The sequence below is a fragment of the Thalassophryne amazonica genome, chromosome 1 (assembly GCF_902500255.1).
Source record: "Thalassophryne amazonica chromosome 1, fThaAma1.1, whole genome shotgun sequence".
Taxonomy (NCBI): Eukaryota; Metazoa; Chordata; class Actinopteri; order Batrachoidiformes; family Batrachoididae; genus Thalassophryne; species Thalassophryne amazonica.
Window position 1 is genome coordinate 24,557,492 of NC_047103.1, and position 110,627 is coordinate 24,668,118.

The 110,627-nt window shown below is 40.7% G+C and overlaps 2 protein-coding genes across 3 annotated transcripts in view; one reads left to right on the forward strand and one right to left on the reverse strand.

Annotated features, from left to right (window-relative positions):
- The window catches only part of pou6f2 (POU class 6 homeobox 2), a 235,235-nt gene extending 215,193 nt beyond the window's left edge, over positions 1 to 20,042 (reverse strand). For both annotated transcript variants that reach the window (XM_034167397.1, XM_034167390.1), the window contains exon 1: positions 19,643 to 20,042. In XM_034167397.1, the coding sequence (XP_034023288.1) occupies positions 19,643 to 19,814 (172 nt within the window). In that variant the 5' untranslated portion in view covers positions 19,815 to 20,042. The remainder of the gene's footprint in view (positions 1 to 19,642) is intronic.
- Positions 20,043 to 48,828: 28,786 nt separating this feature from the next.
- Positions 48,829 to 105,279, forward strand: vps41 (VPS41 subunit of HOPS complex). The gene is made up of 28 exons (XM_034167410.1): positions 48,829 to 49,010; positions 49,268 to 49,306; positions 77,138 to 77,245; positions 78,611 to 78,688; positions 81,402 to 81,476; positions 82,396 to 82,458; positions 84,179 to 84,244; positions 90,384 to 90,503; positions 90,593 to 90,739; positions 90,843 to 90,909; positions 94,481 to 94,578; positions 94,804 to 94,933; positions 95,047 to 95,162; positions 95,257 to 95,375; positions 95,594 to 95,675; positions 95,806 to 95,898; positions 96,000 to 96,127; positions 97,125 to 97,269; positions 97,436 to 97,477; positions 97,566 to 97,616; positions 97,717 to 97,854; positions 98,685 to 98,739; positions 98,816 to 98,956; positions 99,060 to 99,196; positions 100,381 to 100,480; positions 100,604 to 100,648; positions 101,411 to 101,490; positions 105,053 to 105,279. Exons 1-28 carry the CDS (start codon positions 48,990 to 48,992, stop codon positions 105,131 to 105,133), a joined length of 2,565 nt encoding a protein of 854 aa, XP_034023301.1. The 5' UTR covers positions 48,829 to 48,989; the 3' UTR covers positions 105,134 to 105,279.
- The last annotated feature ends 5,348 nt before the right edge of the window (positions 105,280 to 110,627 follow it).

Consider the following 110,627-nt stretch of genomic DNA (forward strand, 5'->3'; position numbering starts at 1 on the left):
TTCAGTTATTCTTGTTTTAATGCGGTAATGTGTAAAATGTACAAGTGTTTATTGGCAGAAGTGGAATATAGCATTCATAACCATCATTTCAACTTGCAAAAATGAACTGATTTATTTTTTCAGCTGGGAATGGGCCCTTCATATCTACATGGGAGTGGGCCCCCTCATGGAGGCTGCCATGTTGAACCCTGATGTTGGTACAGTAGCCCAAAAGGGACATATTTACTCTGCCTTTCACATTTTGCAGTGTAGCCAGAATACTTGACAAAAAAACAAACAAACAAACAAAAAAAAACCAAGAGGAATCAGAGTTTCCTACTTCTATATATGCTGTCTACGGGTTGCTAGTGCAGGCTAACAACTTTGAGAATCTGTATTTTCACTGAAAAAAAAAATGGTACTTTGGATCAACTTTAAAAAATTGATGTAATTTGTTACAGCTAATTTTTTTTTTAGCTTTTCACAATGTATATTTATGATTTGTTAAATTGAAACCACACCTTTCCATTTGACCAATGTAAATAGGTACTTTGAATGAAGTGTACTGGTGTTTCACTTTTTTCAGTGTTTGTGAAACAGAGGATCATATTGTCTATCACAACAGAAGGCAAGCAAGCGTGCATCCTCATCACCAAGGAGGCAAAAATGTGAAGGGAAATAAAAATTGTGACCTGCTACAGCATAACGATAAATCCTACACACTGTAGCTTTAAATGTAAAGGACCTGCTGCTTCTGCCTCTTGTTCTCTGGCTGCTTGAGTGAGTTCTGCACAGAGCACAATAACTCAGTGGGCGTGTAACCACTATGGGCCTACATTTTGTTAATAACAAGAGATATTCTGCACATAAATCATACAAGTCTGGGACTTGGGGAGGATGTATAGCTTCCTGTGAAATCTCAGCCATAAGTAACTGTCAAAGGTAGACAAAAACCGATTTTGTACAATATGACCCCTTTTAACTGTGAAAGGAAATGTTAAAGATTAGCCTTAATAGAAAATTAGAACTGAGAATCTCCACTGTGAGCCATAAAGCCATTCACTTGGCTCCTTACAGAATGCAAGTGTGCCAAACTCACTCGTGATTTAGCTCAGCTTTTCATTAGTTCCACCAAAGCCCTCAACAATAACACAAGGCATAATCTGCTGCCAATATCTCCAGGTGCTCTTAGTAAGATGACTCCCACTGGACCTGCAGAGAACTAATACGAGTACTCTGTTTCCAAGCTGGGGTGGAGAATCTGCTACGGATAGGTCAATAGTGTTCCTGGGGACAGAAAATTCACCAGAGACTGTCTTTTGAGTGTCTGCCTTTAACACCATTAGCCACATTAGAGCTGCTGTGGATGCTGCTGCTGGAAGAGCTGTCATTTCCTTAATTAAGAGCCCCAGCGCGGGGCAAAGAGGGAGAAGAGGCCACGGAAACCTTTCCGGGCCTGTGAAATTAATGTCTGATTCTTGGCGGCGTAAGGGCGGAGACCTTACAGGGTGAAGAAACTTGATCGTATTCATTATTCTGGCACAAAGTGGAATTATGGAGTTAAAGAATTACATCGGAGGTGCTGCAGAAGACTGTGCCAAACAGAAAGGATTTCACACTTCAGCAGCTCTGTCGCTACTTTTGAGCCGATTGCTAAACCACGAGCAGAGGAGGGGAGATTCAACATTTCGGTGGTTAGAGGAAGGAAATGAGTCTGATGAAAATTGTATACTTTAAAGAACATATGCAAACAGTTCTCATCAACCCATGTACTCTTGCCATGGCCTCTAAACCTTCACCTAAAGGCTCTCTGATCCGAGAGTCATCCACTCAGACTTTCACCTGCTTCTCCTGTGATAGTGCAGTGGGGATGGAAGCAGCTCGAGCAGAAGAGGAACAGAAGGGAGGCAAATTGGTAAAAAAGAGGCGATGCCCATTTCAAAGGTCAAGAAGGAGATGTGGTGTGATGGAGAAGGAATGAAGATTGAAGGAGAAGGAGGAGGAAGGTGGTGGAGTGTACCTGTGATGGAGTGTCCTCATCATTGCCAAGGCAATGCCAACCTGATTAGCTCAGGGTTAAACGAAGCAAATAACAATACAAATCGCTCTTCATCCTTTTACAGATGGCAGCAGAAGTGAGACGGTGAGATGGAGACTAGTTTAAGAGAGCCGTAAGCCTTTTAGGAGAGGCCCGCCTCACTACTGCTCCTCCTCCTAAATGATATTTGAGATAAATAGGATTCTGCTCCACATCCTCCACAAGCTTGTCCTAAAAAAAGAGTCTCTTTGACTTATTTTTTCTACATCCACTTTTTCTCTAAAAAGCCAAAATCTTTCAAGACATGATTTAATCAAATCCTTGGCAGAAATAATTTTTGTAATTCTTTTAAATTACATCAACCTTTAACCTTTTTTAGTCCACTGCTGGTTGATGAGGTGTCTGAAAACAACAATTGTCCAACTGACCAGTGCTGTTACTTCCATGCAAATCAAGTTTGTTTCTGCAGTCGAAGAGATGTAAGTCCTATATACACTCTGAAGCCATTTAGGCCAATGAGTATCCCTGGATACCAAGAGTCTATGACAACCCTTTGACGGCACACCAGTCTACCATAGGTTACTTTGCCAGCCAAGGCCAGTACCCATTTACAGCTGGGAGTTGTAGTCTTATACACCTCTCTGCAGCTTCTCTCCCCCTGCCACCCCCTCATTACCCCATCCCCGTAGAGACGGTGCCTGCTCCCAGACTACCAATAACCAGCAAAAATCTATTTAAGCATAAAAATTCAAAAAGAAAAAATAATATAGCACCTTCAACTGCACCACAGACTAAAACAGTTAAATGTGGTCTATTAAACATTAGGTCTCTCTCTTCTAAGTCCCTGTTGGTAAATGATATAATAATTGATCAACATATTGATTTATTCTGCCTAACAGAAACCTGGTTACAGCAGGATGAATATGTTAGTTTAAATGAGTCAACACCCCCGAGTCACACTAACTGTCAGAATGCTCGTAGCACGGGCCGGGGTGGAGGATTAGCAGCAATCTTCCATTCCAGCTTATTAATTAATCCAAAACCCAGACAGAGCTTTAATTCATTTGAAAGCTTGTCTCTTAGTCTTGTCCATCCAAATTGGAAGTCCCAAAAACCAGTTTTATTTGTTATTATCTATTGTCCACCTGGTCGTTACTGTGAGTTTCTCTGTGAATTTTCAGACCTTTTGTCTGACTTAGTGCTTAGCTCAGATAAGATAATTATAGTGGGCGATTTTAACATCCACACAGATGCTGAGAATGACAGCCTCAACACTGCATTTAATCTATTATTAGACTCTATTGGCTTTGCTCAAAAAGTAAATGAGTCCACCCACCACTTTAATCATATCTTAGATCTTGTTCTGACTTATGGTATGGAAATAGAAGACTTAACAGTATTCCCTGAAAACTCCCTTCTGTCTGATCATTTCTTAATAACATTTACATTTACTCTGATGGACTACCCAGCAGTGGGGAATAAGTTTCATTACACTAGAAGTCTTTCAGAAAGCGCTGTAACTAGGTTTAAGGATATGATTCCTTCTTTATGTTCTCTAATGCCATATACCAACACAGTGCAGAGTAGCTACCTAAACTCTGTAAGGGAGATAGAGTATCTCGTCAATAGTTTTACATCCTCATTGAAGACAACTTTGGATGCTGTAGCTCCTCTGAAAAAGAGAGCTTTAAATCAGAAGTGTCTGACTCCGTGGTATAACTCACAAACTCGTAGCTTAAAGCAGATAACCCGTAAGTTGGAGAGGAAATGGCGTCTCACTAATTTAGAAGATCTTCACTTAGCCTGGAAAAAGAGTCTGTTGCTCTATAAAAAAGCCCTCCGTAAAGCTAGGACATCTTTCTACTCATCACTAATTGAAGAAAATAAGAACAACCCCAGGTTTCTTTTCAGCACTGTAGCCAGGCTGACAAAGAGTCAGAGCTCTATTGAGCTGAGTATTCCATTAACTTTAACTAGTAATGACTTCATGACTTTCTTTGCTAACAAAATTTTAACTATTAGAGAAAAAATTACTCATAACCATCCCAAAGATGTATCGTTATCTTTGGCTGCTTTCAGTGATGCCGGTATTTGGTTAGACTCTTTCTCTCCGATTGTTCTGTCTGAGTTATTCTCATTAGTTACTTCATCCAAACCATCAACATGTTTATTAGACCCCATTCCTACCAGGCTGCTCAAGGAAGCCCTACCATTATTTAATGCTTCGATCTTAAATATGATCAATCTATCTTTGTTAGTTGGCTATGTACCACAGGCTTTTAAGGTGGCAGTAATTAAACCATTACTTAAAAAGCCATCACTTGACCCAGCTATCTTAGCTAATTATAGGCCAATCTCCAACCTTCCTTTTCTCTCAAAAATTCTTGAAAGGGTAGTTGTAAAACAGCTAACTGATCATCTGCAGAGGAATGGTCTATTTGAAGAGTTTCAGTCAGGTTTTAGAATTCATCATAGTACAGAAACAGCATTAGTGAAGGTTACAAATGATCTTCTTATGGCCTCGGACAGTGGACTCATCTCTGTGCTTGTTCTGTTAGACCTCAGTGCTGCTTTTGATACTGTTGACCATAAAATTTTATTACAGAGATTAGAGCATGCCATAGGTATTAAAGGCACTGCGCTGCGGTGGTTTGAATCATATTTGTCTAATAGATTACAATTTGTTCATGTAAATGGGGAATCTTCTTCACAGACTAAAGTTAATTATGGAGTTCCACAAGGTTCTGTGCTAGGACCAATTTTATTCACTTTATACATGCTTCCCTTAGGCAGTATTATTAGACGGTATTGCTTAAATTTTCATTGTTACGCAGATGATACCCAGCTTTATCTATCCATGAAGCCAGAGCACACACACCAATTAGCTAAACTGCAGGATTGTCTTACAGACATAAAGACATGGATGACCTCTAATTTCCTGCTTTTAAACTCAGATAAAACTGAAGTTATTGTACTTGGCCCCACAAATCTTAGAAACATGGTGTCTAACCAGATCCTTACTCTGGATGGCATTACCCTGACCTCTAGTAATACTGTGAGAAATCTTGGAGTCATTTTGATCAGGATATGTCATTCAAAGCGCATATTAAACAAATATGTAGGACTGCTTTTTTGCATTTACGCAATATCTCTAAAATCAGAAAGGTCTTGTCTCAGAGTGATGCTGAAAAACTAATTCATTGCATTTATTTCCTCTAGGCTGGACTATTGTAATTCATTATTATCAGGTTGTCCTAAAAGTTCCCTAAAAAGCCTTCAGTTAATTCAAATGCTGCAGCTAGAGTACTGACGGGGACTAGAAGGAGAGAGCATATCTCACCCATATTGGCCTCTCTTCATTGGCTTCCTGTTAATTCTAGAATAGAATTTAAAATTCTTCTTCTTACTTATAAGGTTTTGAATAATCAGGTCCCATCTTATCTTAGGGACCTCGTAGTACCATATCACCCCAATAGAGCGCTTCGCTCTCAGACTGCAGGCTTACTTGTAGTTCCTAGGGTTTGTAAGAGTAGAATGGGAGGCAGAGCCTTCAGCTTTCAGGCTCCTCTCCTGTGGAACCAGTTCCCAATTCAGATCAGGGAGACAGACACCCTCTCTACTTTTAAGATTAGGCTTAAAACTTTCCTTTTGCTAAAGCTTATAGTTAGGGCTGGATCAGGTGACCCTGAACCATCCCTTAGTTATGCTGCTATAGACGTAGACTGCTGGGGGGTTCCCATGATGCACTGTTTCTTTCTCTTTTTGCTCTGTATGCACCACTCTGCATTTAATCATTAGTGATCGATCTCTGCTCCCCTCCACAGCATGTCTTTTTCCTGATTCTCTCCCTCAGCCCCAACCAGTCCCAGCAGAAGACTGCCCCTCCCTGAGCCTGGTTCTGCTGGAGGTTTATTCCTGTTAAAAGGGAGTTTTTCCTTCCCACTGTAGCCAAGTGCTTGCTCACAGGGGGTCGTTTTGACCGTTGGGGTTTTACATAATTATTGTATGGCCTTGCCTTACAATATAAAGCGCCTTGGGGCAACTGTTTGTTGTGATTTGGCGCTATATAAAAAAATTGATTGATTGATTGATTGATTGACTCAGACAGTACAGATGAAGTGTCTGTGTTCAAGGAAACACACACCTGGTATCAAACCCCAGCCTATAAACCGATAGTCCAACTCCTGTACCACAGAACTACCTGCTCTACTATCCATTGAACAACAAGTAAGGTCTCAAGTGATTTGGAAAATGGAAGTTCTTTACAGATCCTGGAGGCCCATTGGGACTGAGGCTTATCCCTGGATACCATACCATGAAGCCGATGAGAGTCTACAACCCTCTCTGGATGGGACACCAATCCATTATAGGTTACTTCCCCAGCCCAAGCCAGCACCCCTTTATGGCTGGGTGGACTGGAGCAATGCCGATGACGTGTCTTGTCCAAGGAAAGACAAGCAACCTGAACCACATGCCTGGAATCAAACCCAGGTCCATAGGGTGGTGGTACACTACCTGCCTGCTACACTTGTCCCTTTTTGGGTAATTCCATATCAAATCAATGAAGAATCTGACATCTTTCAGAATTTTGTAAATCTTGACTGGGGTTCATGAGTAATGGCAAGATGCACAATTTTGGCTGTGGAGAAAACAAGACATTTGAAGCCATCATCTTGTATAAAATGATGGCTTCAAATGTCCTGGAAGGCTTGTCCTGGAAGACCCAGGACACGCTGGATGAATTACATCTCCTAGTTGGCTTGGAAATGACTAGGAATTCCCCAGGAGGAGTAAGAGGGCCTGGGTGAGGATAGGGAAGTGTGTGCTGAGGTCCTTATTCTGGACCAGGATGAGCAGCAAAAATGGAAATGAATGAATTTATGGACCTAACAACTGACTGGTTATGAAAATAATCATTAGTTGCAGCCTTAGAGCTTATAGAAAACACCAAAACTAGCACATACCACTAGGGATGGGTATTGATAAGATTTTACCAATATCGATCCCATTATCGATTCTGCTTATCGATCCGATTCCTTATCGATTCCCTTATCGATACCTCGTGAATTTTGTACTTTTGTGTACTTTTGAATTTTGTGTAAAAGTAGGCTTTACAGGTTTTCTATGTATTTCATTGAGTCTTAAAGTAAATAAATATGAAATTGGTCACTGTATCCTTGATCTCTGGACATAAATAAAAATAAACAAAACGGTGTTTCGCTTTGAAATTATTAATTCAGACTGGATTCTATCATTCTAATTTGACTCGTCAGACAGCCGCGCAGTGTTTGGAGCTGTGTAAACAGAACGGAGGATAATTCTCGTTTCTTTCTCGCAACAAGACAGGAGTCCCAGTTAGTAACTTTAATCCGCACAAAAGTGACTCAAGATTGACATATTCAGGGATCAAAGTGGTGAAAAACAAAAAAAGCTGAAACCTAAAATTAGCCCCCAACACCACCTGCATGAAAATGTTTCAATTCTAGAAGCTCTGAAATGCAATCTGGGACTATTCCAGATGATAAACTGGAGTGAGTGCAGCATCCATTTAGGTGAGAAAAAAAAAAACTTTCCTTATGCAAATTCATTCCAGTAGTATTCTGCTCTTACTAGGATGCAGCAGTTTTCTAGTTTGGCAGATAGTTCTGGAGGAAATCACTGAAGAAATTAACACATTGAAAATATGGTTTGACCAAAACAAATTAAACTTAAATAAGACAGGGATGAAATGGAGGTGTAAGAGTCACTAGGTGTTCACAGGAAACACTTATTTATTTCTGTGTGTATGTATGTATGTATGTATGTATGTATGTATTTATTTATTTATTTATGTGTGTGTGTTCATTGTTAGTTGCTTTTATATTTTCTGTTGTTTCTATTCAGGTTCTTTTTGTCTCTTTCTCTAAAATTGTATATAATAATCATTAGATTATTAATATATAAACAAAAATAAATTTAAGAAATATTACAATTTGAAAACAAATGCACCGTGAACGTGATGACGGCTGCAACTGCTTAATGCTAAATTTTAACACTGAAAATGCCATAGACATGCTAATGCGTTAGCATCGCTCCCGTTTTTATGTTACAAAATACATCTATCAACTGTTTCAGAAGACCATAACAGGTCGGTTTAACATAGAAAAGGTAAATAATACTGACAGGTGCATGCTCTTTAGGGTTTTAGCGGGGGAAAATTAAACAAAAGAAAGAAAGAATAAATGAAGCAATAGATCGAAGCAATGCTTCGATCTATTGCTTCATTTATCTGCTTTATTTATCTGCGAACCACTGCTTCGATTGGTTCAAGGTTCAAAGCAAAGCCGGGCACCAGAAAAATTGATTACGAACCCGCTGTAGTGTCTGTAATCAATGTAGAGAAATGATCATTTTCCTGACAAACACCCCCCAAAACAACGGCCACTCTGAAGGACCGATAACAGAATCTTTAAGCACAAAGCTTATTGATATCGGTGGATGGAATCAATTCTTAACGATACCCAAAAGGAACCGGTTCTCAATACCCATCCCTACATACCACCAGTGGTTCCTGCTGGTATGGTACACACAGAATATAGTGCACAATACACAGCTTTTAAAAATTTAAAAAGTTGTGCTGGTATGAAGTTCAGGCAACCAGCACTCTGTTCTGGCGTTTTAAAAGAGATATTGCTAAACAATAATGTTGTCTGTGCAATAAGCAGCATAGCAGAAATTTGACTTTTCTCTTAGCTACAAGGGTTAAAAAAAGTTGAACTGCTATCAATATAAATCGAGTCCTTTCAGATTTCCATCAATCAACTTGTGTTGCATCTGGCCAAGTGGAGAACATTTAGAAGTAGCCAATGGGGTGTGATCGCTGAGACAGAGTCCAGTAAAGTGTGTGTGTGTGTGTGTGTGTGTGTGTGTGTGTGTGTGTGTGTGTGTGTGTGTGTGTGTGTGTGTGTGTGTGTGTGTGTGTGTGTGTGTGTGTGTGTGTGTATGAGTGGGTGGCTAGACACCCACATGTCATGCCTGACACATCAGCCTGGACCCCTCCGGGCTATCTGGCACTAATGCTGCCCGTGTCCCACTTTCTACCCCTTGTCCCTCAAAGCCTCCTCTCTCGCCTCCTCAGCCATTCCTTCTGTCATAGAAGTATAATAACAATGGCTCACACAAGCACCGCGGCAAGGGCTCAGTTGCTGTAGGATAACATCAAGCGATACAGACTGCACGAGGCTGTATCTTTACCGCTGCTGCAACTGAGCTAAGCAGAGTTTATCTTGAAATTAGTTTATCAAGAAGAAGTCCTGTGCTAGTTATAGTCGCCTCTCGCAGTGATATTTACAGACGTCAGTGGGTACAGCTGAAAACAACCAAATAATCATGTAGCTAAAAGACACACTGCCCCACCTCACTCGTCCCTGTACATTATTCTGTGGAGGAGACAAACAGGGGAAGGAGGACCGTCAGGAAATAGTATTGCACTGAAGCTCATAACTCTATTCTGGGGAACAGAAGCATCACAGTGTTATTCCACATCCTCAGATATAAAGGGAAAAACATAATAACTTCTCGGCAGCCTGGATCATCATTGCCCTATACCAACCCCCTCCTGCTCGCACCCCGTACCTCATCCAGCATACACCCACTTCTCCTGCCTCAATCTCTGGTTTCAAAGGAAGCGAATCAGCCAGAAGGACAGAAGGTTATGCATTAGTACTGGTCATTGCTCAAAGAGTGAGCGTTATAAATAATAAAGGCTTGTGAAGGACACAAGGGCTTTGGGAAGCGTCTCTGGTTCACACTACACAAGTCAAACACAAGACTGTAATTTCGATTCTGAAAATGTGACCCTTGCAGCTTCAATTACATCTCAACAACAACCAACCATGTCCGTATCAGGAGATGCAATGAATCTTTGTTAGCACTACTTGAAAGGTCTCTTGATGTTGGCTATGGCGTGCATACTGCATGACATGTACGTTTTGGTAGAAAATAATTCTCCAAACTTAAACACAGCAAATAAGTAAAACAAATGCATATTGAAATTTAATTTATTTCCTGCACAGAGGCCCACCTACAGGACTTAAAATACTCTTTGAATACATCCGAGTCTAAACAAGTGTTTTGAACTTGAGTTTTACTGCTGCATGTTCTGACTGCTGCACTCCTTATGCGATGCTCAAAGTCATTTCTGCAGAACGTAGCGCGAGCGATACTTTTGACCTTTACTGCGGTTTGCATCAAAACGAGATTCCTCTCTTGCACTCATCTGCCCTCCTTGTCCTCCACACCACGCGACAATTGCATCGCTGTAACCATGGGCACTGTGAGCACATTAGCAAATGTATCACACCTGCTTTGGAGGCTTACATTAAGCTTGTTTTCTAGTCTCTGCACATGGCTGAAATCTACATAATAAGATCCACCTCCCTAGGAGACACTTGTTCCCCCCTTTGGTCTCCTTGGTGCACTCTTATTTACACAGTGTCGCTCATTCGCCATTAGGTTTGAACCACTTTATTACTTAACCTCACCATGCAACATTATGAGGCTCATTGCATCGACAAACAGCCTGTCCCTCCATGCATCCTGCTTGCTAAGCTGATTACACAAAAATAATAAGAACTTGTGCCTCCAGCAGTGTGCGATTGTATCTTTATGTGCCTATGAATTTGTAAGGGTATATATGAGAGATTTCTGGAGAAAAAAAGCTTCATACTTATCCTATAAACTGTACATGATGATATTAATCTTTAAAGTAGTATTTTGGCAGGTATTAATTTACGTTTGCATTTTCTAACAGCAGGAAGAACAAAAACAAAATGTGCCCCCCCACCACCACCACCACCACCACCACCAATCCCCGAAAACCTAATGAAATTGTTTTTTTTTTTTCCTTTTCAGGTTTCTATTGCTGTCTTGCCACCATATATTCATATGGGTACAACAAATTTTGCAATTATGAAGGAAAATAGTGTCCAACTCAAAAATTATGCAAAAGGACAACATGAAATCAAGTCAGGTCAGGTCTGCACTGGTGCCGAGCTTCACTGCCTCCACCAGAACCGCCTTTGGTCCAGGATGACACATAGTCCATCTCCAAATCCTGAAAGTAACTATCTATCTGCCTGAGTCAGGTGAAATGTGGGTGTACCCTTTGCTTTCTGCCAATGTAGTTGCTGGGGTCCTCAACACTGAGGCACCTACATGGTGGACCATGCCCAGAGAAATGTGCCACATGGCCAAAATGTTCGTCACTCCACATCTGTGTTTACATAAGCAAGCATTCGTTTGACACAGTCATTTCACCGGTATCCAAGGATCCTGCAATGAGACCTATTACCAAAGACATCTAGTTATAGACTTAGATCACTGGTTAGGGTCCAAGTCTCACAACCATACAGTAAGACAGGAAGCACCAGGATCCTAAAAACTTTGACCTACATTCTCCTGCAAAGATATAAGCAACACCAAACATCTCTGTCCAGTGACCTTATGACTCTGTAAAGTCTTCTCCGGCATCTCTTAATCTCAAAGACAGAGAACCCAGAGGCGTGAATGTCTCCACAAGTTCAACACTGGATAGTCTTGATCTAGAACATCACAAACTCAGACACTCTGATTCTTCACTCATGTTCTCGAGTTCTGCACTCACATGTATCCATTGATTCAACAAAGATCACAGTATCAACTCAAGGTCAGTACCAACAAAGGCACCAAAGTCCATGGTTTCCACAGCCCTACCCAACACCTAGGCTGTGCAAGCACTGAATTGTGTAGAAACAGAACACATCCCTGATGAACACCAGAATTCACTGAGAAAACATTTTATTTGATAATTTGTTATTGGTAGTTTTAGCGTGTTCCAGTTTCCACACAGCACCCACCAAAAGTCGAAAAATAAACTCAAGGCCCCCAAGAATTTGGAGTAAAAATTGCTCCCAAAAATGTTCTGCAATGATAGAGACCTTATAGAGGAGAACAGATAGTGCAGACGTTACATTCGTTACATTTACTCCTTGGTTTGTAGTGTCGTGTAGACCATCGTTGTACAACCCCTGGCAAAAATTATGGAATCACCGGCCTCGGAGGATGTTCATTCAGTTGTTTAATTTTGTCGAAAAAAAGCAGATCACAGACATGACACAAAACTAAAGTCATTTCAAATGGCAACTTTCTGGCTTTAAGAAACACTATAAGAAATCAAGAAAAAAAGATTGTGGCAGTCAGTAACGGTTACTTTTTTAGACCAAGCAGAGGAAAAAAATATGAAATCAGTCAATTCTGAGGAAAAAATTATGGAATCACCCTGTAAATTTTCATCCCCAAAACTAACACCTGCATCATATCAGATCTGCTCGTTAGTCTGCATCTAAAAAGGAGTGAACACACCTTGGAGAGCTGTTGCACCAAGTGGACTGACATGAATCATGGCTCCAACATGAGAGATGTCAATTGAAACAAAGGAGAGGATTATCAAACTCTTAAAAGAGAGTAAATCATCATGCAATGTTGCAAAAGATGTTGGTTGTTCACAGTCAGCTGTGTCTAAACTCTGGACCAAATACAAACAACATGGGAAGGTTGTTAAAGGCAAACATACTGGTAGACCAAGGAAGACATCAAAGCGTCAAGACAGAAAACTTAAAGCAATATGTCTCAAAAATTGAAAAATGTACAACAAAACAAATGAGGAACGAATGGGAGGAAACTGGAGTCAACGTCTGTGACCGAACTGTAAGAAACCGCCTAAAGGAAATGGGATTTACATACAGAAAAGCTAAACGAAAGGCATCATTAACACCTAAACAGAAAACAACAAGGTTACAATGGGCTAAGGAAAAGCAGTTGTGGACTGTGGATGACTGGATGAAAGTCATATTCAGTGATGAATCTCGAATCTGCAGTGGGCAAGGTGATGATGCTGGAACTTTTGTTTGGTGCCTTTCCAATGAGATTTATAAAGATGACTGCCTGAAGAGAACATGTAAATTTCCACAGTTATTGATGATATGGGGCTGCATGTCAGGTAAAGGCACTGGGGAGATGGCTGTCATTACATCATCAATAAATGCACAAGTTTATGTTGATATTTTGGACAATTGAAAGGATGTTTGGGGATGATGAAATCATTTTTCAAGATGATAATGCATCTTGCCATAGAGCAAAAACTGCAAAAACATTCCTTGCAAAAAGACACATAGGGTCAATGTCATGGCATAGGGTCAATGTCAACGAGCAGATCTGATTTGATGCAGGTGTTAATTTGGGGGATGAAAATTTACAGGGTGATTCCATAATTTTTTCCTCAGAATTGAGTGATTCCATATTTTTTTTCCTCTGCTTGGTCTAAATAAGTAACCGTTACTGACTGCCACAATTATTTTTCTTGAGTTCTTATAGTGTTTCTTAAAGCCAGAAAGTTTCCATTTGAAATGACTTTAGTTTTGTTTCATGTCTGTGATCTGCTTTTTTTCTACAAAATTAAACAACTGAATGAACATCCTCTGAGGCCGGTGATTCCATAATTTTTGCCAGGGGTTGTAGTATTTCATTCATAAAAAAGCTGCATCAACATGTCCACAACCAGCAGTAGGGCAGCACTGTGTGCATGATTTATTAAACTGGACAAAAAGAAGAATTAACTGTTAATTTGCTGCTAGGAAAAATTGCTCCCAAAAATATTCTGCAATGATAGAGACCTTATAGAGGAGAACAGATAGTGCAGACGTTACATTCGTTACATTTACTCCTTGATTTGTTGTGTCGTGTAGACCATCGTTGTACAACCCCTGGCAAAAATTATGTAATCACCAGCCTCGGAGGATGTTCATTCAGTTGTTTAATTTTGTAGAAAAAAAGCAGATCACAGACATGACACAAAACTAAAGTCATTTCAAATGGCAACTTTCTGGCTTTAAGAAACACTATAAGAAATCAAGAAAAAAAGATTGTGGCAGTCAGTAACGGTTACTAGCAGCCATGCTTGGATTGTTAACTTAGAGATCATGAGGTTTTAAAGAGTTGACAAGTTGGAATTTTGACTTCAGGGGGCTGTTCCAGGGGGTGCAACTGGGAAATTTTGTCCTCAGAGTAAAAATGAAACATTTATTATGACTGTTACATATGGTTTGACCTTTCATTAGTGAAGCACCTTGGGACAATTCATGTTGCAATTTGGTGCTGTATAAATAAACTGAACACATCTAATGACATAACTTCAGAGACTACAGAAGTCTGCTTAAAAATGGCATCCAATGAAGACTAGCAATCTTATTGGCAAGGTTAAAGAAGACTCACCAAACAAATACTGCCTGGAAAATGGATTTCCTTGATCCTGATTATAATCCAACAGCAAGAGAGGCCTCAGAAACTTGGAGTAATGTAAAAGCAAAGCAGAACCAATTTAGCATTTGGTGTGGACTTTTTGCTCCAAATGACCTCCAACAACATGAATCAATGGAAGATTTATTTTGTTGTTTTTTGGGGGGGAGTGGGGGGCATCTGGAGTTGACCTTTGTGAAAAAGTTCCACCATTTTGGCAGAATGCGTATAAGTGCAGACCATTTCATGTAGACAGTAAGTGTATAAAATGAGTACTCCTGTCGTTCCAGCCTGGCTCACTTTGACAGCATGATGATAGAAGCGTCACATCCTTGGGAGAGTAAATGCAAACTGACAAGAGATGAGCCTTTGGTTGCTGAATATAATACGGAATTGTGCTCTGAGTGTCTTATTATCTTGTCTGTTGATGTCTGAAAGGGGAGATTTGCTTCAGCGGAGAAGACAGAAACTGTAAGCATCCAACACCATCTCAGCCTTTGAAAAAAAATTGCTTGCCCTACTAACCACAGCTTTCGCACCTAATGTCCACTTCTACTTGGAATAAATATAAGGCAGATGGGATGTTTGTGGTGTCTCTTAGCCTCTGTTAGGTGAAGTGGAAGACTATTTGTACAGGCAAGCTTTTAGGAGCAGAACGAGCCTTTCAACACAGCAGTGAGCATGTGGTAGGTGTAGAAGTTGGCCAGTTCACTGTAGGCAAACATGACCGCTACTGTCATTGTCTGCCAGTAACCTCTGCTCCTCACGCTGACACAAACTTTTATGCAGAGTATTAAGACATGAAAACTGATGTCGCGGATAGGTCTGAGAGGGAAGCCAGAGCAGGCATGATAAATCTGATAACGCATACATGCACGTGTCGTTTCATCTCACTCAAAGTCAGGCGTACAACAATATTTCAAGAAATGAAAGCTAAAATGTGCAGCGCTGATTTCATTTCATCTGTGCAACATCATTCTAATGCATACTGTCAGAAAACAGGACCACGTACATCTTTAACTCTACAGCAAATCACATGATGCAAACTTTCAATTCTCCATTGGATTTGAAGCAGTATATGCATTTTTTTAAACAATTTTATGGCATTATATAGTTAACAATTGAAGAGTTCAGATGCAAAACCCAGTAAGTACTTTTTTTTTAAATGGAGAAAAATGCAGTTGAAAATGGAGATTTAAAGGAAACCATATGCAGAAATGCACAAACTTTTATCAATAAAATGAAAACAGTTTGTTCAAATTCTTTCATATTTTGCACACTGATGGTCCCCTTGACAGCCACGTATATGTTGGCCTCAACTAAAAATGTATGGTTTTGGCGAAACTGGGTTTTGCATCTGAACTCTTCAGTTAGAGCATTAATTACAATAACAATTTAATCAAACATGAAAATAGTTATTAGTTATAGTTTCACTACATCAGTGTAGTTTATTTGCTTTCATCATCAGCTTTTACACAAAAGAAATAATCCTGCTCTGATTCTCCAACAGCAAATGAAGGCTTGGCATGATTAATATTTTTACAGAAATATTAGAACACAGGGGTGGTGGCCAAGTGGTTAATGCACTTGGTTTTCAGTTCAGAAGGCTCCGGGTTCAAATCCCACCCCTGCCACATTTCTCCATGTAACGTGGAGTTGCGCCAGGAAGGGCATCCGGCGTAAAACTTGTGCCAATTCAACATGCAGATCCACCTTGGATTTGCTGTGGCGACCCCGACTGCAAACAAGGGAGCAGCCAAAGGGACTTACTTACAGAAATATTACAACATATACTTTTCTGCATGCAAACTTTATTCTATGAAACCGGAATGTGTCATCGCAGAGATGATGCAAAATTATATCCGGTTTTAAATTTCAATCAGCAGTAAAGTGTAAGAGTAAACACAACTATTCTGCTTATTTTCAATCACATAATACATTTTATGATACACTATTAAGTCTGTAAACTGTTGGACAGCAGTGTAAAGATCCACCATAATTTGCAAAAGCACAACATGATTTCTTCAGGGTCCTTGTTTTGTCTGATTAACAGTCTAAAACACAAATGTGTCTAATTTACAGTCATTAAAAATATTCTTACATTTTATTAAATGCAAAGTATTTGACATCTTTGTTAAACAAGCAACTTCACAACTGACTATTAAATAACAATTATTTATACATATACACATATATATGATTATTTCAGGGACCCCCCCCAAGAATGCGCGCATGCACTTACACATGCACAGAAACATGCATACACACAAGCATGCAGGCACATGCATGTATGCACACGTGCATGTACACACGCATGCACATATGCCCTAAGAGAATAAAGTGTTTTATTTTGTGTTTTGTTGTTGGGCTTTTTTGGGGGGGTTAACTTTAACACATATACAGCTGTAATTATTGCCCCCCCGCCATTTTCCTTTGGTTCATCCAAAGAGGAAAAGTATTCAGTTTTTACTGTCCATTAAGTGTTTAAGTGTGTTATCGTCACTTTATTTAACATGTGCTCATCTAATTTTGACAGACCAACAAAACCTTGTGCCCCCCAGGTTGGGACAATCCTTAATATTAGCACATCCTATTTCAAAATCTTGATGTTGTTCAACAACAGTGACATTAGCACACAAACATGCGCTACTCCAGGAATAACCCCAGTGTGACATCTGGCCACCAATGTCAAATATCAAACACAAAATCTTTAAACTTATTTAAACTGCTTGGCTGTTCAATTTCAAAAAAGTGGAAGCTACAATGATATCAGGCTCTCAGTATCACTTTACTCCAACTTAAATAGGGAAGCTTTTACCTTTACGATTGCACATTTTACGCTACAATACTTTTTTTCTGAGGCTTCAGAGACCTAGTGAGTAAAAAAAACAAACAAAAAAAAAACTTTTCACTCAGCAATGCACTTTAACTAAAAATATAGCAAACAAAACCTGTTTTTGCAGGAAGGAGATGACCAAGTGTAGAAAAACATCAAACTGTTCACTTTATTCTGGGACCGTGTGGGCTAACGTGGAGGGAGGTGGCGAGTCTCGCTTCATCATCCCCTCACTGCCACCCTTCTCCACAGCACCACATCGCTGTGCCACGACTGCTCATCTCTGCCTCTCTATCCGAAATGTGCCGCTGGCACAGCCCAGGGCTCCGCTACCGGCCAGAGAGAAACCTCCCACAAATTTCACAAGTTACACGACATCGGCTGCGACCAACCACATGCAGTATAACAAAAAGCCCTGTGACAGCCGACTGTAGCAAAAACTAAAGTGGAAAATGACTGGAATTGTGATCTCATTTTCTCCAATATAGCCAAATATTTTAAAAACTAGACATTGCTTTATTATTAACAAAAATACATTACTTAAGTAAAATTAAAATGAGTGCATGAGGGTGAGGTGAAGGACAAAAAAACTGAAGCAAATGCAAGAAAGGAGTCAGATCCAGAGTGATCAGACATGAAGAAAGAGGGAGAGACTTTTGAAGCTTATTAAAGTAAATTGCAACATTTTCAGGCAAATCCTGCACAACGGCAAGCCTCGTTTAAAGCATTCAGCCTCGGGTTCTTCTTGAAATAATGATTTAAAAGACAGCTGAACTCTCACTGATTACGTCTGAGGGTAACATTTGGCCATCCCAACCCTAAAGTCTAATTTCATCAAGCGATTCCCAAATGTTTGAAAAGTTCAGCCAGTCTGCACTCTGTCACATATATATAATAATTAGATTTCATTAACAATTCTCATTAACATAACCTTAAACATGACACACAGCATGTGATTATTGCACCATAAATCCGTGATCAGGAATCAACCAGCTGTGCATGTGCCCGCGCGCGCACACACACACACACACACACACACACACACACACACACACACACACACACACGCATGCACACACACACACACACACACAGAGTGCAACTTGCACAAATAATATTTTAAAAAGACGGACCCATATAAACAGAAAAGAAGAAACGTGAACAAATATGCAAATACAACAAACACAAACACCATTAGAGAATGACTGTCACTTTTACACGTTGCAGTCACATAAAATAATATTAATGATGCAATAATATAGTTGAAAATGGAGTAAATATTACAGATTTGTCAAACTAATCAGACTGCCTTCAAACTTGCATATTTAGGCTGCTCTCCTGGAACAGGCATCCAATTAAAATTAATGACAATAAAAATGGTTTTGAAAAGGCATTTTTAAGTCAAGCTGATTTTCTTTAGTTCTCTTAAATCTACTGTGTGTATTTCTAAAATGATCATCACTCACATGAAATATTTAATATAAAGTATTTTAAAAATACATTCTCTTTTCCACCATTCCAATGGTTAGTTATTTGTATCATTACTGGTTCATAACGAGCACCAGGCACTCAATTAGCTTATATTGCTTAAAAAAAAAAACCCCCACAATAATCCATTTGGACAGAAGCAAAATAGTGAACCAGTTAACAACAAATCTATAAACATTTACATTTATAGACTCAATATATTTATACATTTGTTTTACACACACACAGATATGTGTGTGTGTGTGTGTGTGTGTATATATATATATATATATATATATATATATATATATATATATATATATATATATATATATATATATATATATATATATATATATATATATATATATATATATATATAAACCCAAATTGTTATGAGATTATTAATATTTAAATATGTTCACAATAACATCATAGTTAAGGGATTCTACTTTCTAACTTTCAAAGACATTAATTACTTCTCCAATTTGCAACAGATTTCAAAATGTATTAAGAAAAACTTGACCAAGTTGCAAACTGATCAATTTAGTGAAAATGAGATTGAAATAAAATAAAAAAAAAATTTAAAAATCCTGATGATTGAAATAATTTATCACAAGTCACTTAAACTGTTGGCGATAAAAGACACTCAGCCACAACTAATGCTTAAACGTAAAGACACAAATGACCCTGTAGTATTTTATAAAGAGCTGTATATTTCTGCTATTAAATCATGTGAAAGTGATGCAAACTGGCTTTAATCCACAGCACAAAAAAAAAAAAGAAATAAAAAGAAGAAAGAAAAGAAAATACCCAACACACAATAAAGATTAAATGAATTTTCTATATGAGTGAAGCACAGACGGAGCCAAACACTCACTGGGTCCTTGCTCTTAAACTTTTAGCAGCTGCCTCTTTTGTTACCTGTCCCACGACTGGAATCCCTCTGATTCCACAGGACGTGAGCTCAGCACTGCCTGAGGAGAAAGGATGGAGAGGAGGAGACTCACCATACAGCTTGTTGGGAGTGCTTTCTCTGTCCGTGGCCTCAGACGGCAGGAGCATGTGCTCGTCGTTCAGATCGCTGTCTGGGCTGGCTGCTTTGTCGTCCGCTCGGAGTTCCGCCGCGCTCATGTCGCTGCGCAGGGAGAGCAGCGGCTTACTCAGCTGCCCCGTAATCATCGGATCCTGGAGGGATCTGAGAACCCAGGTGGGAGTCGGCAAGGTGACAAAAACAAACAAACAAAAAAATTAAAAAATAAGGAAAGAAAGAAAACACAAATTAGACGTGCTTCAGCGTCTCACTGGCTCCTTCTTTCTTTCTTTCTTTCTTTCTACACCCTGCTTCGTCTTTCTATGGCTCACTCATCACTCTCCTGCTCTCTCTCTCCCTCCCTCTCCCTCCCTCTCCGGCTCGCTCCTATTATCTGAGGCTGGTGCTACCCCGCTGATGCTGCCAGCTGCTGCCGGGTGAGGAACTGTTACAGATCGCATGGCTTTACCGTTACACCCTGCAGTCTTAAAACGCTGATACATCCATCTGACACCCGCCTCATCTTCAGCAAAACAGCAGACTGACAGCGGTACACCGACAAAGAAATGAGATCGAACTCATTCTACATCTTAAAACGAGTGATTACAGTGAGCTTTTGCGCATTTAAGGACAGACAGAGATATCAAAGGTGACATCCTGCAGCAGGCGAGATGAACTTGAGGCCTGATTTAAATGAGAAAGGAAGTCACTGGTGTTCCAAAAAAAAAAAAAAAAATTCTCTCTTATTTTTTGTCGGCACTTACAAAATGGAATAAATATCAACAAGAGTAGCTTTCAACATAAAGAAAATAAAATCAACCAAAACATCCAGTTCAAGATTGTGAAAGCCACATTTGAGGAGAACTTTGAAGTTGGTTTGTTTCTAACTTTCGACGGAAAACATTCTCCTTACCTACAACGAAGCTCCGGAAAAAAGCGGTGAAAAACGATTTTCAGATTGTCCCCAAATGAGTGAACTCAGTCAGTCATGTCCACCGCCGAGCGCGCAGACCAGCTAGAACATGCTTGCCACTCAAGCAGAAGCAGCTTCCTCAATCTTTGGGAATGTGATTGGCCACCACAGCGTCAGCGCCTGAGGTTGCTTCCTAAGACAATGCACTGGAGATGTCACCCTTTCTCTCTCTCCCTCTCTCTCGAACACACTCTTCCTTCCCCGTCTTCACTCTTTTGGTTACTTCCCCCTTACAGAGATCCTCACCCCACCTCAGGATCAAAGACATGACCAGCAGGACTACAGCCCTTATTATGAATAAAAATGTGAATACATCTGAGAAAAGGTGACCAGCTCATATAAGAAGAGACACCAGATGTGTGTGTGTGTGTGTGTGTGGGGGGGGGGGGTTCCTATCTTGCAGCTGCATCCATCAACACCCACCGCTCATGTGTGCATGCCTCCGTGTGGGGTGGTCGATGAGTTCCTGCCCAGAGGGGCCTTTTTAATGTGCCACTCACTGGAATGGACCTGCTTTGATATGACACATGATAATCTATGAAAATGTTAATCAATAGAAATAGTTTAAGCTGTCCTTAAAAGCGCCAGCCTCCTTGTCGATACTCATATCCCCGGTAACGGCGTCGCTCGGCATCAGGGCTTCATTTGTGGAGTGCTTAAATGTGGGACACTGCGCATCAATGCACCTCCGCGCCCGGCGAGGTAAACCACCCACCCTCCCCTGTCTGAGCCTGGCCTCACTCTGCATGCATTTGGGGCCCACCCACCCCTCCTCACTTCCCACCACCTCTCCTTTGAGCTGCTTGATAGGTCCACTGGAGGGCAAAATTAATACCTAATTGAATCTTGCAGTCATCAAAATAATCAATACTTTTTTATTATTTATTCTTCACAGTCTGTTGGCTGTTTGAAAGCTCGGAGGGACAGCGCAGAGCAGCGGCGGCCCTGAAAATTTTCTCCCCGTTTCACAATGTAATTTTCACTGGGGCATGAGAGTTTGCAAGAGCTATAAAAAATGAGAGCGGTGGCTTTTTGTTACTAGGTGGTGGCAGCGGTGGTGAGGGAGAGGGAAGAAAAATAAAGGGAAAAAATGGGAATCTTTGCCCCAGCAGCTTTGATGAAAAATTGAATAAACAAGCAACTGACACCTCGGAGAAGGGCAGGGTCCTTTCTGTCCATCCCTCCATCTTTCTCCCTTTCCCCTTTTCTCCTTATTTCATCATATCAGGAGTGTGGCGCTACCTCTCTAATGCTGGCATTTCTCTTCCTGACAGGCTCCAAACAAGTGCCGGGAATGAGATCAGAGCTCTAATCTTCCTTCGGCCTCTGAGGCTCCGGGATAAGGGGGCAACACATCTCTCACAATCTTACGCAGCCGTTAATTACAAGGTTTTATAGCGCCCAGTGTCGCCTTTCTGCAGCTGTCACAGTGCGTATGTTTATTAATTTTAAGTTCTGGCTGTAATGCAATTACACATAATGGAATAAACGTAACCTCATTATATAAATTTGAAATAAAAAGGGATTAAAAAAACTGCCATAATAAATCCCATCTGTATTTGAATGTAATAAATTCAGTGCACAAGTTTGTGCATGTCCATAAATGGGCAAAGTGCATAAGGCTTTCTTGTTTCTTCTCTGCCGACTGTCTGCCCACAGCTCAGGAACAAGAAAAAGCACTTCTGCATCCTGCTCGCCAAACTCTCCCGTTGGCCGACGAATCGGTGGCCATCGGAGAGTCCCAGGTGTCATCAGATATCCACGGTAATAACTGGTGGTCTTACCAGAGCCGTACCAGGGTGAGTGGCCTCAGCCTGCAACTGGGACGCTCCACTCCAACACTTAAGAAAAAAGCAATCAATAATAATCACCATTGACATAGTATTGTTTTATCCTGTAATGAGTACTTTTTAATGTGAACATGACAGAGCTATGCTGCAGAAAAAGATTACTCACTGTTATAATGGCAACATTCATCCATCCGTTCATCCGCTTAACTACGTGAGGGTCATATCGGAGCTGCAGTGAGGAACAGAATGAAGCATTAAGCCAGTGTAATGTTCTGAGTTTCAGATTGTCTTTAATGAGGAAGAGGAACAAAAAGGACTTATCAATTAACAGATAATCATCAACTAGTTTCACAATTACAGTAATCAATGTTAAAGAATTTTCCCATTGATGATTTTGTGTCCAATTTTCATCCCAAATTCAAAATTGAGGAAAATGGCGCAGAATCTCCTTATGCAAAGTGCGCTGTATAGTTGAACAATGCACAGACACACTATCTGCAGCAAGATCATGTTGTAGGTCTTTGGAGCAGGTCTGTGGCTTGACTATGACAGTTCTCACCATCCTTCGCTTCAGCTTATCTGAGATTTTTCTTGGCCCGCCACTTCAGGCCTTAACTAGTACTGTGCCTGTGGTCTTCCATTTCCTCACTATGTTCCTCACAATGGAAACTGACAGCTGAAATCTCTGAGATAGCTTTTTGTATCCTTCCCCTAACCCATGATGTTGAACAATCTTTGTTTTCAGGTCATTTGAGCGTTGTTTAGAGGCTCTCATGTTGCCACTCATTAGGAGAGATGCAATGAGGGGAAACATTTGCAAATGGCCCCCTTAAATACCCTTTCTCATGATTGGATTCACCTGTGTAAGAGGTCAATGGTCAGTGAGCTTACCAAACCAATTTTGTGTTCCAATAATTAGTGCTAAATGTATTCAATTTAATAAAATGACAAGGGTGCCCAAATTTACTAAATACTACAAACTTCATTTCACTTCTCAAATGTCAGTGTGTTCGTCTGCTATATGATATATTTAACTGAAATTTCTGATCCAGACAACCAAATGATTTATAAAGAAAAATGAAAATTATCAGGGGTGCCCAAACCTTTGCATACAACTGTATTCTTACCATTGCACTCATAAACATTCATTATTTGTTCATTATGTGACACCAAAATAGATCTGTTTCATCTGACTGATGGATTGCATTGTCCCATTTCTGTTCCATACCACTCCATTGAAAGACTCTGTGTCCATGATAGGAGGAAGGTAAATCCAGTACACCATAAGTCAGTTAGAAGCTTATGCAGTGTTTTCATGGTCATCTTTAGCGTCTGTAATAGTGCTGTCAGATGAAGAACTGAAAAACCTCCTATTACAATTTTTCACTAAATAGAAGAAATTAGATGTGTGCTTCCACACAATCTGCATGAGCACAATCAGTATAATTTTTGTTACTACTAACTTTAAAAAAAAAATTCAACTGGAGTTGCCTCAGGAAGGGCATCCGGCGTAAAACTTCTGCCAATTACCAATGTGGATCTGGCTGTATTCGCTATGGCAACCCCGTCCCAAGACGGGAGCAGCTGAAATGTCAACACACACTTATTCCTTGAAATTTTTTAGAAGCAAAATATTGAATGACAAGGTTCTATTTAGGTGTCATATAAAGCAAATAATTAATGTTTTCTATTTGTGTAAAGGAAAGAATATTTGCATGAGTTGAAAGATGGAGGGTTAGATTTAGCAAATATACTATTTTATATCTGCTTACATATGTTTGTTGTAACTGATTATTGATGAATACACCAAAGTGCATACAATTTCTATTAAACAACTGCTTTTGTGCATGTGCAAAATGCTACGTCCACAATTTACCCATACTTTATCGAAAAGGTAAAATGTCTGTTAACATCTCAAACTGGTCTTCTGTTGAGGAGTGTGACATGCTTTTCATGGGTTTCATATTGCAGAAGAGGATCAGGAGGCTTCTGCTCAGAGGACGGTAGGACCCAATTACAGCATATTGTACCCACTTGTTGACTTTCACCTGTTTTACACAAGATTACATCTGAACCAGTTAAATCCAATTGCTCACTTTTTTTGGGGGGTTTACGATTTATTCCAACACTGCACATTTTTAAGCATGTTTAAAACTGCTCACAGTGATTAACAGCACTACTTTTATCATTGATTCCACCCATTTTCAGACCCCATTTGGGTATATTTCTATATTTCTTTATTTGCACCAAAAATGTGGATAACTGAGTATCAAAAATCAGGAATTAACCCCAGAATTTTCTTGCTGTGAGGCAACAGTTGCTTACCACTAAGCCACTGTGCTGCCTGCAGAAATCCAATGTTGTGGAAATGTTTGAGGCACACTGGAGTTTTCAGAACAATGTAGTATTTGATAGTCTAAATTTCTGAACATTTCAATTCCAACAAAAATTCTGTGAGATGTTTTTGTACTTCAGTACTTTTGTACTTCAATTTACAGACCTCATTTATAAACAGAAATAATAAAAATACAAAGAAAACAAACTGAATAAAAAATTATTTCCAGATGTTACAAAACTTATTTACAAATAATAACAATAAAAGCAAACAAATAAACAAAACAAAATCTTTGTAGGCATGCTGCCCAATGCATGACAACACAAAAATGGTTACAAATGATCACCCAGCCCAAAAGTATTGTAAAAACCTAATTAAATACAACATATGCATGTAAATTATGAGACCACATGTATTTTTATAAATGAAAAGATATTAGTCTTATTATTTATTATAACTTACTTATAGATAGATAGATAGATAGATAGATAGATAGATAGATAGATAGATAGATAGATAGATAGATAGATAGATAGATAGATAGATAGATAGATAGATAGATAGATAGATAGATAGATAGATAGATAGACTTTTAAATTCAGAGAAGACTGAAATGATGGTCCTTGGTCCTGCAAGACATAGACGCCAGTTTGACCAGCTAACACTTAATCTAGACTTGTGTGTCATACATCACACTGACAAAGTGAGGAACCCTGGGGTTATTTCTGATCCCATGTTGTCCTTTGACCTACACTTCAGAGAAATCACGAGGACTGCTTACTTCTACCTTTGTAACATAGCAAGGACTTGTCCCATCCTGTGTACGGTTGATGCAGAGACTCTGATCCATGCATTTGTGTCTTCTAGACTGGATTCCTGCAATGTCCTATTCTCTGGCCTTGTCACACCTTCACGATTTAGCCAGTGTATGCCGACTTATGAAAAGTTTGGTGAATACGCTGGATACGTCAAATACATTATGCAGCTATAACACCATGATGATTCAGCCAGTGTATGCTGCAGCCCCATTTCCATCGAGCTGTCGGGGTCGGTACTTCACGGTATGGTAAAGGTCACAACGGTTAAGTCTGGCTTCGTTTGCATTTCCACCACTGGAAGACCCCTTTTGTCTGGCAGGTGGAGCATGTAGATGTTGACAAGCATGTCATGAAGCATGCGTACGCTTTCACACGGCCTCTCCCCTCCACACCGAGGTCAAACAGAGTAATTTAACATTTTTTTATTTTATTTTTGTCTTGTATCATGGGATTTATTTTCATTGCTTGCAGAACGCTGAAGAACTGACTGTCTGTGGTAAACGCTGATGTGAATGAGTGAGGCGCTGTGACTCTTTCAACTTTTAAAATAAGTTAATTTTCTTGTTGTGGCACAAAGTGCTGCTGTTCAGTGGTTCAGGCTGAGAAACACACCGAGAGCAGGCAAAACACAGAGGGCCTTCTTACACTATGTTTGTTCAGACATGACAAGGAATTTAAGTATTTTCAGACGTTTTCCAAAAACAGGACACTTTATGTGGATACGTTTTGTCAGGCTGTGATGATAACTCAAACTGAAACGAGCAAGTAAGACAAATTATACAGTATTTTTTTTGTCTTTCTGATGCCTGATTCTGTTTTTTCTCTCTGTTTAAGGTGCGGCTTCATGCAGAGATGGGTGTGGTATTTGTGCTGGAGACCCTCCTGTCCTGAGCACCAACAGCATTTCCTCCTGTATATTCGTTTTGTGAATTGTTCTGTAATTTATGTCTGTTGCATGGCCCAAGCAGAGGGTCACCCCTTTAAATCTGGTCTGCTTGAGGCTTCTTCCTCAGAGGGAGTTTTTCCCTTACCACTGTTGCTCTGGGGGTTAGTAAGGTTAGACCTTACTTGTGTGACACGCCTTGAGGCAACTCTGTTGTGATTTGGTGCTATATGAATGAAAATAAATTGAAATTGAAATTATATTTACTCAGAACGGTTTTAATATTTGAAACAGTCTGAAGTGTTCACACGAGTACTGCAGCTTTCAGTTGTTGAGCCAGTCAATGGACAGCATCGATGGATGTATTTCGACTTACGAGTAACATATCAACAATTGCATAACTTACCTAAAACTTGCATCGAAAATGTTGTGCATACCCCAAATTTTTTGACAAACTCGCAGTACTACCAGCATGCTTCAATGTGCTCTTAACTTACACAAAACTTACTCATAACATATTAGATGTATGCCAGCATATTCAATGTTTTTTCATACATCAACATATGCTGACTAAATAGTCAAGGTGTAACGGGCCTATTACTGCAGTCCAGCATCAAGGGGTCTCCAACTGGTTCAAAACGCTGCTGCAAGAATTTTGACAACAACCAGAAAGTTTGACCACACTACACTAACTTCGGCCTCCCTTCATCGGTTTCCTGTGTCTGTGAGGTCTGATTTTAAGGTTCTGTTACTAACTTTTAAAATTATTCATGGAGTAGCACCTCCCTAACAAGCTGACCTAATAACACTCTATGTACCGGCCCATGCTCTGTATTCTCAGAATGCAGGACTACGTTGTGTCCTGCATTCTGAGGCAGGACACAGAAAAAAAGTCGGCAGGCCGCAGAGCCTTCTCTTCTTCTCTCTTGCTACTATCTTGTGGAATGATATCCCTGCAGAGACACAGTCATTCTTCTTACAGATAAAGAACAGTCAGATTCCGTAGAGACATTCAAGTTCAGACAAAAGATGCATCTATTCTCTCTCTTGAATGACTAGCATACTGGTGAAGTATGGGCTTATGCTTCCTCTCCTTTTAATTCATATTATTAACAACAGAACAGGTCTGAGCCTCACTACATCTAAATTCTGGGTCTGTTAATGAAGCACAGGGCTAGCGGCCAGCGATCACTTCCAGGGCTGGATCCAGAGTGAAAATCTGACAGATGCATTTTTGCCCAATGATAAAATAAAAATTGTACGTGTATTGTTATTCAATAATCATTCTTTTATTCTGCTTTTTCTTATCGTGCACCAGCTCTGTGGAACGGTCTTCCTGCGACTGTGAGACAGTCAGAGTCTGTGGACATTTTTAAGTCAAGACTTAAAGCCTATTTTTATTCTCTTTCTTATGAAGTTTTTGTTTTTTATCTGTTTTATTCTTTTACTTCTGTTTTTAATTATGTATTTGATTTTTTTATTTTTATTTATTTACTTTAATTTTTTATGTTGAACTGTTCTATGTGAGGTGCCTTGAGACGGATTTTGTTGTGATTTAGTGCTTTATAAGCCAATTAAATTGAAATTGAACAACATTTTATTGAGTCTTAAAGTAAATAAATATGAAATTGGTCACTGGATCCTTAAACTATGGATATAATAAACTCTACATGGTGGATCCTTGATCTCTGGACATAAAAAGGAATAAATCTGTAGTTTTTGTCAAAAGCATTTCCTTTCAGGCATATATCTGAGCTGACCTCTTGCAGCTGTGCTGTGCTGCACATCAGGAATTTGTAAATACATACAGCACGTCTCATTTTTGGTGGAAAAAAACGTTTTAGTCGATTGTAGTTTGTTGTCTGTATTACAACGTTTGTAAGAGGTGTCATTTTATTTAAAGCGGCAATTCATTTTGAAGTTATTCATTCCGACCGGACTCTGTCTCAGCAGAGAGCCACGCAGTGTTTGGAGCTGTGCCAACAGAACGGAGGACGATTTTCGTTTCTTGTCGGCAACAAGACAAGAGTCCCAGTTAGTGACTTTAATACACACAAAAGTGACTCACTGTATTTTAATGGCTTTGAGAGGAGTTAAGAAGCGGACTTGCCATTTGTGAAAAGCAGCAAATCAAAGAACCAATGAGCTAGTGGATCAAAGCATTGCTTCAATGGTTCATGCTTCAAAGTGGAGTCGCACTGCAGAAACGGTTGATTACAGACGAAACCCTGAATATCCGACTTTATTTGTATGTCCGTATGACTCTGATACTCGGAAAAATCCGTATAATTTACGGACAATCCATATAGGTTGACATGTATGGTTGGAAAACCACCGAAAATGTAATTTCAGTCATCATAGAATGCCTTTCAAACACACTATTGTCTGAAAACTATTTATAAACCACTCACTGTTTCTTGTTGAAATAAGCGCCCAATTTTCCTTGCGAACTTTTTTCCTGGATGCCATGATCATCGACTCGACTGGACTGATGCTATGTTTGATCCACTTTGAATTTTCCTGTGTACACCTGCATGGTGCCTTGTGGGATCAAATCAAAAGATGTGTTCACCACGGGGACACGTTCGGCACTATTCGGGATTTTTCGAGATTTTTTTTTCCCGATGACGAACGATGCGTAAACTGCATCAGTCCAAACCGGTCTGGATCCGGGCCGGTCTTCAGTAATCTCTTTGCCTCCCTGCTGGTGAATTAATGCCTTAGATGCAGTTATTTCTGGCTGACTGATACTGCTCTTTTTCTCTCTGTCTGAGGCACTGACGACACCTCTAATGGATGCTGGCCTCGCACCCCAGGGTGTCAGACTGACACCAGTGTCATAATTGTGGTCTGTGTGGAGTGTGTTTTTGTTTTTACTTTATTTTGTCTTTGCTGGTTTTCTGTCACTGTCATGTTTGTTTGGGATTTTGGTGGATGGACTTATCTTGTCTGCTGTCTCATGCTTGGTGATGGCCTTTCCCTTCCTGTCCTCTCTCCTGCTTGCCACAAATGCCTGTCTTACATTTCCTTCTAATCACTCTCCCTATTTAAGTCACACCTTTCACCCTGTCTGGTTGCAAGATTGTTGAGCCTTAAGTCATTTGTGAGCACTTTTCCTCTGAGCATTTTTTTCCTTGTTGAGCCGACCCCTGTTTTTGACCTGTCTGCCTGTTTTTTACCCTTTCTCTGCCTCATGCTTCAAATCCTGTTGTTTATCTCGGCTTGCCTACCTGTGTATCAAACCCTGTCTGAACATTTATTAAACCCTGTTTTATCGTCATCTGAATCCTCCATTTGTGTATAGCCATGCTGTACCAGTAAGCCTGACATCCAGCAAGCCCTTCTTCTTCAAGACCTACCTATCAACCACCTAAAGACTAAAGATGGACTGCTTTTTTCAATTAAGGACTCTTTTGGTTGCTCTTCTGTTTTTTCTGTTTTCTGTTTCTGCTGTTTGTAATGAAATTCTTGGAAAATTTGTATAAACACAGTAACTTGTCATGTATCATGTTAGTGTTGGGGTTTTTGTTTGTTCCCTTTTGTGGCTGGGTGGTTTGTGTTTGTGTTTTTGGGTCTGTATGTCTCTTGGCTGCCTTCACTGTGCTTGGTGGGGGCGGTACTCGGTGAGTGGGTCACGCCCTGTTCTGGGCCTTTCTACACTTGTTTCCGGGTGTATTTAGACGCTACTAGTTGCACTTGGTGTTGCCTGATCGTTGTGCCCTGTGCCAGTGCTTCAAGCTCAGTACTACGTTTTGTTAAGCTGTCTCTTGGTGTTTTGACTGCCTGCCTGTGTTTTTGTCTACGCCTCTGCCTGATGTTTCGGATTTGGTTGCTCTTCTTGGACTGTCTGTTTGTGTACCGAACCTTGCTAAGCACCTCAGTAAAAGCCTCTCTGAACCAGAACTGTTCCAGTGAGTCCTGCATTTGTCTCCTGCCTTCCTCATCTGACAATTGTGATATAACTATGAGAATGGCCTATTAGAATGGCAGTGGGTCACCCCGCTGAGTCTGGTCTGTTTGAGGTTTCTTCCTCATTATCACCATGAAAGAGATTTTCCTTACCACTGCCGCCTGTGTACTTGCTCAGAATGGTTGGTAAGGTTAGACCTTACTCATGTGAAGCACCTTGAGGCAGCTTTGTTGTGATGTGGTGCTATATACTTAATTAAATAAACTGAAATGGAATGAACTGAACAGACAGACAGACAGATAGATAGAGCAAGCATTAAAAGGTTGAGAACAGTTTGATAAATTAACTGTAAAAATCTCTAACAGAATAGTCAATAATGAAAAATGTTTTTTGGCGATAGCTCTATAAAGAATTTCTTACAAACATTACAGTAATGTATCACTATAGAAGCATGCTTCATTTTCTAGATAACATGACTGGTCTTAGTTTATGAGATAACAGATGTAGAAGCGTCACACAAATCATTTCTCTTCTGCAATCAGTCTGTGACAGCTTTATGTAAAAACTATTATCACTGTTCTCAGTGGCCTGCTGACTAAAAAGCAAATAAATTCACACTGTCACTGGCTGATTTGTTTTTCTTCTGAAACATAATGATACTGCATTTTTTTCCAGGACCTAACAGAAGAATACGACTATGACACTGTGGACAGAAACAATATTATATCTGCCTCTCAAAAATAGGTTTTACTGCCACAATGTAAGGAATAAAACACTTTAAGCAAAACCTGCAGAGAAGCTTGAATTGTTTTTTTTTTTGTTTTTTTTGATGACGTAGTAAGTACAGTGCTTCACTTTTTTGACATTTATTATGTCAGAGCTGTGTTCCAAAATGTTATTAATTTTTCCTCCTCAAAATTCTACTCACAACACCCCATAATGACAACATGCACAACATTTTTTTGAACTTTTTGCACAATAATTAAAATTTTAAAACTAAGAAATCACATGCACATACGTGCTCACACCCTTTGCTCAGTACTTTGTTGATGGACCTTTGGCAGCAATTACAGCATCAGGTCTTCTTGAAAATTATGCCACAAGCTTGGCACACCAATCTTTGAGCAGTTTTTTTGCACATTCCCCTTTGCAGCGCCTTTCAAGCTCCATCAGGTTGAATGGGGAGTGTCAGTGCACAGCCATTTTCAGATTTTCAGATGTTCAATCGGATTCAGTTTACTAATAAAATTAATTTTATTAGTAAACTGAGCGGGTCACAGTCTAAACTTTATCTAAATTCTGGGTCTTTTAGTGAAGTTTAGGGCTAGTGGCCGGTGATCACCTTAGTATTTCTTCTGTTTTTCTTGTTGCTTAATGCTGACAAATTATACCGTATTTGTTGTCTTTCTACCGCCTGATTCTGTTTTTTCTATCTGTTTGAGGTGCAACTCCAACCACAAGTGGGAGTGGGTGTCTTCTTCTGCAGGCCTCCCGTCCTATGCACCCGCATGGACTCCCAAAATTTCCTGTATATTTGTTTTGTCAAGTGTGTCGGTAGCATGGCCCAAGCAGAGGGTCACCCCTTTGAGTCTGGTCTGCTTGAGGTTTCTTCTTCAAATCATCACAGGGAGTTTTCCCTTACCACCGTCACCTGTGTGCTTGCTCTAGGGCCTTGAGGCAGCTTTGTTGTTATTTGGCGCTATATAAATGAAATAAATTGAATTCAGGTCTGGTCTCTGGCTGGGCCACTCAACGACATTCACAAAGTTGTCCTGAAGCCACTCCATTGATATCTTGGATGTGTGTTTAGAGTCACTGTCTTGCTGAAAGATGAACCGTTGCCCCAGTCTGAGGTCAAGAGCACTCTGGAGCAGGTTTTCATCCAGGATGTCTCTGTACATTGCTGCATTCATCTTTCCCTCAATCATGACTACTCTCCCAGTTCTTATCACTGAAAAACATCCCCACAGCATGTCCAATCAACTAAATTTACCGCAGGTGGACTCCAATTAAGCTGTAGAAACATCTCAAGGATGATCAGTGGAAACAGGATGCACCTGAGCTCAATTTTGAGCTTCATGGCAAAGGCTGTGAATACTGATGTGGATGTGATTTCTGTTTTTTTTTTTTAAATACATTTATAAAAATCTTTAAAAAAAAACTTTTTCACATGTTCATTATGGGATATTGTGTGTAGAATGTTGAAGAAAAAAAAAAAAGAATTTCATCCATTTTGGAATAAGGCTGCAACATTTTGTCCCACATTCCATATTCCACATTTTGTTAAATGTGGAAAAAGTGAAGCGCTGTGAATACTATCTGGACGCACCGTATAAAAAGTCTTGTTTAACGGCATTTACTTTAATATATGGTGTAGATCATGTGATCACTAATAAAAGCATGCAGACAAAAATATTATTTATTTCAATAAATAAACATTAACTCAATATTTTGGAGCACCAGTACCATCAGGCCTACAGGGAAAATATCCAACAAGGTCGAAAGTGGTAGGGTAGATGATGATTTGTCTCCCTCTTAGGGTTATTAATTGTACTGGTTTTCTTTCTCATACCAAATGAGAAATTTCTGAGCAAAATATGTTGATCCATCCACCTGATATTGCTGTGACTTTGTGTGATTCACTAAAGGAAAAAAAGGCAGGAGGTTTGGAAAGACTTAAAAGAACCAGTCCACCCTTTCTGCAGGCTGGTGTTTATGGTCAGGAATTTCATATTTTTTAAAACTATACTTATTAGTATGATCAGCAGTTATCACTCTAAAGCTAAAACGCTCCCCGGTGGATAGTTGGTAGGTCAGTGGAGGCTGAGGGCTATCAAAGCAGTGTATTAAAAGGAGCTCTTTGAAGCTTGTAAACCACAGTGCCCAGCAGGTCCAGAGCAGAGAGAAGCCTCTGATTGGTCAGGTGTCTGTGTGTTTTTTGCTAGATCGATCCACGGAGCTGACATTCTGAAGCATCAAAGCTTTCAGCACACTAATCTAACTCGTCCTATGAGGGTAAGGGTTTTGCTTTTGCGTTTTTCTGTGTGTGTGTGTGTGTGTGTGTGTTTGTGTGTGTGTGTGTGAAATGCCTATACCTTAGAAGGGCTCAAGTACACTTATGATACAAGACTGGATTGACTGCATAGTGTTGGTTTGAAAGGGAACGAAGCATATTGAAATAAGGTATGAACACAGCATTTATCAACCAATAAATAATGCAAACCTTATAAAGATAGAAGGAGAGCAGAGAATCACAAGCCCATGCGTTGGGTATACCTCAGGGCCACGGAGAAGTGACACTGCAGAAATTCACATTGCTGCTCCTCAAGTCAGTTTCACCCTCACACCGTCTCTGGAGACCTGTGCCAACATACACACTTGTGAAACGTGTGAAAATCTGATTTCCAAAAAAGGATCGGCAATTCTCTGTGAGGGTGGAAGTATCAATCAATAAATAAATCATTACTAAATAGATTGTAAAGAGAAAAAAAAGTATTCCCTCTTGGTATCAGTGCATTAGAATTCTCCTGGGGATGGATGAGGCAACACGTGTGTGTGCGCGTGTGTGTGTGTTGGGGGGGGTGGGGGGGTGTCACAGGTCTATGGAGTTTGATTCTGGGCTCTCTCTCTCTCTTTTTTTTTTTTTAAGATTTTGTGAGTTTCCTACGCAATAGTTTCTCTTCACGGATTCTTGCCATTTTCTCTCGAGCTTTATGCTTGCTATTTTGTGTTATTTCCTTGTGTTTGCCTTTGTGTTTTTGATCCATGCTGCCTTTCTGTGTTTTCTGATTTTTGCCTGCCATTCTTTATTTTGGTCTCCTCTTATGTTTGCTAACTGTGCTCTTGTCTTTTTGAACTGTTCTTCTGCTGTTCCCACTCAGAACTCACTGATATCTCCTGACTACTACCTCTGTAAGTGACCAAGAGAACTGTGTATTGCGCCAAAGTCTACTGAACTGCTTCTTGGTGCTGTAATGCTATTAACTGCTACTGGTACAATAAAGCTAGATTTTACCCACCGACGTTGTGGTTCTCTGCATTGGGGTCCTCCAACAGAATGACTAGTGTGGGGAAGGTAGTAGGTCAAAGAATACTAATTACTCTATTTAAAATGCAATAAGTCACGTAACAATTTTAATTTTTTTCAGAGTAAGGGAACTTTTTACTTCACCTGCCAAATCAATATTTCTGTATCAAAATCAACAGGCCAGAAACTACAGACAAACATCTTTTTAATAAAGTAATATTATAATATGTAATATTTATGAAGGTATCATGACAAAATAATAATACAGTGCATCTGGAAAGTATTCACAGTGCACATTTTTTTCTCTCAAAATTCCACACACAATACCTCATAATGACAATGTGAAAAACAGTTTTTTAAGAGTTTTGGAATTTCTATCTATCTATCTATCTATCTATCTATCTATCTATCTATCTATCTATCTATCTATCTATCTATCTATCTATCTATCTATCTATCTATCTATCTATCTATCTATCTATCTGTCTATCTGTCTGTCTGTCTGTCTGTCTGTCTGTCTGTCTGTCTGTCTAGCTATATACGAGGTCTGTTAGAAAAGTATCCGACCTTTTATGATTTTTTTTCACGCCTGTCGGTTGCGTCATTTCCTTGTAAGCAGCCGATTTAAAGACAGCCGCACAATGGTGGAGAGTGTGCCGCACTCCGGGCGGCATCCACACGCTGAAATGACTGCCAGAAGCTGATGGCGCAGCAACAGCGCCTCCGTGATGAAGCCTCACAGGACATGCCCTGACATGTCCAGCTTGTCCACAATTTCTCGGATAGTCACACGACTGAAAAGCCACTGAAAGCCATCTGAATCTTCCGAATGGTTGATGAGCTGGACATGTTACAACATGTCCTGTGAGACTTCATCACGGAGGCGCTGTTGCTGCGCCATCAGCTTCGTGCCGATGAATTTCGCCGCCACTCTTTTCATGGCAAAATCTTCTTTCACAGTGGAATGTGTCGAAAAAGTGCTGATGTCCACCTCTTCCACAATTTCTCGGATAATGACACGACGGTCCGCATCACCACAGAGTTCACTTTGGAAATGATCCGGTTGTACCGCTCCTTAATCTGTGTGATGCCCAGAGGATCGTCACCGAAAGCCATCTGAATAATCTGAATGGTTTCCACCTGGCTGTCGCCCAGTTTGTGGCAAAATTTGATGCAGTCGCGCTGCTCCAGTCGTTCAGCCATTTCCTTGCAAAGAAAAAACGACGAGAGACTCCACCCATCCTCACACAAAGGCTGCTTACAAGCAAATAACGCAACCGACAGGCGTGAAAAAAATCACGCATGCGCACAAAGGTTCAAGGTTGGCTCATGCAAGCACACGTGATTCAAATACATCAGGTTTTTGAAAAAATAAAAAGGTCGGATACTTTTCTAACAGACCTCGTATATACCAAACCAAACTTGGAAACCAAACTTGGTATGATGACTGGGGGCACCAAGGTGGACGTCTTTGGGGCCCTTGTGTTGAAAGCGCACATGCATGAACACATGTATACACACACACACACACACACACACACACACACACACACACACACACACACACACACACACACACACACACACACACACACTAGATTAAAGCATCACACACACATTAAAGTAATAATGATTAAAGCTGAATTCTGCTTTCTGAATTTCTAAAAATATGTATGTAGGACTGCAACTATCAATTATTTTAGTAATTGAGTATTTTTATAGATTATTCTGGCGATTAATCGAGTAATAGGATAAAAAGTACTTTGCATTTTTAAACAACATCAATAGTCCAGAGCTCTCCCTAAGCAATGGCACAATATCGCTGAGCCAAAGTGTTGACTTTTTGCTGAAATGGTGATGGGATGTGGCTTTCTGTTTTGCTTTGCTTTCTCCAACTTGTAAAATTGAACCATTTTTTATTTTTTATTATTATTATTAAGGCTGGTGGACTGGGTCCCTGCGCGATTTCTTTTTATTCCTCTTTCTCTTTGATTCAGCAGATGCATTTCAGCTGGAGGGTGAACATCCAAGCCTCACAGTCAGTTTTTTTTATTATTATTTTATTTAAGTTACCATGTTTGTGAAGTGTTGTGTGTTGCCCCCAAAAAAGCGAAAATTAAAAAGTGAAACACAGAAGAAATACTGGACTTCCGCCGTTTGTCAGTGTAGCCGGGGACGGAGTTGTGACTCGCACCTAGCAGAGAGAGACAGCAGCCGGCCCCCAACCGGGTCAGTAGTCACTCCCCATGTCCAGCGCCGCCGTTCGGCATAAGCAGACTACGCAGCCTGCGTGGGGCACCATCCATGTTGCACTAGTTTGCAGGGCCTCCAATTGACTGAAAAATGTATTGAAATTATTACATTATTACCAGTGATGCCTCTAATCTAACCACTTTTTTTTGTAACGAGTAATCTAACGCGTTAATCTTTCCAAATCAGTAATCAGATTAAAGTTACTTCTCCAAGTCACTGTGCGTTATTATTATTTTTGCATTGTGGGTCGACAGCAGCATTAAACTTGGTCCGTGGGCAGGAGGTCGGGGCTCGACTGAACTGCCCACTTTAAGCGAGCTGTGAGCTTTTCATCAGCTATGACTCGTCCTCACCTCTTAAAGCGCGGTGAAAACAGCACACCTGTTGTGAAAGTGTAGTGACACGGACCCACAACAGGGGGCGAAAATGAACGGTCAATAGATGAGCCAAAAAAGTAACAATTTAATGTTGTGAAGGTGCACAACGAATATACAGACAATCTCAGAATCTGATAACAGTCAATCCACAAAGGTGACGTGTGCGCAGGCTCGAGGATAGAAGACGTCTGTCCTGAGAAGAGCCGGAACCACACGATTTCCGCCGCCACCGAACCTGGTGAATACTGGAGCCGCCAAGTCCCGAATTCCCAGGTGATCACCGTCCCCGACTGTCGGATCTGGTACTGCTGGCGAAGAGCAAAGACAGTCAAGTGTGGGTGTGTGTACACCCCGTAACAACAACGGTGGGAATGCCACCTCCACCTCTAACACACACTCGTGCAGCGTCTGTGTAACCACTTATCTGAATCTGCAGGCTGAGAAGGTTACCTCCATAGAAGTACGATATCTCGGCGATGAGGTGGAGATGACGTCTGGGTTTTATGGAGTGAGATGATGAAGTATGAATGAGTGACAGCTGTCAGGAAATAATGAGTGACAGCTGTCACTCCCGGCTGTGTCCGTGGCGGCAGCGCCCTCTCGTGCCTGAAGCCCGCACTTCAGGCAGGGCGCCCTCTGGTGGTGGGCCAGCAGTACCTCCTCTTCTGGCGGCCCACACAACAACACCTGCACTGAGCTTTACAAAGTCATTTTTATGCTTTATTTTTCTCCTTTATTTAGAATTCTGAGCTGAGCCACTCCGTATCTGCTGCTAAAAACAGCTGATCCTCCGCGACGCGTCAACAACTAACACTATTTTCTACTCAAATGCACATAAACTCTCTTTCTGAGGACCATATAATGTGAAAACGCAATAAAACCTTCTTACCTGTAAATCTGGTCATGTTTTCTGCATAAATAAATGTTATCCATTCTTTGTGCTCAAACGCCAAAGCAGGGGCGAATCCAGATGGAATGGGGGCGTGGGGCAAGGATGTGCCCCCCTCCCCCACAACATCCCTAGATTAAAGGTCCAGTTTTGAAGCCGTTTTTTTTTTTTTTTTTTTTTTTTTTTTTTACTACAACTACTAATACTACTTAAAATAACAATTTTGACAAGTAAAAGGTTTATAATGAATTTAAATGTTAGAAAAATGTTAGAATTTAACAGTTACATTTATAAACAATGTAGGTTAGAAATTGCAAGTTTTAGTGTTACAGTGCTGTCAACAGTTAAATATGAGGTCAAGAAAGATTATTTTATGTTGTGAAAAGTGTAGGAACACGGACCCACAACAGGGGGCGCAAATGAATGGACAATGGAATAAGCCAAATATAACAATTTAATGTTGTGAATGTGCACAACAGAGCAACAGACAACACAATTGAGATCAACAGTCAAATAAGTTACGGTGATGTGTGAGCAGGCTCGAGGATAGGAGACGCCCGTCCAGAAAAGAGCCGGATCCCACACGCCTTCCACTCTACTGGACCTGAAGCAATCCTGGAGCCACCAAGCACTGGGTCCGCAGGTGGCCACTGCCTCCAGCTGTCAGATCGGGTATTACTGGCAGGAAGAACAGACAGGTGATGGTGGGTGCGTGAACACCCAGCAAACAGTTCAACATAAAGGTGGAAAGCACCTCCACCTCTCATTCACAATGCACATGGAGCTTGTACAGATCCTGAAGTCACACTTAAACAGAGTCTGCAAAGTCAGAATTATGTCAGTCAGCACAAAAGTAAAAACGTTACCACTGTATGACACCAAAAGGCTGAGACGTTCACTTGTCGGTAGACGATTTCTCGGCAGTGAGGTGAAGATGCTGCCTGGCTCTTATGGAGGTGTGGATGATGGTGATGAGTGACAGCTGGCTTGTTGATGAGTGACAGCTGCCACTCCCGGTGCTCTGGCGCCCTCACGTGCCTGAAGCCCGCACTTCAGGCAGGACGCCCTCTGGTGGTGGGCCAGCAGTACCTCCCCTTCAGCGACCCACACAACAGGACCCCCCCACAACGGGCGCTTCCTGGCGCCCGACCAGGCTTGTCCGGGTGACGGGTGTAGTCCAGGATGAAGTTCCTCTTCACCCAGGAGCGCTCTTCGGGTCCATAACCCTCCCAGTCCAGTAGATACTGGAACCCCCCGCCCTTACGACGGCTGTCCAGGAGCCGGCGAACTGTCCACGCAGGCTCCCCGTCGATGATCTGGGCAGGAGGCGGCGCAGGTCCGGAGGCACAGAGGGATGAGGTGTGGTGAGGCTTGATCCGGGAGACATGAAAGACTGGATGTATCCGCAGTGAAGCTGGCAGCCTCAGCTTCACCGCGGCAGGACTGAAGACCTTAATGATGGGGAAGGGGCCGATGTACCGATCCTTCAGTTTTTGTGAGTCCACCTGTAACGGAATGTCTTTAGTCGACAGCCAAACCTCCTGCCCGGGCTGGTATGCAGGGGCCAGGGACCGCCGGCGGTCTGCATGGGCCTTGGCCCTCGTCCGGGTTTTGAGCAGGGCAGAGCGGGCAGAGCGCCACACCCGATGGCACCACCTCAGATGGGCCTGGACCGAGGGCACCCCGACCTCTCCCTCCACAAGTGGAAACAATGGGGGCTGGTACCCCAAACACACCTCAAACGGGGAGAGGCCGGTGGCAGACAAGACTTGACTGTTGTGTGTGTACTCGATCCAGGCCAGATGGTTGCTCCAGGCCGTCGGGTGCGCCGAGGTCACACAGCGAAGGGCCTGTTCCAATTCCTGGTTGGCCCGCTCTACCTGTCCGTTGGTCTGGGGATGGTACCCGGATGAGAGGCTCACGGTGGCCCCCAGTTCTCAACAGAAACTCCTCCAGACTTGCGAGGAGAACTGGGGACCACGGTCAGAGACGACATCGGATGGAATCCCATGCAGACGCACGACGTGGTGGACCAGGAGGTCTGCAGTCTCCTGGGCCGTCGGGAGCTTCGGGAGGGCCACAAAGTGGGCCGCCTTGGAGAATCGGTCCACTATCGTGAGGATGGTGGTCATGCCCTGGGATGGCGGGAGGCCCGTGACGAAGTCCAGGCCGATGTGGGACCAGGGGCGGTGGGGCACAGGTAACGGCTGGAGGAGACCCTGTGCCCGTTGGTGGTCTGCCTTTCCCCTGGCGCAGGTGGTGCAGGCCTGGACATACTCCCGGACGTCGGCTTCCATAGACGCCCACCAGAAGCCCTGCCTGACCACTGCCACGGTTCTTCTCACCCCTGGGTGACAGGAGAGCTTGGACCCGTGACAGAAGTCCAGGACAGCAGCTCTGGCTTCCGGTGGGACGGGTTCCATGCCAGGGCCTCCCGGACGGTCTTCTCCACGTCCCAGGTGAGGGCTGCCACGATAGTGGACTCAGGGATGATAGGTTCCGGTGGAGCTGACAGCTTGACCTTGACCTCCTCTTCATGGACCCGGGACAGGGTGTCAGATCGCTGGTTCTTAGTCCCGGGATGGTAGGTAATCCGGAAGTCAAATCGCCCGAAGAACAGTGACCAGCGGGCTTGCCTGGGGTTCAGACGCTTGGCGGTCCAAATGTACTCCAGGTTCCGATGGTCCGTGAAAACCGTAAATGGTACCGCAGCTCCCTCCAACAGGTGTCTCCACTCCTCAAGAGCCTCTTTCACCGCAAGAAGTTCCCGATTGCCGAATGTCATAGTTCCGCTCCGCCGGGGTCAACCTGCGGGAAAAATAGGCACATGGATGGAGAACCTTGTCGGACTCTCTGCTCTGGGACAGCACAGCTCCTATCCCTGAGTCAGAGGCATCCACCTCAACAACAAACTGGCGATTGGGATCGGGCTACACCAGAACGGGTGCAGACGAGAACCGACGTTTCAACTCCCTAAACGCGGCTTCGCACCGATCCGACCAGGTGAAGGGGACTTTAGTGGAGGTCAGGGCCGTCAGGGGGCTAACTACCTGGCTGTAACCCTTAATAAACCTCAGGTAGAAATTTGCAAAGCCGAGGAACTGTTGCAGCTTCCTACGGCTTGTCAGTTGGGGCCAATCCCTCACCGCCGCAACCTTGGCCGGATCGGGTGCGACGGAGTTGGAGGAGATGATGAACCCCAGGAAAGACAAAGAAGTGCGGTGGAACTCGCACTTCTCGCCCTTCACAAACAGCTGGTTCTCCAACAACTGCTGCAGGACCTGACGTACATGCTGGACATGGGTCTCAGGATCCGGGGAGAAGATGAGGATGTCGTCCAGGTATACGAAGATGAACCGGTGCAGGAAGTCCCGCAAGACATCATTAACCAATGCCTGGAACGTCGCGGGCACATTGGTGAGGCCGAACGGCATGACCAGGTACTCAAAGTGACCTAACGGGGTGTTAAATGCCGTCTTCCATTCTTCTCCCTTCCGGATCCGAACCAGGTGGTACGCATTTCTAAGATCCAATTTGGTGAAAATTTGGGCTCCATGCAGGGGCGTGAACACAGAATCTAACAGAGGCAGCGGGTATCGATTACGAACCGTGACTTCGTTCAGCCCTCTGTAGTCTATGCATGGACGGAGTCCGCCATCTTTCTTGCCCACAAAAAAGAAACCTGCACCCATTGGGGAGGTGGAGTTCCAGATCAACCCAGCAGCTAAGGAGTCCCGGATGTAGGTCTCCATTGATTCGCGCTCAGGACGAGAGAGGTTGTACAGCCTGCTGGATGGGTACTCAGCGCCTGGGATCAAATCAATGGCACAATCGTACGGACGGTGCGGGGGAAGAGTGAGTGCCAGATCTTTGCTGAAGACGTCAGCAAGATCATGGTACTCCTCAGGCACCGCGGACAGATTGGGGGGGACTTTAACCTCCTCATTAGCTGTCACACCGGGTGGAACTGAGGATCCTTAACATTCCCGGTGGTAGGTGTCGCTCCATTGCGTCACTACCCCAGACGGCCAATCAATCCGGGGATTGTGCTTTAATATCCATGGAAACCCAAAATCATTCGGGAGGTAGAAGGTGTTATATAAAACACAATCTCCTCCCTGTGATTTCCAAACACCACCAATGTCACTGGTTGTGTCTGATGTGTGATTAATGGGAGAAGGGTGCCGTACCTTCAATGGGGAAAGTAATGCCACTAGAGGGAGCCCTACCTCCCTGGCCCATCTGCTGTCCAGCAGATTCCCTTCAGACCCCGTGTCCACCAGTGCTGGGGCGTGAAGGGTAAGATCCTCACAAACGATCGTCACTGGGATGCGTGCTGATCTACGGGCTTTTCCCGCGTGGATGTTATGGGCCACCCTTAACCCAGTCTTTAAGGGCGGGTGTTGTAGTTTAACCATTTGGGGCAGTTTCTTTGTATGTGCTCGTCAGAGCCACAGAAAAAACACTCCCCTCAAGCCAGCCTCCGTTGTCTGTCATGTGATTTTACTTTGGCCCTGCTCGTGTCCATAGCTTCGTCAGCAGGGGGAGCTGTGGCTCCACGGAGCTCTCTGACTGTGGAGCGTGGAGACGGCGGCACCCTTTTGGACCCGGAAGGAAGGTTTTAAGGTTTAAATTGTTTTGATTACTTAATGTTCAGTGGTGCTGCTTAAGCTAGGTTGTGCTGGCTTTGCTGATTTGATGTAGCTGTAAACGCTAAAGTTAAACGCTTTAATAAATAGTAACGGTTTGAGTAGAACTTTTGTGTGTGTGGGGGGGGTTCTCTTGTATGGGGGTGGGGGGGCCTCCCTGACCAGTTATGCTTAGGGCCTCCAAAACCTTAGCAGCGGCCCTGCTCACGTCGAGTGGACCGTGTGATTTCCAAGAATAGACAAACACACTGCTTCACTTTAAATGCGCAGTAAATTTATTTCATATGATCAGCGTGGACCGTCTTTCTCTTAAAAGGCTTTATTTTACTCTGTGTGTCACGTTGGAAAGCTGTAGCTCCAGTCTTCTGTTTTGTTTTTCTGGGGACATTGCAGCGCCACACACAGGCCTAGCACATGTACTACAATGTTAAACGAAGGTTCGAGGCACAGAATTTGCCTCGAACATTTTTTGTAATTGAATTATTCAAGTTACTCGACTAATCGTTTCGGCCCTATATTTATCTATGTATGTATGTATGTGCAGCCCAGTCTCACATTTTTCTTTCGCCCTCCATCACGAAATGAGTCAATTTTCGTGACTTTTTTTTTAAACTCACTATTACTAACCCTGCTCCTAACCTTAACGATAACCTAATCCTACTCCTTCCCCCCACCCTAACCATAACCACCCCGACCCCCCCCCTTCACTTTCAATTTCATGCAGCCATCACGGAATGAATTAGAATGAATTTGTGCTGCCGTGACGAAAATGAGGCGCTTTTCGTCACAATATCACGAACCAAAATTAATGTATATTTTGTGCTGCTGAATCATGACTTGCCGTGAGACCAGGTTGGTATGTGGCACGATTTGTGTTTGGAGTGAACTACCGCAGCAATCAAGCGATCGACACCAAACTTGGTATGGTGACTGGGGGCACCGAGGCGGACGTCTTTGGGGCACTGGTGTTGAAAGCGCACGTGCGTGAACACACACACACACACACACACACACACACACACACACACACACACACACACACACACACACACACACACACTAGATTAAACCATCACACACATTAAAGTAATACTGATTAAAGTTGAATTCTGTAATAAATAAATAGATAAAGAGAATCCATTAAAGCATTAAATTATTGGTTGCCCAGTAACCATAAAGAATTAAAGTGACAGTTATTTTTGTCTAACATTTCTAGCGATAATGATTAAAGTTGAATTCTGTAGTAGAACTATAGGTCTGCCCAGTAACCATAAAGAATTAAAGTGAAAGTTCTTAAGTACAGAAGTGACAGAAAATCATAAAGGCACAGAAGTGACTTCAAATTATTAAAGCACAGAAGTGACATCAAATCATTAAAGTACAGAAGTGACACACACAGTCAGCCTTATATAAATACGAGGTCTGTTAGAAAAGTATCTTACCTTTTTTTGCAAAAACCTGATGGATTTGAATCAAGCGTGCTTGCATGAGCCAACCTTGAACCTTCGTGCGCATGCGTGAATTTTTTACGCCTGTCGATTGCGTCAATTGCTGGCAAGCAGCGTTTGTGTGAGGATGGGTGTTGTGCTCTTGGTGGTTTTTCATTCCAAGGAAAATGACAGAACGACTGGAGCAGTGCTACTGCATCAAATTTTGCCAGAAACTGTGCGACAGCCAGGTGGAAACCATTCGGAAGATTCAGACGACTTTCAGTGATGATGCTATGGGCATCACACAGATTAAGGAGTGGTACAAGTGGTTTAAAGACGTCCGCACAACAGTGGAGAGCGAGCCACGCTCCGGTCAGCCATCAACATGCTGAAATGACCAGGTCATTTCCAAAGTGAACGCTGTGGTGATGTGGGACCGTCGTGTGACTATCCGAGAAACTGCGGAAGAGGTGGACATCAGCACTTTTTCGGCACATTCCACTGTGACAGAAGATTTGGCCATGAAAAGAGCGGCGGCGAAATTCGTGCCAAAGCTGCTGATGGCGGAGCAAAAGCACCTTCGTGTTGAAGTCTCACAGGGCATGCTGGACTCCAAAAAATGATGCCCACCTCTTCCACAATTTCTCGGATAGTCACACGACTGAAAAGCCACTGAAAGCCGTCTGAATCTTCCGAATGGTTTCCACCTGGCTATCGCCCAGTTTCTGGCAAAATTTGATTCAGTAGCACTGCTCCAGTTGTTCCATCATTTTCCTTGCAATGAAAATCCACCGAGAGCACTACACATGTTTTCACACAAATGCTGCTTGCCAGCAACTGACGCAATCGACAGGCGTGAAAAATTCACGCATGCGCACGAACGTTCAACGTTGGCTCATGCAAGCACGCTTGATTCAAATCCATCAGGTTTTTGCAAAAAAAAAAAAAAAAGGTCGGATACTTTTCTAACAGACCTCGTATACTTATTTTGCAGCGGGTAGCCCTGCTAGTATACATATAAATTAAGAAATCACATGGACATAAGTATTCACAGCCTTTGCCATGGAGTTTGGAATTGAGTGTATCCTGTTTCCACTGATCATCCTTGAGATGTTCCTACAGCTTAATTGGAGTCCACCTGGGGTAAATTCAGTTGATTAGACATGATTTGGAAAGACACACACCTGTCGACATATAAGATCCCACAGTTGACAGTGCATGACAGTGCACAAACCAAGCATGAAGTTAAGAGAGCCATGCTCCACATGGCCCTGACACACCTAGAGAGGCTCAATAGTTATGTGCGGATGCGTTCGTGGACTTCAGCTCTGCATTTAACACAGTCATTCCTCAGAAACTGGTGGAAAAACTTGACATTGTGGGCCTGGGCCCCTCACTGTGTACATGGATTTTGGACTTTCTCACAGATAGACTGCAACACGTGAGAATAGGACCCCACACTTCCTCCATCCTTCCTTTGAACACAGGAACCCCACAAGGTTGCATGTTGAGCCCCACCCTCTTTACACTGTTCACTCAGGACTGCACTCCCATCCACTCCACTAATTCCATTATTAAATTTGCTCGATGATACTACAGTAGTGGGACTCATCTCAAACAATGATGAGACAGCATACAGGTGCGAGGTGGCACATCTGGTCGAGTGGTGTGAGGACAACAATCTGGTCCTCAACACCTCAAAGACGGACGAGGTAATCACTCACTTTAGGAAACCAAGGGGAGGAATACATCTCCGCCTTTACATTCATGGAGGTGTGGAGATCATGAAGTTCCTTGGTGTCAGTGTTTCCAACTGGCTGTCATGGACCGGCAATACCCCAAACCTGGTTAAAAAGTCTCAACAGAGACTTCTTCCTTAGAAAGATGAGGAAGGCCCAATTACCCCAGGGACTGATGCACAACTTTTATCGAAGTACCATTGGGAGCATCCTCACGAACTGCATTACCGTGTGATTTGTGAGCTGTAAAGCTGCTGAGAGGAGGGCACTGCACAGAACGGTGAAGGCAGCCCAACGCATCTTTGGGATAGAGCTTCCTCACTCTTGGCATGCTGTATGCTAGCAGACTGAGGAAGAAGGCCAGAGACATTGTTATGGATACAACACACCCTAGTAACTTCCTGTTTGAAATGCTACTGTCTGGGAAGCAGTTCAGAACAATAAAGGCTAGTACAAACCATCTGAGACACAGCTTTTACCCCAGAGCTGTGGCCTCCATCCCACCCCATCTCCCTGCTTGGTTATGAAACACACACAGCCTACAAACTGTGGGTGGAACTATACAGACTAAAGACTAAACTATATGCTACACCTACCTAGCTCACCTGTAATTTTGCACAGCGAACTGTTGCACAATTGCACTAGGTATTCGTATTTACCATTGTGCATACCTTTTTTTATTTGCATATTATATTATATCTTTGTTTATTGTCGACTAGCTGGGGTACCTGACGCTGCCTGGGTTAACCTGTTATAGACATAAGCCAAATCTGTGATAGTGAACACTTCTCCTTTGCTGAGATAATCCATCCCACCTCACAGGTGTGCCATATCAAGATGCTGATTAGACACATGATTAGTGCACAGGTGTGCCTTAGACTGTCCACAATAAAAGGCCACTCTGAAAGGTGAAGTTTTGTTTTATTGGGGGGGATACCAGTCAGTATCTGGTGTGACCACCATTTGCCTCATGCAGTGCAACACATCTCCTTCGCATAGAGTTGATCAGGTTGTCAATTGTGGCCTGTGGAATGTTGGTCCACTCCTCTTCAATGGCTGTGTGAAGTTGCTGGATATTGGCAGGAACTGGTACACGCTGTCGTATACGCCGGTCCAGAGCATCCCAAACATGCTCAATGGGTGACATGTCCGGTGAGTATGCCGGCCATGCAAGAACTGGGATATTTTCAACTTCCAAGAATTGTGTACAGATCCTTGCAACATGGGGCTGTGCATTCTCCTGCTGCAACATGAGGTGATGTTCTTGGATGTATGGCACAACAATGGGCCTCAGGATCTCGTCACGGTATCTCTGTGCATTCAAAATGACATCAATAAAATGCACCTGTGTTCTTCGTCCATAACAGACGCCTGCCCATACCATAACCCCACCGCCACCATGGGCCACTCGATCCACAACATTGACATCAGAAAACCGCTCACCCACACAACGCCACACACGCTGTCTGCCATCTGCCCTGAACAGTGTGAACCGGGATTCATCCGTGAAGAGAACACCTCTCCAATGTGCCAAACCTCAGTGAATGTGAGCATTTGCCAACTCAAGTCGGTTACGACGACGAACTGGAGTCAGGTCGAGACCCCGATGAGGACGACGAGCATGCAGATGAGCTTCCCTGAGACGGTTTCTGACAGTTTGTGCAGAAATTCTTTGGTTATGCAAACCGATTGTTTCAGCAGCTGTCCGAGTGGCTGGTCTCAGATGATCTTGGAGGGGAACATGCTGGATGTGGAGGTCCTGGGCTGGTGTGGTTACACGTGGTCTGCGGTTGCGAGGCTGGTTGGATGTACTGCCAAATTTCTGAAACGCCTTTGGAGACGGCTTATGGTAGAGAAATGAACATTCAATACATGAGCAACAGCTCTGGTTGACATTCCTGCTGTCAGTATGCCAATTGCACGCTCCCTCAAATCTTGCGACATCTGTGGCATTGTGCTGTGTGATAAAACTGCACCTTTCAGAGTGGCCTTTTATTGTGGGTAGTCTAAGGCACACCTGTGCACTAATCATGGTGTCTAATCAGCATCTTGATATGGCACACCTGTGAGGTGGGATGGATTATCTCAGCAAAGGAGAAGTGCTCACTATCACAGATTTAGACTGGTTTGTGAACAATATTTGAGGGAAATGGTGATATTGTGTATGTGGAAAAGGTTTTAGATCTTTGAGTTCATCTCATACGAAATGGGAGCAAAACCAAAAGTGTTGCGTTTATATTTTTGTTGTGTACTTTGGGAGTTTATCCCGGACAGACAGACAGACAGACAGAATTAGCTCTTTATGTATATAGATTTTTATAAGGAGGAGTCAAGGGCAATTTCATTATACATTGTATAATGATAATAAAGTGATTCTGATTCTGATTTGAAGGTCCCAATGAGGACAGTGGGCTCCATGATCTGAAAATGGAAGAAAATGTGGAAAAAGTGAAGAGCTGTGAATATTTTCCAGATGGACTGCAGGCTGATGTTCGATTTATTGTTTAATATCACCCCCCCCCCCCCCCCCCAATAAATAAACAATAAGTAAATCAGGGTGACAGTTACTGCAGAAAAATAAATGCTAAGTATATTGTAATTTTATTATTTATATTTTATTAATTGTAGTCGAGGTCAAATATGTTTTTCATGCAAATGCTTTCGGAGTGATTTGTAGAATTTCACATTTAAATATTCAACGATGCATTTCTATACTGTTTAATGGAAGAAAGAACAAACAAACAAACAGGATGATTACAAAAGCCTCACCAACAAAAAGACTGATTCAAAAGGCAATAAATTGATGGAAATAATCACAGTTGCAGTTACTTTATTGTCAAGTTAAGTCAATCTTTCCCACATTAAATCAGCGTTCTAGGTAATGTAACTGAAATAATCTAAAAACGTAAAACTAACTTTATTTTAAAAAGATATTTGAGAAACAAAATCATAAATGATCGAAAAACTAAACATGTAAATCCACACCTGTCCGTTACAGCCTCTTCCTCAGTGCTTCCACGATGAAGAAGAAGAAGAAAAAAAAAATCTACGAAGACTTCAATACCCATAATGCATTTTCGTATTGCTGTGGTCATGTGATTTAACTCGACGCAGAACGTCTGCATAACAACAATCGTGACTATTTTAATGTTTGTGAAGAGGAATAAGGTTGTTTGTCACTTTTGAGAAGGGGTAACATATATTTTCTAAATTAAAGTGTCGTGTTTTTTTTATTTTTCAGAGAAATTGCAATGGCAGATACGGAAGAGCCGGTAAGTACACTGAGCTAACGTTAGCTTGCTAATGTTGACATAATGTATTCCTTTTTATTTCTGTAGTGTTTTAATTTGCTCTTTATTTCCATGGTGTTTAAAATGTTTGTGATATGGATGAAGTCGAACAAATTAATGTCACTCGTTGCTATAGAAATACTGTGGTTTATTTCAATTACAACCATTGGCTATTCACTTTTTCGTCTGAAAATGTTTCTTATAAAAGCCATCATTCATCATATTGTTTGTTCATTTAGAACAGGAAGACGAGTGAGGAATTCACAGATGAGTCTGAGGTAAGAACTTATTTTATAATAAATTCGGCTCCTAACTCCAAATTTGTGAAATGAATATTGCTGTACTTTTGTTACATCCTTTAAGTAATTTATAATAAGTATATAAACATACGAGGGCTGTCAATAAAGTTACGGTCCTTTTTATTTTTTTCAAAAACTATATGGATTTCATTCATATGTTTTTACGTCAGACATGCTTGAACCCTCGTGCGCGTGCGTGAGTTTTTCCACGCCTGTCGGTGACGTCATTCGCCTGTGAGCACTCCTTGTGGGAGGAGTCGTCCAGCCCCTCGTCGGAATTCCTTTGTCTGAGAAGTTGCTGAGAGACTGGCGCGTTGTTTGATCAAAATTTTTTCTAAACCTGTGAGACACATCGAAGTGGACACGGTTCGAAAAATTAAGCTGGTTTTCAGTGAAAATTTTAACGGCTGATGAGAGATTTTGAGGTGATTCTGTCGCTTTAAGGACTTTTCACGGTGCGAGACGTCGCGCTGCGCTCTCAGGCGGCGTCGTCAGCCTGTTCAAGCTGAAAACATCCACATTTCAGGCTCTATTGATCCAGGACGTCGTGAGAGAACAGAGAAGTTTCAGAAGAAGTCGGTTTCAGCATTTTATCCGGATATTCCACTATTAAAGGAGATTTTTTTAATGAAAGACGTGCGGACGGGTCCGCGCGTCGGGACGCAGCCGCCGCGACGCTCCGCCACAGGAAAAACACCTCTGTTGAAAGCCTTAAGGACAAGTTGGAACATGTCCTGCCTGTTAAACAATTTCTCATATACTCACTCCACTGAAAGCCATCAAAAGCCGCCTGGATTTTACAAATGGTTATCAACACGGAGGTGTTTTTCCTGTGCCGCCGCACCGCGTCGGCTGCGTCCCGACGCGCGGACCCGTCCGCACGTCTTTCATTAAAAAAATCTCCTTTAACAGTGGAATATCCGGATAAAATGCTGAAACCGACTTCTTCTGAAACTTCTCTGTTCTCTCACGACGTCCTGGATCAATAGAGCCTGAAATGTGGAGGTTTTAAGCTTGAAACAGGCTGATGACGCCGCCTGAGAGCGCTGCACGACGTCTCACACCGTGAAAAGTCCTTAAAGCGACAGAATCACCTCAAAATCTCTCATCAGCTGTTAAAAGTTTCACTGAAAACCAGCTTAATTTTTCGAACCGTGTCCACTTCGATGTGTCTCACAGGTTTAGAAAAAATTCTGATCAAACAACGCGCCAGTCTCTCAGCAACTTCTCAGACAAAGGAATTCCGACGAGGGGCTGGACGACTCCTCCCACAAGGAGTGCTCACAGGCGAATGACGTCACCGACAGGCGTGGAAAAACTCACGCATGCGCACGAGGGTTCAAGCATGTCTGACGTAAAAACATATGAATGAAATCCATATAGTTTTTGAAAAAAATAAAAAGGACCGTAACTTTATTGACAGCCCTCGTATGTACAGGAATGACAGAATATGAACAACCAGATAACAAAGGTTAAGATATAACAACATGGTTTGAGTTTTGTTTGGATTTAACAAGTTCCTTGAAAACTTTCACCTTGCACACTTGGTTGTTGTGATGTGCACACTTTAAAAAACCGACAGACTAAATGGTTAATTTAAACAAGTCGTATACAAGAGGGGTTCTGGTGCTTCCCATTACTGCATGGGTGAGAGTTGTACACTAAGGTATGAGGTGTCTTTGCAAGACCCTTGGGTACCACTGGAATGAGTTAGTGTTAAGTGAGGTGGGCTTCATAGATAATTGGCAAAGCTTCTGGGGAAAACCTGGTCTTGTTAGGAGAGACGGCATCCATCCCACTTTGGATGGAGCAGCTCTCATTTCTAGAAATCTGGCCAATTTTCTTAAATCCTCCAAACCGTGAATATCCAGGGTTGGGACCAGGAAGCAGAGTTGTAGTCTTACACACCTCTCTGCAGCTTCTCTCCCCCTGCCATCCCCTCATTACCCCATCCCCGTAGAGACGGTGCCTGCTCCCAGACCACCAATAACCAGCAAAAATCTATTTAAGCATAAAAATTCAAAAAGAAAAAATAATATAGCACCTTCAACTGCACCACAGACTAAAACAGTTAAATGTGGTCTATTAAACATTAGGTCTCTCTCTTCTAAGTCCCTGTTAGTAAATGATATAATAATTGATCAACATATTGATTTATTCTGCCTTACAGAAACCTGGTTACAGCAGGATGAATATGTTAGTTTAAATGAGTCAACACCCCCGAGTCACACTAACTGCCAGAACGCTCGTAGCACAGGCCGAGGCAGAGGATTAGCAGCAATCTTCCATTCCAGCTTATTAATTAATCAAAAACCCAGACAGAGCTTTAATTCATTTGAAAGCTTGACTCTTAGTCTTGTCCATCCAATTTGGAAGTCCCAAAAACCAGTTTTATTTGTTGTTATCTATCGTCCTCCTGGTCATTACTGTGAGTTTCTCTGTGAATTTTCAGAACTTTTGTCTGACTTAGTGCTTAGCTCAGATAAGATAATTATAGTGGGCGATTTTAACATCCACACAGATGCTGAGAATGACAGCCTCAACACTGCATTTAATCTATTATTAGACTCAATTGGCTTTGCTCAAAATGTAAATGAGTCCACCCACCACTTTAATCATATCTTAGATCTTGTTCTGACTTATGGTATGGAAATTGAAGACTTAACAGTATTCCCTGAAAACTCCCTTCTGTCTGATCATTTCTTAATAACATTTACATTTACTCTGATGGACTACCCAGCAGTGGGGAATAAGTTTCATTACACTAGAAGTCTTTCAGAAAGCGCTGTAACTAGGTTTAAGGATATGTTTCCTTTTTTATGTTCTCTAATGCCATATACCAACACAGTGCAGAGTAGCTACCTAAACTCTGTAAGTGAGATAGAGTATCTCGTCAATAGTTTTACATCCTCATTGAAGACAACTTTGGATGCTGTAGCTCCTCTGAAAAAGAGAGCTTTAAATCAGAAGTGCCTGACTCCGTGGTATAACTAACAAACTCGCAGCTTAAAGCAGATAACCCGTAAGTTGGAGAGGAAATGGCGTCTCAGTAATTTAGAAGATCTTCACTTAGCCTGGAAAAAGAGTCTGTTGCTCTATAAAAAAGCCCTCCGTAAAGCTAGGACATCTTACTACTCATCACTAATTGAAGAAAATAAGAACAACCCCAGGTTTCTTTTCAGCACTGTAGCCAGGCTGACAAAGAGTCATAGCTCTATTGAGCCGAGTATTCCTTTAACTTTAACTAGTAATGACTTCATGACTTTCTTTGCTAATAAAATTTTAACTATTAGAGAAAAAATTACTCATAACCATCCCAAAGACGTATCGTTATCTTTGGCTGCTTTCAGTGATGCCGGTATTTGGTTAGACTCTTTCTCTCAGATTGTTCTGTCTGAGTTATTTTCATTAGTTACTTCATCCAAACCATCAACATGTCTATTAGACCCCATTCCTACCAGGCTGCTCAAGGAAGCCCTACCATTATTTAATGCTTCGATCTTAAATATGATCAATCTATCTTTATTAGTTGGCTATGTACCACAGGCTTTTAAGGTGGCAGTAATTAAACCATTACTTAAAAAGCCATCACTTGACCCAGCTATCTTAGCTAATTATAGGCCAATCTCCAACCTTCCTTTTCTCTGAAAAATTCTTGAAAGGGTAGTTGTAAAACAGCTAACTGATCATCTGCAGAGGAATGGTCTATTTGAAGAGTTTCAGTCAGGTTTTAGAATTCATCATAGTACAGAAACAGCATTAGTGAAGGTTACAAATGATCTTCTTATGGCCTCAGACAGTGGACTCATCTCTGTGCTTGTTCTGTTAGACCTCAGTGCTGCTTTTGATACTGTTGACCATAAAATTTTATTACAGAGATTAGAGCATGCCATAGGTATTAAAGGCACTGTGCTGCGGTGGTTTGAATCATATTTATCTAATAGATTACAATTTGTTCATGTAAATGGGGAATCTTCTTCACAGACTAAGGTTAATTATGGAGTTCCACAAGGTTCTGTGCTAGGACCAATTTTATTCACTTTATACATGCTTCCCTTAGGCAGTATTATTAGACGGCATTGCTTAAATTTTCATTGTTACTCAGATGATACCCAGCTTTATCTATCCATGAAGCCAGAGGACACACACCAATTAGCTAAACTGCAGGATTGTCTTACAGACATAAGGACATGGATGACCTCTAATTTCCTGCTTTTAAACTCAGATAAAACTGAAGTTATTGTACTTGGCCCCACAAATTTTAGAAACATGGTGTCTAACCAGATCCTTACTCTGGATGGCATTACCCTGACCTCTAGTAAAACTGTGAGAAATCTTGGAGTCATTTTTGATCAGGATATGTCATTCAAAGCGCATATTAAACAAATATGTAAGACTGCTTTTTTGCATTTACGCAATATCTCTAAAATTAGAAAGGTCTTGTCTCAGAGTGATGCTGAAAAACTAATTCATGCATTTATTTCCTCTAGGCTGGACTATTGTAATTCATTATTATCAGGTTGTCCTAAAAGTTCCCTGAAAAGCCTTCAGTTAATTCAAAATGCTGCAGCTAGAGTACTGACGGGGACTAGAAGGAGAGAGCATATCTCACCCATATTGGCCTCTCTTCATTGGCTTCCTGTTAATTCTAGAATAGAATTTAAAATTCTTCTTCTTACTTATAAGGTTTTGAATAATCAGGTCCCTTCTTATCTTAGGGACCTCATAGTACCATATCACCCCAATAGAGCGCTTCGCTCTCAGACTGCAGGCTTACTTGTAGTTCCTAGGGTTTGTAAGAGTAGAATGGGAGGCAGAGCCTTCAGCTTTCAGGCTCCTCTCCTGTGGAACCAGCTCCCAGTTCGGATCAGGGAGACAGACACCCTCTCTACTTTTAAGATTAGGCTTAAAACTTTCCTTTTTGCTAAAGCTTATAGTTAGGGCTGGATCACGTGACCCTGAACCATCCCTTAGTTATGCTGCTATAGATGTAGACTGCTGCTGGGTTCCCATGATGCACTGAGTGTTTCTTTCTCCTTTTGCTCTGTATGCACCACTCTGCATTTAATCATTAGTGATTGATCTCTGCTCCCCTCCACAGCATGTCTTTTTCCTGGTTCTCTCCCTCAGCCCCAACCAGTCCCAGCAGAAGACTGCCCCTCCCTGAGCCTGGTTCTGCTGGAGGTTTCTTCCTGTTAAAAGGGAGTTTTTCCTTCCCACTGTCGCCAAGTGCTTGCTCACAGGGGGTCGTTTTGACCGTTGGGGTTTTTACCTAATTATTGTATGGCCTTGCCTTACAATATAAAGCGCCTTGGGGCAACTGTTTGTTGTGATTTGGCGCTATATAAATAAAATTGATTGATTGAATACTTCTTGGCAGTAGCTGTCTGTATGTAACTGTATTTGTATAGTGAATTTCTATTTGTATGTAGTGTCTCTCTCATTGGCTCACGTGATCATGAGACTATGTACTTGTACACGTATTTGCTATTGATACCTAGATTCCTCAGCTATGTTAAGCACAACCACTATTTCTAACTTTAACCATAACCCCTAACCACATCCATAACAATAACGCCAAACCATAACCCCTAATCATAACCATAACAATACTGCACTATGTACGAAGAGCCACTTCCGTAGTTCTTAGGGCGCTGTTTCCTTTGTTTTCTTTCCTTGGAGAACCCCTATTTGTTTTTAAGAAATGCTGAGCCCCCTAGCGCTCGCACACATACACACACAGCTAAGGAATACAATTAAAAGCTAAGGTATAAAAGAGCTAAAAAAATATTTTGAATTACTACTCATAATCCAAGAATGGAATTAAAGTGAATTATTATGACTTAATGTAACAAAACAAAATCTCATAACCATCCCAGTCATCTTTGGTGACCCCAGGGACTTGGGGAAACCTAGATCAGAGTTGTCATTTGCATCTTGAAGGAATGTCAGCTACAACATTTTGGCCATGTGGCATGTTTCTTTGTACATGATCCAGCATGTAGATGTCTTTGTAATGAGTACCTCAGCAACTGAAAAGGCTGGGAGGATGCGCACATTTCACCTGGCTGTGGCAGGTACATGTTATTATTGATAAATGGAGATGAACTGGTTGCAAAGTAGTAAACAAAGGACTAGTGCTGTCAGGTGATTAATTAATTAACAAGTTTTGATTGTTGTTGTTCATTTGGCTGTTCCCGTTTTGTTCTCTCTTTCTCGGGGTCACCACAGCGGATACAGCCCGATCCGCATTGGGACTTGGCACAAGTTTTACACTGGATGCCCTTCCTGACACAACTCCAGTTTTACCTGGAGAAACACACACAGCCGCTGGTGTTCCAAAGAGGTCTCCCATCCAAGTACTAACCAGATCCTGCTCTGCTTAGCTTCTGAGATCTGACGGGATCAGGCTGACACAGAGCAGACCAGCTGCAATTAACAAGCTTTGATATTAATCTAAATTAATTGCATGTATAATTTTTTTGAAAATATCACAAGATACATGCAGCATTTTAGAAATGCCAATACAATAAACAAAGATTTCACTCTTATTAAAAACAATTACAGAAATATTTCAATGTATAAAAATACACTGTGCAGTCCCCATGCTTTGAAAAATGCTGCATCATAGTAAAATAGTAAATGGACTGCATTTATATAACTTTTTTTTTTTTTTTTTTGGTGAACGTTGTTTACAGTGATGGCTCACATTCACACACCGATGTCAGGGAGATTGTCCGACTCTCTGGAGGAAGAGAGTCGGACAGTGAGGGCAGTCAGCCAGGCGCAGCAGGGGTCCTGGACCACATGGGAGGATGCTTCAGACCGTAGAATCAGTTGGTCCTACCTGTGGTCCATGGAGCCACTTCGCATTAGTTTCCTGCTGCGCTCAGTGTACGACGTCCTGCCAACCCCTGTCAACCTGCAGAAGTGGAAGTTGGTTGAGTCCAATGCATGCATTTTAGATATTTAGATATACTTTAGTATACTAGTATAGTTCCACCTTTGAATTGGAATATACACTCAACAAAAATATAAACGCAACACTTTTGGTTTTGCTCCCATTTTGTAGGAGATGAACTCAAAGATCTAAAACTTTTTCCACATACACAATATCACCATTTCCCTCAAATATTGTTCACAAACCAGTGCTCACTATCTGTGATAGTGAGCACTTCTCCTTTGCTGAGATAATCCATCCCACCTCACAGGTGTGCCATATCAAGATGCCGATTAGACACCATGATTAGTGCACAGGTGTGCCTTAGACTACCCACAATAAAAGGCCACTCTAAAAGGTGCAGTTTTATCACACAGCACAATGCCACAGATGTCACATGATTTGAGGGAGCGTGCAATTGGCATGCTGACAGCAGGAATGTCAACCAGAGCTGTTGCTCATGTATTGAATGTTCATTTCTGTTCCATAAGCCGTCTCCAAAGGCGTTTCAGAGAATTTGGCAGTACATCCAACCAGCCTCACAACCACAGACCACATGTAACCACACCAGCCCAGGACCTCCACATCCAGCATGTTCACCTCCAAGATCGTCTGAGACCAGCCACTCGGACAGCTGCTGAAACAATCGGTTTGCATAACCAAAGAATTTCTGCACAAACTGTCAGAAACTGTCTCAGGGAAGCTCATCTGCATGCTCGTCGTCCTCATCGGGGTCTCGACCTGACTCCAGTTCGTCGTCGTAACCGACTTGAGTGGGCAAATGCTCACATTCGCTGGCGTTTGGCACGTTGGAGAGGTGTTCTCTTCACGGATGAATCCCGGTTCACACTGTCCAGGGCAGATGGCAGACAGCGTGTGTGGCGTCGTGTGGGTGAGCGGTTTTCTGATGTCAGTGTTGTGGATCGAGTGGCCCATGGTGGCGGTGGCCGTGGGGTTATGGGCAGGCGTCTGTTATGGACGAAGAACACAGGTGCATTTTATTGATGGCATTTTGAATGCACAGAGATACCGTGACGAGATCCTGAGGCCCATTGTTGTGCCATACATCCAAGAACTATAATAATATGATGATAATAATAATAATAATAATAATAATATGATAATGCACGGCCCCATGTTGCAAGGATCTGTGCACAATTCTTGGAAGCTGAAAATGTCCCAGTTCTTGCATGGCCGGCATACTCACCGGACATGTCACCCATTGAGCATGTTTGGGATGCTCTGGACCGGCATATACGACAGCGTGTACCAGTTCCTGCCAATATCCAGCAACTTCGCACAGCCATTGAAGAGGAGTGGACCAACATTCCACAGGTCACAATTGACAACCTGATCAACTCTATGTGAAGGAGATGTGTTGCACTGCATGAGGCAAATGGTGGTCACACCAGATACTGACTGGTATCCCCCCCAATAAAACAAAACTGCACCTTTCAGAGTGGGCTTTTATTGTGGGCAGTCTAAGGTACACCTGTGCACTAATCATGGTGTCTAATCAGCATCTTGATATGGCACACCTGTGAGGTTGGATGGATTATCTCAGCAAAGGAGAAGAGCTCACTATCACAGATTTAGCCTGGTTTGTGAACAATATTTGAGGGAAATGGTGATTATTGTGTATGTGGAAAAAGTTTTAGATTTTTGAGTTCATCTCATACAAAATGGGAGCAAAACCAAAAGTGTTGCGTTTATATTTTTAAGTGTAATATATAAGATATACGTTACTGAATTTTCATGCGTCAGATGTGGAAAGAGGGGTACAATGGAACATGTCCTTGCTGGTTGTGGTTCATCATTACCGATGTATACATGGCGACACAATCAAGTCCTCAAGGTTCTTGTGGACACCCTGAATACACAGCGTGAAGCAACTAGCTTTCAAAAGCCCTGCCAGGATATCTCATTTGTGAAGGCTGGTGCAATGGTCAGGAAAAGGCCTAAACAGGACACTGTGGCATCTGTTAGTGCACTGAGACAGTGGAGCATCCAGGCGTACATTGGGAGGGCCCTAGTCTTTCCACACCACATAGCAGTCACCACTCTGCGGCCGGACATAGTACTGTGGTCGGACGATGCAAAGGCCGTCATGTTGGTTGAACTAACAGTACCATGGGAGATCAACATGGAATGGGCCTATGAGAGAAAACTGGCTAGGTACAGTGAGTTTAAGGGACAGTGTGAAGACCGAGGTTGGAAGTGTTCTGTCTACCCAGTAGAAGTTGGCTGCCGAGGCTTTGTGGGGTGCTCTACCATCAAGTTTTTGACTGATATTGTGCCCCCAAGGCTGAGGAGGGCCACTGTGACCAAGCTCCAGGAGGCAGCTGAGTCTGCGTCTGCATGGATCTGGAATAAGGTCCGGGAGCCCTAGTACCTAGTTCTTGAACTGAGCTGTTTCTTTCTTTCTTTCTTTCTTTCTTTCTTTCTTTCTTTATTGTTTATTTGATGAGGACAATGCACATTAATGAACACTGTACATTTTCATGCCTTAGTGTAAATATGCCAGATTTAGCTAAAAGCTACTTTCTATCTGTAGTCCTCAGACACACAACAACAAACAATAATTACAAAAAATAAATTAAAACAAAACATGAGATTATGTACAATACATCTTACCTGTGTTGACAGGATTGATTGTTTTTGAGCCATATTTTAAGCTGTTGCCGTCGTCCACCAGGTGGCACCCCTTGGGTGCTGCTGGGGCCGCCCATACATGTCTTCTCCTACTGGAATAGGCCCCGAAAGGAGGTATGGGTTCCAGCTGAGGATGGTGGGTGACGAGCAGGGAATGTAATTCCCTGTATGAGTTGTACACTGATGTCAGGGTGCTGTGATGCATGGCACTCACTTCTTAACAGGAGCGACTTGGGATTAAGCACCTTTCCCAAAGGCCTTGAGTAATTTTTATGGTCTGACAGGGATTTGAACTGAGGATTCTTTGGTCACAAGCCCAGTGCTTTAACCATTTTTCCTCATGAACATACTGGGCATAAAGTGCATTTTCAAAAAAACAAAAAACAATTATCACATGATTTAAGGTGTCTCTGAGTGTGTGAGTAATGTAGCAATTTTTGCTTTGCATATTAGTTTTTATGTTTTTATTCCTTATGTCAGAGAACAGCTTAAAGATAATCTACAACCCCGATTCCAATGAAGTTGGGATGTTGTGTAAAATGTAAATTAAAAACAGAATACAATGATTTGTAAATCCTCTTCAACCTATATTGAATACACCACAAAGACAAGATATTTAATGTTCAAAGTGATAAACCTTATTGTTTTTGTGCAAATATTTGCTCATTTTGAAATGGATGCCTGCAACATGTTTCAAAAAAGCTGGGACAGTGGTATGTTTACTACTGTGTTACATCACCTTTCTTTCTAACAACACTTAAGTGTTTGGGAACTGAGGACACTAATTGTTGAAGCTTTGTAGGTGGAATTCTTTCCCATTCTTGATTGATGTACAGTTTCAGTTGTTCAACAGTCCGGGGTCTCTGTTGTCGTATTTTGCACTTCATAATGTGCCACACAGTTTCAGTGGGAGACAGGTTTTGACTGCGGGCATGCCAGTCAAATACCCACACTCTTTTACTACGAAGTCACGCTGTTGTAACACGTGCAGAATGTGGTTTGGCATTGTCTTGCTGAAATAAGCAGGGACATCCCTGAAAAAGACATTGCTTGGATGGCAGCAAGTGTTGCTCCAAAACCTGGATGTACCTTTCAGCATTGATGGTGCCATCACAGATGTATAAGTTGTCCATGCCATGGGCACTAGCACACCTCTATACCATCACATATGCTGGCTTTTAAACTTTGCGCTGGTAACAGTCTGGATGGTCTTTTTCCTCTTTTGTCTGGAGGACACAACGTCCATGATTTCCAAAAGCAATTTGAAATGTGGACTCATTAGGCCGCAGCACACTTTTCCACTTTGCCTCTGTCCATTTCAAATGAGCTCGGGCCCAGAGAAGGCGGCGGCGTTTCTAGATGTTGTTGATGTATGGCTTTCACTTTGCATGGTAGAGTTTTAACTTGCACTTGTAGATGTAGCGACGAACTGTGTTAACTGACAGTGGTTTTCTGAAGTGTTCCTGAGATTCTTTACACAATGATGTTGGTTTTTAATGCAGTGCCGCCTGAGGGATCAAAGGTCACAGCATTCAGTGTTGGTTTTCGGCCTTGCCGCTTATGTGTAGAACGTTCTCCAGATTCTCTGAATCTTCTGATTATACTGTGGATTGTAGATGATGGAATCCCTAAATTCCTTGCAATTGATTGTTCAGAAATATTGTTCTTAAACTGTTGGACTATTTTTTTCCACGCAGGTGTTCACAAAGTGGTGATCCTCGCGCCATCTTTGCTCGTGAACGGCTGAGCCTTTTGGGGATGCTCATTTTACACCCAATCATGACACTCACCTGTTTACAATTAACGTGTTCACCTGTGGAGTGTTCCAAACAAGTGTTCTTTGAGCATTCATCAACTTTCCCAGTCTTTTGTTGCCCCTGTCCCAACTGTTTTGAAATGTGTTGCAAGCATCCATTTCAAAATGAGCAAATATTTGCACAAAAACAAAGTCTATCAGTTTGAACATTAAATATTGTCTTTGTGGTGTATTCAATTGAATATAGGTTGAAGAGGTTTTGCAAATCATTGTATTCTGTTTTTATTTACATTTCATACAAGGTCCCAAGTTCACTGGAATTGGGGTTGTATGCGCAGTGGATGTGAATAGAGAATTGGTTGTGCATCACAAGTATTTTATTTTTTTTTAATCTAGGTATGTCTATTCCTTGTGAGGAATCAAAATCTTGGAAGAATTTATACAGCAAAAAAGTACATGAGTGAGCAGGGTGGTCAATCCATCCAAGCCAACTTGTGTCAGCAGTAACTCAAACAACTGTGATCATCTTGTATATGTCCTGCTTAACATGGCATGTGACAAGGACAAACTGGTTATAATCTGGTCAACTTTGATGCACCAGTTAAAGCAAAAAAGCGACATTGTTTAGCCAATGTAATACCTCCGATGTGGTTTCAGGTTTCATGTGAGCTACCAAATTAAGATAGCAAATGTGGAGAAGCATGATTGTCAATATTTTGTCAAATGTGAGGCAAAATATACAACAGAAAGGAAAATCAGAATTAAGTGTTTGGTAGAATGCATGAACGGGGATAATCTCAAAACATTATGCAGATACTGCAAGTTACTCACAACAAACTGGGAACACTCTTCAAAAACTTTATGAAAGTTTTGAAACACGTGCATTTCGAAACACATTGTTCTAGAGTCCACTTGAAAAGTAAGAGTGTGCAGCCACCTAATGGATAGTTTGAAAATATGCATCCTTATCATATACCTATAAATGATACGCCAATATGATTGGATAAAACACTAAAGAATAAATAGCAATACACCCTTTTCACGGACGGGTAATATTTTTCATACCACCTGCGTAATCAGCTAATCAGGTGTCACGTGCAATTCTTTCCGCCTCGCTTAGAAAACAGCGCTTGGAACTTGAGGTGGATGGATGATGAAAGAAGCAAAACACCTTCGCAATTTATGTCGATATTCTGATGAATTTCTTCATTTACAGCAGCTTCATTAAACAAATGTACTCGAATGATTATCAGCACGACGGTGAGCTTACAGGCTAACCTCCGCTAACACTAGAGGACAGTTGCCAGTTATGGCTTCTGAAACAAGGGAGAAAAAAAGAAACAGCACCGTTCAGCTGAAGCATTAGTGGATGTAAAATATTCTGTCTGTTAAGAGCTTCACCTCTTGTTCCACGTGTGTATTTCCCACCGGTGTCACGTACGTCCACTAATGCTTCAGCTGAACTGTGCTGTTTCTTTTTTCTTTTTTTTTCTCCCTTCGGCCTCAGGGTGTATGGTTTTCTTCAGGGTGTATAAAGCCATATTCATTGGTGAACAACTTGATAACTGATAATATCATATTATGAATTTCATAACTAAAATCTGCAGTCAGCACCAGTGTTGCCACAGTTACTTTGAAAAAGTAATCCAATTACTGATTACTCCTTGTAAAAGTAACTTACTTTACTGATTACTCAATTGTAAAAGTAACTTGGTTAGATTACTAGTTACTTTTTTAGTTACTTTCCCCAGCTGCCGACAACAACCCACGTCAACATGACAATGATACCTGTTTTGCCAAAACTCACTTTATAGTCACCCTTTCTTGACTTCAATGAAAACAAATACTTGTTTTATAAAAAGTAAAATAAAGACCTCTTTCTTGACCTCATATTTAACTGTTGACAGCACTGTAACAGTAAAACTTGCAATTTCAAACCTACATTGTTTATAAATGTAACTATTAAATTCTAACATTTAAATTCTCTAAACATTTTACTTGTCGAAATTATTATTATTTTAAGCAGTATTAGTAGTTGTAGTAAAAAACGTCTTCAAAACTGGACCTTTAATCTAGGGGTGTTGTGGGGGAGGGGGGCACATCCTTGCCCCACGCCCCCATTCCATCTAGATTCGCCCCTGCTTTGGCGTTTGAGCACAAAGAATGGATAACATGTATTTATGCAGAAAACATGACCAGATTTACAGGTAAGAAAGTTTTATTGCGTTTTCACATCATGTGGTCCTCAGAAAGAGAGTTTAGTTGCATTTGAGTGGAAAAATTGTGTTAGCTGTTGACGCGTCGCGGAGGATCAGATGTTTTTAACGAGACGATACGGAGCAGCTCAGCTCAGAATTCTAAATAAAGGAGGGAAAAAAGTATAAAAATGTCTTTGTAAAGCTCAGTGCAGGTGTGCTGATCACCGCGCTTTAAGAGGTGAGGACGAGTCGAGCAGCTGCAAAAAAACGCGGATGAAAAGCTCACAGCTCACTGAAAGTGGGCAGTTCAGTCGAACCCTGACCTCCTGCCCACGGACCAAGTTTAATGCTGCTATCGACCCACAATGAAAAATAATAGTAACGCACAGTGACTTGGAGAAGTAACTTTAATCTGATTACTGATTTGGAAAGATTAACGCGTTAGATTACTCGTTACTAAAAAAAGTGGTCAGATTAGAGTAACGCGTAACGCGTTACCGGCATCACTGGTCAGCACATACCTGGTTTGTATGTGCACTGATATGCTAACCTGTGCTTTATTTATTTTGAGTTATTTAAAGATCATCTAAATGTCCTAATGTTAAAAAAAGTGGTGATTAACATTTAGGTCTATGTCCAGGTCCTTACCAAAATCAAAATACCAACTCAAGTACACTAACCCAAGAAATTTCATTAATTTTTAAAAATATATATTATATTTTTATTTATTTATTTATTTATTTATTTTTCTATTATCTGCAGCTGGTCTGCTCTGTGTCAGCCTGATCCCGTTGGATCTCAGAAGCTAAGCAGTGCAGGATCTGGTTAGTACTTGGATGGGAGACCTCTTTGGAACACCAGCGGCTGTGTGTGTTTCTCCAGGTAACACTGGAGTTGCGTCAGGAAGGGCATCCAGCGTAAAACCTATGCCAAATACCAGTGCGGATCTGGCTGTATCCACTCTGGCAACCCCGAAAAAAAAAAAAAAAAATGGGAGCAGTCGGATAGATAACAACAACAACAGCAGTTTCTGCCATTATCTGGGTTCCAGGCACAATGGCAGTATACCAAACGGCTCATCCCACACTTCCCTATCCTGAGCCAAATTCTGTATGTCTTTCTGGGGGATCCTGAGGTGTTCCCAAGCGAGCTGGGAAATAGCAGTTGGACATTCCTGGAAGACCTCTCAAGGGAGACAAACAAGGGGCATCCTCAAAACAATATCCTTCAGGATTAATAGAGTTCTTCCTTTCTTATATGTCCAAACCACCTCAGCTGGCTCCTTTCAGTTTGAATTTGCAGTGGCTGTACTTTAAGTCTCACCCTTTCCCGAAGTGTAAGCCCAGATACCCAACAGAGGAATGTTGTATCCGTGACCTTGATCTTTCAGTCATTACCAAAAATCATGACCATAGGTGAAGATAGCGGTGTGAATCGATAGTTAAATTGAGAATGTTATCTTCTGGCTCAGTGCTTTTTTTACCATGATGGTATGGTAACAAAGTAAATAAATAAAAACTGAAGTGAATTCTTTTCTCAGACCCAAAATATACTCCTCTTGTGACATAGGTGGCTATGCAGCATAGGAAAACTTTCACAGTAATTAATGTTTTCACAAAGTTTAATGACAGTCAGTCGTTACCTTTTTGAGTATGACTTTGAGAATAAAAAAAAAACAGTCTCTAAAGCAACTCAGAAGTAGATATGAAACTGTACTACATTGCTGATTTTCAAGGGTCTGCATGGGTCTGTCAACTATGGGTGATTTTTGAATTCAGTAACAAAGATTGTGCTTGGTGTAAGGACTGCAATCCAACTTTTATCAAGACAGCTTGATCCCAAAAGGAGCTTTGTCAACTGTTGAGAGGTGTCAAACTGTCATGAATTACAGATAGCCTTCAGGATCCATCAATACCATGACTGACCTTCAGCATGTTACAGTCCACCTGTGCTTCTGAGAATCACAGATAAGCTAAATAAAATATGGTTTTACACATCAGCCTGGCAGGAAGGAGAGTTTACATTTCATATGAAGCAGAGAATGAAATCTCAGCAATAGGCTGGCTGCACGGGATGTTTGTGACAGAAATATTCAGGGATTGTGAAAAGAAAGCACCTTTGTGTCCTGTTTTTCTGTTGACATACATTGTGTTTAGTATATTATTACACCAACACTTGCTGGTGAACATGCATTACAGACCGTTGGATGCTCTGTATCCACTAAGTGGCTGCAAGGAGCAGATTGTTAGAATACCGTGTTTGTGTGCGTGCGTGCGTTGTGGCTGATGCTGTGCTGACTTATGATTTTGCCCAATAGCCCCCCCAAAAAAAAACATACAACCCCAATTCCAATGAAGTTGGGACGTTGTGTAAAATGTAAGTAAAAACAGAATACAGTAACTTGCAAATCCTCTTCAACCTATATTCAATTGAATACACCTTAAAGACAAGATATTTAATGTTCAAACTGATAAACTTTATTGTTTTTGTGCAAATATTTGCTCATTTTGAAATGGATGCCTGCAACATGTTTCAAAAAAGCTGGGACAGCGTTATGTTTACCACTGTGTTACATCACCTTTTCTTCTAACAACACTCAATAAGCGTTTTGAATTGTTGAAGCTTTGTAGGTGGAATTCTTTCCCATTCTTGCTTGATGTGCGACGTCAGTTGTTCAGCAGTCTATTGCTGTTGTTGTATTTTGCGCTTGATAATGCGCCACACATTTTCAATGGGCGACAGGTCTGGACTGCAGGTAGGCCAGTCTAGTACCCGCACTCTTTTACTACAAAGCCACGCTGTTGTTACATGTGCAGAATGTGACTTGCCATTGTCTTGCTGAAATAAGCAGAGACATCCCTGAAAAAGATGTTGCTTGGATGGCAGCATGTGTTGCTCCAAAACCTGGATGCACTTTTCAGCATTGATGGTGCCATCACATATGTGTAAGTTGCCCAAGCCATGGGCCCTAACACACCCCCATACCATCATAGATGCTGGCTTTTGAACTTTGCGCTGGTAACAATCTGAATGGTCTTTTTCCTCTTTTATCTGGAGGACACGACATCCACAGCACAGTTTTCCACTTTGCGTCTGTCCATTTCAAATGAGCTCATGCCCAGAGAAGGCAGCGGTGTTTCTGGATGTTGTTTATGTATGGCTTTCGTTTTGCATGATAGAGTTTTAACTTGCACTTGTAGATGTAGTGACGAACTGTGTTAACTGACAATGGTTTTCTGAAATGTTCCTGAGCCCGCGCGGTAAGATCCTTTACACAGTGATGTCGGTTTTTAATGCAGTGCCGCCTGAGGGATCGAAGGTCTCGGGCATTCAATGTTGGTTTTCGGCCTTGCCGCTTACGTGTAGAAAGTTCTCCAGATTCTCTGAATCTTCTGATTATATTATGGACTGTAGATGATGGAATCCCTAAATTCCTTGCAATTGAACGTTGAGAAACATTGTTCTTAAACTGTTGGACTATTTTTTTTTCCACGCAGTTGTTCACAAAGTGGTGATCCTCACCCCATCTTTGCTTGTGAATGGCTGAGCCTTTTGAGGATGCTCCTTTTATACCCAGTCATGACACTCACCTTTTTCCAGTTAAGTGTTCTTTGAGCATTCGTCAACTTTCCCAGTCTTTTGTTGCCCTGTCCCAACTTTTTTGAAATGTGTTGCAGGCATCCATTTCAAAATGAGCAAATATTTGCAGAAAAACATTTATCAGTTTGAACATTGAATATAGGTTGAATAAGATTTGCAAATCATTGTATTCTGTTTTTATTTACATTTTACACAACTTCCTAACTTCATTGGAATTGGGGTTATAATAAAATCTGAATTTGTTGGGCTAACAGGGGTTATTCTTGTTTTTTGTGGGGTGGTTGTTACTAGAGTGCCTTGATTGGAGAGTGGCGTCAACTCAGAACATGGCGCCATTTTGGGTCTAACTGAGTTGAACTATTGAATGAACCTTTTATGTTTTCAACATTTTTTTGAAATCATTTACCACATACAGCAACACATCCAGGTACAGGTGTTATCAAAATAAATATAAAAATAGCTAAGCTATCAAATTTACATGAATTTAAAATTTATGATTTTATTTAATTAATTTAAAGCCTGATTTATGCAGCTGCTGCTCTTTAACTCCATGTCAAGCAGTGACGTGTGTGACAGTTTTAAAGTTCTCTGTCTCTGGATTATGCTTTATTAGCTGGGGTACCCGGCGCTGCCCAGGTTAATCTGTTTTAGACATGGGCCAAATGCCAATCCGTTTAATAAAAACAATTGCCCAACATTTATGGTTGTAATGCTGATGTCTTACAAATGTAATATTTAATGGGCTAAAGTTTGTCCAGCAGAACTATAAGAGGTGGACTCCCCAAACTAAGTGGAAATACTTGGAGACTTTGTTTTGCATTGCAATCAAATTTATAACAAAATTACACACAAAAGATAGGTAACAGTAAATGTAAATATCAGTGAATCAAAATTGAGGTATTGGTGTACGAGGGCTGTCCGTAAAGTAGAGGTCCTTTTTATTTTTTTCAAAAACTATATGGATTTCATTCATATGCTTTTACGTCAGACATGCTTGCACCCTCGTGCGCATGCGTGAGTTTTTCCATGCCTGTCGGTGACGTCATTCGCCTGTGAGCACTCCTTGTGGGAGGAGTCGTCCAGCCCCTCGTCGGAATTCCTTTGTCTGAGAAGTTGCTGAGAGACTGGCGCTTTGTTTGATCAAAATTTTTTTCTAAACCTGTGAGACACATCGAAGTGGACATGGTTCGAAAAATTAAGCTGGTTTTCAGTGAAAATTTTAACAGCTGATGAGAGATTTTGAGGTGATTCTGTCGCTTTAAGGACTTTTCACGGTGCGAGACGTCGCTCAGTGCTCTCAGGCAGCGTCATCAGCCTGTTTCAAGCTTAAAACCTCCACATTTCAGGCTCTATTAATCCAGGACGTCGTGAGAGAACAGAGAAGTTTCAGAAGAATTCGGTTTCAGCATTTTATCCAGATATTCCACTGTTAAAGGATATTTTTTTAATGAAAGACGTGCGGACGGGTCCGCGCGTCGGGACGCAGCCGGCGCGGCGGCACAGGAAAAACACCTCCGTGTTGATAACCATTTGTTAAAATCCAGTTGGCTTTTGATGGCTTTCAGTGGAGTGAGTATATGAGAAATTGTTTATCAGCTGGAGATGTTCCAACTTGTCCTCAAGGCTTCCAACAGAGGTGTTTTTCCTGTGGCGAAGCGTCGCGGCGGCTGCGAGCCGACGCTGCAATCCGCCCGCACGTCTTTCATTAAAAAAATCTCCTTTAACAGTGGAATATCCGGATAAAATGCTGAAACCGACTTCTTCTGAAACTTCTCTGTTCTCTCACGACGTCCTGGATCAACAGAGCCTGAAATGTGGAGGTTTTAAGCTTGAAACAGGCTGATGACGCCGCCTGAGAGCGCTGCGTGACGTCTCGCACCGTGAAAAGTCCTTAAAGCGACAGAATCACCTCAAAATCTCTCATCAGCTGTTAAAATTTTCACTGAAGACCAGCTTAATTTTTCGAACCATGTCCACTTCGATGTGTCTCACAGGTTTAGAAAAAATTTTGATCAAACAAAGCGCCAGTCTCTCAGCAACTTCTCAGACAAAGGAATTCCGACGAGGGGCTGGACGACTCCTCCCACAAGGAGTGCTCACAGGCGAATGACGTCACCGACAGGCGTGGAAAAACTCACGCATGCGCACGAGGGTTCAAGCATGTCTGACGTAAAAACATATGAATGAAATCCATATAGTTTTTGAAAAAAATAAAAAGGACCTATACTTTACGGACAGACCTCGTATTTCACTGTTTTTACATTTCAATTTTACAAACATAAAATGGCTTTAAACAGCAAATGTAAATATTAGAATGGAGAAATATTTCTTCATGAAATTCACTTAGTGTTTTCTGACCATTAGTTTTCAAGAGCCTCTTGATAGACAATGTTCCTTGTCATGCCACCTGGCGAGTGGATGTACAGCTGTTCTGGGTTACCAACCCTGGAGCAGCCAACATACAACTGGCCATGGGAGAACACAGGCTCTGCCAGATTCAGTCCAACCACCTTAAGGGACTGTCCCTGAGCCTTGTTGATGGACATTGTAAAGCTGGATTTGACTGGGAACTGCAGACGCCTGAACTCAAATGGCATGTCTGATGGGATAAGTGGAATCCTTGGTATAAAGACATCTTCTCCCTTGGCCTTGCCTGTCATTACTGTGGCCTCCAGGACTCTTGGCATCAACTTCTTAATTGTGAGTCGCGTTCCATTGCAGAGCTTGGGTGGGTCGAGATTCCGCATGTGCATGACTGCGTCACCAACTTTGAGCACCAAGCCGTGTGGTGGGAGGCCTGCTGGTGCCAGGCTGTTAAGGAATTCAACTGGGTAGTTAACCACCTCATCTGGATCCGTCACTCTGTCAGTTGACATGTAGCTGGAGGCCTGTCCTGGAAGCTGGGCCAGAAGCTCAGCATTGATGCCATCCACTGCCAAGTTCTTTGGAGCAAGGATAGCGCGCTCGCTCAGCCAGGTGTGGTTCTGGAAGTTACGGTGGACGTTTGGAAAGACTTTGGCCACCAACTCACATATGTCATGAACAGTGTGACCAAAGGGCAGCATGACCTGGTCATCCAGAGTGTCAAGTTGCCCAGTAACCATAAAAGATAAATAGATAAAGAGAATAGATTAAAGCATTAAATTATTGGTTGCCCAGTAACCATAAAGAATTAAAGTGAAAGTTCTTTTTGTCTAGGATTTCTAGCACTAATGATTAAAGCTGAATTCTGTAATAGATCTATAGATTATATCTTGCAGTAATGATTAAAGCTGAATTCTGTAATTGATAAATAGATAGAGAATAGATTAAGGCATTAAATTATTGGTTGCCCTTAATTGTGTCTTTAGGAAGTAAAAGATGTCTTACCTTTAACGTTTATGTATCTTGTCTTTTCTGTCTTGTCATAAATGGTGAAAATACAAAGTTTTCAGACAGGAAATCTTCAAACTGTACTGGTTTGTACACCAAAGGTAATTATATTTTACAGATTCAATATAATGTTATGTTGAATCAAATAACGTCTTTGGTTGAATGTACTCAGACAGGAAGGCAAACTGGGTTATACAGGACAGTCAGGTGCTTAACAGTTGAGAACAGTTGAGAAACTACATGGTACAACATTGTATGGTCTTACATAAAAGGCCATTTCTTATACAAAAAGCTATTTTGGGGGTAATTTTCAGTTCAACTTTTAAAAATATGGTACCAGTTTGTTCCCCATGTTATCAGGATTCAGAATATATGTAGTTTTTAGGGCTACATATTTTTTGTTTGGGTGGAATTAGAATTGACCACTTTATACTTTTTGTACTCAGGCTTTCTTGATGACATCCTCAGGATGGGAGGGGGGATTATAATTCTGACCGCTTTCTAATCGTTGTACTCAGGCTTTCTTGATGACATCAAGTAACCATAAAAGATAAAGAGACTAGATTAAAGCATTAAATTATTGGTTGCCCAGAACTTTAATAAAAATGGTACCAGTTTGTTCCCCATGTCATGAGGATTCAGAATATATATAGTTTTTAGGGCTGCATATTATAGTATATAACGACACGATGATTTGATTGAGCTAACTAAGCTGCTAATTCTTGTAACACACACAAAATTCACTCCGCTGTAAGCCGTCTGGATGCATGAAAACCTGTTCACATGAAACGTTGATGTGATTTTTGGCTGGACTGAGGAACTACACAAAGTCTTCTTTTTTTATGGAAGTCCGAAGTCAGTGCGCAGCATCAATGGACTACATGTTACAGTGGAACACCAAAATGTACAGTGAGGAAAATAAGTATTTGAACACCCTGCGATTTTGCAAATTCTCCCACTTAGAAATCATGGAAGGGTCTGAAATTTCTTAGGTGCATGTCCACTGTGAGAGACATAATCAAAATAAATAAATAAATAAATACGGAAATCACAATGTATGTTTGTTTTTTTTTATATATATAATTTATTTGTATGTGACTGCTCCAAATAAGTATTTGAACACCTGTGAAAAAATGTTAATATTTGGTACAGTAGCCTTTCTTTGCAATTACAGTGGCCAAATGTTTCCTGTAGTTTCTCACCAGGTTTTCACACACTGCAGCAGGGATTTTGGTGCACTCCTCCATACAGATCTTCTCTAGATCTTTCAGGTTTGGAGTTTCAGCTCCCTCCAAAGATTTTCTATTGAGTTCAGGTCTGGAGACTGGCCAGACCACTCCAGGACCTTGAAATGGTTCTTACGGAGCCCCTCCTTAGTTGGCCTGGCTGTGTGTTTGGGGTCATTGTCATGCTGGAAGACCCAGCCATGACCCATCTTCAATGCTCTTACTGAGGGAAGGAGGTTGTTTGCCAAAATCTTGCAATACATGACCCCATCCATCCTCCCTTCAATACAGTGCAGTCGTCTGTCCCCTTTGCAGAATAGCACCCCCAAAGTATGATGTTTCCACCCCCATGCTTCACGGTTAGGATGGTTTTTTGGGGTTGTTCTCATCCTCTAAACATGGTAAGTGGAGTTGATTCCAAAAAGCTCTATTCTGGTCTCATCTGACCACATGACCTTCTCCCATGCCTCCTCTGGATCATCCAGATGCTCACTGGTGAACTTCAAACGAAGCCTGGACATGTGCTGGCTTGAGCAGGGGGAACTTGCTGCCCTGCAGGATTTTAAACCATGACAGCATCATGTGTTACTAATGTAATCTTTGTGACTGTGGTCCCAGCTCTTTTCAGGTCATTGACCAGGTCCTCCTGTGTAGTTCTGAGCTTTCTCAGAATCATCCTTACCCCACAAAGTGAGATCTTGCATGGAATCCCAGACTGAGGGAGATTGACAGTCATCTTGTGTTTCTTCCACTTTCTAATAAATAATCATAACAGTTGTTGTCTTCTACCAAGCTGCTTGCCTGTTGTCCTGTAGTCCATCCCAGCCTTGTGCAAGTCTACAGTTTTGTCCCTGGTGTCCTTAGACAGCTCTTTGGTCTTGGCTATGGTGGACAGGTTGGAGTGTGATTGATTGAGTGTGTGAACAGGTGTCTTTTATACAGGTAACAAGTTCAAACAAGTGCCATTAATACAGGTAAAGAGTGCAGAATAAAAGGGCTTCTTAAAGAAAAATTAACAGGTCTGTGTGAGCCAGAATTTTTGCTGGTTGGTAGGTGTTCAAATACTTATTTGCAGCAGTAACATACAAATAAATTATTTAAAAAAATCATACATTGTGATTTCCTGATTTTATTTATTTTTTTTTTAGATTGTCTCTCACAGTGGACATGCACCTAAGATGAAAATTTCAGACCCCTCCATGATTTCTAAGTGGGAGAACTTGCAAAATCGCAGGGTGTTCAAATATTTATTTTCCTCACTGTAAGTCCCTTTTCTGTAGTTTATAAATGAATAAAATATCAAATGACAAGCATCTGTTTTAGCCGTTATATAAAACAAATAATGAATGTTTTTACATTCTTTCAATGGAACGAATATTTAATTCTGTGAAAGTTGAAACATACCATTCAACTTGGCTTCGCATCATTGAATGGTATGTTTCAGCTTTCACCTCATGAAATATTCGTACCATTGAACTCATAAACATTCATTATTTGTATACCATCCCACACGGCTGACTTTATTTTCCCAAATTTTTTTTCTGTTCAGATCTAAAGGGAATCTGTACATCTTGAAGCCCTTGCTATGACTATTTGTGCATCCAAATGCACAGCAACCTGGCATTTTCAACAAATAAATAAATAAAATAGCTGGATTTACATGCAGACACATTAGTAGCAATGCTATGTTTGCCCCAAGATGGCACCATGAGTCACGTGACTGTTTTTTTTCCTCGTCATGTCGCCACTCTCTCTAATAAAGGCACTCTAGTTGTTATGTGAGAGCATTCGTTTGTCATAGTGTAAATTGTAGCTGTTGTCTTCTGGCTAATGTGTTTTAAAGAGAAACCTTATCCACGATGAAGACAATTGATGTTTCAGTCACAGAATAGGATGCGACAAATGTGGTTAACAGATTTTTGTTTTTTTTTAATAAGTGGAAAAAGTTGCATTAGTACCCTTTGAGATTTTTTTTTATTTTTTATTTATTTATTTTTTTATTGTGAGTCGAAAATGACAGTGATACACTTTGGCAACAATTGTTGCCAGTGGGGCAAAACAGGTTAATACAAAGGCCAACTGACAAAAAAGGGCACCTAACAAAAGATGGCAAAACTTTGAAAATGGGTAGTTTCTCTCTGGGGTTTGAAGTGTGTCTTTGTTGCTTGATACGCCTTTGAAAACCATGACAAATGCTCTCGCATCAGAATTTTCACAACTACAATACACAGGAAATAGCCTCAATGTGGTGTTGTTGAGTGGGAAAGGATGTTTTTGAAAATAACATTTTTTTTTCCACGCTATTGCCCCCCCCAACTCAGTGACAGATAATGGCAGACAATGTTTTGAGTTGATGCGCCCTCTGGACAGCCACAGACTGTGCAGCATTGGTTATAAACTGAATTAGGAGTAATATTCAGGCTGTGACTGGCTGCATATGCCCGAGTAGCAGTAGAATACCTTAAGTTTGATATCTGAACAGACCACATTTATGTATTTCACGAGGGATAGATGTGTTGTGAAACGAAAAATTACTTTGGCCATCTATTTCACATAAACTAATAGAGATCCTTATATTTTTTCATGCTGCAGACTGTATATGCACACATACATGTGTCTGCTCTCACACATATTTCATTGAAAGGTTGCAAGTTGGCTGTAGTTTTTTTTTTTTTAAGCTCAATTGTACTGGAGTTGTGCTTATTTACAAAATTATTCACAGGGTTATCCAAAGACCAGCATCACTGTAAATGTGTAGTTTTATTTCAACTGCTACTTTTGATTGTTTTCACACATTGAATTAGATGTTAAATCAAAATAAGGTGTTAAGTGAAACATAAGCGTGACCAAACCAAGATTAAAAGTTAATCAAGAGTATTCCAGCAACAGGCTGAGTTGGGGAAATATCCATTACTCTCAAGGCTTTAATTGCAAAGTTGGACATTTTTCCTTCATTCAGTCAGTAGGAGATGTAGGAATAAGTCTTATACAGGCCTTGAGGTCCATTGGTACCAGTGCCTATTCAGAGGTATAATAGCATGTAGTGGACAAGAGTCAGTCTGACACAGGACACCAGTCCATTGTAGATCACTTCCCCAGCAAGGCCTGGTACCCATTTACATTTGGGTGGAGTGGGAATGATGCAAATGAAGTGACCAGATAGCATGCCCAGAAATCAAACCCAGATCTATGTTTTGGTAGTCCAACACCTCCTGGTTGTTGAGATAGCATACTGGGAGGATGAGCAGTTTCTCTTTGTGGATAATGTTGCTCGCCCTCTGGATAGCTTGTGGTCTTACTGGCATGGGGGTACATTCAGTGCCAGCGGTGCTGTTGCACTTTCCAGGGTAAGCAGTCTCTGATGAGGCATTGGCCCATCCTGTCTGGGGTTTGTGGCCTTGTTTTTGATCAGAGTTCAGGGTTTGTATCCTATATCTTCCGCTCACAGGATTAGTCTGCTCCTGCATTTGGGGTGGTTATCTTTGATGTGATTGGGCTGGGTCCTCTGGGATGACTCCTTTCCCCTTGGCAGTTCATGGTGCTGACCCTCAGGGCTCCTGTTGTCTCACTGCATGTGTCCTCCCCTACAGTGGCTGTGGCGATCTGCTTGTGGCACTTGGCATTTACCATGGAGCCCCGCCTCCAGTTTTGGGTCACTGTGGCACTGATACCACTGCTCACATTCATTCACTTATCACAACACACATGCGTTGATGTAATTCAGGGAAAACTTTAGAATGTGCTTGTGGCTACCGATCACACCTTCCAGAAAGCATTATTTGTTTTTGTTGCTGTTATGGCTGTTATTGTCACTATTTGTTGCTGGGGTGGCACACAATAGTTTGTTTTTAGAGCTGAGCAATTAATCAATGAATTAATTATTAAACTAATTGATCACTGTTTTAGTTGGGTATTCAAATAATCGTTTCGAGTCTTGCTGGAGGTTTTTTTTTTTTTTTTTTTTTTAAATGTCCAAAATTTGTGATTTCAGTTTCTTAAATGTATTTTCTGATTTTTTATCTCCTGTCTGGGATTAAACTGAATTTCTCTGGCTCTTGGACAAAATGAGACAGTTGAAGGCATCAGACTGATTGATGTATTTTTCACAGTTTTCTGACATTTTATCTATCAAACAACAAATGGATAAACCCAGAAAATAATCAACAGATAAATTGATAATGAAAGTAATTGTTAGTTATGCTATGAAATATGCTTGGATTCGATTTTGGCTTTTTATGTCCCAGGAAGAGGCAATAATATTGTTGTCCATGAATGCAGTTTTAATTTTTGGCAATTTATATCATTATATGTTGGGATTTTGGAAAATTTGTCAAATAAATGTTTTTATGATAAAATATTTGAATGCATTGTTTAAAGATAGCATTTATAGTTATGATTTACTGGTAAATTATCCAAAGGATAAAAGACTAATCAGAAAATAATCAAGCTAATAAATTGAGCCATTAAAAAATTACTAGGTTACAAAATAATTGTTAGTTGCAGCCCTAGTTTGTTTTTCAATATTAAACAGGAAACCGATGTCTACTGTGGGTAGGGAATGAGGTCTTGCCCTAAGTGAAGGAGTTCAAGTGCCTCGGGGTCTTGCTCACAAGTGAGGGGACAATGGAGCGTGAGATTGGCCGGACAATTGGCGCAGCAGTTAGTGTTGCATTTGCGCTACTGTACTGTTTTGAGTGACAAAAAGAGAGCTGAGCCAAAAAGTGAAGCTTGCGATCTACTGGTCAGTCTTCATTCCTACTCTCACTACTCTAGTTCTTTTGGTCATGAGGGTTGGATCATGACCAACAGAACTAGATCTCGTACAAACGGCCGGAATTGGTTTCCTCAAGAGAGTGGCTGGTGTCTTCCTTAAAGATAGGGTGAGAAGCTCAGTCATTCGTGAGGAGCTCAGAGTAGAGCCGCTGCTCCTTCACATTGAAAGGAGACAGCTGAGGTGGTTTGGGCATCTGGTAGGGAGGTGTTCCAGGCACACCCAGCTGGGAGGAGAACCCAGGGAAGACCCAGGACTAGGTGGAGAGATTATATCACCACACTTGCCCCGCAACACTTCGGGATCCCCCAGTCAGAGGTGGTTAATGTGGCCTGGGAAAGGGAAGTTTGGGGTCCCCACGACCGATCCCAGATAAGCAGTTGAAGATGTGTGTGTGTGTTAAACACTTTTATATAGTTTTAAAGGTATGAGCTAGCTGGGCTTTATGTGAAAGTAATACATACAGATAAGGGAAGGGGAAAAAAGGAAGAATGTTACAGAAGGTGGTAAAGATAGAGATAGAGGAGTGTTGGACCTTGGCAGAGGAATGCACTGATTGTCCTTTTATTTATTTATTTATTTTTTTGGTTGAAGTTGATGAGTACCTTTTCAATGAGAAATTGTTACATATGTAGAAAATACATTTTTACACAAAGTTAGAAAAGTGTAATGCATTTTCTGGAACTTTGTGTAGATCCACACCTACGTCTGGGTAAATTAGGTTGTTTTTTTTTTTTTTTCTTGGCCCATTTCAGACCCTAGAGGCAGTTTCATTAAAATTTGTCTTAGTCTTTGAACAGTTCTGTTGAAGTAAACAAGCATTACACAGTTGGAAATTTTTTTTTTTAAATGTCAATTTAAGAAATATTTATTGAAAAATGTTTGAATGCAGAAAACCAGATGTGGGTGGGGTTGAGTTGGGGGAGTAGAATCCCTTTATTTCCTTCCTTGTAGACTTTCAAAGTATGATACAAGAACAGATAAAGTATACAGTAGCAACAGATAAAGTATACAGTAGCATTTTTGAAGGACCCTGTGTGCTTTAGAAGGTTAAGTTGAGTTACGTGTGAAGTGTGTGTGAAGTTATCTGATCACTTCTTTTATAAAAGGTAATCAGGACATTGGAGGTGGAGATTTCATATGTTGCTCCTGATGGTTGTTTTCAGTGTTTTTCTCTTTTTTTTTTTTTTTTCAAAACACCCCCTGTGAGCTGAACTGTGTGTGTAGTTATAGTGAAAGCCTTTAAAGAAACTTTGCAGTGAGAGTACATCTTACAAGTTCACTTTCTCAACCAGGAGGACGACAGCGAGGAGGAGCCAAAGCTGAAATATGAGCGACTCTCCAATGGAGTGACAGAAATTCTCCAGAACGACGCAGCCAGCTGCATGACCGTCCACGACAAGGTACAGGTTTTAATCCACAACCCGCAAAGGCACTCACGTCTCAGCTCCGCCCCCTCTCAGGCACTGATTTCACATCGTAGAGACGTCTTCTTCAGTGTTGGTTTTTGTCCCCTCCGTTCAGTCCGTTGGGATGGTCCATTCTTTTCTCACCTTCCCCTGCATCTTCTCTCAGGGACGTACATCAGAAGACAACAGGTGCTATTGTCTCCTCCTCTTTTTATTCCCCACTCTTGCATATTCCTCATCTGCTCCGTCATTTGGCTACCGCCGATACTTTTAAGAGCGCCTCTTCTCAGCGTGACGGTTAATCATTGTGGCACACGTGCATGCCCGAGAAGAGCAAAAGTCATCCCAAGTTACGTCTCCTCACCTCATATTTTATTAAGCAGTATTGATTTTCATTTATTTATTATCACTGTGAGGATTTTCCTGCCCAATTCTGTTTTTTTTTTTTTCTTTTCTTTTCTCCCTCAAGTCGTGCCACTTTGAGAGGCATTACTCTTCTGAAATCCTAGATATGATTTGACTAACTGTGATGTTTGCTTGCGTACATTCTGCCACACAGCTTCCTGTGTGGTCACAACCCGGCGGCACATATTGCCTTATGTTGCCTCATATTTTAAAAGTCTGAGTCGGGATTTCATTTTGAACAATTCCATTCTGATAAATCCCTTTTAAAAGTCGCTGCGCCTCACAAGGTTTAACCCTTTATTTATTTATTTTTGGTTATTTTATTTGGGGAGATTGCAGGGGCTCTGTCTGATATGCTCAGCTGTGCCTGTAAATATAAGCATTTCATTATAGACTGCACTGAAGCATGGTGGGCTTGCTGCACATCCACATGCTGGCCTAAGAGGGAGGGGGATTAGGAGGAGGTCCTGGAGCAGGGCTGGGTGGAAGAACACACACACTTAATCTAATGCCAAAAGCCCCCAGTTTCTAATTTTTATTTTTTTTTTTTGTCCCAGTGGAATCTTGAGCACATGCATGCACGTCTTCTGAAGCACAAAAACGGTGAAAAACAGTTGCTGTTCTGCACTGGGCAGGGTGCTGATTGGGTCGCATGGGAAGAAGTCAGATGTACAGTGCATTTATTATGCTTAAGCATTTTAATTTGAGGGAAAAAAATGCCATTTCACACTGTCTGCTTTAATAAATAGGGCTTTTCCAACCTCTGCAATTTCACAGTTTTGCCTCCAAGTCCATCCAATCCCCCACTTTGCCGAGTCGCTGCAACTACAGGATATACTTTTTCCCCCATAATATCCTCTTCCACAGCCTTCATCAGCACCAAATTTCTCCACAATTTTGAACGGGATTTAAGTGTATTCTGGTAAAAGTTACGTGATATTTGTCCTGTTACAGTTTCTTGCTCTAGGTACCCATTTTGGAAAGGTGTTTCTGCTGGACATCCAAGGAAATTTAACTCAAAAGTTCGAAATTGTGAGTAAAAGTGATTTGTGTTTGATTGTTTTTAGTGATGGTGTTTTTGTGATATACATAATTCACTTTCACAATTAAGAGCAATTCTGGAGAACAGTACTGTTGCTTACTATTTCTGTCACTTTCTGTGAATTATCTTGACAAAAACATAATAAATTTTGGAACTGCAGACTCATCCACAATGCCCAAATTAGGCCTTTTGCAATTGAGGCATTTTAGGAATTACAAGTGTCCCCATGCTAATATTTGCTACGTACAGTGCTGTGTATATTGCAGCTGTGCCACTTTGTGCTCAGCTGATCCTATAACACTTCAGAAGTTAATCAGAGTAGGTCCTGATTAGTACGTAATTGGGAGACTGCTTAGGAACACCAGGAGCTCCACATGTTTCTTCTTGTAGAACTGAAGTTGTGTCATGAAGGTCATTTGGTATAAATCTTGTGCCAAGTCCAAATTGTGATTGAGTGATTAAGCATCATGCTAAGCTTAAGTTTAAACATTACAAGGATCTACCTTGTATTATTAATTAAATTGTACAAAAAACATAAAAGTGTAGAACAGGATCATATCCTAGAAATGAATCACTTATTCCTACTCCAAAATCCTAAGGTATTATGTCAACATCTTTGAGTTAACCTCTTAACAGATCAGGGGCTATATTCACAGATCATCTTATAGCTAAAAAGCAAATCCTTAACTATCTGGTTTAATAGAAACTCCTTAAAATTGTGAAGCAGTCAGTCCTAAGTTAATGACTCTTTGAGATGGGTAAGGTCTAGACTTTGAACTTTGCTCATCTGTAATGCCTTAAAGTTAAGTTTGGCAATATATAAATAAATTGTATTGACAGACATAAACAAGGACTGAAACCAATGCCCCATGTGCTTTAGTGTTGAGATAAATAAAATTATAAATAAGTTCAGTAAAACTCACCTAAACCGTCATTATATAAACCAGATATTCACACTCACCAGACAAAAGAAAAAGTCCCAATACTTTTGTATTGTTTTCCATGTAATAAACACCATATATACCAGATTTTGTATAACAGATTTGTGCTCACATCGGACAAAACGTCCCGCCCCATCATACTACATTCCCATTAAAAACCTCTCGCAAGTATCAGACAAAGCAGTCTGGACGTGCCCAGTAACAGAGATACGAAATGATGTTCAACGCTGACACTCGCTGATTTGAGGTAAGGGGGTACCGAATTTCCTTGATTAAAAGACAGGTCGTTTATTGTTTTTTCAAACTGTGCTCAGACATGGGACCTAAACAAGGCAGTGTATAATTCAAGGGCAGTGATTATTAACAAAATGCTGCTTGCAGTGTAATAAGGTGTTACGTTTCACACATATCCCAGGGTGTGACAAACCAAACTGCTTTAGATCAGAGCCCTCTGCTGGGCTATGAACCTGCACACCTGCTCAATGATGGACACTGCAAAAGGTGGTGATTTGTCACTTTTCCGCTTTCACTCCTTCCTCTCCTGTCATATTTTAAAAGTTTTTGCTGTGCACACACTGATTACATTTTGATCATGTATTAAATACATTTGGCAGAAAGGTCCGCAAATATGACCAACTTCACAACTCTGAGTCAGAAAAAAGGCGCTCAAATGACCCGCAATTCATGGAGGAAATTGTGCGTACCATACCGTTGGGTTGGAGGTTGATGATTATATCAAGAAGTGGAGCTTGTTGAGGGACAAATTAATCCAGAAAGTGCCACTGTTCCTGCTGTAAATTGCATTAAGATGTGACAGAAAACATTAAAAGGGTCACGCGCACGTCAACGTCATTGCGTGGCCATGGAGTTACAAAGTTGCAGAAGCATAAATCAGGCTTTAGGATTTTAAGATACCACTCTGCAGTGGACTTAGAAAAAAGAGTGACTGGAACAAATGTAATCTTTTTCATTCACATAATGCTTATTTAAGGCAGGTGTTTGTTTATTTATTTATTTATTTATTTATTTTTCATACGAAGTTTAGACCCAGTCATTAAATGAGGCAGATCCAGATTCAAGCTCAGGCTTTTAATCAAGGAAATATGTAAGCCTAATTGGTGCAGAGGATTCCGCCATTCATCGTTCAGCACCTCCTGACTGTAACTAAGCTGTTACATATTAGTGTGTAGGATTTAGGGGTGTTTATTACCAGAAATGGAATAGACCATTCATAGCCATCTGTTCATTTGTCTTCCAAAAAAAAAAAAATATCCATGAGTTTTCATGAGGATACGTGGGAACCCCCCTCCCTGTCTCTAAAGAAGAGGAAACATGAAGGGAAACAGTTGTGATTGGTGACACCATAATGCATTCTGCAGCCTCTCCAGGAGATGACACTAAATCCTACACACTGTAGCTTTAAGGATTTTTAAAAGAAAGCATGTGGATTTTATAATTAGTCATTTGATTGATTTCTTTGTGTGAAGAGCGTTACAATGTTATCAAGGTGAAACGTTAACAGTGTGAAACGTGAAAGCAAATTTGATTCCATTCAGAACTGACTCGAACTTTCACCGTGTTGGTTCTCTGTGGACTGACATGTGAGAAGCATCTATTATATACTCAGATTTTTTATTTATTTATTTATTTATTTTTTGCTCTTCCCTTTTCTGGCCTTCTATTTTGAGGAGTAAAATGTCAGCCAGCCACAAAGATATTTACCTGCCTCTAGAAAAGATGCCCTGATATTCTGTCTCTGCAGAGTTCAGTGAAGATCAACCAGATCAGTCTGGATGAAAGTGGTGAGCACGTGGGCATCTGCTCCGAGGACGGGAAGGTGAGATCATTCTGCTCGTTGCCGGTGGTTACTGATCCTTGAGCCTGCAGCAAAGATTTACCAATCAGTTTTTCATCTTTGGTAATTTATACAAAACTCATCGTATTAGTGGGATCTTAAGGGTTTTTCTTTTTCCAACCCAGCATGAATTTATAGAAGGCATTTCTTTCACTGTGACAGCATTCATTTGGTGTTTTCACTTTGCACATAAATCCATAATTTTTTCATGATGTTGGAATTTGTAAAGCGCGTGTACCAATTTGAACAAAAGAAGAAAAGGATCACCATCCAAACTGTCAGTCAGCCATCTGTGGAAATCCCTTTCCACGTTCCACCTGACTGTTATCTTGTCTCTTCTCATCATTACTGCCATCTTTCATCGGTTTTTGCAGTCAAGATATGCTCTCTGATATCAGAATTCCACTTTTCTCTTTCCAGCACTCTGGTGGCAAAAACAAGATCTTGTCACACAAATTGAAGACAATTAAAATCACTGCAACAGCAAATGTTTGCCTTCATCTAATTCTGTTAATCCTTCAGAAACAAGACTGATATTTAATTGTCGATGCAGTTCGAACAGATTGAACGCACCACTGTCCTCATTAAAAAAAAAAAAGTAAAAAGTTTGTGTGTTGAAAGCACAAAGATGTGTTATGTACTGTAATGATACATTAAAGTTAGCTGTAGTCAGCTGAGACTTTGCTCAAGTCAAAGATTAAGACTCTATTTCTAAACCCTGCAGGGTTCAAAGAATCAACTTGTCCACTAATTGGTGACCCAGCGGAGAAGCAAGGAGCCTATCAAAGTCTTTTCTGACCATTCTTCCCCCTGCTGGCCTCAGATGGCTGCAGAGGAAGCAATTAGAGAGATTTTGAGTTATTCACCTTTGATTGTGTTGTTGCCCTTTTTTCTGTTTCAGGTTCAAGTATTTGGTCTCTATACAAGAGAGGGCTTTCATGACAACTTTGATTGTCCCATCAAAGTAAGTTGATGTCTCCATTTTCTGCAGGTTTGCAGTGACCTAAGATGCATTTGAGTCCTTTTAGAGTGGAGACCGTTATCGAGGCTCAACACACCCCATCTTACAATGCTTTGAGGCCACACAACAGCATTATTGCATGTTTTCAGCCCCACGTTTAACAGTACAGCAACTTTATGTACATCACCTCTGTCCAAATGTGTATTTTATAGTGACCGGTCTGGATCTGTCTGTAGATGTGCTCTAGATATCACTTGTTGACCATCTGCCACATAGACTTTATGTAAGATTTGTAAAGTAAAATTAATCCGTGCTGTGTGTTTGCCGATTATTATGGATTGTAAAATTTGTAGAATTTTCAAATTTGAAATTTTGAATTCTTATAAGAATAATCCAGATCCAACATTTCCCATACTATTACTACATTTCTGTTCATTTTTCAAGTTGCCAAACTCATTTTGTAAGATGTCCTAGCTAGACGGCAAGCAGAGCCAATATTTTGGATTGTATGAGTCTGATATTGGTGGAAAAAATTAATGGATTAGAAACTGTGATTACACCGGCTTTTTTTGGAAGGGCTGCTGTGCTTAAAACGTCCTATGTTAAAATTTTTAACTTTCAAATTTCTCTGCCCTGCTTCTTTTTGCAGATCCACCCCCAAGCTTTTTTATTCTAGGCCACACCCAACCATTTTGCCAAATTTTATGAAAACAGTTTATTAGTCTTTCAGGGATCCTGCTAACATTTCAACAACCAGCTGTGGGAAAGAGCATACTGTAGAGTTGGGTCCAAATGTATTTGGACAGTGACCAGTTTACCACTATTATAGCATGTTAGAGGTGAGAGAAAATAAACTGGTGAGGGAATCCACAAAAACAGGGGCTTCTAGCTTCACTGATTGGTGCAGGGACACTGTGATTACACCGGCTTTTGTCTGTTGATGCTTCATTGACTGCTTCATGGCAGAGTAACAGAGAAAAACATTGTTGAAAAGAAGACATAAACTTTAGGTGTATACACATTCACGCAGGTTTTGAGAGTAGCCGTCTGTAGACAGATTGATTGTATTGAGTGAGAAGTGCTTTACCTTTTTATTATATATATATATATATATATATATATATATATATATATATATATATATATATATATATATATATATATAATGACCTAACCTCGAGGGAAATGTGACTGTACATTTTACCTGCTGAGTTTTCAAAGAAATAATAAGGGAATAACACAGACCTGACATACAAAAATTGCTGTTTCCTATACAGTTTGTCAAATTTCTGTACCATTTTCTCAAATTCAAGTTGACAGTATGCATCTTACCTGATCAACAACTAAAATAAATTATATCTTGATGTCTACATATATAAGTACCTACTGTATCTTCCTTGAAGGAGGTTTAAATCCTAACGGCTCTACCACATTTTCCAGAGTATAAGTCGCACCTATCAAAGAATGCCTCTTGAAGAGGAAAAAACCACACACACACACACACACACACACACATACACATACATACATATATATATATATATAGCATTGGGGCCCCCTATGTTCAACTGCGCTGGTGAGAACCCTGTACTATTATTAACAAACCTGTGAATTTCCGGTATATAAGTCGCACCAGATCAGGGTCTCCAAACTAATAAAAAAAATCTGCGACTTATACTCCGGAAAATACGGTACCTGACTGTAATCTTTTTTTTTTGTGCAGGTGGTTGCGTTACACCCTCAGTTCACCAGATCTAACTACAAACAATTTGTCACAGGAGGCAACAAGGTAGGTTTAAGCAGAAATTTTGTTTGTGCAGTCATTATTGAGAGGTTTTGCAATTTTTGGGAATTCATTGCTGCAGTACTTTATCCTGATTGTGTCCAGGGGAAACAAACCTTCTCACTTCAGCTTAGCTGAAGGCGGTGCACGGGCCTTTGTCTGGTGTGAAAGCCTCTTACTTTTCTGTCTCTTTGCTGGAGTGCTCTTGGGAGAGCTGGCCATTTTCACAAAGTGCTGTTCGCACAACAGCGTTTGAAAGGCCATGCTTCACAAGCACAGCAAATAGATGTCATTATAAAGAGGGCACATAGTCTTAAGATTTCCGGGCATATACACCGATCCCTCTTTTCTGAAAGTTGTTGCTATTGTCTTACAGTACCTTCAAACAATAAAGGAGTAGTCTCCTTTGTGTTACCATTTATGTTATAAATCAGCACACCTAGAAATTTGTTTTAGTACACTACAAAAACACATCTTACCAAATAAATTTGTCTGTTGTCTTCTCCAAATATCTAATTGCACTTAAAAAAGACAAACTTTTAACAACTAAAATTTGAGTGAGACACAGGTGCTTGTTTCATACATAATACATCTTTATCTTAAGTGAAAGAATATTGTAAAGATGTTGTTTTGACTCATATCTGAGATTAAAATGAGTGTTTTTTTTTTTTTTTACCTGCTATTTTTAAACCATGTAACAGTTCCTAATGTAAAATGTAACTCAGAATGAGTTTTTGCAACTAGTTTCAAGAAATCGTAACTAAAATTTCCATTTTTATTCTTTTAAAAAATTGTTAGAAGTTAAAACGCCTCCTTTTCTTTTTTTTGGAAAAATTACTTAAGATTTCTTGAAATTTGCTGAGAAACTAATTTTGAGCATTATTTTATGAGTGTTAGGAAGTGTTACTTTTTTTTTTACAAGCTATTTTTAATGGTAGGGTAAAATATAGCCAGATGCTAATGTTAGCATCATGGTATCAAAGAAACGCAGTAGACCTACGATTGCGATTGAAGTGCCAACAACAACAACAGACACTGTGACAGACACAGTTAATAAATATAGATGACTTCAGATCCTGTTGGGAAGAACTGAAAATCAAATCTAGGCAAATTTCACAGACAAATTACGTGTGGATTATGTTAGTTACAGTTTTTCCTTTGTTTGCCAAAACTAGTCATTAGGAAGACTAATGTCTCATTGCTTTATTAAACTATATACGAGGTCTGTCCATAAAGTATCGTACCTTTTTATTTTTTTTTTAAACTATATGGATTTGATTCATACGTTTTCACGTCAGACAAGCTTGAACCCTTGTGCGCATGCGTGAGTTTCTCCACGCCTGTCGGTGACGTCATTCGCCTGTGAGCACGCCTTGTGGAAGGAGTGGTCCCGCCCCGTCGTCGGATTTTCATGCCATAGGTATTAAAGGCACTGTGCTGCGGTGGTTTGAATCATATTTATCTAATAGATAACAATTTGTTCATGTAAATGGGGAATCTTCTTCACAGACTAAGGTTAATTATGGAGTTCCACAAGGTTCTGTGCTAGGACCAATTTTATTCACTTTATACATGCTTCCCTTAGGCAGTATTATTAGACGGCATTGCTTAAATTTTCATTGTTACGCAGATGATACCTAGCTTTATCTATCCATGAAGCCAGAGGACACACACCAATTAGCTAAACTGCAGGATTGTCTTACAGACATAAAGACATGGATGACCTCTAATTTCCTGCTTTTAAACTCAGATAAAACTGAAGTTATTGTACTTGGCCCCACAAATCTTAGAAACATGGTGTCTAACCAGATCCTTACTCTGGATGGCATTACCCTGACCTCTAGTAATACTGTGAGCAGTGTTGCCACAGTTACTTTTAAAAAGTAATCCAATTACTGATTACTCCTTGAAAAAGTAACTTAGTTACTTTACTGATTACTCAATTGTAAAAGTAACTAAGTTAGATTACTAGTTACTTTTTTAGTTACTTTCCCCAGCTGCCGACAACAACCCACGTCAACATGACAATACCTGTTTTGCCAAAACTCACTTTATAGTCACCCTTTCTTGACTTCAATGAAAACGAATACTTGTTTTATAAAAAGTAAAATAAAGACCTCTTTCTTGACCTCATATTTAACTGTTGACAACACTGTAACAGTAAAACTTGCAATTTCAAACCTACATTGTTTATAAATGTAACTATTAAATTCTAACATTTTTCTAACATTTAAATTCTCTAAACATTTTACTTGTCGAAATTATTATTATTTGAAGCAGTATTAGTAGTTGTAGTAAAAAACGGCTTCAAAACTGGACCTTTAATCTAGGGGTGTTGTGAGGGGGGCACATCCTTGCCCCACGCCCCCATTCCATCTGGATTCGCCCCTGCTTTGGCGTTTGAGCACAAAGAATGGATAACATTTATTTATGCAGAAAACGGGACCAGATTTACAGGTAAGAAAGTTTTATTGCGTTTTCACATCATGTGGTCCTCAGAAAGAGAGTTTAGGTGCATTTGAGTGGAAAACAGTGTTAGTTGTTGACGCGTCGCGGAGGATCAGCTGTTTTTAACGAGACGATACAGAGCGGCTCAGCTCAGAATTCTAAATAAAGGAGGAAAAAAGTATAAAAATGTCTTTGTAAAGCTCAGTGCAGGTGTGCTGATCACCGCGCTTTAAGAGGTGAGAACGAGTCGAGCAGCTGCAAAAAAACGCGGATGAAAAGCTCACAGCTCGCTTAAAGTGTGCAGTTCAGTCGAACCCCGACCTCCTGCCCACGGACCAAATTTAATGCTGCTATCGACCCACAATGAAAAATAATAGTAACGCAAAGTGACATGGAGAAGTAACTTTAATCTGATTACTGATTTGGAAAGATTAACGCGTTAGATTACTCGTTACTAAAAAAAGTAGTCAGATTAGAGTAACGCGTTACCGGCATCACTGACTGTGAGAAATCTTGGAGTCATTTTTGATCAGGATATGTCATTCAATGCGCATATTAAACAAATATGTAGGACTGCTTTTTTGCATTTGCGCAATATCTCTAAAATTAGAAAGGTCTTGTCTCAGAGTGATGCTGAAAAACTAATTCATGCATTTATTTCCTCTAGGCTGGACTATTGTAATTCATTATCATCAGGTTGTCCTAAAAGTTCCCTGAAAAGCCTTCAGTTAATTCAAAATGCTGCAGCTAGAGTACTAACGGGGACTAGAAGGAGAGAGCATATCTCACCCATATTGGCCTCTCTTCATTGGCTTCCTGTTAATTTTAGAATAGAATTTAAAATTCTTCTTCTTACTTATAAGGTTTTGAATAATCAGGTCCCATCTTATCTTAGGGACCTCATAGTACCATATCACCCCAATAGAGCGCTTCGCTCTCAGACTGCAGGCTTACTTGTAGTTCCTAGGGTTTGTAAGAGTAGAATGGGAGGCAGAGCCTTCAGCTTTCAGGCTCCTCTCCTGTGGAACCAGCTCCCAATTCAGATCATGGAGACAGACACCCTCTCTACTTTTAAGATTAGGCTTAAAATTTTCCTTTTTGCTAAAGCTTATAGTTAGGGCTGGTTCAGGTGACCCTGAACCATCCCTTAGTTATGCTGCTATAGACTTAGACTGCTGGGGGGTTCCCATGATGCACTGAGTGTTTCTTTTTCTTTTTGCTCTGTATGCACCACTCTGCATTTAATCATTAGTGATTGATCTCTGCTCCCCTCCACAGCATGTCTTTTTCCTGGTTCTCTCCCTCAGCCTCAACCAGCCCCAGCAGAAGACTGCCCCTCCCTGAGCCTGGTTCTGCTGGAGGTTTCTTCCTGTTAAAAGGGAGTTTTTCCTTCCCACTGTCGCCAAGTGCTTGCTCACAGGGGGTCGTTTTGACCGTTGGGGTTTTTACGTAATTATTGTATGGCCTTGCCTTACAATATAAAGCGCCTTGGGGCAACTGTTTGTTGGGATTTGGCGCTATATAAATAAAATTGATTGATTGATTGATTGTCTGGAAATGGCGGAATGATTTGGGGTTTTTTTCCATCAGAATTTTTTCAGAAGCTGTTAGAGACTGGCACCTGGAAACTATTCGAAAAATTGATCTGGCTTTCGGTGAAAATTTTACAGGCTTCACAGAGAATAAGGTCTGGTAGTATAGCTTTAAGGACCCCTTTAAGGACGCTCAGCGTGCCGCGCTGCGACGACGCGGCACAAGCCACCGGACCATTTCTGAGCTGATAGCTCTGTGGATACGAGACCGTCGTGTGCTCTTTCTCTGGTTATCACAAGAGCTGGACATCAGCCATTAGACATGTCTATCTCGGCTTTCAATGCTTACCAGTCCAGTAAGTATCAGGGAAATTGTGGAAAGCTGGACATGTCCAAACTTGTCCTCTGACACGCCGAAACGGAGGTGTTCCTTTGTCTCACTTCCAAAGCGAATCGGTCTTTACGCACGAAGCCTCCTCGCGGCTTTCCATGACAAAATCTCTTGTTAAAAGTGAAATCTGACGGAAAATGGCTGATGTCCAGCTGTTGTGATAACCAGAGAAAGAGCACATGACGGTGCTTCTGAAAAAATTCTGATGGAAAAAACCCCCAAATCATTCCGCCATTTCCAGACAATGAAAATCCGACGACGGGGCGGGACCACTCCTTCCACAAGGCGTGCTCACAGGCGAATGACGTCACCGACAGGCGTGGAAAAACTCACGCATGTGCACAAGGGTTCAAGCTTGTCTGATGTGAAAACATATGAATCAAATCCATATAGTTTAAAAAAAAAATAAAAAGGTACGATACTTTATGGACAGACCTTGTACATGTTTTTTTGTAGTTGGAAGAATTTCTGAGTTGCCAGGTTCTGTTGAATGCAGTGTAAACTTGAAACCTTGCACATATAGTTACTCTTGTCCTTGAATCTCCCCACTATAAATCCTTCACCAGCAATGAAATTAGCTGTAATTTTGCAGTACACCACAGAAACGAATGTATGTCATAAAAACTGGATTTTAACATGAGTTTTGTAGAAAATTGAAAGCGACTATATCTTTAGGGTTACTTTTTTCCCCAAAGCACAACCAAATATTCCTGACCAAAAGGCGATTGTGCCTTTGTGGATTGCAGTGACGTATCAGCATTGCAAAACCATACATAAATAAAGTGTACTGACATTTATACAACAGGGGTGAGGGAAAACAAGTTTTTATAGAACCCCACTGTGAGTGTTACTTTGCCATTTTCTTTCAATTGGCGCTGATTCCTCTCAGTTCCAAGTTGTGAAGGCCTCCACAAGGTGCCTGTGATGAAAATCAATAAGCCTCAACGGGAGGCACATCCTGTCAAAAAACAAAAAAAAAAACAAAAAAATTCAATTGGTCTCCACCGTTCTTTTGTTGTATCATCTCTTTGTAGAGCAAACTGTTTATTAACATAGCTCAACTGCTGAATTAAAGAGGCTAAACCTTCTTACTGCAGCTCTGATAAAATGATTCACTTTTAGTAGCTTTTATTTTTTTTGTCTGTATCTGTCTACATGTTGAGGAGAGTAACAATGAAGTGAATATGAGTGACAGCATTTGTCCTTCGCAGCACTTACAAATCCTGAACATTAAGGCTGAAGCTGCAGTTGATGAAATCTTGAACATTGATACTGCTAACAAAGTAAATGCAAAGTTCATGTTCAAATATTTTTGGCGTCAGCTGCATTCACTGTAGGTATTGAGTAATGTGAAGAAACGTTATGCATAATTATGAGACTGTAATGTGCAGCGCCTTGCTTGTAATGTAACTGTTCTTTATGGTTTTATCACTATCTTGTGCATATAATCAACCTTGTGCATCTTTAAAATGAATTCTCCTATCACTGAATGTGACAACAGTATGAAGATTTCTCACTCCTGAAGACCAGTCGTCTTCATTCCCTTTGTGCTTCAGTGCTCAGATTTTTGACTAAAATCTGCATTTATGACCCAAACATTAAAGTTACTTCATTATTTCAGCATAAATGAGACATTTCCTGCCAAGTTTTTGCTTCACAAATTTACAGGAAACAGCTGGCTGGTTCTTGCTGTTTGGTGTTCTGTTGCTGGGCATCTACTGCCCTCTGTTGGTGGGGCTGTGCAGCATTAAATGTCTTGATTCTTTCCCTGCAGCTGCTTCTGTATGAAAGAAACTGGCTGAACCGCTGGAAGACTTGTGTGCTCCATGAGGGCGAGGGCACCATCACTAACATCCAGTGGAGATCTAACCTCATTGCCTGGGCCAACAATGTGGTAAAACCCTGTTATAGACGGAGCATGAACAGTCTTACAATGATGGATGTGAACTGGCAAAAGGTTTGATCTCTCCTTGTCTCTGTTAGGGAGTGAAAATCTATGACATCAGCACCAAACAGCGCATTACAAATGTGCTACGGGATGATGCTAGTCTGAGGCCCGACATGTACCCCTGCAGCCTGTGTTGGAAGGATAACACCACGCTCATCGTTGGTTGGGGAACCTCCATTAAGGTTTCTTTACTTTGCTACTTTAACCACTCATTAAGAGTGCTGTCTACTCCAGTTTGGAGACTGTTTTGTGATTTAAAAAAATAAATACATTTTTTCTTTTCAGATTTGTGTTGTGAAGGAGCGTAATCCTACAGAAATGAGAGATCTTCCCAGTCGTTATGTGGAAATAGGTAAAAAAAAAAAAAAGCACCTCATACAGAATACCTTCAGCAAGCTAACATAGGTCACCAGGTGTCTTAAAATCAGAAGCTAGAGTTTGTGTCCGCATTTGTGTCCATGCATTACATGTACAGTGCATCCAGAAGGCATTCACAGAACTTCACGTTTTCCACATTTTATGTGGAAAAAGTGGAATTAGCCTCATTCCAAAATGGAGTGAATTCATTTTTTTCCTCAAAATCCTACTCACAACTCCCTTAATGGCAACATCAAAAAAGGTTTTTTTATTATTATTATTTTTGCAAATGTATTTAAAATAAATAAGAAATCACATGTACATACAGTAGTGTTCAGAATAATAGTAGTGCTATGTGACTAAAAAGATTAATCCAGGTTTTGAGTATATTTCTTATTGTTACATGGGAAACAAGGTACCAGTAGATTCTCACAAATCCAACAAGACCAAGCATTCATGATATGCACACTCTTAAGGCTATGAAATTGGGCTATTAGTAAAAAAAAAAAAGTAGAAAAGGGTGCGTTCACAATAATAGTAGGGTGGCATTCAGTCAGTGAGTTCATCAATTTTGTGGAACAAACAGGTGTGAATCAGGTGTCCCCTATTTAAGGATGAAGCCAGCACCTGTTGAACATGCTTTTCTCTTTGAAAGCCTGAGGAAAATGGGACGTTCAAGACATTGTTCAGAAGAACAGCGTAGTTTGATTAAAAAGTTGATTGGAGAGGGGAAAACCTATACGCCTATACGCAGGTGCAAAAAATTATAGGCTGTTCATCTACAATGATCTCCAATGCTTTAAAATGGACAAAAAACCAGAGACGCATGAAAGAAAACGGTAAACAACCATCAAAAGGGATAGAATAATAACCAGAATGGCAAAGGCTCACCTATTGATCAGCTCCAGGATGATCAAAGACGGTCTGGAGTTACCTGTAAGTGCTGTGACAGAAGACGCCTGTGTGAAGCTAATTTATGTGCAAGAATCCCCCGCAAAGCCTAAAGAGAAATGGAGGAATATTTTGTGGACTGATGAGAGTAAAATAGTTCTTTTTGGGTCCAAGGGCCCCAGACAGTTTGTGAGACGACCCCCAAACTCTGAACAGTTCACAGTGAAGCATGGTGGTGCAAGCATCATGATATGGGCATGTTTCTCCTACTATGGTGTTGGGCCTATATATCGCATACCAGGTATCATTGATCAGTTTGGATATGTCAAAATACTTGAAGAGGTCATGTTGCCTTATGCTGAAGAGGACATGCCCTTGAAATGGGTGTTTCAACAAGACAGTGACCCCAAGCACACTAGTAACCAAGCAAAATCTTGGTTCCAAACCAACAAAATTAATGGTTTGGAGTGGCCTGCCCAGTCCCCAGACCTAAATCCAATTGAGAACTTGTGGGGTGACATCAGAAAAGCTGTTTCTGAAGCAAAACCAAGAAATGTGAATGAATTGTGGAATGTTGTTAAAGAATCTTGGAGTGGAATAACAGTTGAAAGGTGCCACAAGTTGGTTGACTCCATGCCTCGTAGATGTGAAGAAATCATGAAAAACTGTGGTTATACAACTAAATACTAGTTTAGTGATTCACAAGATTGCTAAAAAAGCAGTTTGAACATAATAGTTTTGAGTTTGTAGCGTCAACAGCAGATGCTACTATTATTGTGAACACCCCTTTTTTTTTTTTTTTTACTTACTAATAGCCCAATTCCATAGCCTTAAGAGTGTGCATATCATGAATGCTTGGTCTTGTTGGATTTGTGAGAATCTACTGAATCTACTGGTACCTTGTTTCCCATGTAACAATAAGAAATATACTCAAAACCTGGATTAATCTTTTAAGTTACATAGCACTACTGTTATTCTGAACACTACTGTAAGTTTTCACACCCTTTGCTCAATACTTTTTTGATGCATCTTTGGCAGCAATTACAGCCTCAAGTCTTCTTGAATATGATGCCACAAGCCTGGTTCATCTATCTTTGGGCAGTTTTTCCCATTCCTCTTTGCAGCACCTCTCAAGCTCCATCAGGTTGGATGGGGAGCGTCAGTGCACAGGCATTTTCAGATCTCTCCAGAGATCTTCAATTGGATTCAGGTCTGTGCTCTGGCTGGGCCACTGAAGGACATTCACAGAGTTGTCCTGTAGCCACTCCTTTGATATCCTGGCTGTGTGCTTAGGGTCATTGTCCTGCTGAAAGATGAACCATCGCCCCAATCTGAGGTCATGAGCGCTCTGGAGCAGGTTTTCATCCAGGATGTCTCTGTACATTGCTGCATTCATCTTTCCCTCAATCCTGAGTAGTCTCCCATTTCCTGCCACTGATAAACATCCCCACAGCATGATGTTGGCACCACCATGCTTCACTGTAGGGGATGGTGCCTGGTTTCCTCTAAACATGACACCTGGCATTCACACCAATGAGTTCAATATTTGTTTCATCAGACCAGAGAATTTCGTTTTTTGTGGTCTGAGAGTCCTTCAGGTGCCTTTTGGCAAACTCCAGGTGGGCTGCCATGTGCCTTTTTGTAAGGAGTGGCTTCTGTCTGGCCAATCTATCATACAGGCCTGATGGGTGGATTGCTGCAGAGATGTGGAAGGTTTTCCTCTCTCCACAGAGGAATGCTGGAACTCTGACAGAGTGACCATCAGGTTCTTGATCACCTCCCTGGCTAAGGCCCTTCTCTCTTGATCGCTCAGTTTGGATGGGTGATAAGCTCTTGAAGAGTGCTGGTGGATCTGAACTTCTTCTATTTACTGATGATGGAGGTCACTGTGCTCATTGGGACCTTCAAAGTAGCAGAAATGTTTATGTGCCCTTCCCCAGATTTGTGCCTCAAGGCAATCCTGTCTCAGATGTCTACAGACAATTTCTTTGACTTCATGCTTAGTTTGTGCTCTGACATGCACTGTCAACTGTGGAACCTTTATGTTTAGACAGGTGTGTGCCTTTCCAAGTCATGTCCAGTCAACTTAATTTACCCCAGGTGGACTCAAATAAAGCTGCAGAAACATCTCAAGGATGATCAGTGAAAACGAGATGCACTTGAGCTCAATTTTGAGCATCATGGCAAAGGCTGTGAATACTAAAGTACATGTGATTTCTTAGTTCCTTTTTATTTTTAATAAATTTGCCAAAATCTAAAAAAAAAAAAACTATTTTCACCTTGTCATTATGGGGTATTGTGTGTAGAATTTTGAGGACAAATTAATTTCATTCATTTTGGAATAAGGCTGTAAAATAACAAAATGTGGAAAAAGCGTAGCGCTGTGAATACTTACTGGACGCCCTGTATGTCGGCAGCATTCTCTCTCTCTCTCTCTCTCTCTCTCTCAAGCAGCCTGGATTTGCACATTCTCTTATTTCTTGTGCTAAACTTGTATGTGGCTCTCGTTTTTCAGCCTTTAACTGAGGCAGCGTTTGTTCGATGTTAAAGTCACTTATTGAAGCTACACAACATGACGTTTGCTTTAAAATCCAAACCATTTCCATTATTTGCACTGTCTATTTGATTATTTTGTTTTTGTGTCTTTTATTTATTTATTTATTTATTTTGAACAGTGTCCGCGTTTGAGACGGAGTTCTATATCAGTGGTTTGGCACCGCTTGTGGACCAACTTGTCACCCTGTTTTTTGTGAAGGAAAACTCTGATCATATGGTATATTTGTTTTTACTAAATATTTTGTTTTGATAATGAAAAATAAGTAGTTTGTGTTTGTCAGTTAAATGTAAAAGCACAGACCTTTGGCAGTTCTATTGGCAAAACATTACTGATGTCAGCAATCAAGCATTCCATAATTTCTAAAATTATTAATAGCTTATTTTTAAATTCAGTCTGCATAGATGAACTATAAAAATGTAACTTATTTGTGTGTCTGAGCAGGATGAGGAATTTCTTGCACGACCTCGTCTTGACATCATCCAGCCGCTGCCTGAGAGATGCGAAGAAATATCTTCTGATGCGCTGACTGTGCGCAACTTTAAAGAAAATGAATGTCGAGACTACCGGCTTGGTGAGCCTATAAAATCCACCCTCGGACAAATGTCATGTGACCTTTTACTGCACTCTTATTTAATTGTGCATTGTTGATCAAATATCAGAGACATGGGGCATTTTCATTAACAGAGCATTCTGAGGGAGAGTCACTCTTCTACATCATCAGTCCCAAAGACATTGTTGTGGCTAAAGAGCGAGATCAAGATGACCATATTGACTGGCTGCTGGAAAAGAAGAAATATGAGGTTTGTGCCATTGTGTTTGTTTATTTTGTTTTTTAATGCTTCTTTAGTGTAATGTTTCGTGTTGTGTCCTGTTGCTTTGATTTACCTGTGGCAGGAGGCATTGATGGCGGCAGAGATAAGCTTCAAAAATATTAAGCGGCATGACGTTCAGAAAATTGGGATGGCCTACATTAACCACCTTGTAGAAAAGGGAGATTATGATGGTGCAGCAAGGTACAAAACATGCAGATCTACTCTCTAAGAAGACTTATGTTAGTGGAATGAAAGTCTAGAGTTGTGAAGAAAAGAAATTGTACATAAAATGAACTAAAACAGGATTTGACAGTCAAAATGGTTTTAAGTAATTTGTCAAAGTTATTTCCATATTTAAAGCCAGTTGACATAAATTTACAGCAGTAATCATTCTCAGTTTTATTTCATTCTCATTCTAGGAAATGCCAAAAGGTTCTTGGAAAAAACATGGAACTGTGGGAGAATGAAGTGTACAGGTTCAAGACCATTGGGCAGTTGAAGGTATGCTACAAATTGACTGTAAAAAAAAAAAACCCAAAACAAACAAACAATATTTTCTCTCTTAGAAATGTTGACTCATCTGGCACCAAGCTGTTATCAACCTTCTCACACTGTCTTCCTTCAATCCCAGGCCATCAGTCAGTATTTGCCCAGAGGCGATCTGCGTCTCAGACCGGCCATCTATGAAATGATTCTGCATGAATTTCTTAAAACCGATTATGAGGTACAGTGTTGTCCCTGAATATTCTTGATGCCGTGTGATGAATTCAGTATTAATCCATTGGTGAGTTTATGTCATCTGATGGTCTGTTCTGCTTTGTAAAGGGTTTTGCCACACTGATTCGGGAATGGCCAGGGGAGCTTTATAATAACATGGCCATTGTTCAGGCTGTCACTGACCACCTGAAGAAGGACCCCACAAACAGGATATTACTCACCACGTTGGCTGAATTGTGAGTGCCTCCAGAGTAAATTAATTGTCATTTGATTTTAACTGCACATTATTTAATGAGTGGAACACACCATGCCACACATTAAGGCTCGTATTAGACATTCTTATCATTAATATAACAGCCAGCAACAAATTTCCGATGTAATGGTGTCCTGTGTAGAGAATGAAGCAACATTCCCTCTTTGTGTGTTGTAATACAAACTTTCTTTTTTTTCATACTCAGACCAGCTGGGTGTGCATGGTTAATGTGTGTAAGCCACACCCTGTAAAATCATTGCCCCTCCCCGCATTTATAAAGAGGCTAAGAGTAGCAACTTTTTAGAAATTCGTTGCCCCAAGAAACCACAATCAGAGAATTAAACAAAACCCCTGATCAAGAACGTGGTTAGACTAGAATCGACATAGGTCTGGCTTTTCTTAGAGAGTCATTTGAGCTGCTAAAAGGCTCCATCATGACTCCAAACTGGCATTCCTTCTCCTCAATGAGCAGTGAGGAAGGAAAGAGTGGCTAAAGGGAAGTAATATGTTTTAGCCTGAGATGTCACTTTAGTGTAACTAAAGTATTTATAGGACCTTTTAAGAAAAGTGATCAAATTCAGTACACCAGGTCAGGGAATTTTTCCTTTTTCAGGGAAATCCATTGCAGGTTAATTCTCTAGCAAAAGTGGACTGGAGTAATATAAGTGAAGTGACTTGTCCAAAGACACAGATTGGTAGCACAACAGGGAGTCAAATCCAGGTCTACATACTGGTAGCTCAGTGCCTGTCCCCCTAAGCTACCCGCTCTGCTGATTACAGAGTTTTCCATAAATCTGACAAGCACAGCAAATAGTCTTGAGTCCCTTGAGCTCATTACGATGGACGGCATTGTGAGTTTTCTCAAATCAACACCATTATTATGTAGAAGCATATCTGACTTGGAAATAATAAAGTTAGGCCAAACTCTGGTTTTGGCTTTGGATTCATTGACTAGTTATTCACTTTTGATGCCATGGCAGGTACACCTATGATCAGCGGTATGACAGAGCCCTAGAAATCTACCTGAGACTGAGGCATAAAGATGTTTACCAGCTGATCCACAAACACAACCTTTTCTCATCGATAGAAGACAAGATTGTCCTCCTCATGGAGTTTGATAAAGAGGTAAAAGATTACTTGAGCTGAAAATATGCCCTGTTTACTTTTTCATGTCAGAAATAAACAAATTTGTGTGATATTTCTCACTGGCCGTACTAAATTAGTTTCTCATCAGTGGATGTATTATTTTACGCCGGTCTGCTTGTCGTAATGTCTGTTCCAATTTTTTTAGCAAGCAGTTGACATGCTTCTTGACAACGAAGACAAGATATCGGTATGTGTACTTGGTGTTTCCTTTTTTCTAAAGAATCTGTTATAAATATGCAATTTGCTCATCCTGTTTCTCGTGTCTCCACTAACAGACAGACAAGGTGGTGGAAGAACTAACCAGCAGACCAGAGCTTCTGCACATTGTAAGTTGAGATCAGTATAAATTTAAGTATAATCACATTTGAGCACAAATGAAAAGTCGTGTGATTTGTGTTGTTTGCTTGCACCTCCGTTTCCCCACAGTACCTCCACAAACTGTTCAAACGGGACCATCACAAAGGCCGAAAGTACCACGAAAGACAGATTGGCCTGTATGCAGAATATGACCGACCAAATCTCTTACCTTTTCTCAGGGATAGCACACACTGCCCACTTGAAAAGGTACAACTAATCTTGCATATCATCCTACCACATAGCGTGCACATAGTATACCACAGCTGACATAAAAACATCTAATCCAAGAACTTTAGCATAAAAAATTGGAAATTTTGCAGAATAAGGTGAAATTTTCAGGATATGTCTTGAAAAATCTGTCGACTCACATGCTAAAAGTTCTCAAAAATACCCCTGGTGGCTTTTTGAAGTTGACGATTGGATATATCAGGCTAAGATTAAGCTTCTGGAATGGCATTCCAAAAGCCCCAACCTTAACCCTATTGAAAATTTGTGGACTTAAAAGCCAGGTCCGTGCCAGGAAACCAACCAATTTGAATGAACTCTACCAATTCTGCCAGGAAGAGTGGTCAAATATCCAGTTAGAATTATGCCAGAAGCTTGTTGATGGCTACCAAAAGCATGTGGTTGAGGTCCAGCTTGCTAAGGAACATTTAATTATCAGTGTATATGTATGTGTATATTTGAGCCTGTATGTATAATTTTGACCCTGTGTGGATTAGAGAAGATCCAAAATAAATTCAAACTTGTGCACCCATTTCTTGTTTTTTGAAGTCATTAGTAATGTTTGCTGTACAATCATTCCACACTGACAAAAGAACAGTTCAAAGACATCGTTAAATGCCCCAAATTACCCTTGACATTCATGCCTATGTTGGGTGTATGTAAACGTCCGACCACAATTGTATGTAATTATATGCATTTTTTTTTCTTGATCTAGCCTGAAAATTCCAGCTTTTGGCAAGTATCCATTATTTGACCATTTATGATCTAATGCTGTGGGACTAATTTTGGACATGTTGTTTCTCCTCTCTCAGGCTCTTGAGATTTGTCAGCAGAGGAACTTCGTAGAGGAGACAGTCTTCTTGCTCAGTAAGTCTTAAGTAACCCTTGTTTTAACTGTTTTTAAAAATTGGTACAAGAAACTGAGCCAACATGTTGCTTCCAGGCAGGATGGGGAATTGCAGGCGAGCTCTACAGATGATCATGGAGGAGCTGGGGGATGTGGACAAGGCCATTGAGTTTGCCAAAGAGCAGGATGACGTTGAGCTCTGGGAGAATCTTATCTCATACTCTATTGACAAACCACGTATGTCTGTCGAATGTGGAACCTGTAGTGTTTGTTTGTTTTCTTCATCAGTTTTGTCTCTTTCTAATATTTTATGTGTGTCTGTTTGGTGCTGTCTCTCCAGCATTCATAACTGGCCTGCTAAATAATATTGGGACTCATGTGGATCCCATCCTGCTCATCCATCGCATTAAGGAGGGAATGGAGATCCCAAACCTCAGAGATTCACTTGTGAAAATCCTTCATGACTACAACCTACAGGTTCAAAACACAGAGTAGATCAAATTTTGTTGTTCTTTGCTTTTATGATGCAGACTTAGATTCACCTTTAACTGTCTTGTCTGGATTTTGATAAAGTATGACTGTTCCAATAAACGGTGGAAGAGAGCTTTCATGTATTCTTCGGAATTGATTTGTAGAATAGATTAAAAAGATGAGCTACTGATTCATATAATATAAATAGACATAAAAATGCTTAAGGCCCAAAACTTTTTTGTTGTATGCTTAATGTTTAAAACTGCATTTTCTCCATATGTATTCTGGATCATTTACTGTACAGTATCATACTGTTTTTTTTAATGATTGATGTCATAATTAGTAGATGCAAAAATATAACCCCCCTGGTTTTAGTTTGGTTTGGGTTGAAAGCTTATTAAACCCTAAAATAGAAAAATATTAAATGCACAGATTTAAATGTCCACAATTAGAGATGGTCTAGTTTTGCACTAAGCCAAAAAAAAAAAAAGAAGAAAAAAACACTTTAGTTGAATATTCAGTCATGTTATAGCATGACCAAAAGTAATTTTTCTGGCTACAAAAATGAAATTATGAAGACTAAATGATTCTGGAAAAAATACATTGTATAATTTCTGTTTTTGATCATGTATTGTGAGGTAAAATCTATTCTTCATATAATTGTTGCTTTTTCTAAGTAATTGCCAGTGGTTTCTTTGTCTGTTAGCTGGATTTCTCCAAAAGGCATATCAGACTTCAATGTAATTTGGTACAGAGGTCAGTCTTTGACAAGGAGGAGTTGATTAAATTTTCGGGCAGGATCATTTTTACTTATATTTTAAAAGGTCTCCCATTGATTCCAGTGATATTTGTTCTTTGGCACAACATCGCCCCCATCTGCACCAGAATATATCAATGACAAATGTAAAGGTAGCTGGTATACGCTCATTGTTTTTCCAATAGTTTGCTTCTTTAAAATTACCAGACATGGTATTTGTCATTAATGCATTTTAGAACATTACAAAGATCTATTGAGATCCTGCTGACAACTGGACTATTTTGCTTTGATGAACGTGTGAACTTTGTGTGCCATCTCGTGCTTAAGTGGATCTTGTAATTTTGATGTTACTTATAGAAATTATGATATTGCTCCGTCTTCTGTACCAGTTAACGTGCTGTTTATTTGTCAATGTATTTTTCACGATTCTAAGATTCTGCTGAGAGAAGGATGCAAAAAGATCCTGGTGGCAGACTCCCTCTCTTTGCTCCAAAAAATGCACCGAACTCAAATGAGGGGAGTCAGAGTAGACGGTGCGTGTGTTTTTATTTGTGCATGATGAAACAGTGGAAATTATTTCTGAGCTGCTACAGCTCAGAAATAACATTGCTACTGTTTGTCATTTAAGTTTTAAGATTTTATTATGTATTTTGTAGATGAGAACATCTGTGAATCATGCCATGCTGCAATATTACCATCAGGTAAGTTGTAATCTACATGTATTTCTTCTAATGAAGCATCATAATATAATTTGAGGAGTGTAAGTGCGTGCATGTGTTTGTTTGGTCTCCTCCAAAATGCTTGGGCCAGTATCTTCCAAACTTTCAGTGTGCATGTTGGTTGACCTCAGAAATGCCCTCCAGGGGTTTTGGGAAAGGTCAAGGTCATTGGGGGGGGGGGGGGGGTTCAAAGTTTATTATTATTACTACTATCACCTCAGTTTGCACCAAACATGGCACACATGGAGTGGATTCTGCAAATGCCTAAGTAAGGTCAAATTTTTCTCGGGTCAGTCGCTGGTGTCAAAGGACACTAAGATTTTCATTGAACTTGGCACATATGGGAATGGGTTCCAAAATTGCTCATCAAGGTTTAATTTGCCAAAGGTCAATCATTGGTTCAAGGTCATGTTTGTTGTCCTACTCGTTCTGGGTATTTTTCCACACTTGGTATGCCAGTGAAGATTATTAGAAAAAAAAATTGTCAACAAAAAAACTTTTTCCAAGGTCAAGGAATTTGGTTTTCAACCCACTTTGGATCAAATGTGGCACATGCTTAGGTGAATTCCAGAATTGCCCAGGCAAGGTCAGCCAGAGGTAAATCATTTGGGTGAAGGTCAAGGTCATTGGGATCAAATGTTAGATGGCCATAGCCATTACTGTCTTCATTCTTGTGGGTGGTGTTGTTGAGTTGCAATTAATAGCTGTCCTTTTCTCAATTTCTGTTGCACCCATTTGTTTCAGACATGGCCAAACCCTTCAGCGTGGTTGTGTTTCACTGCAGACACATGTTCCATAAGGAGTGCGGACCATCTCCAGAAACTGTAAGTAGCTGAAATCAGTGGTGGGCACAGTTCTGCTAATCCACTATCCGGTAATTATTGAAGCTAACGTTTTCATTAGTGGATTAGCTTTCCAGATAACTTTGAAAAACATCAGCGGACCAATCAGCTTCCAATAAATTTAGTTCTGATAACTTTTAGACCGCTAACATATTTTTGCAGGCATAGTGAATAAAGCTTAACAGTTAAAAACATTTGTGAAGTCTGAAATCAAAGTGTTACATGTTTTGTAGCGGACAGACAGCCATGAATGGTAGCGTTCTATCCTCTGCAGGTAGAAGAGAACTGACTACCACAGAGAACAGAAGACGGAGGAAAAAAATTATTTATCTTCACACCATACAGACCTGCCGGCATATCAGTGGAGTCATGCACAGGCAGACAGTTTTGACTTATGGTTATAATTTTAAACAAACTAATTCCAAACTATTTATTGAAATTAATGTCACGTCTGTCATTTTACAAAGTGAAAATATCAGCTATATGTTTTAGTTTTAAAGTAATGCACTAGTTTTGGAAGGTTTAGGGTTTAGACACACATGCCGCAATGCATTATGAGAACATTAGTTTCCTGACATCAGCAGTGGCTGGTTGGTCGGTATAACCATATACTGAAATGTGTGGTGGGTTTTACAAATAAATCTGTATTTGTAAATATGTAATGTTTTTCATTTGTAAAAAAAGAAAGCCAAATTGAAAACTGAAAATTCTGTTTGCTAAGTGTCAGATCCCGCTTTTTAGATACACGGCACACGCTCACCCTCCGATGAGCGTGTTTGTGTAAAACCAGCTCTCCGTCTCTGGGGTCCGACCTTCGTGTCTCCTCGGGTATTACCCGGCAAGGCTGCACAAAGGCTGTTCAAGCTGGTGGCGAGGAGATTCTTCTAGCTGCTCACTGCCTCCATCCGGATGTCCACCCCGCTGAAGCTGATCTCGCACCCCGGTCGAATAGCCTTCTCAGGAACCAGGATACGAACCGGCCATGCCCGTTAACGGCAGCTCTCCTCTTATGGATCAGGGCTCTTGGAATGTTGCTAGATTTTAAATTTAGTGACTCGTACAGCGAGTCCCCAGGATGTGTTATTTTCATTAAAAAAAACCAGACTAACCTTTTAGAGCCTTTTGATGTTGTACACCCAATAAACTTAAGTTTTACACCTTAAGAAGCATCAATAATCCAATGTCCAAGCCTTAACACTTTAACTGCATGCTTGGAATTTTATTGCAGGTTTTGCAAGTGCCGATAACATAATCAAAATAGGTTATATGGTGATAATTTCACAACAGTAATTCAAGTATAATTAGAATAATGATTGGCAGAGATTTTTGTTTTTAATTCAATAATTCTGACTGATCTTACTTTGACTGGGACTGGATTGATTTCTCAACAAATTTTCCTAGGAGTGAGGGAGGAAGGCTTTTGAGGTTAAGGTCCCCAGCTTGATGAACTTGATTTCCTCTTCATCAGCTATTAGTCATTAGCTGACCACGATCCTTGTGTGACATTGTAATCCTTCAGGAAGTTAATCCACATAAGAATTTATTCCATCTTCAATCAACCAAAAGTTGATCTAATCCATTCTGGTATGCGGTGTTGTTCCTTGAGAGAGAAATCGTTGAACATTCCCCACTCAGACTTAAGTATCCTCCATTGTTCTGCTACTCCATGACTGGACGGCCTGAGTGGGAGTTGAAATCTCTCTCAAATGATCTTTTATGGCTCCAATCCTCTCACTCCACGATTCCAATTGATGCTCACAAGATGGTCAAGTCTTGTGATCTCCTCGTAGCAGGGGAGTAGTGGCAACAGCATCTCTCCCTGGAAGAATAACCCCGTTTTCTGGTGTTTCAACAGGTTATATATGTTCTTGACTCTTGTCGTCCTCAGATGATCTTGGTTACCATGGGGATGCTGTTGACTCAAAACTTACTCCCTTCTCCTTCTGCTTTACTGGAAATCTCCGCAGCCCCTACCAGTAACTTATTTCTCAAGTTCCTCTTTTCTGTTAACACTTCAGCTTTTCTGAGAATTCATTCTTTTAAATCATTTCTTCAAAATCACAATCAATCATATTCAATCATTTCATTACAACTCTCTTTCACATAAAAACAATTCATATGATCATATACAAACATTCTCATTCCTTATTATTCATTTCATTTTTACTAACATCTTAATCATTTGATCAGTTAACATCAGCTTTTCTTGCCCTACTTGCGACATCTTCTTCACTTCCTCTTTTTCTCTGACTCTGCACTCTTTATGAAAAACAACTCATATAATCATTCATTTCACTTATTTGTAAAATACATCTTCTAATCAACTCTTAATTTTAACACATTACTACTTCATTTGATCATACTTGTCATGTTAGAATCATTTTTAGATATATTCCCTCGTCTTCACCACCGAGGTCATTCCGTGGGCCTCCCCATTTGCAATGGAAAAGTCCGGCATGACCTCTCTTACTCCTGGAAGGTACCAAACACTGTGCAGTTTAATCCAACAGCATGTATATTAATTTCATGGCACGTATTATATTCCAAGATGAAAACAAGCTGAAAGCAAGCTTAAAGTCATCTTTCCTGACATAAGTAATTCATCACTTTTAGGGAATGTGTGGCAAATGCTCTTGTCTATTTTTGCCATGAAGACTGCCATCTACCGGCCAGGAGATGGCAGTCTTCATGGCAGTGTGAAGAGCATTTGCCACACATTTGCTAAAATTGATGAATCACTTAGCAAACAGAATTTTCAGTTTTCAAATTGCCTCTTTAGTTTTAAATTTTTATAAATATTTATATACCGACCAACCAACCACTGCTGATGACAGGAAACTAATGTCCCCATAATGCATTGCGGTATGTGTGTCTAAATGCTAAAACCTTCAAAATTTGTGCATTACTTTAAAACTAAAACATATAGCTGTATTTTCACTTTGTAAAATGACAGACATGATGCTAATTTCAATAACTTGTCCGGAATTAGTTTGTTCAAAATTATAATCATAAGTCAAAACTGTCTGCCTGTGCATGACTCCAGTGATATGTTGGCAGGTCTGTATGGTGTGAAGATAAATTATCTTCTTTTTTTTTTTCCTTCTCTCCTTTATCTCTGGTCACCAGGTCTCTTTTGCTGAGAGAAGGCTGATCTGAGACAGAAGTGCTGACTCATTGCTGTGTCAGTAGCTGCCAGTGTACTGAAATCAATACTGAAAGTTATCAGTTTAGCTTTTATCTGTAACTTCCACTAATGTTTTTAGGATTTATCGGTTGGTTTATAAAAGTTAACTTTTTTCCAGTTAGCAGATTAACGGTTACTGAAGCTAACTTTTTGGTTAGCTGTGCCCACCACTGGCCGAACTATAATAACACTTTCATATATTTGTTGTTATTCCTTACAGAACAGAGAACAATTGCTTTTAGTGCAATATAGGCTTTTATACTTGGTCACTTTTCATCTACTTTCAGTCACAGGATGTTAAACAGAACTTAACTGCCTTGTGTTGTGGTCCCTGTAACACTTTGCCATTTCCTGTCTCAGATTCCTGGGGCGCAGTTTTGTAACATCTGCAGTGCAAAGAAACGACGCCCGGGGAGTGGAATTCTTGAGATGAAGAAGTAACCGAGATTTACTTACTCACAAATGTTAAGGGATGCTTTTATGGTTTCCCTACTGCCTGATCAAAAAATATCCCTGCTGTCTGTCACTGAAATGTCCACTTCTGTATATTGACATCCACATGTGTAACTGTACTTTGTGTATTTAATGATGACATGTATGCAGTATTTTATTTGAAAAATAAAAAGTGATAACTGTCGTTCCCAACTCTGTACATGTCAGGAAGATCTGCTACTGACTTGTTGCACAGGTGTATCTTGACAAATGTTATGTTAAAAAGTGCAATATTAAATGAACCAACAGTATTTTCGGTCAAAAAATTTCTAAGAAATGCTAAGCAACACACTGTTTTGTTTATCTCTTCCAGCGATATGTCATTGACATCTCCATTTTAGTCAGGTTTGTTGGTTTCCAAGCATGGACAGCCCGCTTAAAATCACACCACAGATTTTCAGTAATATTCAGGTCTGGGGACTGAGATGGCCATTCCAGAACATTGTACTTGTTCCTCTGCATGAATGCTTTAGTAGATTTTGAGCAGTGTTTAGGGTAGTTGTCTTGTTGAAAGATCCAGCCCTGGCACAGCTTCAACTTTGTCACTGATTCATGAACATTGTTCTCAAGAATCTGCTAATACTGACTGCAAGATTCCCAGTACCTGCACTGTCCACACAGCATGATGGAACCACCTCCAAATTTTACTGTAGGTAGCAAGTGTTTTTCTTGGAATGCTGTGCTCTTTTTCAGCCATGCATACCTCCCCTTGTTATGTCCAAATAACACAATTTTAGTTTCATCAGTCAACAGTACCTTATTCCAAAATGAAGCTGGCTTGTCAAGATGTGCTTTAGCATACCTCAAGCGACTGTTTGTAGCGTGTATGCAGAAAAGGTTCCTCTGCATTACAGCGTCTCTTTGTGCAAAGTGCACTGTATAGTTGAACAATGCACAGAGACACTATCTGCAGCAAGATCATGTTGTAGGTCTTTGGAGCAGGTCTGTGGGTTGACTGACTGTTCTCACCATCCTTTACTTCAGCTTATCTAATATATTTCTTGGCCTGCCATTTTGGGCCTTAACTAGTACTGTGTGGTCTTCCATTTCCTCACAGTGGAAACTGACAGCTGAAATCTCTGAGATAGCTTTTTGTATCCTTCCCTTAAACCATGATGTTGAACAATCTTTGTTTTCAGGTCATTTGAGAGTTGTTTAGAGACTCCCATGTTGCCACTCATTAGAAGAGATGCAAAAAGGGGAAACATTTGCAAATGGCCACCTTTAAATACTCTTTCTCATGATTGGATTCACCTGTCTAAGGAGGTCAAGGGTCAATAAGCTTACCAAACCAATTTTGTGTTCCAATAATTAGTGCTAAATGTATTCAAATCAATAAAATGACAAGGGTGCCCAAATTTATGCACCTGGCCAATTTTGTTTAAATAATTATTGCACACGTTCCGTAAATACTAGAAACTTAATTTCACTTCTTAAATATCAGTTTGTTTATCTGCTATATGATATATTTAACTGAAATTTCTGATCTAGACAACCAACGATTTATAAAGGAAAATCATAAAAATCATCAGGGGTGCCCAAACGTTTGCATACAACTGTATCTCCTGCTGGGCTTATGGTTATTAGAACTACTCATATATATGAGTAGTTCATCAAACCTGAGCGAGATCTCAGAAATCTCTGTAGATTACTATTTGTTTATGTGTGGTACAATGAAAATACTGAACCCTGACCTGTTGCCTTTCAAAATTTAGAATGGTAATTTCCACATCAGTGAGGACCCCAGCAACATTTCACATGGCTGTGGCAAAGTGATATATGGCTACTTAAAGAAGATGGAGATAAACCAATTGCTACCCATGATTCCAGTTGGTGTTGTAGTGTGGTCTACGTGGAGACATGCAGCACCACCACCACATTTTCTCAGACCTGATTCTGACCTGACTGCCAATTCTATGGACATAAAACTGACATTTTCAGGTTTTTGGCAAAGATCTCAACAGTTTCCTTCATATTTAGTAGCTGATACCTTTCTGTGAAATGCATCTTTGTGTTACACTACATCATTACACATTTACTTGGAATAATGTAGATGGGCATTGTGGTGGTCATTATGCTTCTTTCCAGACCAGACGGTTCCCGGTTCAAGACTACCCATGCACCTTCTCCGTCTAATGTGGAGTTGGGCATCGGACATAAAACTTGCGCAAAGTCAATATCCAAATCCATCTCCTGTGGTGATCCTGGGTGGGAAACCCAAAGGGACTTCAAATAATGTAGATGTATTTTTGCGCTGTATTTTTCTGAACACTAAAGGATCACACTGTGTTTAATGCCACCTACTGGAAGCCTGGTGCAATAACACCTGAAACATCAAATGTTATTTCCATACTATAGCGCCATCCTCTATGACCTGTTCAGAAAGAATTGTATTCCACTATCTGATAGTGATCATCAGAACATTGTTTTCACTGGTGTGTCTGTGGACAAGATACACAACTGCACTTGAATGGAATTCCTTCAAACATGATGGTAATATTACATGGATAGATACCTGGAGGTGATTAGATTGTGTGGTTGAAATGTCAAGGAAAACATGATTAGAAACAAATCTCAATTAGCCTAGATAGATGTTCTAAAGCATATATTGATCAGCACAATATTTTTTTTGTCAAGGGCGCAATTTAGAACTAGAAATTGGGGGGGAGACAAAGTGCGAGGCCCGCAGGGCCGAAGTCCATAGGCCGGGGGTTTGGGGCCACTGTAGGCCCCCAGAAGCCAACAGTTTCTAGATAAGCTCAGATGCATTCTGAGCATCCAGAACAGTAATTTTAATGTTTTGAGAAGACCATAAAGTGGACACCATTTGGCTTATGCAATTTGAAACTGTGGATATAAGTACTTTATTCTGAGAATAGCCAGCACTGATTTTATTAACATCCTGGTGTAAATACTCGTAAGGTATCACCACATGTGTAGAACTCAAAAAGAATGATAGGTTGAGTTTTCATTAAAAAAAAAACTGCAATGTGGTAAAATGTATTCATAAATATGAAAGAACAGGCTCTTAATAATTATTAACTATCACATATTTTTCTCAAGATTTGTTTTTGCATAAGTTTTAAAAAACAACAGATCATAAGTTTAGGGTAAATTACTTACCAGGAATTTAATTTTTGAAGTGGCACTAATAACAACACTCATACTGAACATAATTTCGCTTGCATACAACCTCTGGCAAAAATTATGGAATCACCGGCCTCGGAGGATGTTCATTCAGTTGTTTAATTTTGTAGAAAAAAAGCAGATCACAGACATGACACAAAACTAAAGTCATTTCAAATGGCAACTTTATGGCTTTAAGAAACACTATAAGAAATCAGGAAAAAAAATTGTGGCAGTCAGTAACGGTTACTTTTTTAGACCAAGCAGAGGGGAAAAAATATGGAATCACTCAATTCTGAGAAAAAAATTATGGAATCATGAAAAAAGAACACTCCAACACATCACTAGTATTTTGTTGCACCACCTCTGGCTTTTATAACAGCTTGCAGTCTCTGAGGCATGGACTTAATGAGTGACAAACAGTACTCTTCATCAATCTGGCTCCAACTTTCTCTGATTGCTATTGCGAGATCAGCTTTGCAGGTTGGAGCCTTGTCATGGACCATTTTCTTCAACTTCCACCAAAGATTTTCAATTGGATTAAGATCTGGACTATTTGCAGGCCATGACATTGACCCTATGTGTCTTTTTGCAAGGAATGTTTTCACAGTTTTTGCTCTATGGCAAGATGCATTATCATCTTGAAAAATGATTTCATCATCCCCAAACATCCTTTCAATTGATGGGATAAGAAAAGTGTCCAAAATATCAACGTAAACTTGTGCATTTATTGATGATGTAATGACAGCCATCTCCCCAGTGCCTTTACCTGCAATGCAGCCCCATATCATCAATGACTGTGGAAATTTACATGTTCTCTTCAGGCAGTCATCTTTATAAATCTCATTGGAACGGCACCAAACAAAAGTTCCAGCATCATCACCTTGCCCAATGCAGATTCGAGATTCATCACTGAATATGACTTTCATCCAGTCATCCACAGTCCACGATTGCTTTTCCTTAGCCCATTGTAACCTTGTTTTTTTTCTGTTTAGGTGTTAGTGATGGCTTTCGTTTATTTTTTCTGTATGTAAATCCCATTTCCTTTAGGCGGTTTCTTACAGTTCGGTCACAGACGTTGACTCCAGTTTCCTCCCATTCATTCCTCATTTGTTTTGTTGTGCATTTTCGATTTTTGAGACATATTGCTTTAAGTTTTCTTCTTGATGCTTTGATGTCTTCCTTGGTCTACCAGTATGTTTGCCTTTAACAACCTTCCCATGTTGTTTGTATTTGGTCCAGAGTTTAGACACAGCTGACTGTGAACAACCAACATATTTTGCAACACTGCGTGATGATTTACCCTCTTTTAAGAGTTTGATAATCCTCTCCTTTGTTTCAACTGACATCTCTCGTGTTGGAGCCATGATTCATGTCAGTCCACTTGGTGCAACAGCTCTCCAAGGTGTGATCACTCCTTTTTAGATGCAGACTAACAAGCAGATCTGATGTGATGCAGGTGTTAGTTTTGGGGATGAAAATTTACAGGGTCATTCCATAATTTATTCCTCAGAATTGAGTGAGTCCATATTTTTTTTTCCCTCTGCTTGGTCTAAAAAAGTAACCATTACTGACTGCCACAATTATTTTTCCTGATTTCTTATAGTGTTTCTTAAAGCCAGAAAGTTGCCATTTGAAATGACTTTAGTTTTGTGTCATGTGTGTGATCTGCTTTTTTTTCTACAAAATTAAACAAGTGAATGAACATCCTCCGAGGCCGGTGATTCCATAATTATTGCCAGGGGTTGTAGACTGATTTTGGAGATCAAGCAATAATTGCAGATGGGCTTTCTGAGGTCCCAGATAGCTTTTCTGATTTCCTTTTCTAACTTTCATAATTTAGTAAGTTAGCATATGGTCCATTGATACTTATGTGTAGACACTAGTCCCTAGAGGCAACTATTTTTGGTTTCAAATCTGGGCAAATGCAGTTCCAGAAAATTCAGAATGTGACAAACAAGAAACAAAGATACTATTCTGACATGGTTTTGCACATAAGACTGACATGGTTTGTACATAAGACTGGCATAGCATGTTTCAAGTACACACATATATGTCAGAAGGTGGGGGGGACATACCATATTCTGTCCCCCCTGGTTGAAAAGGTGGGGGGAGGGGACATGTCCCCCCTATCCCCCACCAAATTGCGGCCATGTTTTTTGTTGACTAGCGTTAATGATTTCAAAATGAAGTCACATGATGAGGTCATATTGTCCAAAAAAAAAAAAAAAAAAATTAAAAAACATTAAAGATATTTACTTGAACATTTATAATGTGTTGTACGGGGCATACAGGTTCAGCTCCCTGATACCTTTCA

Excerpts from the sequence above, each read along its gene's own strand:
- vps41 (XM_034167410.1), top strand. The coding sequence starts at position 48,990 with ATGGCAGATACGGAAGAGCCG. Across the intron at positions 90,740-90,842 it reads GTTGGGGAACCTCCATTAAG|ATTTGTGTTGTGAAGGAGCG; the intron begins GTTTCTTTACTT and ends TTTTCTTTTCAG. Across the intron at positions 96,128-97,124 it reads CTCACCACGTTGGCTGAATT|GTACACCTATGATCAGCGGT; the intron begins GTGAGTGCCTCC and ends ATGCCATGGCAG.